This window comes from Oncorhynchus masou, chromosome 30, assembly GCF_036934945.1.
Source record: "Oncorhynchus masou masou isolate Uvic2021 chromosome 30, UVic_Omas_1.1, whole genome shotgun sequence".
Lineage (NCBI taxonomy): Eukaryota > Metazoa > Chordata > Actinopteri > Salmoniformes > Salmonidae > Oncorhynchus > Oncorhynchus masou.
The window spans coordinates 28,494,642-28,638,820 of NC_088241.1; the positions used below are offsets into that span (position 1 = coordinate 28,494,642).

At 42.1% G+C, this 144,179-nt stretch overlaps 1 protein-coding gene across 1 annotated transcript; it reads left to right on the top strand.

Annotated features, from left to right (window-relative positions):
* The first annotated feature begins 8,463 nt into the window (after positions 1-8,463).
* On the top strand, positions 8,464-94,717 carry LOC135522478 (2-oxoisovalerate dehydrogenase subunit beta, mitochondrial-like). Its single transcript, XM_064948773.1, has 11 exons — positions 8,464-8,675; positions 17,331-17,408; positions 17,530-17,598; positions 20,065-20,198; positions 33,768-33,923; positions 34,984-35,092; positions 43,563-43,660; positions 45,029-45,139; positions 76,605-76,691; positions 91,014-91,175; positions 94,243-94,717. Exons 1-10 carry the CDS (start codon positions 8,480-8,482, stop codon positions 91,152-91,154), a joined length of 1,179 nt encoding a protein of 392 aa, XP_064804845.1. The 5' UTR covers positions 8,464-8,479; the 3' UTR covers positions 91,155-91,175; positions 94,243-94,717.
* The last annotated feature ends 49,462 nt before the right edge of the window (positions 94,718-144,179 follow it).

Consider the following 144,179-nt stretch of genomic DNA (forward strand, 5'->3'; position numbering starts at 1 on the left):
ATATATATTTACACCCAGTGTGTCATCTTGATCGCTGGTGAAAAGTTTGTTTCTTTTGTAGAATTTTTCATCTCTCTCCACCTCTCTCTCGGTTGTTGTTATAGTGGATAGTTCAGAGTAACATTTGTTTGTTTCGTTATAGAATGGATGTTTCGGCGGTTGTCGTTCTTTACGTTCAATGATACTGAATTCCTAGCGGCAGACTAGTAATTAATATCAAAGACTTGTTCTTATTCTGTCGGTATCGATAGTCTAAGAGGTTAACCACGCGGTATGGTTCAAAGATTCAGCAATGGTCTACAACCTTTGTCCCTCCTAATGGAGAAAAACATGGTCTGCAACCTTTAGCCATCTCGTAATTGAGGTAAGCTCGGTTTGCTGATCGAAAACCAGAGTGGGAGTTTTATTCGGAAGGGCCGAATAGGGCTGTCCCAGGATGTCTGACCCTAACTGGGCTCAGGGGCGGTCCTCTGATTTAGTTCAAATCAAAAGGGAATTGTATTTTTCTTCATTAAACAGTCCAAAATCGTATTACACAATTATCAAATCAAATCAAATTTTATTTATTTGTCACATACACATGGTTAGCAGATGTTAATGCGAGTGTAGCGAAATGCTTGTGCTTCTAGTTCCGACAATGCAGTAATAACCAACAAGTAATCTAACTAACAATTCCAAAACTAATTTCTTATACACAGTGTAAAGGGATAAAGAATATGTACATAAAGATATGAATGAGTGATGGTGCAGAGCAGCATGGGCAAGATACAGTAGATGGTATCGAGTACAGTACATACATATGAGATGAGTATGTAAACAAAGTGGCATAGTTAAAGTGGCTAGTGATACATGTATTACATAAGGATGCAGTAGATGATATAGAGTACAGTATATACGTATATATATGAGATGAATAATGTAGGGTATGTAAACATTATATTAGGTAGCATTGTTTAAAGTAGCTAGTGATATATTTGACATCATTTCCCATCAATTCCCATTATTAAAGTGGCTGGAGTTGAGTCAGTGTGTTGGCAGCAGCCACTCAATGTTAGTGGTTGCTGTTTAACAGTCTGATGGCCTTGAGATAGAAGCTGTTTTTCAGTCTCTCGGTCCCAGCTTTGATGCACCTGTACTGACCTTGCCTTCTGGATGATAGCGGGGTGAACAGGCAGTGGCTCGGGTGGGTGTTGTCCTTGATGATCTTTATGGCCTTCCTGTAACATCGGGTGGTGTAGGTGTCCTGGAGGGCAGGTAGTTTGCCCCCGGTGATGCGTTGTGCAGACCTCACTACCCTCTGGAGAGCCTTACGGTTGTGGGCGGAGCAGTTGCCGTACCAGGCGGTGATACAGCCCGCCAGGATGCTCTCGATTGTGCATCTGTAGAAGTTTGTGAGTGCTTTTGGTGACAAGCCAAATTTTTTCAGCCTCCTGAGGTTGAGGTTCACGATGCTGTCTGTGTGAGTGGACCAATTCAGTTTGTCTGTGATGTGTATGCCGAGGAACTTAAAACTTACTACCCTCTCCACTACTGTTCCATCGATGTGGATAGGGGGGTGTTCCCTCTGTTGTTTCCTGAAGTCCACAATCATCTCCCTAGTTTTGTTGACGTTGAGTGTGAGGTTATTGTCCTGACACCACACTCCGAGGGCCCTCACCTCCTCCCTGTAGGCCGTCTCGTCGTTGTTGGTAATCAAGCCTACCACTGTTGTGTCGTCCGCAAACTTGATGATTGAGTTGGAGGCGTGCATGGCCGCGCAGTCGTGGGTGAACAGGGAGTACAGGAGAGGGCTCAGAACGCACCCTTGTGGGGCCCCAGTGTTGAGGATCAGCGGGGTGGAGATGTTGTTGCCTACCCTCACCACCTGGGGGCGGCCCGTCAGGAAGTCCAGTACCCAGTTGCACAGGGCGGGGTCGAGACCCAGGGTCTTGAGCTTGATGACGAGCTTGGAGGGTACTATGGTGTTAAATGCCGAGCTGTAGTCGATGAACAGCATTCTCACTTAGGTATTCCTCTTGTCCAGATGGGTTAGGGCAGTGTGCAGTGTGGTTGAGATTGCGTCATCTGTGGACCTATTTGGGCGGTAAGCAAATTGGAGTGGGTCTAGGGTGTCAGGTAGGGTGGAGGTGATATGGTCCTTGACTAGTCTCTCAAAGCACTTCATGATGACGGAAGTGAGTGCTACGGGGCGGTAGTCATTTAGCTCAGTTACCTTAGCTTTCTTGGGAACAGGAACAATGGTGGCCCTCTTGAAGCATGTGGGAACAGCAGACTGGTATAGGGATTGATTGAATATGTCTGTAAACTCACCAGCCAGCTGGTCTGCGCATGCTCTGAGGGCGCGGCTGGGGATGCCGTCTGGGCCTGCAGCCTTGCGAGGGTTAACACGTTTAAATGTTTTACTCACCTCGGCTGCAGTGAAGGAGAGACCGCATGTTTTCGTTGCAGGCCGTGTCAGTGGCACTGTATTGTCCTCAAAGCGGGCAAAAAAGTTATTTAGTCTGCCTGGGAGCAAGACATCCTGGTCCATGACTGGGCTGTATTTCTTCTTGTAGTCCGTGATTGACTGTAGACCCTGCCACATACCTCTTGTGTCTGAGCCGTTGAATTGAGATTCTACTTTGTCTCTATACTGACGCTTAGCTTGTTTGATAGCCTTACGGAGGGAATAGCTGCACTGTTTGTATTCGGTCATGTTACCAGTCACCTTGCCCTGATTGAAAGCAGTGGTTCGCGCTTTCAGTTTCACGTGAAGGCTGCCATCAATTCACGGTTTCTGGTTAGGGAATGTTTTAATCGTTGCTATGGGAACGACATCTTCAACGCACGTTCTAATGAACTCGCACACTGAATCAGCGTATTCGTCAATGTTGTTGTCTTACGCAATACGAAACATGTCCCAATCCACGTGATGGAAGCAGTCTTGGAGTGTGGAATCAGCTTGGTCGGACCAGCGTTGGACAGACCTCAGCGTGGGAGCTTCTTGTTTTAGTTTCTGTCTGTAGGCAGGGATCAGCAAAATTGAGTCGTGGTCAGCGTTTCCGAATGGAGGGTGGGGCAGGGCCTTACATGCGTCGCGGAAGTTAGAATAACAATGATCCAAGGTTTTGCCAGCCCTGGTGGCGCAATCAATATGCTGATACAATTTAGGGAGTCTTGTTTTCAGATTAGCCTTGTTAAAATCCCCAGCTACAATGAATGCAGCCTCAGGATGTATGGATTCCAGTTTGCAAAGAGTCAAATAAAGTTTGTTCAGAGCCATCGATGTGTCTGCTTGGGAGGGAATATATACGGCTGTGATTATAATCGAAGAGAATTCTCTTGGTAGATAATGCGGTCTACATTTGATTGTGAGGAATTCTAAATCAGGTGAACAGAAGGATTTGAGTTCCTGTATGTTTCTGTGATCACACCACGTCTCGTTAGCCATAAGGCATACGCCCCCGCCCCTCTTCTTACCAGAAAGGTGTTTGTTTCTGTCGGCGCGATGCGTGGAGAAACCCGCTGGCTGCACCGCCTCCGATAGCGTCTCTCCAGTGAGCCATGTTTCCGTGAAGCATAGAACGTTACAGTCTCTGATGTCCCTCTGGAATGCTACCCTTGCTCGGATTTCATCAACCTTGTTGTCAAGAGACTGGACATTGGCGAGAAGAATGCTAGGGAGTGGTGCACGATGTGCCCGTCTCCGGAGTCTGACCAGAAGACCGCCTCGTTTCCCTCTTTTACGAAGTCGTTTTTTTGGGTCGTTGGCTGGGATCCATTCCGTTGTCCTGGTTGAAAGGCAGAACACAGGATTCGCTTCGCGAAAGTCATATTCTTGGTCGTACTGATGGTGAGTTGACGCTGATCTTATATTCAGTAGTTCTTCTCGACTGTATGTAATGAAACCTAAGAAGACCTGGGGTACTAATGTAAGAAATAACACGTAAAAAAAAAAAAAAAACTGCATAGTTTCCTAGGAACGCGAAGTGAGGCGGCCATCTCTGTCGGCGCCGGAAACCAATATCATACTCACTCATTAATCTTATACAACAACTAGATGTAAACCTCATATCTGAGGCTATTATATAAACAGCATTATGGTAACGTGGCCACACCATCTCCCATGAGCTTCCCCAAGTTGTGACAAACGTACCAGTTCGTAGCTGGATTCTTCACCGATCTTTTATACTTTCTCCGGAACATGAAATTTGTTTTTACCTCAAGTTCTGTGAGGTGGAAGACATTCCTTTGTTCTCCATGAAATCTACTCTCTCTATACTGTGTGGCCCTGTGGCAGGGTCTTCTCATGAATTTACGATGTCTCTCTGACCACAGCAACCTAGTTGAAGGAGGAAAGGGGGAGGCAGGGAGAGGGGGATGGGGCTTGCTATACCCAAAGAGGCCAACATGACAATGGTGTAAAAAGTATTCTGTTCAGAGTGGTCCCTTTATGGATCATTTGATGAATATGAGGTAAAAGCATTGTACAGGACTTGATTTACACCTAACCAATAAAACTATACATGCTTATGAGATTTCCTCCACCCTTGAAATAAGCTGTTAAATAGAACCAATGATTTTTTTGTATACACTTACTCAACCTTTTAAAGTGTTAGGTAGAGACGTATTATGGACAGAGCATGACATCTACTGGGGACTGAGTCAGTTCAACCCAGTTAATACATATTGATCCCTCCAATGCATTACATATTAATCTTAAAATAATAAATATTTAATAAATATTGAAGCAGAAAGTGAATTTCCAACAGAAATTTGAAATAAATATAGAATATATTTTGAAGGTATACTAAGATGAAAATAATGCCTTCGACTGTAGAGAAAGTTATCATGTTTATTTTGTTTTGTTTTAAACCTTGTTGTTTGAGATTGATCCGTGTGTATAAGTAGAAGATTGAGAAGGTCTTCCTATTGGTAAGAAGGGAGTCCTGGTTGAAGGAAAATTGAATGTACAAAGTGAATGGTAACTGGCTTTCAGATAGATATCCAATAATGCAATATCTTAGTAATTGAAAGGAGTAAGACAGAAGGATTGAGTATTGGGACAGATATTAAATTAGAGGCTGCTTACTCTTCAAGGCCTGGGCCAATGCTCTCGTGTTTAAGTCATCTGCTGTTTGGGTTAGAGAGAACCTTCCCGTGGAACAATAGATAGCCGCCAGTACACACCGAACTCAAACAGGCTGTGAGAGACAGTGGGGAAATTTGGGACAGTTTGTACAGAATTGAATGTCAAAGCAACAGGTAAAAAAATATTAAGATTACAAGAGATTCAGCTTTACAGGACACCGTATCATCTGATGTGTCTGAAGTATAATTCTGTATCCGCATGGGTTTATTGAGACTTCCTGCCCCAAATGCAGCAAACTCGATTAATGATTAAGAATTTTTAGGACTGATTAAATTGTAGCATAGTGAAACTAAGTACATGTTTATTTCCTTTCTTCCAGGACTGATGGAATGTCCGCTATCCAAGTTTTTATTTTCATGTTCATCAAGGATTCTGTATCTCTCCCTTTGAAAGGCTTCCTGAGGCAGGAAGTGGGTTTTTCACATGTTAGAAAGGATGCTGTGCCACGTTCTGACCTTAGTTCTTTTGTTATGTCTTTGTTTTAGCTTGGTCAGGGCGTGAGTTGGGTGGGTTGTCTATGTTTGTTTTTCTATGATTTGTGATTTCTGCGTTTAGCCTGGTATGATTCTCAATCAGAGGCAGCTGTCAATTGTTGTCCCTGATTGAGAACCATACTTAGGTAGCCTGTTTTCACCCTTGAGTTGTGGGGGATTATTTTCTGTTATGTGTATGTCACCTTTCAGAACTGTTTCGTTTCTCCTTTGTTATTTTGTTTAGTGTTCTCGGTTTAATAAATATATGATGAACACTTACCATGCTGCGCTTTGGTCCTCACCTCATTCCAACGACGATAGTGACATGATGTACACAAATGAACATTTCTATTGTCAGAGTTTTGGTTGCACACATGTCCATTCTCTTGATTAGAAGATATGTACTGAAAAACCCAATGTAAACCTAATACACAAAATGTTTTAATAAATATCTTTAAATAATGTCTGAGGTTCAGGAAAACAAACACTCACTTAATAGGGCTGACCTCTGACCTCTATTCTGACTTCCTGGTGAGGCCTGATCACCCTAGCTAGAAAGACAGCAGACATTATTTTTGTATTTATTTATGGGCTATGTAAAAACAAATATTTAAGAAGAAGTGTATAATGTATCAATAGCCTTAAGTGTGTTTCGGACCACAAGAAGGACAGAGAGAGAGAGATATGTTTCTAGTCTATTTTACCATTACCTTATGGGATACAATTATTTCCTCATGGAGTTATCAAGAGATTATTTGATTTGTTATTCTAATTAGTTTATTTTTTATATTAACAGGCAGTGTTGTTTTTTGTTGTTGTTGATGCATGAATCAGGGTGTAAGTCATGTGTCCAAAGCAGTAATTACTGGTGCCCTGGTGCCCTTTGGTAAATACACTGGGGCCCTTTGGTAAATAATACCGGTCCCCTGGGGCCCTTTGGTAAATATGCAAATAGATGTTCTTCACATGCCTGCCTGTAAAAGGAAAAAAAAGATGTTGGTAATGGATGACATTTACTCCAAATTAATTTAAGTTTTCCCCACCTCGAGTGATATATGACTGGGTCTGCTGGATGGTCGGATTTCTCCCTAAGCCCTCTGACTCCCTGACCTGTAACTCTGCACTGAGATTGCCAAGATGGGGGGGGGTTCAGCTGTGTGTTTTCATTCTTTTCATTTGTCTTTGGATTTCCTAATAATAATAATTTCTCATACAGTAAATCATTTGTCTGGATTTCCTGAATTACAAATGCCCTAAACTAAACTGTTGTTCTGGTCTGACCACAGATGGTATCTAGATGGGTGGAAGATAATTCTGCCGAGAACAGTGTGAACCTCAACACCCCCTCTAACTGGCTGAAAATGGTGTTCAGTATAGTCCTTCATCACTTCTACAGAGAAACCTGAGTCCGAGCCAGCAACCTGTACACAGCATCCAGAAGCCGTCAACTTCGTCAGCTTTTTCTCTCAGGAGTGTGATGTGGGTTCACGTAGAGTGAGCATGGAGAAAATCCAGTCTAAACTTCTCTCATGCTGCTTGCGTACTGGTAGGAAAATGGACAAGACATAATGGACTGTAAAAGACCCTGGCGGCTCAGGTGAGAGACATTATCAACGGCCATCCACTTCAAATGTGCCATTAAAAGGACAAACTGAAACACCATCTGAAGAAGAACATGAAGAAATGCCAGGAAAGGAAGGATGAGTGCCAGGGACTGAGGGGGTGGTCAACCGTGCCTGTAATTGATTTAGGCTTATCCAAAATTGTTTATTTGGGGTATCAGGTTGATTGTGCACACAGCAAAATGTAAAGCAATTTAGACTAAGAATGCATTGAAATACCAATCCGTCATTACCACAGGTGATGAGAAAAGTTAGGGTCTTAAATTAAAGTGATAGAACCAACATGAAGCACTAAGGACTGTCATTATAAATTTGGTTTAGATAATTTATGAACAGTTATAGTTAGGATTTGGAAAGGCAAGGACAGAGCTCTGCCCTAAAAATGTGAGGAGAGCCACTTGATTGTATCTTCGGCTAACATTGCCCCGATCTCCTTAGCAGGTTTGGTGTGAAACTGTAATAACATGTGTTCTCTTTCTCTTCCCTGTGAAATGTTATTAACATGCTGTAAGCTGATATGCACCTATGCACCTCCCATTTCCCTCTGTACATATGAACCATTGTGACTGATTTACTGATCTACAAAGACTATTGAGTTATTATTTAGGATGCAGATCAGTCAGCAGATCAGTCAGCAGATCAGTCAGTCTTGACTCGCTTTTAAAATTGGCTGCAATCTCGAACGTAACAAAACTCAAGGTGGATGTTCGATTCATTTTGCCCGGGCGCCCGAGTAGGCGTGTTTGGCACCGGCTGAAAGTTGATTGCTGCCTTCGGGTTTGAATCGGGTGCCCGCTCTGTCGGACCGCGAAATTGGCTCAAAATAAAAGTGATGTAAAAAGCACGTGTAGTAATGAGTACGATTCTGTGTTTTCCTATGCAAAGTGATTGCTTTTGATACAAATGCTTTATCTGCCCTCCAATAAAACAAACATAAAACATGTATTTTATGGAAAATGTATGTTGTATGTTTCTGGACGATACAATGCTGCCTTGTTGACAACATCAACCGACCGGCGCAGATTACTGTTCGATATGAGAGGCGCTCCTCCCTACCCGCTTTCGCCAGACGACGTGACGGACACCTCAACGCGGGCCAGGGTAAAATAGGTCCCTCAAGTATTCAGGGTCGATTGGACAAGAGGCTGAACCTTCTGACACCACCCACTGTTTCAACCAACTACAGCCCCTTTCGACTAAAAAGGGATGCTGTCATTATTATCTTCTTCCTGTTCAGTCCACTCACAACAGCAATGGCGGCTGCTGCAAGGTTTCTTCTCAGAGGTGCAGTCTCCAAAACCTCCATCGCGAATGTAAATGTCGGTGCTCAGAGCTCGTTTGGGATCACACTGCTGAGGTTATCCCCGAATTGCTCATCCAAAACTAAAACACAAAGAAGGAATGCTGCGCACTTCACCTACCACCCTGACCCTGTCCCCACAGAGTATGGTAAGTGAAATGCCTTTGCGTTCTAAAATAATTTCTCATACAGCCAACTATCTTGCTGAAATGGTAAAGATCATTTGAAAATATCTTCAATTCGTGGTCTGTACATTTTTTTCTATATGAGTTAGCTCGCTATCTAACTAACATAACATTAGCTAGTTGGTTATAACGTTATTCCAGCTGCATTCCTGCTTTGCTTTTTCTGTTGGCAAAATTGGCTGTGTTGCATGCCCATACTTTTGTTTGGCAGATGTAGATGGCCGTCACATGGCTCTTTCAAGGGTATCAGTGAGCATTTCTGGCAGTGGACAGCTGTTTGGAGCTGCTTAGAAAGTAATTCATAATACTTTTTTTCTTCTTCATGTGAATACATTAAAATATGAAGGGGGAATATATTTATATATATATATTTATCATATAAAAGAAATTTCATTCATTCAATACAGCTAATTCATGAGTTGAATCAAAAGCTATGTTTAAACCCTTTCTCGTGCTTGGAGTCTTCAGATTTGGCACAAAATTGAGTGACATAAAACACAACTTTTCTTTCCTACATGTATGATACATCTACCAACATGCACATATTTACCTCGACTAACCAGCGCCCCACACATTGACTCTGTAACGGTACTCCCTGTATATAGCCTCACTATTTTACTGCTGCTCTTTAGTTATGTTATTTTTGTTATTTTTTTACTTATTTTTCTTAAAATTGCATTGTTGGTTAAGGGCTTGTAAGTAAGCATTTCACTAAGGTGCATGTGACATAATGTGATTTTGATACGGTTTGTTATCATATACTATGCATTTTACAATTTAATACATTGACATTGATCCTGGGAAATTCCTGGATATTGCTGTGACTCACTTTTTTTGTGTGTGGAGATCTCAGAAGTGTACTGTAACATTTCGTATCTCCCAATGTTAGTGTGGAGCTTTCATAGGCTCACATACATGAAGTTTATGTGATTGCAAAAAATGTTATGCTTCAAACATAAAGATGTACTTTAATATGATTAATAAAACACAAATTGATACTGTTATTAACAGGGTTTTTCAATAATTACTCATAATTGTTTTCGTTAAGTGGAGACATTATCGCACAACATCAGCTGATTCAGGAAAGGATTTTTCTGAATGACAAGTCAAGTGATAAAGACCTTGTGTGATACTGCACACAATTTAACAGCCAAAGTGCGGGAATTAATGTTCATCTCAAGGATTGACAGAACATTTGTGTCTGTTGGGGCGGTCAAGATAATTAGCCTACTTCGTGGACAACATTAAATCAAGATTCCTGAGGTAAAGATTAGGGTTCGTGTACGTTTTGATTGTTTGTTTTCCTAGTTAAAACGGCCTGTTATTAGTTTGAGAATATAAAACCAAAAAAACAACAACTTGATATTTAGATGGTTAAATGTGGAATGCCTGGTCAAGTGCACAGCCAACACTTCCCATCCTTTCAAAGTAGGTCACCCTTGAATAAAAACATTTTTTTAAACTAGGCTAGTCAGTTAAGAACACATTTTTATTTTCCATGACGGTTTAACAAAAGTCAAAAGGCCTCCTGCGCAGATGGGGGCTGGGATTAAAATATAGGACAAAACACACATGACAAGAAGCATCCACAACTGTCAGTAAGACTGTCCATCATTTGATTATTTGAATGAAGAGAGAAAACGGTCCGGTGAGTTTTTTTGCAGTACGTTCCATTCGCTAGCTGCAGTGAACTGAAAAGAGCCAATGTGCGGGAATTAATGTTGACCTCGACGAGGGATGTGTGTGCTTTGGGGACCTTTTAGCAGAATGTGACTGGCAGAACGGGTGCTGTATGTGGAGGACAGGGACTGCTGTAGGTATATCAGATAAGGGTGGGGAGTGAGGCATAAGAGGGTTTTATAAATAAGCATCAACCAGTGGGTCCTGTGACAGGTATATAGAAATGAGGAGTATAGAGGGCAGTGATGTGTCCGATAAGGAGCATTGGTGGCAAATCCGATGGCTGAATGGTAAAGAACATCTAGCCGCTCTAGAGCACCCTTAACTGCCGATCTATAAATTACATCTCCGAAATCTAGCATGGGTACGATGGTCATCTGAATCAGAGCTAGTTTGGCAGCTTGGGTGAAAGAGGAGCAATTTCGATTGAGGAAACCAAGTCTAGATTTAACCTTAACCTGCGGTTTTGGATTATCTTGGCAAAGGAGAAATGCTCTCTGACAGGGATGTAAGCACATTTCTGCACAAAATTTGAGTGAACTAAGCTTCTTGTGCATATATGCATTTATTTCAACTAACACTTTACATTTTGCGTTTAGATTTTTGCTCAGTGTAGTATCAGCTGTCTGTATCTTCCTGACAGGTGGTTCTTTTTTTACATTTTAAAGAAACTAAATATGCTTCTCTACATTTCTGCTGAAGTCTGGGTAAAAGATTGAAAGGAATAGTTCCTGGATGTTACAAGACTGTGTTAGCTCTCTTAGCTAAAGCCCATAGGGATGAGATGAGGAAGGTAATGTAAAGGATGACACACTGCTTGCTTCATGAGTACCGCTTCCCCCTATTTCAGCTTATATCGAAAGTTGAGCTCGGGACCTCTGCCTCAGACATGTCTGCCCTTACAGTAAAATATACAAAACATTTGAAGTGTGGTGTCCCATCAGGTTATTCATTTTACTGCAATCAGGGTCACTCAAGTGTTTATTGGTCGTCTTAAACAAATCTACATTGAAACAAAAGTATAGACCGTACACACATGGTAATGTTCTTAAAAAAAGACACCATGACCATGTCAGATGTAGAGTTGAAATCTATTCAATTTTGAATTTGTATCCCAATATTACACTTTTATACATCATAGAGGACTAAATTATAAAGAAACTGTTTGACATAGAAACATCAGATTTTCTGCAACCCCTCCACAAAAATGAAATTATGAAAAATATTAACATTCCACCCATGGGGGCACTAGGTAATTTTACTGCAGGAAAAGGGTAAGGATTTTTCAGTAAAGTCTGTTGCCATTCAACGAGGGATGACTTGTTTCCAGCCAAACTGAAGTATGCGGACACCTTTAGTTTCATGTCTCTGGCAAGGGCACATATTATAAGGGTAACGTGACTGACTGGGTTAAGACATTGTTAGCCTGCGGAGCTAAGGCCTAGGCTTTGGTTCTGTGACTTGCGACGCTTTCGTGATGAGTAACTTGTTAGAGACCTGAAAAGTTGCATTGTGTGGTGCACAGGAGACCTGAGTTAGAACCCCATCAGTCAAACTAATACGTCTTCAGGTCAAAGGCAATAATGTTGTACATCACATGCATGGATCACTAATCCACCTCTGTTGCAGTCTCATTGGAGTACACAACCTTCTGCTTCTGTTTGCCAAAGAAAGTGTTGGTGTGCAGTAGGCTTGAGTTTGAACCCAGTCAGTCATGTACAAAATTATTGGCATCCTTAATCAAGATGAGCAAAAAAATATTGTCTAAAATAAATAATGCAAATCCTATGTTTTATTGTATGCAAAAAAACTGTATATTTTATACTGAAACAATTGCCCAGAGATTTTGTTTAACAAGTGACAATATTTATTCTAAAGATATGGGTCAAAATGATTTGCTCCCATGCTTTAAATAAAAAGTATTTCATTTTTTTTATATACCTTTTAATACCTCCACCTTGTGAGGATGATGGCATTGAGACTTTTTCTAAAATGTTTAATGAGACTGGAGAACAAAATGTAGATTTGTGTGGTCAATTAACAATTTCTTTGGATTTTGAGTGACTTGGGGTTATTGATTTGCTGGAAGATCCAGCCATGTTTCAGCCTCCTTGCAGAGGCAACCAGTTTTTTTGGCAAAAATATTAGGGTACTGGTTAAAGTTCATGATGCCATTTGACCGTAACAAGGGCCCCAGGACCAGTGGAAACAAAATGGCCCCATTAAAATCAGATCAACCACCATACTTTACAGTCGGTATAGGGTTATTTTCTGCTTATGCATCCTTATTTTTTACCCCAAACCCACAACTGGTGTGCGTGGCCAAAAAGCTATATTTTCATATCATCCAACAAATGTAAACGCCTAGAGTTTGATCAACTGCATTGGCACTTGGATTGGAATTGGTGCTATGGTCAGATGATGTAAGAAATGGTTATCGGAGCCAAATAGCATTTCTTGTCACATATAACGTGTGTATATATATATATATATATATATATATAACATATAATGTGTCCTGCCCATTCTGTGAAGATAATGCAGAAGGCACAACCATTTTCTAGTGTGTCTAAGGTTTCAGGAATAGGCTCATAGTATCTTATAGCCCAAGCGGTTCAAACGCTAGTCAAGTTTATAGGAAGAAAATAAATTAAACATTTTGATTTGATTTATTAGGATCACCATTAGCCGACACCAATGGCAATAACAAGTCTTACGGGGGTTCGACACATAACGAAAAATACTATACAATTTACATTTAAAATATTGTGTGTGTATCTATCTGTTACACATACATGTCAGTACATACCAACAAGTAGGTCACATGAGGGAGAGGCGTTGTGCCGTGAGTTGTTTCTTTATTATATATTTTTTTAGACCAGGTTTGCTATTCACTTGCGCGATATAAGATGGGAGTTCCATGCCTTCATGGCTGTGTATGTTTCCTTGAATTTTTTCTTGACCTGGGGACCTCGAAAATATCCTTGGTGGCATGTCTGGTGGGGTAAGTGTGTGTAAGTTGACTATGCAAACAATTAGGATTTTCCAACACAATGTTTCTTAAAGAAATAACAGGAAGTCAGTTTCCTCAACTCTTAGCCAAGCGAGACTGGGACAGCATAGTATTAATATTAGCCTTCTGATTACAATGACGCGCAAGACGTGCCAGTTGCAGCTTAACCATTTCTTTCTCTGCGGCACTTGACCATATGACTGGACAATAATCAAGATAAAACTAGAGCCTGCAGGAATTGCATTGTGGAGTGTGGTGTCCAAAAAAATCAGCGCATCTCTTTATTACGAACAGACCTCGCCCCATCTTTACAACCTTTTGAATCTATGTTTTGACCGTTACAGTTTACAATCGAAGGTAACACCAAGTAATTTAGTCTCCTTAACTTGTTCAACAGTCACACCATTCATTACCAGATTCAGCTGAGGTCTAGAACTTAGGGAATGATATAATGCTCTTAATTTTAGAGCTGTTCAGGACCATTTTATTTCTGGCCACCCATTCTAAAACAGACTGCAACTCTTTAAGGGTTTCAGTGGCTTCATTAGCTGGGGTTGCTGATGCGCATATGGTTGAGTCAGCAGCATACTTGGACACACATGCTTTGATTAATGCCAGTGGCAGGTCATTGCTAAAAATAGAAAGTGTAGAGGGCCTCGAGTGCTGCCCTACGGTACACCACACTTTTACATGTTTGACATTAGAGAAGCTTCCATTTGAAAAAAAGCTGTGAAAAGCCATAACACATACAGTACCAGTTAAAAGTTGGGACACCTATTCATTCAAGGGTTTTTCTTTATTTTTACTCTTTTCTACATTGTGGAATAATATTCAAGACATCAAAACTATGAAATAACACATGGAATCATGTAGTAACCAAAAAAAGTGTGTGTATGACAATTTTTCCACCAGTTGTTTACAGACAGATTATTTCTCTTATAATTCACTATCATAATTCCAGTGGTCAGAAGTTTACATACACTAAATTGACTGTGCCTTTAAACAGCTTGGAAAATTCCAGAAAATTATGTCCCGGCTTTAGAAGCTTCTAATTTACATAATTTGAGTCATTTGCAGGTGTACCTGTGGATGTATTTCAAGGCCTACCTTAAAACGCAGTTCCTCTTTGCTTGACATCATGGGGAAATCAAAAGAAATCAGGCAAGACCTCGGAACAAAATTGTGGACCTCCACAAGTCTGGTTCATCCTTGGGAGCAATTTCCAATTTCCACGTTCATCTCTACAAACAATAGTACGCAAGTTTAAACACCATGGGACCACACAGCTGTCATCCCTCTCAGGAAGGAGACATGTTCTGTCTCCTAGAGATTACGGGAAACGGGTACAAAAGTATCTATATCCACAGTAAAACGATTCCTGTGTCGACATAACCTGAAAGGCCGCTCAGCAAGGAAGAAGCCACTGCTCTAAAACCGCCATAAAAAAAGCCAGACTACGATTTGCAACTGCACATGGGGACAAAGATTGTACTTCTTGGAGAAATGTCCTCTGGTCTGATGAAACAAAAATAACTGTTTGGCCATAATGACCATCATTATGTTTGGAGGAAAAAGGGGGACGCTGGCAAGCCGAATAACACCATCCCAACCGTGAAGCACGGGGGTGGCAGCATCATGTTGCGGGGTTGCTTTGCTACTGTAGGGACTGGTGCACTTCATAAAATAGATGGCATCATGAGGGAGGGAAATTATGTGAATATATTGAAGCAACATCTCAAGACATCAGTCAGGAAGTTAAATCTTGGTCGCAAATGGGTCTTCCAAATGGACAATGACCCCAAGCATACTTACAAAGTTGTGGCAAAATGGCTTAAGGACAACAAAGTCAAGGTATTGGAGTGGCCATCACAAAGCCCTGACCTCAGTCCTATAGAAAATATGTGGGCAGAACTGAAAAAGCGTGTGCGAGCAAGGAGGCCTACAAACCTGACTCATTTACACCAGCTCTGTCAGGAGGAATGGGCCAAAATTCACCCAACTTATTGTGGGAAGCTTGTGGAAGGCTACCTGAAAAGTTTGACCCAAGTTAAACATTTTAAAGGCAATGCTACCAAATACTATTTGTGTGTATGTAAACTTCTGACCAACTGGGAATGTGATGGAAGGAATAAAAGCTGAAATATATCATTCTCTCTTATTCTGCCATTTCACATTCTTAAAATAAAGTGGTGATCCTAACTGACCTAAGACGGGGACTTTTTACTAGGATTAAATGTCAGGAATTGTGAAAAACTGTGTTTAAATGTATTTGGCTAAGATGTATGTAAATTCTGACTTCAAATGTATCTAACAGTACAGCTTCCACAATCTTCCTATTGTACATTTCTTTCAAACAAGCCAATCTTCAGTCATTCGTCAGTGCAGCACATGTTGAGTGCCTTTCTCTATAAGCATGCTGAAAATCTGTTGTTAAATGGAATTGTATTTGGTCAAACACAATGTTTTCCACCAGTTTGCTGAGAGTTGGTAGCAAGCTGATAGGGCTGCTGTTAACCAGAAAAGGCCGCTTTAACACTCTTGGGTTGCGGAATGACTTTGGCTTCCCTCCAGGCCTGAGGACAAAGACTTTCCTCTTGGTTTCGATTTAAAGATATGACACAGGAGTGGCCGTAGAGTGTGCTACCATCCTCTGCATATTTCAATCAAAGTTGTCAATGCCAGGTTTGTCATTATTGATCGATAACAATACTGTCTCCACTTCTCCCACACTAACTTTACTAAAATTCCGACTTACATTGCTTTTCTTTCAATATTTCTTTTTATGTATGAGTATGATGGCTCACTGTTCGTTGTTGGCATTTCTTGCCTAAGTTTGCTCACTTTGCCAATTAAGTAATCATTAAAATAATTGGTAACATTGGCTTCAGAAACTGCCAGAAATCTGTTTAACACAGCGTTTGATTCTGTCTGTTCTCTTCTAGCATTCTTTGTTGGCAAAGTACCAGAATCTTGTCTCTGTAAATTCAGTTCTCCAAATTAATTTAAAATAACCAATCTGAATGCTGAAGTGCGACATGGTTACTCGCATATGTGCCAAATATTTTGCTGTGCATCCTGATGTAAAAATTTAGGGAGTGCCAGTGCGGCTAGAATGTATTTTTCATTGTTCTCCTAAATACCTTTTTGTGTGCCTACATTTTTCAACTTAGGCACTCACGTGTTCCTTGTAAAAATGTCAGAGTAGAATCTTGAAATGCGTCTGAGAAGATGAATATATAAACCTTTGGTAAAATTGGAAATTATAGTTGGAACTTGGTACACATACAATGAATGCGATATTTACCATATTGAAACTGATTATATAGAATTTTAATACTAATCTAATTTGAAATCTGAATGCAATATTCATTCAGTTTGAAATTAAATACAAGTTCAATTAAACGATTCCATCGGAACATTACAAATTCTCTCTCATGTATGTATGTATGTATGTATGTATGTATGTATGTATGTATGTATGTATGTATGTATGTATGTATGTATGTATGTATGTATGTATGTATGTATGTATGTATGTATGTATGTATGTATGTATGTATGTATGTATGTATGTATGTATGTATGTATGTATGTATGTATGTATGTATGTATGTATGTATGTATGTATGTATGTATGTATGTATGTATGTATGTATGTATGTATGTATGTATGTATGTATGTATGTATGTATGTATGTATGTATGTATGTATGTATGTATGTATGTATGTATGTATGTATGTATGTATGTATGTATGTATGTATGTATGTATGTATGTATGTATGTATGTATGTATGTATGTATGTATGTATGTATGTATGTATGTATGTATGTATGTATGTATGTATGTATGTATAAAAAATATGGAATTCAAATAGTTTGTTTGCACTTTAATCGTTCAATAAAATTCTCCCAACTTCTTCTAGGCCCCACTACAAAGATGAACTTATTTCAGTCTGTGACCAGTGCCTTGGACAACACTCTCGCCAGCGACCCCACCGCAGGTAATTAAACTGGTCTGGGTAGTCATTTCATGTATTCATCAATATCTTGGAAGACATGCAATTTAGAAATATTAGGTTTATGTATTACTGTCAATCAATATGAGCTTTATTTGTGCTTCAGTCATCTTTGGGGAGGATGTCGCCTTTGGTGGAGTATTTCGTTGCACCGTGGGTCTCCGAGACAAATATGGTAAGAGGCTGAATCCTTTCCCCTTACCATTTTAGACAAATCAGTATGTTTGTGCTGATTAATTTTAATGACATTGTGATGCCACCAGATGGCAGCCGAGGATCATTTTCATGCCCTTGTTGGTCACAACTCCTAGTGTGTGTGGTGTGTGTGCATACACCTATTGGTCAAAACTCCAAAATTGTGTGTGTTACTTTGCATGTGTGTGTGATAGTCCTGACATAGCTGTGCTTGCTTACAATTGTTGATGGCAAGGAGACGCATTTCTACAGAAACTTTTTTTCATATAGTAGAAATCATTTTTGTCAGCTATTCCCATGCATACTGTTAGGCTTTTCATTGCAAAGTTGTATTCCTTCACTTATTATCCTAATATGAAGTGATGGATTGACTTGTGCGGGTGTACTGCTGCTACAAATGTGCGTGTTTTGAAATGGCCATTATATCTTTTGTGTGCTGCCTCCTCATAATGTAGAATTCTTTACCCTCAACTCCATAATGTGGAAACCAGTCGTGATTCACCCCTGGCTAGGTGGAAATGTATGATTAGGTTTTGGAAAAGCCAATGCACGTCTCCCTCTCTGCTGTCTTTTGTTGTCATTGACGTCAGATGTGTTGACCTTCTGCTAGGGATCATTATTTTTAATCTCGTCTGAGGGAGGTAGATGGCGGAGAGGGATAAAAAAAAAATGTATTATCCCCCTCTCTCTACCATTATACTACATGCAGGTTTATGGGAAGTATCCTGATCTCTATTTGTGTGGCTGACTGACTCATTCACCCCAGTGATGCATTACTCCTCCACTGAGTAGCATGCGCACAGGAAGTGTCTCCTGCACCGTTCACCTGGAAACGACTAGCCACTTCGACCTCGGTCTTTCTATTTCTCCTAAATGAAAATGAGTATCATGAATGACTAGCTAATAGATGCCTCAAACATGTGCAAGTGCAATGCATATTCATCAAATGTGAGCTCCAAATGTGTTTGGACAGGTTTTGTGTAACCAAAAGTATTGGGACAAATTCACTTATGTGTATTAAAGTCGTCAAAGGTTTAGTATTTGATCCCATATTCCTAGCACGCAATGTTTAAATCAGGCCTGTGACTCTACAAACTTGTTGGATGCATTTGCTGTATGTTTTGATCGTGTTTCAGATTAGTTTGTGCCCAAATGAAATGAATGGTAAGTAATGTATTGTGTCATTTTGGTGTCACTTTTATTGTAAATAAGAATACAATGTTTATGAACACTTCCACATTGAGTGAAAAAATGCTAACTTCTCCTCTTATCGTAATGGTCAGAGGTTAGCGTGTCTTGAGGGTATGATATTTGTGCGTCTAACATTGTCACTCATCATTATTCACGATTCATTCTGGACTATCCGTAATCATGGTAGCATCCACATTCATGTAGAAGTGACTCCAAAATGACACGATACGTCATCCGTAACACAACCAAAAACAAACAGAAAATGCATCCATCAAGTTTGTAGAGTCACGCTGTGATGTACTCATTGCATGCTTGGAATATAGGATCAAATACTAAACTTTTGGTCCCCTAAAATAGGGAGACTGTAAAAAGCACTGTCATTTCTAAACGGTTCACCCGATATGGATGATGATACCGTCTGCACTTTAACACCATAGTCACTGTATCATTTCAAATACAAAGTTCTGGATTACAGAGCCAAAATGACGACAAAGCATTCTCACTGTCCCCAACACATTTGGAGCTCACTGTGTCACTCATTGACCACCAGATTTATTTGTTGTATACTCTGGCTGTGTTTTACAAGTACCCAGGATTCTGATTTGACTGACAGGTTGGCCTAATTCTTCATTTCTGAGGGCTTGTAGGGCTCTAATGGTGTCCGGTTTTTGGTGAGAAGTGGGCACTTGCGGTAAGGACAGAAAAGAGGTTTGGAGGGACCAATGAAAGAAAATACTTGCTTCTTGGCAATTAAACAAAGCAAGGGAACCAAAATAACATTCCTCACAAAATGTAGAGCCCTAGTCCTGCGGCTCCCGGTCAAGATTATAGAGTGCAGGATGGAAAAATCGTTTTTGTTTATTATTCAGACTAGGGCTTTTTAGTGCATCACAGCCTAATTTGCTCCAGTTGAGGTGGAGTCATCTCTCTCTCTCTCTCTCTCTGAATGTCACTTATTTTAAGTCCAGATGCTATTTTAAGGAGACACTGCAATGAATTAACACACTTATGAAGCAAGTGTTGGGTAGGGGAGTGACTGACAAACCTTGTCATCCATCATTGTCCTATTACACTGTGTTTTGCTTGGATTTCATCCCTAATTGAAAAGGAATGAGTGGATGTTTTGGAAGTGATTCGTCAGCAATGCACAGCATTAACTCTTTCCTTTGGTTGATATGGGTGTGCTGTTATTTGTCCTCATCAGCTCCCTTAGTAGATCACTGAGTAACCCTCTCCCCTCCTTTTCTCTCTCCAGGTAAAGACCGTGTCTTCAACACTCCTCTGTGTGAGCAAGGCATTGTGGGATTTGGAATCGGTGCGGCAGTTGCCGGTGCCACGGCCATCGCTGAGATCCAGTTTGCCGACTACATTTACCCTGCCTTCGACCAGGTGAGCCAGTCTGACTGCGCGCTGTGCATGAAGTGTAATTTCTCAGTCACTTGTTTGCCTGTTTGCTTATGCCGATTGTTTTATTTGTTATTGTCATAGCCCAGCCTCTTGTGTGACGGGAACAGATTTGATCGGGGATTACTTGGATCCGTTTCCCACTTCTGCTTCACTCATGCATATGTTTTTACCCACCAACAAACACCTGCCTCATCTGCATCCATGTCAATATTGTGTAATTAGTGTAAATATAATATTTTCCCTAGTGAGTTCTCTGCACGTAAGTGATTTGGCTTCCACACAATCAAATTGTAATCAAACGATGTCAAAAAAGCAAAACATTATAATTGAGGTGCAATTTGGCCAGATGCCAACCACACACTAGCTTTTAACACTATCTGCTGACGCATTTCCACTCTAAATAGCACAGCTGGTGTTTGAGAGACAGGAAATTGACACCGGAAATCTGCCTGAACTATGCCTCCCTCACTGTAAAAATTTGCTCAAAGATAACACTAGGGTAGTGAGTCTACCTCAGAAGACAGCAATGGTGCTTTAATGCACTGACCTGGAAATCGTGCGCGGGTTCACTATCCGGCCTTGTCTGTTATGCTGGCACTCGTTTCCAGGCAGCATATCCGCATCCCAAAGACCAATGAGTTTCCCTCCCTTGTCAAGGCAACAGAAAAACCGCTGAATGTTGATAATGATGAGATATTTCAGACTGCTGCCATATTGCTACAGAGCAAAATGGCATACACATAGCGCCAGGCGTGTTGAATCACACACACACACTACTCTCTCTGTACTCTCAATTAAAACGAGGGAATCCAACATGGCCCCCAGAGATGCTTAAAATCAAGAAAGAATTGTCTACCTGAATATTAGATGAAATAGAGCCTTGGACACCACCAGTGGAAGGGTCAGGTTCTGTCAACCGTGAATACGTAGGGGGGGAAATGGTTTTGAAATCCGGTTCCTAGGGACTTTGAGTTATTCACCTGTTTATATGATAGTCAGAATGTATTGACAAGAATGAAGTATGCTTGAATATATTAACCACAGACTTAAAAGACCCCTCAGAAGCTGTGGTCTTCAATAGTTTTTTTTTGTGGTGGGAAAGGTCAATTGTAGCGTGGTAATATTCTATATAAGTATTTACTGTGCATTCTGAAAATTTTCAGACCTCTTCACTTTTTGAACATTTTGTTACGTTACAGCCTTATTATAAAATTGATCAACTATTTTTTTCCCTCATCAATCTACACATACTACCCTATAATGACAAAGCGAAAACAGGTTTAGAAATTTTTGCAAATGTATATTTAAAAAAGCATACCTTATTTACAAGTATTCAGACCCTTTTGCTGTGAGACTCAAAATTGTGCTCACATGCACCCTGTTTTCAATGATCATCCATGAGAAATTTTATCAACTTGATTGGAGGCCACCTGTGTTAAATTCAATTGATTGGACATGATTTGGAAAGGCACACACCCATCTATATAAGGTCCCACAGTTTACAGTATATGTCAGAGCAATAATCAAGCCATGAGGTCGAAGGAATTGTCCGTAGAGCTCCGAGCTTTCAGGGAAAGGGTACCAAAAACGTTCTGCAGCATTGAAGGTCCCTAAGAACACAGTGGCCTTCATCATTCTTAAATGGAAGAAGTTTGGCACCGCCAAGACTCTTCCTAGAGCTGGCCACCTGGCCAAACTGAGCAATCGTGGTAGAAGGGCCTTGGTCAGGGAGGTGACCAAGAACTCGATGGTCACTCTGACAACACTCCAGAGTTCCTCTGTTGAGATGGGAGAACCTTCCAGAAGGACAACCATCTCTGCAGAACTCCACCAATCAAGCCTTTATGGTAGAGTGGCCAGACGGAAGCCACTCCTCGGTAAAAGACAAATGACAGCCCACTTGCAGTTTGCCAAAAGGCACCTAAAGGACTCCGACCATGAGAAACAAGGTTCTTCGGTCTGATGAAACCAAGATTTAACTCTTTGGTCTGAATGCCAAGCATCACGTCTGGTGGAACCCTGACAACATCCCTATGGTAAAGCATGGCGGTGACAGCATCATGCTGTGGTGATGTTTTTCAGCGGCAGGTGAATAGGAAACTATTCAGGATCAAGGGAAAGATGAACTGAGCAAAGTACAGAGAGAACCTTGATGAACACCTCAGTCTGAGTTCCTGAGCAGGTTAAGGTTCACCTTCTAACAGGACAACAACCCTAAGTACACAACCAAATAGCGCAGGAGTTGCTTCAGAACAAGTCTCTGAATGTCCTTGAGTGGCCTAGCCAGAGCCCGGACTTGAACCCGATCGAACATCACTGCAGAGACCTGAAAATAACTGTGCAGCAACGCTCCCCATCCAACCTGACAGAGCTTGAGAGGATCTGCAGAGAGGAATGGGAGAATCTCCCCAAATACAAGTGTGCCAAGCTTGTAGCGTTATACCAAAGAAGACTCGAGGCTGTAATCGCTACCAAGGGTGCTTCAACAAAGTACTGAGTAAAGGGTCTGAATACTTATGTAAATGTCATATATTTCATTTTTTTTTTTTTTTACATTTACAAAACACATGACCTCCTTTTTCCTTTGTCATTATGGGGTATTGTGTGTGTCAAATGGCCACCAGGACTATTTACATTGACAAACCTTTGTTTTTACACTGCTTCTCGCTGTTTATTATCTATAAATAGTCACTTTACCCTTACCTACATGTACAAATTACCTCAACTAGCCTGTACTCCGCACATTGACTTAGTACCGGTACCCCCTGTATATAGCCTCATTATTGTTATTTTGTTTTTATTTTTTACTTAGTAAGTATTTTCTTAGCTATTTTTTGAACTACATTGTTGGCTTGTAGGTAAGCATTTCGCTGTAAGGTTGTCTTCGGTGCATGTGAAAAATAAAATTTGATTTAAGATTGATGGTGAAAAAATGTGGAGAAAGTCAATTGGTCTGAGCACTTTCTGAATCCTGTGTGTGTGTGTGTGTGTGTGTGTGTGTGTGTGTGTGTGTGTGTGTGTGTGTATATATACTCATTAAGAACACATTTTTTATATTGAGTTGCCCTCAGCAAACTCAATTTGTTGGGGCATGGAATCTACAAGGTGTCAAAAGCGTTCCATAGGGATGCTGGCCCATGTTGACTCCAATGCTTCCCACAGTTGTCAAGTTGGCTGGATGTACTTTGGGTGGTGGACTATTCTTGATACACACGGGAAGCTGTTGAGCATGAAAAACCCAGCAACATTGCAGTTCTTGACATAAACCGATGCACCTGGCAATTACTACCATACCCTGTTCAGAGGCACTTGAATCCTGTTACGGCTAGACGGTCCGCTGGCGACGAAAGCAAACCATGCGATTATCTGAGGACAGCGCCCCATCATACAAACTAATCATATTTCAACCAAGCAGGTGCGACAGGAAAGTCAGAAATAACTAAATAATTCATGCCGTACCTTTGAAGATCTTCTTCTGTTGCCACTCCAATATGTCCCAGAAACATCACAAATGGTCCTTTTTGTTCGATAAACTCCTTCTTTATATCCCCAAAATGTCAATTTATTTAGCGTCTTTGATTATGGAAATACACTGGTTCCAACTCGCCCAACTCGCCCAATAAATTACCTGTAAACTTGGTCCAAACATTTCAAACAACTTTCCTAATCCAACTTTAGGTATCCTAAAATGTAAATAAACAATCAAATTTAAGACTGTATATACTGTGTTCAATAGCGGATAAAATCAAAGTGGAGCGAGCTCCAGGTCGCACGCACCAAACAAGTCCACTTGGCTTTACACTCAGACTGAATAGCCCTACTTCTTCATTTCTCAAAGGAGAAACATCAACCAATTTCTAATGACTTGACATCTAGTGGAAGCCATAGGAACTGCAACCAGGTGCCTCATAAATCTAGTTTCCCAGAGAAACCCAATAGAAAACACTGACCTCTATTTTTTTTCCTGGATGGTTTGTCTTCGGTTTCGCCTGCCAAATAAATAAATTATACTCACAGACATTATTTTAACAGTTTTTTTTTTTAGAACATTTAGAGTTTTCTATCCAAATCTGCATATCCTAGCTTCTGGGCCTGAGTAGCAGGCGGTTTACTTTGGGCACGCTTTTCATCCGGACGTGAAAATATCGCCACCTATCCCAAACAGGTTAAATATTTTGTATTGCCCATTCACCCTCTGAATGGCACTCATAAACAATCCATGCTTAAATAATTTTTCAACTTCATCTACACTGATTAATTGGATGTAACAAGTGACATCAATAAGGGGAGGATCATAGCTTTTACCTGGATTCACTTTGTCAATCTGTCATGGAAAGAACAGGTGTTGTCAATATTTTGTGCACTCGGTGAATATACTTTACATGCGACCTGTAATAAGACAATGCAATTGGCCTAATTCAAATGTTTTATCTGACTCCATTTAACATTCTAGTAAAACTATGTGAAATCAAGTATTATGGAATTGTCATGATAAGTGAATATCAAAGCAAGTATTATTTAATAACTGTGTAAAATGAATGGATTCACATACAAGGCATAAAACTTACGTTACAAGGCAATACTGGGTGGCAGGTAGCCTAGTGGTTAGAGCGTTGGGCCAGTAACCAAAAGGTTGCTAGATCGAATACCCGAAGCTGACAAGGTAAAAATCTGTCATTCTGCCCCTGAACAAGGCAGTTAACCCACTGTTCCCCGGTAGGCTGTCATTGTAAATAAGAATTTGTACTTAACTGACTTGTCTCTAAAACCTTATTCCATGGGCAGGATACAGGGGAAGAGAGCGAGAACAGACCTGCATCCCATTTATACCAGATATATTCAAAATTCAGTTGTTGCCCAATCCACAGACTAAACCAAAGGTAGTAAAACTAACCAGCCAAAATCCTCTAGGAAGCGGGTCACTTCTATGTGTGAGGACCTGAGGGGGTGGGCTGTGTCATGACGTTGCCCTCTGAGTAGAGCGAGCACCATCCCCCGCTCTCTGCTTCTACAACCAGACTGCTGTGGGCAGAGTGAGGTCGTAAATTCCTAAGGAAAACCTTGCTTCATGGACACACAGTTAGAGAGAGTATTTTTTTCATGGAGACAAAGAAAATCCTTCCACCTCACAGAGAACAAATTTCATGTTCCAGAGAAAGTGTAAAAGATCGTGAAGAATCCAGCTACGAACTGGTCTGTTTGGCACAACTTGGGTAGCTCAAGAGAGACGATGTGGCCACATTACCATAACGCTGTTTATATAATAGCCTCAGATATGAGGTTTACATCTAATTGTTGTATAAGATGAATGATTGAGTATGATACGGTGATTGTGGACTGTGTGAAGGAAAATACAATTCCCTTTTGGTTTGAACTAAATCAGAGGTCCGCCCCTGAGCCCAGTTTGGGTCAGACATTCTGGTCCAGCCCTTTTCTGACATTCCAAATAAAACCCAACTTTGAGAAATTATCACGGGACCAAGCTTACCTCAATTACGAGATGGCTAAAGGTTGTAGAATCTTAACCATACCACGTAGTTAAACTCTTAGACTATCGATACCGAACTAGTCTTTGATACTAATTACTAGTCTGCAGCTAGGAATTCGGTATCATTGAACGCGAAGAACGACAACCGCCGAAACACCCATTCTATAACGAATGTCACTTTGAACTATCCCCTCTAATCTAGAGAGAGAGGGAGAGAGGCGGACAAATCTACAAAAGAAAGACTTTTCACCAGCGATCAAGATGACACACTGAGCAATTTTTCCCGACCGAGTGGGCGTTCATGTGTAAAGGATTAGCATTTTAATTGTTATTAACACTGTAGTGACATCTTGGTTAAACCCCCACTCCTCTTTTGTCAAACAAGCCGTCATGCCGGGTCAGCCCACTAGTGCACATTCCATCATTTCATGTAACCATATTTACTGTTTGTTTATGCATTTCTGTGAATTACTTAGTTGGTAATAAATAAATGATTTAAGGCAATTGATGTATGGATGACTCATAGTGAAGACTGGGTTCGTGCAGATAACCAACAATTTACGACGTTTGGAATGAGACTAACGTGAGGTAAAATAAATAAATCATTCATCAGAAGACTTGATCAGTTATGAAAATATCTGAAAGGTTATATTGGGAAATTATAACTTTGTAATCTGAATATTTTCCTTGGTGCCCCAACTTCCTAGTTAATTACAGTTACATGATTATTCAGTTTAATCGAGTAACTAATTACAGAGAATCTTTGATAAAAACGAAGTCTTCAGTTTCATGATAGTAAAGACACAACATTTATGGTGCCCCCTGTGAGGAGTCTAATATACGAATTAGACTTTGCTGTTGAATTCTATATATCAATTGTGCGAACAGAATTGTACAAACAGACTGCTTTGTATACATTCAAATTCGTTGTGTGTGTGTTCCCATTCGAAGAGGCTCCAGAGCACCTCCAGTAGTGGTTTTAGCGTCAGAGCAATGAGTGATAAATTCCAGATTTAGTCCTTTAGGCCAGATGGTACTATTTCTGTCGGTCAATATTAACTTCTAGAGCCAGAAAGGTTAGAAATTAGAAGATATTCGTTCGGTGACCGAGCCAAAGTATTTTTAGCGTGGACAGACTACAGGCAGACTACAGGCATATCATATTATGTACCATGTCGCTCCGGTCAACATAACACTAGCAAAGTATGCTGAATGGTTTAATGTGAGACGTCACTAGTAAACCCACCCTTTCCTTGGTGAAAGGGACGCTATTTCGTGCTTATAACGTGATATAGCTGGCACGAGAGGCTAAGCTAACAGAGGGAACATTTTTCACTTCCTGTGTTCCGTTTAAATTCATCCGCCTTGAGCGATAGAAGTCCCGCTCTCTTTACCTCCGTTTGATTTCAGCATCACTGGTGGTGAAGAATCGCAAGTACATCTCTTTAAAAAAAAAGTGTTGGAAATCCAAACGTGGATCACGTTAAAATGATCCAGCAATCTCAATTGCTTGGGTATTATTGGGTCTCCATTCAATTTATTTATTTAAATTGTTGAACATACCTTTCTAGGTTCTTCCAGTTAAATGAGACACTTTAAGCTTTGCAATAGTAACCTAGATGAACCAACTTCCCAGGTTAATTTAAAGTTTAATTCCCAGATAGCCTATCCAGGTATGATTAATCATTATCATTGATTAATTCGCGTCCACCTTCCACAGTACTGCCCATCTACAAACAGGAGCGCTCAACTTGATAACTTGCATGTAGTTTTGTTGAACTTTACTCAAAGTAACACGGTTCTACTCAAAACGCTACAGACCAAAGACTATCAGTTAATGAACACAATGACAAAGTTGGATGACAAATTAGCAGAACTCATTGAAGTCGCTGACCAAATGAATGATGAGAGAACTCAGGTGATGAAGATGGAAATATTGATTTCTAAGCAAGCGGAGGTAATCTCATCACTGAATCTCTTGCTCCGTACTCAAGACCTCTATCTGCAAACCATGACAGATAAGTTTGAGACCGAAAGGAGCAAGTGTGACACTCACGTGTCCAAAATCCATACTCTAAGTGCTCAAGTGGACTCTGCAATGCAGCAGAATACCACCCTTAGGTACCATCTGGAGGAAGTCCAGAATGGTCACGCTCTACAGCGTGACTACCAATCCAAGCAACCGGAGCCCTGTACTCACAGGAGTAAAGACGATAGGTTTCAGACCTTGCCTCCATTAAGTGTCCCTCAGTCTTCTCCTATTGGCCATTCGGCACTGAGTAATATTGCGCTTCTTGTCCAACAAAAACAAGCTTGGCTTCTCCTCTTGGCCTTTCGGCCCCAATCTCTCCACAGGATGAAGCCAACTCTCTCCGCCCGCTTGGCGCGGAATACCTTGACAAACTCACCAAGAATTTCCCCACCTTTGACCACGTTCCAGGTCAGCCAAACAATACTGAGACGTTCCTAGCTGACATAGAGGACGCGTTGGATGGCTACCCGAACGCTAAGGTTTCTGACAGGGTTTACCTGTTGAAGCAAAAGTCGAATAGACACGACAAGGTTCATTTGTCTACAACAGCATCACGTGCTAAACGACTACGCTAAACTTGCCACAGCTTTGAAATTAGAATTCAGTGGTTCTGATAACATGATAGCTCACTGGCTAACACCGTCAAACAAGCTCGGAACGAACACCCACAAACTTACTATCATAGGCTTCGTTCAGCTTACTTTGGCCTACTCACTGAAACAGGTATGGAAGACCTGTTACCTTTTAAACAAATGTTCCTGTCGAACATGCAACCTACCTTCATGACCTACTTGGGCCCTGCCGCCCACGTTGGCTTGCCTATCCCTCAACTCAGAGAGCTTGCAAGCACAGCTTTTGAGGCATCAAAAGTTCAACACTAAGAGCCCTGACCACTCGGTTTTGAAGTTTGACGAGGAGCACTCACTCCAGTTAGAGGGTGCATTATCAGGTATTGGAGTGTTGAGAGATGACGCTCCAATACCATGATTCCAATAACCTCCGCTGTCGAGAACTGTAAAGTACGTCGCCGTCAGCATGACTACCGCTAAAATTGACCTGTTCGCTACGTTCCTGCACCCAACCCCCAAAAAGTGTCAGAGCACAAGGGTAACAAAGGGGTGAAGGATGATCAAAACGTAGAACAATGTTTTCCAGAAGTTCCCCTATGGGAAGAACCAAAGCGAGAACAATTTGAGAAAAGGGTAAAAGATCACAAGGACACAATCACAAGTCACAAGGACTAGAAAGGGAATTACCGGACACCAGGTCCGCAGGAATTAACACCCATAGCAAGGACGTTAAAGTTCTAATTTCTCCCGCTCTCATTCAAGACCCTATCCAGGGCCCACTTGATCAAGAAACAAGCCCCCGGGCTTTGTCTATAGACTCTGATACAAAGGTTGAGAAGAACAAGGTCAAACGCTTCGTTAAAGCCTAGCGCACTCAAAATCGGAAAAGTCAATCTGCTTCAACCTTGAACAAGAATGACACATCACGTCGTTGCAAACGACCACTCCACTTTGTGGGGAATATGTCCACTAACCACAGATCTAAACGGCCATACCTGCAAACAGTCCTGGAGGACTGCTTAACTTGTCATGCTCTAATTGATTCAGGTTCGACAATATCACTCATCTCTCAAACATTGTTTGAGGATCTCAAAAGGGCTTTGAAGTCAACTAAATGTTGGTTAAAAGTGGAACGATGCGACACTACACTTCGAGGGGTCACTCAGACTACCTTGTCTCTCACATTGAGAGTCATGCTGAAACTACACTTCAAGGACGTATCGCTCGTTCATGTATGTTACCAGCCTCAAAACTGTAACCCTGCTACTTGGAGATGTGTCGGTTACTCCCATTGATGGATTGGAAAACCAACTAGGTATGGTCACAGGCCACAGTGCCTTCTCCACTGACCACACTGTCTTCCCCTAACGCTAGCTGCAATGCAGTCATTCACGAGGGGTATCTGTCGAAAGTACCCCTTGGGAAAAATGTTTGTCTTGGGGCAGAATCCGATCCAAGGAGATATTATGATATCTCGACACATTCCATCAGCCAACCCGATTGACCATTCTTTTCATGATTTCGAACTAGCTGTCTCTGTGAATACGCAACTTTCCTCCTCCTTGCTGTTGTGCATTACGGTAGTTGAGATGAACTCCTCTTGCTCTTCGGATACTTCCGCAAGCACTGCGGCCGTCGCAGCAAGAAAAACATTGATGCGCAGAGTATACTCTGATTCCGATGATACACCTTCCGCTTTGTTGGGGACTGTCACCCCTTACAATGTCACTTATGGCGTCAGTCCAGCAACTGACCCGATGACTCCCACTGGTGAAACACTTTGCGATATCACAGACTGATATCCTCGTCTCAGTTCGCATGTACTGAAGAGATTGCCACACGCGGACGCGGTGGTGACTTACATGCCTCTACAGCGTTTTGAAGCACAAATACCAGGAGATTTGGTTGAAAGGTTACAGCCATTCTCATAACTTGGCCGCTGGCAACTCGTACATAGGGTCCAACCTTTTCGTTTGCACCTTAGACACCAACACCACCCGCTGGTGGGGGGGTCCCCGAGACACAAAGGGGGGGAATATTAGCCCAGACCCATGATGAGCGCTACAGACCAAAGACGATCAGTTAATGAACACAATGACAAAGTTGGATGACAAATCAGCAGAACTCAATGAAGTCGCTGACCAAATGAATGATGAGAGAACTCAGGTGATGAAGATGGAAATATTGATTCCTAAGCAAGCGGAGGTAATCTCATCACCTCAGACACCAACACCACCCGCTGGTGGGGGGGTCCCCGAGACACAAAGGGGGGGAATATTAGCCCAGACCCATGATGAGCCTCATCGAAGCCGGTGGGGGGGGGGGGTCAAGACCATGGACAACACCGTACGAGGCCGCCAGAGCATAAATGAAATCTAGTTGTAAACTCCCCTATGAGAACAGTGAGGACCAGACAGGCCCCTAGACTGGGATTATCTTAGAACACATCTAAGATAGTACTGAGGTGTACCACACTGGTCGTAAAGGAAGTCCAGGGGACTCGTCCACCTCCAAAAAAAATGGCAACAATAATCATTCCTTGCCATGTGTCGGTTCAGCTACAATACAACTAGTAAAATGCTCCAATCATGTGTTCCGGTAGTATAGTATTTCAGAATAAATCGGTAGGATAACTGGTCCCTTTGAGTACCAATACCAGCGACAGTCAGTCTAGCTACAATCAGTAAGAAGGTTAGAGACCTAACTAAATAAATTACCCTTGACAATAGCGACATAGGAGTCACTCAGAGTGCAACACGGGGAAGGGAATCTCTAGTGCACTCTTCCAATGGTTAACCACGATCACACCACGTACGACTGGTTTAATACTAAGAGTACTCTCGTCGTGAGGTTAGCTCCTCTGTGGATAACATAGCTATGAAAGAGACTTCATACCTATCGCCACTACAGTAGTGGTAGACACAGTGACTTGTAGTAAAAACTACTACAGACTCCCTCGACACCAATTCTGACTGACCTCCAGGCATTAACCTGAAAATTACCTGACTACGTCAGACTCATTCTGAACAAGTTGTAATCTGCCAGGATACTTGCTTTTCTTCCCTTGATGTGTGCGCTTGTGTAAGCATAAATGCACATGCACAACGGAACATCCAAATAGGATTTATGCTAGGATCAATTAAGGGTCCAAGCAAAATACCAACCTTAGTAAATAAAGTTGAACATTTACTTCTAGGCCTTTGACTCTACAGCACTCACCAGTTTTCTTCCCAGAAGTCCATAGGTCATCCCTGTAGACTGCCCAAAACTAGAGCTGTGAACTTATCATATAGTTATCAACTTAGGATAGTGCCTAAGCAACACACCAACTAGGAAAACCCTAGATATGGCATTAGAGACAATGCCATGACAGTCATTTTGCCAGAACATTGGACGTATATAGAATACAGTCCAATTAGATTTTTTCATTTGTGAGAACTATATTTTGTATATATTTTGTTTATGCTTACATTCCTTTTCGGTTCAGTTCCTTTGACACTTAGGAAGTGATAGAGCCATAACAAAAGTCCTCATACAACCATCACTTAGTGCCACAACGCCGCTAATTTGGGAATGAATGTAATTATATATATTTAATGAGTGTGTGTGTGTGTGTGCGTGTTAACATATTCCTAAGTTACTGCCCAGATCATCCAGGCTGGACAACGACCAGATGACTGGTCCGGAACGGCAACACCAAATCCAGACACCTACGGCCCATCCTTGTGGCGGTATGCCCCGCTGCCAGGGAGCATACCAAGGTAAACCACCAGAGGGGGAGGGGGGGGGGGGTCGCAACGGCGATCACCAACCAGGACACCCCTGGCTGGGGAACCTGCCAAGATACATCACTAGAAGGGTCCGCAACGGCGATCACCAACCGGACATCAACTGGCATCAATCCAGCTACGAACTGGTCCGTTTGGCACAACTTGGGAAGCTCAAGAGAGACAGTGTGGCCACATTACCATAACGCTGTTTATATAATAGCCTCAGATATGAGGTTTACATCTAATTGTTGTATAAGATGAATGAGTGAGCATGATACTGTTTGTATCATTGTGTAATATGATTGTGGACTGTTTAATGAAGAAAAATACAATTCCCTTTTGGTTTGAACTAAATCAGAGGACCGCCCCTGAGCCCAGTTAGGGGTCAGACATCCCGGGACAACCCTTTTCTGCCATTCTGAATAAAACCCAACTTTGAGAAATTATCACGGGACCAAGCTTACCTCAATTATGAGATGGCTAAAGGTTGTAGAATCTTTTAACCATACCACGTGGTTAAACTCTGACTATCGATATCGACAGAATAAGAACAGGTCTTTGATACGAATTACTAGTCTACAGCTAGGAATTCGGAATCATTGAACGCGAAGAACGACAACCGCCGAAACACCCATTCTATAACGAATGTCACTTTGAACTATACCCTCTAACCAAGACAGAAAGAGGGAGAGAGATGGACAATTCTACAAAAGAAAGACTTTTCACCAGCGATCAAGACGACCCACTGAGCGTAAATATATATATTGATTGCAATTGTTCCCGAACGAGTGAGCGTTCATGTGTAAAGGATTAGCATTTTAATTGTTATAATTAACTCTGTAGTGACATCTTGGTTAAAAACCCCACTCCCCTTTTATCAAACAAGCCGCCATGCCGGGTCAGCCCACTAGGGCACATTCCATCATTTCATGTAACCATATTTACTGTTTGTTTATGCATTTCTGTGAATTACTTAGTTAGTAAAAGAATAAATGATTTAAGAAAATTGATGTATGGATGACTCATAGTGAAGACTGGGTTCGTGCCGATAACCAACAATTTACGACGTTTGGAATGAGACTAACGTGAGGTAAAATAAATAAATCATTCATCAGAAGACTATTGATCAGATATGAAAATATCTGAAAGGTTATATTGGGAATCTGAATATTTGTAATCTGAATATTTTCCTTGGTGCCCCAACTTCCTAGTTAATTACAGTTACATTGTTATTCAGTTTAATCGAGTAACTAATTACAGAGAATCTTTGATAAAATCTTTGATAAAAGTCTTCAGTTTAATGATAGTAAAGACACGACCGCTGGGTAGTACAATTTTATACAGTGTCGACAGAGTTCACTCTGAACAACTGCAAGTAACCATAGAGATCATACATATAGCGTTCTATTCTGAAGGCACTTTTTTTGTTGTTGTCCGTCAGCCATGTTTGGTATCTTACACACATTTCAGTAGTCAATTCTCTGCTTTCTGTTGGAGAGTTTTGGCCCCTCGGAGGTGGGAAGGGCGTACTGGTCCTTGGGCATAAATTAGGGCCGAGCCTACAAAATCGTGTGAGGTCCAAGTCTTTCTGTTATGGGGGACTGAGGTATTGTTATGAATGTCTAGCTGTGACTGACCAACTTGATGAGTGGTGATGTTATTACTTATGTATCTCTGTCTGTCTGCCCTCAGATTGTAAATGAAGCAGCAAAGTACCGCTATCGCTCCGGCAACCTATTTGACTGCGGGAACCTCACCATCCGGGCGCCGTGGGGCTGCGTGGGCCACGGCTCGCTCTACCATTCCCAGAGTCCAGAGGCCTTCTTCGCCCACTGCCCAGGCATCAAGGTTAGACAGTCATCCCTATTTCCTTCCCTCCCTCCCTTTCTCCCTCCATCCCATCCTCCACTCACTCACTTCTCCACCTCACATGTACTTTTAAAGCACCTTATAACCTATTTACTTCTGCACTGCTTCCCCCTTCCTTAATGAGCCTGTCTTTATGGTCTAAGGCACACATCTTTCTTTGTATCAGTTAGCCAATCGCTCCCTTCACTTCACTGCACTTATTACACATATTTTGGTGTTGTCGATCTCTGTGTATGTACCTTGCTAAAACACCAACTGGACTGTTTAGATTGTTGATTTGATGAGGGTAGAAAAATATATCTACCTCAAATTGCTGTTGACCTATTCATGCACCCACTCCCTTCATTTCCAAACCTTGCTGGCTGCTGCATAGTGCTTTACATCCATAGAAATGAAAGGGAAATTAAGCACACACTCTCAAATAAATACCTGACTCACTGTACGTGTGCTGTCACCTGGGGTTCAACCGGCTGATTTGTGAGCGTGTGTGATTTAAGCTGGCATTTAAGGCACGTACGCTCGGAGGGAAACGAGTGCGTGCTAAAAATGTCAAATATGATTCACCCCCCCCACACACACACACCATCATGAAAGGAATAAAAGTCTAAAGTTCTCCTACGCAGCCAAGCATCACAGCACCAGTTAGCGCTTTACAGCCATAGTCAATTCAGTAAACATCCTCTGTTGTCTTTTTCAAAGGTCAAGGTAATAAACACTGCAAGGGGTGAGAGAAGGCTCAAATGTCTTGCTCAGATATAGAGGAAACCGGCTTCTGCTTTCCACCCATTTGCACATTGTTTGGATCTGGGTTGTTTGTGTGCGTATCAGTTGAATAGTATGGTCTGTTCTGGTACAGATACACCCTGTTTGCACTACAAAGTCAAGGCTGTACTGTTGTCCTGGGTACACTGCCTTAATAGTTGCTGTAACCGTGCTGAAAAAGGACAACGTTATAAGAAAATGTCCGAGCCAGTACAGTTCAGGTTGGCACAATATATAGTATGGAAAAGGTAATATTGTACTATGTATATCACTCCAGGTTGTAATACCCAGAGGTCCGGTCCAGTGTAAGGGACTGCTGCTGTCGTGCATCGCAGATCAGAACCCCTGCATATTCTTCGAGCCCAAGATCCTCTACCGAGCAGCGGGTGAGTTAAAGAGCCCATCTGACCCAGGTTATGTGTGTTTGTAGGCGAGGTGTGTTTACAACAAGTTTCCTCAAGCATTCTCAATGACCTTCTGTCAGCCTTTTTGTCTCCTTGGTGACAGGTGGCTTGTTATTGTTGTGCCAGAACAGAACAGCAAACAAACTATGTCCTGGCTGCTTGCCTCTGGACTGAGTGTGAGTGAGTTCAACAGATTCAATCGCAAGTGTGAACCAGCTGGTCCAAATGGGCCGTAAAGTGCTGACAGCCTCTGGCCTGGCCTGTGTCCTGTCCTCTGGCTTGCTGTCCACTCTAGCTCTGGCAGGACTGGCAGCATGCTGGCTCGGGCTCCTGCCTCGGGCCTACATCGTTTTCTTTGGCTTTTAAAGCAGGGATCGACGGCCTTCACGACAGAATGACCTCTTATTATCCCTTTCAACAAAGCCTATAATTTCCACACACAGCTTTGGGTGATAAGTCTATTCAATTAAGTTGTGAGATTGTTTTGATTAAGGCATTAGAAAGTTGTCATGCCCAGAACATTCTTTTTCTTCTCAGGTATTAAAACCACTCGATCCAAAACAAGCCTTATTTCCGTTTTTCCCTCTGTCTCTTCTGGGATTGTGTTCAAATCAAATTTTATTGGTCACATACACGTGATTAGAAGATGTTATTTTGGGTGTAGCGAAATTCTTGTGCTTCTAGCTCCGACAGTGCAGTAATATCTAACAACGTACAGTTGAAGTTGGAAGTTTACATACACTTAGGTTGGAGTCATTAAAACTTGTTTTTCAACTCCTCACAAATTTCTTGTTAACCTCTCTAGGGTATGTGGGACGCTAGCGTCCCATCTGGCCAACATCCAGTAAGGTTGCAGAGCGCCAAATTCAATTACAGAAATGCTCATTATAAAAATTCAGAAAACAAAACATATTTTACATAGGTTTAAAGATGAACTTCTTGTTAAACCAACCAGTGTCATATTTATAAAATTATTTTCGGCAAAAGCAATACCTAGCCCAGAACATAGCCCAGTTGACAAATTATTACAAACAGTAACCAGCCAAGCAGAAGCATTACAAAACTCAGAAATAGAGATAAAATGAATCCCTTACTTTTGATGATCTTCATATGGTTGCAATCAGATGACATTAATTTACTCAATAAATGTTCCTTTTGTTTGATTAAGTCTCTTTATATCCAAAAACCTCAGTTTTGTTAGCCCGTTTTCTTCAGTAATCCACAGGCTCAAACTCAGTCAAAACAATCAGACAAAAAATCCAAATTGTATCCGTAAAGTTCATAGAAACACGTCAACCGATGTTTATATTCAATCCTCAGGTTGTTTTTTAGCCTAAATGATCTATAATATTTCAACTGGACAATAACGTCGTCAATATAAAAGGTAAACAAGAAATGCACATGCGCCTGAAAAAACTCTGCGTCACGTTAGGTTCCACTCATTCAGACTGGTCTTACTCCCTCATTTATAAGAATACAAGCCTGAAACGATTTCTAAAGACGGTTGACATCTAGAGGAAGGCATAGGAACTGCAAATGGAGTCCTAAGTCAATGGATACTGTAATGGCATTGAATAGAAAACTACCAAACTCCCAAAAAAACTACTTGGATTTTTCTCAGGTTTTCGCCTGCAAAATCAGTTCTGTTATACTCAGACACTATTTTAACAGTTTTGGAAACTTTAGTGTTCTCTATCCAAATCTACCAGTTATATGCAAATCATATATTCTGGGCCCGAGTAGCAGGCTGTTTAATTTGGGCATGCTTTTCATCCAAAATTCCGAATGCTGCCCCCAACCCTAGAGGTTAAACTATAGTTTTGGCAAGTCCGTTAGGACATCTACTTTGTGCATGATGACACATATATAATTTTTCCAACAATTGTTTAGACAGATTTTTTAACTTATAATTCACTGTATCACAATTCCAGTGGGTCAAAAGTTTGCTGGGTCAGAAGTTTGCATACATGAAGTTGACTGTGCCTTCAAATAGCTTGGAAAATTCCAGAAAATTATGTCATTTAGAATCTTCTGATAGGCTAATTGACATTTGAGTCAATTGGAGGTGTACCTTTGGATGTATTTCAAGGCCTACCTTGACATCATGAGAAACAAAAGAAATCAGCCCAAAATTGTAGACCTCCACAAGTCTGGTTCATCCTTGGGAGCAATTTCCAAATGCCTGAAGGTACCACGGTCATCTGTACAAGCGATAGTACGCAAGTATAAACACCATGGGACCACGCAGCCGTCATACCGCTCAGGAAGGAGGCGCATTCTCTCTCCGAGAGATGAACGTACTTTGGTGCGAAAAGTGCAAATCAATCCCAGAACAACAGCAAAGGACCTTTTGAAGATGCTGGAGGATACGGGTACAAAAGTATCTATATCCACAGTAAAACGAGTCCATCGACATAACCTGAAAGGCCCCTCAGCAAGGAAGAAGCCACTTCCCCAAAACCGACATAAAAAAGCAAGACTACTGTTTGCACATGGGGTCAAAGATCATACTTTTTGGAGAAATGTCCTTTGGTCTGATGAATCAAGCAAGGAGGCCAACAAACCTGACTCAGTTACACCAGTTCTGTCAGGAGGACTGGGCCAGAATTCACCCAACTTATTCTGGGAAGCTTGTGGAAGGCTACCTGAAACGCTTTGACCCAAGTTAAGCCATTTAAAGGCAATGCTACCAAATACTAATTGAGTGTATGCAAACTTCTGACCCATTGGGAATGTGATGAAAGAAACAAAAGCTGAAATAAATCATTCTCTCTCCTATTATTCTGATATTTCACATTCTTAAAATAAAGTGATCCTAACTGACCTAATTCAGGGAATTTTTATTAGGATTAAATGTCAGGAATTGTGAAACTGAGTTTAAATGTATTTGGCTAAGGTGTATGTAAACTTCCGTCTTCAACCAAATGCAAACAAATCTAAGTAGGAATGAATTAAGACTTTATACTAATGGACGAGCGATATCAGAGAGGAACGGACTAAGATACTGTAGAATAGTATAGAAAACAGTATATGCATATGAGATGACTAATGCCAGATATGTAAATATTATTAAAGTGACTAGCGTTCCATTCCTTAAAGTGGAAAGTGATTCCTAGTCTATGCCTATAGGCAGCAGCCTCTAATGTGCTAGTAATGGCTGCTTAACAGTCTGATGGCCTTGAGGTAGAAGCTGTTTTTCACTCTCGCTGTCCCAGCTTTGATGCACCTGTACTGACCTTGCCTTCTGGATGATAGCGGGTAGGGTAGTTTGCCCCCGGTAATGCATTGGGCTGACCGCACTACCCTCTGGAGAACCTTGCGGTGATACAGCCCGACAGGATGCTTTCAATCGTGTGTCTGTAAAAGTTTGAGGATTTTAGGTGACAAGCCAAATTTCTTTAGCCTCCTGAGGTTGAAGAGGCTCTGTTGCACCGTCTTCACCACACCGTCTGTGTGGGTGGTCCAGTTCAGTAGGTCTGTGTATGCCAAGGAACTTGAAGAATTCCAACTTCTCTGCTGTGGTCCTGTTGATGTAGACAGGGGGGTGCACCCTCTGCTGTTTCCAGAAGTCGTCCACGATCATCTCCTTTGTTTTGTTGATGTTGAGTGAGAGGTTGTTTTTGAGGTACCGCACTCCCAGAGCCCTCACCACCTCCATGCAGGCTGTCTCGTCATAGCTGGTAATCAAGCCTACTACTCTTGTGTCGTCTGATAACTTGATGATTGAGTTGGAGGCGTGTTTGGCCCCGCAGTCATGGGTGAAGAGGTAGTTCAGGAGGGGGCTGAGCATGCGCCCTTGTGGGGCCCCAGTGTTGAGGATCAGCGGAGTGGAGGTGATATTTCCTTCTTTCGCCACCTGGGGGTTGCCAATCAGGAAGCCCAGGACCATGTTGCACAGGGCAGGGTTCAGACCCAGGGCCTCGAGCTTAATGATTTCGCTTGGAGTGTAATATTGTAGTAATAATGCTTTTTTAAATCTATGTAATTGATGAAAAAACAAACAACTGTCAAATTCCCGAAGCTGTAAGGTCATTATTTAGATTATTTATGACATGCATGCCACACACAGCCTAGCGGAATAATCATCTGTCTGGTAGTAAGAGCATGCAGTGCTCAACTTGTAGTTGTGTGGAGCAGCTCACAGAATTAATATGGCAAGACAGCCTGTGTGACTGACACTTAAAAAAAATGTATTTGACCTTTTTATGTAACTAGGCAAGTCAGTTAAGAACAAATTATTATTTTCAATGACGGCCTAGGAACAGTGGGTTAACTGCCTTGGTCAGGGGCAGAACCAGAGATTTTTACCTTGTCAGCTCGGGGAATTGTGCTCCATCATGGTAAGCGACACACACACACACACAAACAAACCGGTTCCTCGATGAAGCTCCACCATAAATTAATATTAGAAAAGATTTCCCTGATTTCTCTGCCCAGGTTTTCAACAATATTATCTTTCATCATGATTCGTCCAGTTTTAGCATGTGATTTGGCGCCATAGCCCAATGGTGGTTTTAGCTGAGTTATTTTTTTATTGCGGGGGGGGGTCCAATAGGGAGCAATACCATCGTATATCATTTACATAGTCACAATAGGACAAAGGTTGACATCGGCCAACCCTAGATTACGTAACAAAGTAAACAGAGAAGCAACGCACAATAGGCAGCAGTTATACGACTAACTATGAAGAACAACATACAGATGTCACAACTCACTTGGTGCACTCACACCATCCCACAAGTCCACAGAGATATGGAGGAGTCCAGTTGTTGGGCATGGCTGAGGTGTAGGAGCTTGCTCCCCTTTCTGCAATTGCTTGGAGACTGTGTAGTGTGAGACCTGGAGAGTCAGAAGGGTGTTTGGCCCTCTAGCAACTGCCATAGCTACTTCCTTGGCAACCAATAAGAGCCAGGTCACACAGGTCCGAGAGAGTTTGAGAGGTCAGTTTATGGTACCCATAGACTTTCAGGCACCACTCCTGGTTGGATGGGGAGTGTAGTGTGCAACTTGAAAGGGTTGTGAGGTGCTAGTAAGAGGCACTGTCAGGGAATTCGTGACACTATGCAACATTCTGCTAAATGTGGAAAGCTATGCTGTCATCAGTGTGCAGTTTATAATGTAGTCATTAACTTAGCGTGAGTGTATGCTTCCAAATGGCAGAATATAGGATATGTGGCAGTGTTGACTCTTTTTTTATTTTATTTTATTTATTTTTATTTTTGATTTTTTTGTGCACCTCTGCCATTTCTATGCATGTCTGAAGTGTATTATTGCGTAAACTGCAGGTGTCTCCATTTACATTCAACCCTGGGTTGATTTTTCCTTGAGCGGATGGTCAGAGAGAGGGACCATACTTATAAATAATGTATACACTGACTATTGACCGCAAGAATCCCAAACAGATATAGTATTTGACAAAAACAATAATTTCAAACCTTGATTACATTGCGATATGATCACATATGCCTCTCTATTAATGGGTGGGAATAGTAGTGAACTTATTAAATTAAAATAACTTTTAGCTGATTTTCCTGGTGATTTTTTAAAAACAGATTTTATGCTATAAGGACTCTAGGGGGGGGGGGGGACAAATAAAATCACCCGCTGGCCGAATTTGGCCTGTGGGCAGCCTTTTGGGATAACCCAGCTCTAGTCTGACAGTAATATAGTGAGGTGAACTGTTAGTCACAGTAATATAGTTTAACAATCAAGTTGAATTCTGCCTCTTTAGGGCCTGCAAGGATATGTTTCAGTTTTGCAATGTTCTTGGCACAGAAAAGCAGTTGCCACATGTATTTTTCCACTCCTTATCTTTATTTTGGATGTCAAATTGTGTTTGATGCTTCTCAGGAAGTCAAGAGCAGCCTTTTTATCCCACTGCAGAGTAAAAATCATATGAGCCATGACACTTACTGTCTGTCTCTCAAAATGTGAATGGAATAGCACCTCCGTTTTATATATCCCTCAACAAAACCCTAGGTCTTTCTGTGAGGTTTGTTGTTTCATTTTCAGATGGACTAAATCCAGTTACTTGGAAATACAGAGGGATATGCAGATCCAAATTGTGTACAGTGTCTATGACTTAATGAAACCACGTCAGAGAGGGAGAGATTTGGTGCGTCTCTTTGAGAAGTAACTCTTGTCTGACTGAAATAGTTCCATGGCATACCACCCAATGGATATTTCTCTCCTTTCCTTTTCTGAAAATATCTCCTAGCTATGTTTCCCCATAGCGAAATGGCTCAATTTTGTTCCTTTTCCCCCCGAACTTGGTGTCAACAATCCCTCGACTGTTTCCCACAGGGCTCTCAGAACTGGTAGCAGTTAGGGAATTACTTAAATTTCCGAAAAGCGCGGAAAGCACTACCTCGTGCCAGGTCCTAATCCCTCTGAGCGATGCTTGTTTAGATGATGTCATGTAATGTTTTTCATTGAAACAGTCATTTTCTTTTCTTACCAAGCCAGAGGGGATGGAACCACAAGCGCTGGCTTTATCAGGACTGTAGTTAAATGTAGGCTAGTTAGTGATAGACATTCCCAATATTAAGAGTATATTTTTTTATGAAGACTGTTATACGTTACCATTGTCACGTGAGCTTATGATCTCACAGCTGGATGTTGAGTGGACTTCCTTTAAGTGAGTTGGGGACTGAAAAAAGGCAATCACCGCCTGACATTGGTCTTCTTGAGTAAGATCGGTCACTACTACTATAAAATGACTGCTGTGTCATGGTCTGAAACGGGGAAGGTATGTACACCAGAGGAGGTTGATGAAATTACACTATATAAAGATCCCTAAATCCAGTCAACAGTAGTTTACTGTTTTGTTCGTTGGTGGCAGGGGTGCGATTTTACTTGATGCCTGTTGTGGCTTTCTGTGTAAGGTTAACTTAGTAGTTTACTGTATGCTTACGTATTAGAAGTATCTCAAGATGTTTCGAGAGAGAAATAATTTGAAATTCCATCATTGGAGTTGGTATTTTGAAAAGAGTGCATTTTCTTTTTCCAATTCCACGTCTTTCTAAATAACCCTGAGGATTAGATGACTTGCTCTGAGAGATACTGATTAACCAAAATAAGCAGCCTCTCATCCCTGACATCACTTAAATTTGGAAGCCATTTAATTGTAAATAAATGTCCCATGTGGCCTACAGGTGAATCTATGACTCATTTGAACCATGTACCAGCACACACACTGACTTCAGGATTGGGTTGGGAAAAGGCTTGCCAGAGGTAACTCTTTTGACTCGTTTGAAATTGAAGTCGGCAGCCTGTTTCTTAACCTCTAGAGGGGGAATGGGTGGAAGTCATCCCGACTGTTCCAGGAAGAGTAGAGTCGGAAACCGTAATGTCTCCCTCGAGTATCAATAGTACACCCAGTGGCTGTTGCAGTTCATGTGTTACCTTGCAAGAGACTTATATTTAAAGAGCACCAGTCTCCCCACTGAACACCCACACACACCTTCTGAAGGTCTTATCTTGCTTGTCAGGGTCAAAGCTGTGTATGATGAGCGCCAAAGACCTGTGTCATGTTGTTACCAAATAACTACATAATAGGCTATGTTGGTGCCTCATGTTGTTTTTTTTGCCACCAAGTGTTTAGTAACTCCAAGATGACTAGAAATAGGGTGCCAAAGGGTCGGATGCATGAATATAATGTCCCTTGTGTGTGTGGAACACATTTTGAACTATATCCTGTCCCGCAAATGTTTTGTTGTCCACATTGATCAGGGTGACTGGCCTATAGTAGTTTACTAGATATTGTTAGCGCATAGATTTATTTTCTTATTAATAATAATATGCCATTCGGCAGACGTTGTTATCCAAAGCGACTTAGTCATGCGTGCATAAATGTTAGGTATTTGTGGTCCCGGGAATCGAACCCACTACCCCTGGTGTTGCAAGCGTCATGCTCTACAAACATAGCAACAGAGGACCATAGAGAGGCGCGCACACAAGGCTCCTTGTGATTGATGAGGTCTGGGAAAAGCATCTCAAATGAGCCAGAGACTTTGTTCCTAACTGGAAGCACAGATTGTAGGCTTTCATTTGTGAGTGTGCCAGTTATTTCCCTTCTTGTCATCCACTCCATCATTGAGCTCTACGGGTGGTTATGGACCATCGTTTGACAGAGCAACCACAGTTGGCCATAACAGAGTGATTAATGTGTGTTCGGATTTTGACCCCCAATTATATTCCTAGCATGTGTAGTACTGTAGTTGCGTATGTGCACCAGGTCATGCTGGCCGTACTGATAAGATACTTGGGCTTGTTCTAAAAAAAATATATATTCTCCTTCACTGCACTGATCTGCAAGATTAGCTTCCACCATAGGGTTTCACCTGTCAACTAATTTACAATCAGTGCGGATGAAGGGGAGGAGATGAGAGTACAGGTTTTGAAACAATTGAGATAGAGGTCGTGTTTTGTTTTTTCTTTGTTTGCTTTGCAGTGGAGCAGGTCCCTACAGAGGCCTACACCATCTCACTTTCGCAGGCCGAGGTAATACAGGAAGGAAGTGACGTCACTCTGGTCGCGTGGGGAACACAGGTGAGACGTGGAAAAAGGAGCCATGGGTTGATTCTACGTACTCGAGCCATTGAGGAGATGGAGCTATATATCTATTTATAACTGTGCATGAGTCATGACCTTAGCCAGAAGTCATTGTTTGTGGTATGGAGGCGGGCAGAGTAGGAACATCCGCATTACATCTGGGGTCTTTGACATTTTTAAGCCGACACGGACGAGCCATGGATTACCTCCTAGCTCCATCACAAGCCCACGCCTCTCAACAGGGGCTTTCTCACCAGGGGTTGGTGGTTTATCGTGTCTACACTGACGTCTCCGTTGGACCGATGCTGCTCCACAGTGTTAACAGTCCACGTCTACACAAGGCCTTCCGTTGTCTTCAACTCCTGTCCCCCTGATTTATTTTCCTCAGTAGAGGATTATGGTCTCTATAGCGCTCTTGGTGTCGTTGCCCCTTACAAAGATTACGCTAGCCCACTTAAAGGGCTTAACCCACCCAGAGAAGGAGACTAATGTAGGTACAGCTGATGAGCAGAGGGGGTCTAAGCCTGAGGGCCTGGAATAACTGGGAAATCAACTCCTTCAAAGCCGTCATTTTGCAAAGATGAAAAATCCACCAAGTAGTGGAAATCGGGGCTTTTTAAAATGCCACCCCATTACTCCGGTAATCCATCAGCACTCCATGGACGAGTGAAAAGAAAACAACTCCAAACAAGTGGAGCGGTCGAAACCGCGCCTGGATCCTGCCGTGAAGGCCTGCTAATGAGCATAACAGAGGGGTTCATTTTGCCAGTCGTGGAAATCCCTACTGTTATATTGTGAAGTTTCAGAGGACCGTTGGCATTTTCTTGCGCACTTTAAACCTGTTCATATCTTGACAGAAGTACTCGGCTATATCATTGCTTCAACAATATTCAGTATATTAGTAGTCATCTCTCGCAAGGTTGACTAACACCAGAATAGAATATTTATCTTTTTAATATGCCTATTGTAGACTCGTGTCTATATGGGCTAGAAGCCTGTAGATTGCTGTGTTCTTTTCTTTTATCAATTGCCTGTCTGATTTATGACTCATGACTATCACTCAAGACCCAAACATTAATAGATTTTATTCATTAACCCTCACACACATTCATAAACTAACTCAAAGCCCTGATGCACAGTTTAGGGATAACGATGGAGCCAGTATGTCCTGCTGTTAGATTGCCGGTGATTCACAGGCACACTTTCTCCGTTAGTCCAAACTGACTTGAAAGTTAATAAGGGGTGCTGTGCAGTGGTTTTCTGCTGACTCTAAAAGGGGCTCTTGATGTTATTATGAAGTGTTCTAAAATCCATTCTGGATTAGAATGGAATACATGGCCTTGATCGCTGACTCCTGCCTTGCAGATCCATGTGCTGAGGGAAGTGGCCAACATGGCTCAGGAGAAGCTGGGTGTGTCCTGCGAACTCATAGATCTACAGACCATCTTGCCTTGGGACACTGAGACTGTTTGCAAGGTAAGACGCATGATAGGTTATATAAATTTACACACACACACACACACACACTCAGGGCTGGGTAGGTTACTTTCTAAATGTAATACTTTAGTTACTTGTCCAAAATTATTAGCCTTAACTTTTGGATTACCCAAACTCAGTAACATAATCTGATTACTTTCAGTTACTTTTAGATTGTTTTCCCCTTAAGACACTAGACATGACTCCCTCAAACATCAAAATAAAATTGTATTTGTCACATGCTTTGTAAACAACCTTTGTAGACTAACTGTGAAATGCTTACTTACAGGCCCTTCCCAACAATGCAGAGAAAAATATAGAAACGATTATAGCACAAGGAATAAATGCACAATGAGTAATAATAACGTATATAAACTTAAATAAACAGGGTAACAGTACTGAGTAGATGTGCAGGGGTTCCAAGGTTAATATGTACATATAGGTAGGGGTAAAGTGTCTAGGCAGCAGGATAATTAATAAACGCTGGTAGCAGCAGCATATGTAATGAGTCAAAACAGTTAGTGCGAAAGATGGTCAAATCGGGTCCGTTCAGCTATTTGGTTAACTAGTGCTTAGTATTATGGCTTGGGGTAGAAGTTGTTTAGGGTCCTGTTGGTTCCAGACTTGGTGCATCGGTGCCACTTGCCATGCGGTAGCAGAGAGAAAAGTCTGTCTTGAGCGGCTGGAGTCTTTGAAAATGTATAGGGCCTTCTCACACCGCCTGGTATAGAGGTCCTGGATGGCAGGGAGCCTGGCCCCAGTGATGTACTGGGTCATACGCACTACCCTCTGTAGCGCCGTGCGGTTGGATGCCAAGCAGTTGCCATACCAAGCGGTAATGAAGCCAGTCAAGATGCTCTCAGTGGTGCAGCTGTACAAGGTTTTGCGGATCTGAGATCCCATGCCAAATCTTTTCAACTTTTTTATTCCATAGGCTGGGACCCGCACTATGCAGCTGAGGCAAGAGCGCATTTTTCACAGGCTGTCCACTGGCCTCAAAAATTGATATGCAGCTTAAACTTCTTCAATTCAACCATTTGAGTTATACATATCCAATTGTGAACAGCCATCCACAATTGCCACAATAAGTAAGGTGCAAATGGCTAAATGAGAGGGCAGCAGTGTGATTTACATCAATGCGCTATGTAGATATCAATAATATGTAGCCCTTAGGCTACATCATTGCTGTTGTCCTTGCCCTTAGCGTTTTTATTTTGTTTGGATAATCTTTGGATGCCGACAGCGGTTGCACTATTGGAAGACATGGCTTGGACAGTAGGCTACAAAATCCTTTTCCTGCTCTTTTCCCGCGATCCCTCAAACACATTTGGTGTGTCATCATAGTGGTCTCTGGTCAGACTTCCTCAGGAGGAACAAAAAACATGGCTGAGGATTATTTCTGTCTAATAAAACTCTTGTTGATTGGCTGGGCCTGGCTCCCCAGTGGGTGGGCCTATCCCCTCCCAGGCACAACAATGGCTGCACCGCTGCCCAGTCATGTGAAAGCCATAGATTAGTGCCTAATTCATTTATTTCAATTGACTGATTTCCATATTTGAACTGTAACTCGGTAAAATCTTTGAAATTGTTGCATGTTGCGTTTTTATATTTTTGTTCAGTATAATTGATGATCCCTGCAGTAGACTGTGTAATTTAACACTTAAATTTCCCTTCAATGTGGCACAGAAACCATGATATTTTTCTCTATAGTGCAGTTTCTGCCGTTCCTGATTGATTGAATTCCAACTTTATTCTCCCACAGCTGGTATGATTTCATTAGGGCTGTATTTCTACTTTGCCGCGCGATTAAAGTAACCGTAGCACTCACTCGTGTTATTATGTAATGGAGGAGAGAAACTGTTTTGTTAGCCTTTCAAAGTATTCTAATGATGTCTTGAGTTTAAAGTTATGGTCCATTCAAGCCTAGAGGAATGGGGGGAAAGGAGGTAAGCGAGGCCTGTATATTTTGTCCACATGCAGTGCCTTCAGAAAGTATTTACACCCCTTGACCTTTTCCATATTTTGTTGTTACAGTCTGAATTTTTGTTTTTTTTGTCAATGGCCTAAACACAATAGCCCAGAATGTTAAAGTAGAATTAAGTTAATAAAAAAAAAATGAACAAATTAATAAAACAATGAAAGCTGAAATGTATTCAGCCCATTTGTTATGGCAAACCTAAATCATTTCAGGAGTAAAGATTTGCTAACAAGTCCCTTGATAAGTTGCATGGACATTAAACATTTTTTAATGACTACCTCATCTCTGTACCCCACACATACAATTATCTGTAAGGTCCCTCAGTCGAGCAGTGAATTTCAAGCACAGATTCAACCACAGACTAGGGAGGTTTTCCAATGCCTTGCAAAGAAGGGTACCTGTTGGTAGATGGGTAAAAAAAGAAGCAGACATTGAATATCCCTTTGAGCAGGGTGAAGTTATTAATTACACTTTGGATGGCATATTAATACACCCAGTCACTACAAATGTAAAGGCCTCCTTCCTTACTCAGTTGCCTGAGAGGAAGGAAACCATTCAGGGATTTCACAATAAGGCCAATGATGACTTTAAAACAGTTATGGAGTTTAATGGCTGTGATAGGAGAAAAATGAAGATGACTCAACATTGTAGTTACTTCACAATACTAACCTAATTGGCAGAGGGAAAAGAATGCCTGTACAGAATACAAATATTCCAGAACATGCATCCTGTTTGCAACAAGGCACTTAAGTAATACTGCAAAAACATGTGGCAATGCAATTCACTTTTTGTCCTGTATACAAAGTGTTATGTTTGGGGTAAATCCAATATAACAAATTACTGAGTACCACTCCATATTTTCAAATACAGTGGTGGCTGCATCATGTTATGGGTATGCCTGTAATCGTTGGGGAGTTCTTCAGGAGAAAAAATGTACGGAATAGAGCTGAGCACTGGCAAAATCCTAGAGGGGAAAAAAATCAATGGCAAGACCTGAAAATGTCGCTAGCAATGATCAACAACCAATAATGGGCAAATGTTGCACAATCCAGGTGTGAAAAGCTCTTTGAGTCTTACCTAGAAAGACTTACAGCTGTAATCACTGCCAAAGGTGCTTAGACAAAGTATTGACTCAGGGATGTGAATACTTATGTAAATGAGATTTCTGTATGTCATCTTTAATACCTTTGCAAAAATGTCTGAAAACAACATGTTTTCACTGTCGTTATGGGGCATTGTGTGCAGATGGGTGAGGGGCGGAAATAAATAATAATATCTATAGATAGATCTAACACAACAAAATGTGGAATAAGTCAAGCAGTATGAATACTTTCTGAAGGCACTGTATTTTGGCACCTCCCGAGATGTGCCAATGCCATGCATTTTAAATGGCCCACTTCAAACGTGCCACATACTGTTTTGTTGTGGACGTGGCAAGCCGCTGGTGACTCGATACCGGATTGATTTTTATATTGCCTGTTTTATCATGCAATTTGAAAGTCCCTCTGGTGAAGCACATGACACAGTTGGTAAGCTCTGCGAGGCCTGGCGCTGCCAAGTAAATCTTATAACTGACAGTTAAGGCACAAGATGAAAATTGTGGTCACAGGCCGGTAATTTAATAGGGAGCCCAATTGGAATCGGTGGCATATATTATTATTTTCTTGGCACCACGGGCGCTTCAAATGAAGTGAGCAACAGTCTGTTATGGGCTGTTTGTTCAGAGACAATTTTCTCAAATAAACGGGGTGATTTTCAGCATTGGCCGCTCCATTAAACCGGCTCTATGAAATTGAATAGTGTGTTTTATATACCGCTTATGGTTCTCGGTGGCAAGGCCGCCGTCTCCACCTTGCCAACAACACTTGTCTTCCTCCCCACTGTTTTCTCTCCTCTCCTTCAGCTAAACGTGTTGTGGATTATCTGTCCTCACACCTTTTTTACATTTCCCCTTTCCTTGTCAGTTTATAGCCTCCTATCTCCTCGTTCTCTTATTACGTAGTCTTCTGTTTTCTCCTGAATTATGTCCTCACTCAGTCCTATAGCCATAAAATTCAAATGCCGAAAACACTGCCTGGGAATGTGTTGTTGTCTCTCATCCTCGGTGTCTTGCCCTATGTGACCCATGTGGCATTATTTGAAGGTTGTGGTTGAGTAGAGAACCTTTTATTCATGCAATTAACTGGAGAGGATGAATTAACCACAGGCGAAATAATCCCCATGTTCTTTGTACCCGATTTTTGTCATGAATGCAACGTTAAAATATTTTGTTTTATCTTTTAATAAATCTGAAGCATAAAGAACTTTATGTTCCAGATGTCAAATTAGGAACAAATGCGGGTCTCTGTAAAAATTATGTTTTCAGACAGTGGGGCCAGCTAATGAAAACAACCCTGACATGAAATAGAATATTGTCTCCTTTTTTGCACGAAAGGTGGGTTAGTGGACAGGGAAATGGGGTTCCGTTACCCAGAAATGGCTATGCTGAAGTACTGTGTTTTTAAAATGTTGTCCGTCTTAGCAGTGCCTGTTTTGGTCACAACTCACAATAAAACAAATGCCCCATGTTTCAGTATCATCATTGCAAATGGTCACCCCTGACTGAATGTATACTTAATTTCCCACCTGTCACGCCCTGGTCAAAGTATTTTGTGTTTGTCTTCATTTATTTGGTCAGGCCAGGGTGTGGGTTTTTGTATGTGGTGTGTTTGTATTGGGATTGTAGCTTAGTGGGGTGTTCTAGTTAAGTCTATGGCTGTCTGAAGTGGTTCTCAATCAGAGGCAGGTGTTTATCGTTGTCTCTGATTGGGAACCATATTTAGGCAGCCATATTCTTTGAGTGTTTCGTGGGTGATTGTCCTTGTTCTGTGTTTATTTACACCAGTATAGGCTGTTTCGGTTTTCGTTACGTTCTTTGTTTTGTAGTGTTTGTATATTGATTCGTGTTATACGTTTGTTTATTAAACATGGATCGTAATCTACACGCCGCATTTTGGTCCGACTCTCCTTCCCACCTAGAAAGCCGTAACACCACCTGTGGCCAATGGTCTGCCTCTACGATGATTGTGTGTGTGTCTTGGTGTGAAGACTAGACACAAGTATTCATCCACTGAGTGAAATAATGGATTATTTTTGTTATATACTCCTGTCATCTTCGTTGGGAAGTGCTGGCTGCTGAGCGGTTGAATTACAGGTTTTGACCAGTGTAGGTTCCCTTGGGCGCTACAATGTATAGCACATGAAGGTTGCCTTTGAAACGAGTCTACCTTTCCATATCTGCATTTGAAGGGCAAGCTGATTGTATTCTTATTGCACAGCAATTTAGGGGGGCATAGCTGCCTAACGATAGGGAAAATATTTCACTTTTATGGTTGGTTTTACTAACCCATATTGAATAAATCCAAGAGTAACAGAGAACTAAAAATGTTATTTCATTAGCATTGACGTAACTGGGATTTCAGACATCAGGCCAGGACTATCGAGTCTGAGTGGAACCTTTTTAAATCATATGAACTGCTGTCCAGGAATATGTCTACAAAACTAAATTATCATTCATCCTACCTAAAAATACAATCTAGTCCAGGTCCCTGCTTAATCTCTGTGCAACAGACCCCTTATGTGTGCTTACACTACTCTTTCTGTCAACTCTCTGACTACCCAGAATCCTCCACTTCCAATCCTAAAGTAGGCCCTATATTCAAAGGTTAGGTGGAGAGTGAGGTCAAACCTTGGTGCCCCTGGTCACTCTGAATGCAGACTGACAGAGTGAGCCCTGCCTGCCTGCCCTGGCTCTGTGGCTATAACTACTGCTGAGCCTTTTACAGACACTGGGGCATTCACGCAAGGCAGCTATGGCAGGAATGTCCACATGCATTTACATTTAGCATTGTTTTGTATATTGTTTCAGGGTCAGCCGGCCCTACAAGTGTTTGTTTGGGGCACAATTGTAACAAACCTCTTCTCCCCTTCTCTTGACTCACCCTACTACTGAGCTCTCTGACAGACCAGCTATTTTAGATTTACAGGGGACGACTGTGGCCAGAATTACACAAGTCACACAGCCCTCTCTCGCCTTAGATCTTTTGCTACTAAAGGGGCGATGTGACATTTCATGAAAGGATTGCTCCGAGGAATAACTCTCAGAGCATTGTGACCTCAATCTTCATCCTGTTCCATCTGAGTTGGCTTTCTCCGTTGTGACTTCCTAGGATTCATTATGTGCCAGTCTATATGCTGAGGTAAGGGGGGGGAAATGGCACAATTGGAACCATCAGAGGCTAGTAAATAGTATTATTCTCTGATCCATTGATTTTGATTGTCAGTGCTGTTCTTGGCTTCAAGTACATGTCAGAAAGAATTCAGTCTGCTTTTTAATTCAGTGGTTGTTCGCTTGATCTCCAGCGTTTCCAGGAATACCTACGTGCTTTCACATCGGCTTGCATTAAATGGGTGAGAGGCTCATGAGCAGACGGAGTGTGTGTACACACACGCTCAGCTTGTTGGTCTATGGACGCACATCCAAACACGGACGCACATTCAATTAGGACTTCATATACATCTATGAGTCACAGTCGGCTCCTGCGTCTCTCCTCGGCGTCTTTCAACAGCGGACATCCATGCCCAGATTGACCACGATGTCCATATGAGTCAGTTCAATCAGTTCTTATCTCTTTGAGCCTGGTGGGTCTTTATAGAGGAGTGTCCGTGTGTGTCTCTTAGTACATGTGATCATTAACACGATAGCTCTGGGTTTCCTGTTCCCTCCATCCGGAGCCATCCACCCCGGTGGTAACCGGCGGCGACACAGGGATCTAAATATACAGTCAAGTCTCTTGTTGACAAAGGGAATAGACAGAAATTGCTGTAGAAATGGAGAGAAACTGTATTTTGTCCCGCTGTCTGCGGCAGTCCAGTAAATGTAATAGTCGTTCATTTAAGGGATAAACAAAATGACTGGTTTGGCCCTGCCAGACCCACAGGCTCAAATGATATAATGTGGAAAGTCTCCCTCTCTCTTGCTCCTGGGTCAAAAGCCAGTGTGGTAATTTATTTAAAAACCCATATCATCCTCTTTGACAGACCTTCAGTCTTGTTGTTTTGAGTTGGCTACATCTTAAATGCTCTTGAGCTGGCTTTTGTACAATCTAATTTTGATCCGACATTTCTACCACATTGTACAGCTCATTGTCCATATTCAATACTTAGTCCAGATTCGTATTAGTGCCTAGTCAGTGATTCAGAGCCATTTTCCAGACCTGGTCAGACTCCGATCTGGTCAGTGTGAAACCGCCTTTTGAGGGTGTGCAGTCAGTAATAGAGCGGTGGCTCAGTTAGCAGTGATTTGGAGATGGCTCTTCCCATGCCGCACAAACCAGACCCGTCAGCCAAAAGGCCTGGGAGCTGGAAGACCTTGAGGAGCTCAGGCCCTCTCCCTACAATGAACCTCTTAATACTTTCCACCCATACCTTCAGCTCTCTCCATTGAAATATAGCTATTTTGACTGCTTTGTCCTCATGACACACAATACCCTTCCAGACTGGGTCTTTCCAAAGCAAAGAAACTAGCTAACATGATCAAGATGTGGCTCGGGCTTATGCTTTGAGGTTCCAAGCTCCATGCGCGCAGGTCCACTATAAAATGCATCTGATGAAATTCACGGTAAACGTATGTATTGGTTTGATTTCACAGTGAGACTTAGAAAGGCGTTTTGTACCCCGGCCCTAGTCCGTGCGCTAGGCATCTTGGAGGCTTCATACTCAATTCTTTAGTATCCGGACGGCAGAGTTCATGTACTGTTTAATTTCGTTGTGTCCTCATTGCCTTAAGTCAGTGGGTTCAAAGATTATTTTTTTTTATAAAGACTTCTTCTCAGGCTCATTTTAAGGTCACTAAAGCGCTGATGAAATAAGTTGTTCCACTATGAACAACCAAGATTAGCTTATTTCACCTGGGATTGCTCTCACAGCAGAGGGCCATGGAGCTGACATTATAATAAGATGGCATATCCCTTTGGTCACGGCTGGGAAATGCTATTTTAGAAATCTCCTTGTCTCCCATCTCTCCTCACACTTGGTCATGGTCTGTTAACTCTCTCTTGGTCATTGATATCCCCTTTTACTTGACTTCTTTTACCTCTCTTGGCCTCACTTGCTTACTCTCCCCTCTCTCAACATCGCTATTGTTATCGCACACAATATTTCTTCTTTTTGGCATTTGTCCTCCTCAGGCAGCAAGTCCATGCTGGTTTGGGAGTAGGGAAGTTCTATCTGCTCCCATAAAACACACCGTTCCCATTTCCCCAGCCCCAACCTCGGCACACATTCCACATCATATGGTGTCCCTTAATGACCCCTGGAAATGTGTGTGTGTGTGTGCTCACTTCTCCCTCCTCTCCAGAAATATGTACGACTTTGCCAAAGAAAAGCCAGAACACCCAATGTAACAGAGCAAAAAGTAAAGGAGAGCGACGACTTAACCGAGACCACTGACTTTCCGCAGCATGGAGGAAACTCCTCTACTTCACCCTTCTGCTACCTCAGAGCACCGCTGCCACAGATGGAGATTGCTGCTGGTGTGTCCTATTTGACAAGTAGAAAGGGATGTGTAAACATGAAACAGCCAGTGATATGTTCTCCCTGTCTGCTCTGAGTGGTGTGGGCATAGCGTGTTTTCTGAACTTGGTTACCCGAGGGGCTGGTGTTCCCGGCAGTCGGCACTTCACACTGAGGGCTAACACCTGCCATGGTAACAGAGATGTGTTGGCAGGTGCTGGCTGGCTGTACCCTGTTTCATTAGTTTATTCAAAGTTCACCGGAAGTGGAACATTTTAATTTGAAAAGCCCCATGGTTGCATGGGTACTTCAAGGCGTGGATATAAAAGGTGTGATTGTCACTACAGAAGCTGTATATTATCCATAGTGGATTACCATCAGTCGCTCCATTTGGTAATAGATTAATTTGTAGCAGTGAATGGAAGATGTTAGACTGTGTGTACGGTTTTTGGCCATATCTTGACCAAACATGAAATTGATCAGAAATGCAGTGTAGACATTAATGTTGTAAATGACATATGTAGCTGGAAACGGCTGATTTTATAATTGAATATCTACATAGGCGTACAGAGGTCCATTATCAGCAACCATCACTCCTGTGTTCCAATGGCACGTTCTGTTGGCTCATCCAAGTTTATCATTTTAAAAGGCCAATTGATCATTAGAAAACCCTTTTGCAATTATGTTAGCACAGCTGAAAACTGTTGTGCCGATTTTTAAAAAGCAATAAATCTGGCCGCCTTTAGACTAGTTGAGTATCTGGAGCATCAGCATTTGTGGGTTCGATTACAGGCTCAAAATGTCTCGAAACAAACAATTTTCTTCTGAAGCTCGTCAGTCTATTCTTGTTCTGAGAAATGAAGGCTATTCCATGCGAGAAGTTTCCAAGAAACTGAAGATCTCGTACAGCGCTGTGTACTACTCCCTTCACAGAACCATGCAAACTGGCTCTAACCAGAATAGAAAGAGTGGGAGGCCCCGGGGCACAACTGAGCAAGAGGAAAAGTACATTAGTGTCTAGTTTGAGAAACCGACGCCTCACAAGTCCTCAACTGGCAGCTTCATTAAATAGTACCCGCAGAACACCAGTTTTAACGTCAACAGTGAAGAGGCGTCTCCAGGATGCTGGCCTTCTAGTCAAAGTTTCAAAGAAAAAGCCATTTCTCAGATTGGACAATAAAAAGATAAGATTAGGATGGGCAAAGGAACACAGACACTGGGCAAAGGAACACAAACACTGGACAGAGGAACCCTGCCTAGAAGGCCAGCATCCCGGAGTCACCTCTTCACTGTTGACATTGAGACTGGTGTTTTGCGGGTACTATTTAATGAAGCATATAAATTATCAGTGGAGAGGTCTGTCTGCCTACAGGCCCGCTGGTGACACGGGTAGGGGCTACCCTTTTTGGTGCGATAGTGTGAAAAGCTCATAATGCTCCTGTTTTGATTTAATATGTATACTTCCTAGAAAATGGTTCCTCTTAATATAATTGTGTTTCCTTCAGTTAGACTGACTCAAAGTGTTGGGCATCTGCCCTCGTGGTGACGCAACCCATTTGGTTAACCCGTAAGAGGCAAGAGTCATTGTGTGTTTGCACACGCCAATCTCTCTGCTAAATGAAGATGTGTCTGTTGTGAGAGAGAAATAGATGATGGTATGAGAATTGGGGGGCACAGATGCAATCTTGGCAGCGTGGCCTGCACTGTGTTTCTGGGAAGTGGTGCTACTGACTGTATAGGGAGCTCTGGAGCCTGTTCACTTGCTTTAGATAAGACTTACCACTTACCAACCTGGCCCACCTCACCCGCTAAGTGCCTCACACACTAAGTGCTGTCTTACTCAAAGAAAGCTAGCAAACATACTGTACCGGCAGTGGAACGGAGTGTTCAGACTTTGTTTGTTTGTCATGAACTGGGATGGAAGCAATGCGAAATGCAAACACTTTTTAGGATTGGTGGAGTTTTTTGGATACAATGTCACAAGTAACAGGCTTTTCCTCATTGCTGTGGTGGTACTGTAGTTTTTTGGTAGAGCATTTTTTAAAACTTTTGAATAAATTTTAACTTGGCTTGTCCTTTTAATGTCACATGCACAAGTACAGTAAAATGCCTTTATTGCAAACTCTAAACCCAATAATGCAATATTCAATAACAATGTGTTATAACTTTTGCAACCTCCTGAGGGGAGAGGCACTGTCGCGCCTTCACGACTGTGTGTATGTCTTTGGACCGTTTTAAGTTTAGTGATTTTGGAGGAACTTGAAGCTGTCTAACAGGCTCTACTGTTCTGGGGAGGCTTTCCACTGATGTAGGAACATTACTGCTGGACTTGATTCCATTCAGCCACAAGAGCATTAGTGAGGTCGGGCACTGACTTTGGGCGATTAGGCCTAGCTTGCAGTCTGCATTCCAATTCATCCAAAATGTGTTCGATGGGGTTGAGGTCAGGGCTCTGTGCAGGCCAGTCAAGTTCTTCCACACCGATCTCGACAAACCATTACTGTATGGACCTCGCTTTGTGCACAGGGGAATGGTCATGCTGAAACAGGAAGGGGCCTTCCGACTTTGTGGCAACAGTTTGGGGAAGCACAGAATTGTCTAGAATGTCATTGAATGCTGTAACATTAAGATTTCCCTTCACTGGAACAAGGGGCCTCGCCCGACCCATGAAAAACAGCCCCAGACCATTATTCCTCTTCCACCGAACTATACAGTTGGCACTATGCATTTGGGCAGGTAGCATTCTCCTGGCATCTGCCAAACCCAGATTTGTCCATTGGACTGCCAGATGGTGAAGCGTGATTCGTCACTTCAGAGAACGCGTTTCCACTGCTCCAGAGTCTAATGGCGGCGATCTTTACACCACTCCAGCCGATGCTTGGCATTACGCATGGTGATCATAGGCTCGGCCATGGAAACCCATTTCATGAAGCTCCTGATGAACAGTTCTTGCGGTGACGTTGCTTCCAGATGGACTTTGGAACTCGGTTGCGATTGTTACATGCTTCAGCACTCGGCGGTCCCGTTCTGTGAGCTTGTGTGCCCTACCACTTCGCGGTTGAGCCTGTATCGTTCTTAGACTTTTCTACTTAACAATAACAGCACTAACAATTGACCAGTGCAGCTCTAGTAGGGAAAAACTGAGATTTTAATATGGCATCCGATGTCGGTGCCACGTTGGAAGTCACTGAGTTTTTTCGTAAGGCCATTCTACTGCCAATGTTTGTCTATGGAGATTGCACGCCTGTTGGCTCGATTTTATACACCTGTCAGCAATGGGTGTGGCTGAAATAGCCAAATCCACTAATTCTCTAGACAAAGTTGCAAAGAAAAAGCCATATCAGACTGGTCAATAAGAATAAAATATTAACACAGCCACTGGACATAGGAATTCTGCATAGAAGGCCAACATCCCAGAGTCGCCTCTTCACTGTTGACGTTCAGACTGGTGTTTTGTGGGTACTATTTAATGAAGCTGCCAGTTGAGGACTTGGGAGGCATCTGTTTCTCAAACTAGGTGCTCTAATGTACTTTTCTTCTTGCTCAGTTGTGCACTGCGGCCTCCCACTCCTCTTTCAATTCTGGTTAGAGCCAGTTTGGGCTGTTCTGTGAAGGGAGTTGTACGAGATCTTCAGCTTCTTAGCAACTTCTCGCATGGTATAGGCTTCATTTCTCAGAACAAGAATAGCCTGATGAGTTTCAGAAGGAAGCAGTTTGTTTCTGGCCATTTTGAGTCTGTAATCAAACCCAGAAATGCTGAGGCTCCAGATACTCAACTAGTCTAAAGAAGGCCAGTTTTATTGCTTCGTTAATCAGCACAAGTATTCAGCTGTGCTAACATAATTGCAAAAGGTTTTTTTAATGATCAAATATTATTTTTTAAATGATAAACTTGGATTAACTAACACAATGTGCCATTGGAACACAGGAGTGATGGTTTGCGTATAATGGTCCTCTGTACGCCTATGTAGATATTCCATGAACAAATCTGCAGTTTCCAGCTACAATAGTCATTTACAACATTAACAATGTCTACACTGTATTTTTGATCAGTTTCATGTTATTTTAATGGACAAAAAATGTGCTTTTCTTTCAAAAACGAGGACAAGTGACCCCTAACTTTTGAATGGTGTGTGTGTATATAGTTGAAGTATGTATACAGTTAACTTGTTTTTCAAAAACTCCACATATTCTTGTTAACAAACTATAGTTTTGGCAAGTCTGTTAGGACATCTACTTTGTGCATGACACAAGTCATTTTTCCAACAATTGTTTACAGACAGATTATTTCACTTATAATTCACTATCACAATTCCAGTGGGTCAGACCAAGTTGACTGTGCCTTTAAACAGCTTGGAAAATTCCAGAAAATGTGATGGCTTTAGGAGCTTCTGATAGGCTAATTGACATAATATGAATCAATTGGAGGTGTACCTGTGGATGTATTTCATGGCCTACCTTCAACCTCAGTGCCTCGTTGCTTGACATCATGGGGAAATCAAAAGAAATCAGCCAAGACCTGCACAAGTCGTGTTGATCCTCGGGAGCAAGGATGAAGGTACCACGTTCATCTGTACAAACAATAGTACGCAAGTATAAACACCATGATACCACGCAGCCGTCATACCGCTCAGGAAGGAGACACGTTCTGTCTCCTAGAGATGAACGTACTTTGGTGTGCAAATCAATCCCAGAACAACAGCGAAAGACCTTGTGAAGATACTGGAGGAAACAGGTACAAAAGTATCTACATCCACAGTAAAAACGAGTCCTATATCGACACAAGGCCGCTCAGCAAGGAAGAAGCCACAGCTCCAAAACTGCTATAAAAAAATCCAGACTACGGTTTGCAACTGCACATGGGGACAAAGATCATACTTTTTGGAGAAATGTCCTCTGGTCTGATGAAACAAAAATGGAACTGTTTGGCCATAATGACCATTGTTATGTTTGGAGGGAAAAGGGGGAGGCTTGCAATCTGAAGAACAGCATCCCAACCGTGAAGCACAGGGGTAGCAGAATCATGTTGTGGGGGTGCTTTGCTGCAGGAGGGACTGGTGCACTTCACAAAATAGAAGGCATCATGAGGTAGGAAAATGATGTGGATATGTTGAAGCAACTCAAGACATCAGTCAGGAAGTTAAAGCTTGTTCGCAAATGGGTCTTCCAAATGGACAATTACCCCAAGCATACTTCCAAAGTTGTGGCAAAATGGCTTAAGGACAACAAAGTCAAGTTACTGGAGTTGCCATCACATACCCTGACCTCAGTCCTATAGAACATTTGTGGGCAGAACTTAAAAAGTGTGTGCAAGCAAGGAGGCCTACAAACCTGACTCAGTTACACCAGCTCTGTCAGGAGGAATTGGCCAAAATTCACCCAACTTATTGTGGGAAGCTTGTGGAAGGCTACCTGAAAGGGTTTGACCCAAGTTATTAAGCAATGTAAACTTCTGACCCACTGGGAATGTGATGAAAGAAACAAAAGCTGAAATAAATCATTCTCTCTACTACTATTCTGACATTCTTAAAATAAAGTGGTGATCCTAACTGACCCAAGACAGGGAATTTTTACTCTGATTGAATGTCAGGAATTGTGAAACTGAGTTTAAATGTATTTGGCTAAGGTGTATGTATACTTCCAACTTCAACTGTTTGTGAGATATATAAACTCAGCAAAAAAAATATGAATTCAAAGGTACTTCCTAAAAATCACTAACTTCAGATCTTTATTGTAAAGTGTTTAAACACGGTTTCCCATGCTTGTTCAATGAACCATAAACAATTAATAAACATGCACCTGTGGAACAGTCGTTAGGACACTAACAGGTACAGGCGGTAGGCAATTAAGGTCACAGTTCTGAAAACTTAGGACACTAAAGAGGCCTTTCTACTGGGTCCCTGCTCATCTGCGTAAATGTGCCTTAGGCATGCTGCAAGGAGGCATGAGAACTGCAGATGTGGCCAGGGCAATAAATTGCATTGTCTGTACTATGAGACGCTAAAGTCAGCGCTTCGGGGAGACAGGACGGACAGCTGATTGACCTCGCAGTGGCAGACCACGTGTAACAACACCTGCACAGGATTGGTATATCCAAACATCACACCTGCGGGAGTGATGGCAACAACAACTGCCTGAGTTACACCAGGAACGCACAATCACTCCATCAGTGCTCAGACTGTCCGCAATAGGCTGAGAGAGGCTGGACTGAGGGCTTGTTGGCCTGTTGTCTGGTGAGGACCTGCCTTACATCACTGGCAGCAATGTCGACTATGAGCACAAACCTACCGTCACTGGACCAGACAGGACTGGCAAAAAGTGCTCTTCACTGACTCGTCGCGGTTTTGTCTCACCGGGGTGATGGTCTGATTTTGTGTGTGTGTGTGCCTATCACCTCATTTTAATATTCTGTTGTAAAGAGCACGTTCCATTTCATAAGTCATATTTTCCCATCTCAAGAGCTCAAATTTAAGAAAAGTGCCAAAAAAGGGTTTACGAGTGTATCTTAAATCAGCCATAACTCCTCTAGTGACAGGGAATGTGCAACAGGGAGGGGCAATTGCATGCAAGCTTAACAAAAAAGTTTCTTGTTAAAACATGCCTAGTCCACCTATCTATCTATATGGGTTACAGGGTCGATGTGTTATGCTCTATACCACAAAACACCAGGAAATGTAAAAAAAAAAAAAAAAAAAAAAAAAAAAAAAGAGTAGAACCAGCTCACCTGCTTTCACACTATGATTTGACTATTAATGGTCAATGTTTCTTTTGAAAAAAATCTTAACAAGGAATATTTTCACCATATTAAAATATCACACGAAATATATAATAATCTTCAGAAATGACTGTCAAAGCAATTATATAACTAGGGCTTTACAATGATGGTGAAAACTTTTGTGGTTAAGTGAGTTAAAATCTTCCTCAAAGTGATGTGAGTGGGAGGCATTGGGAAGGTGTGGGATCAATAGGGAATGTTCTGGATGAGGAGTTTTTATTCGTTTCTCAGTCAAACTGAATTGGAAACCAATTTACAAACATAATTATATGATGTTATCCTGGGTAGAATATATTTATATTCCGGACATTGCTCATTCTGATATTTCTTAATTTCTTTTTTTTTTTAGCTTTTTGGATTATGTGTGTATTGTATTACTGAAATTTTGGAACTAGAAACGCAAGCATTTCACTTCCCTTGCGATAACACATGCAAATATTTTTTGTACGTGACTAAACTTTGATTTTGGTTACAGGCCACAATTTGTTGCGCGCGCCCCCCACGCTTCTGCAGGGTCATCACCTCAACTGTTCCCGTGTATTCAGTGCCTGTTTTGAGGGAGGTAATATCCTCTCGTCTCCAGGCGTGGGCAATCAGTGTTTTTTTATGTCGGATCCAGGACAGCTGGTGCAGCCGGTCTTTCCTGGTTCCGAAATGCATTCGAGACTTTACCCCTGTTCTATACTTAAAGTGCGTTCAGAAAGTATTCATACCCGTTGACATTTTCCACATTTTGTTGTTACAGCTAGAATTTAAAATTGATTCAATTGCGATGGGCTTTGTTACACCGACCACAACAGTTGACTACTCCAATTCCGACACTTAAATCAAATCAGTAGGCCTAATATAAATTAGATTTAATAATACCATATACAGTGCCTTCAGAATGTATTCACACCCCTGGACTTTTTCCACATTACAGCCTGAATTTAAAATAGGTTGAATTGATATGTTGTCACTGGTCTACACACAATAACACATAATGTAAAAGTGAAATTACATTTTTTTTTTTTACAGTTTTACAAGTTAATTAAAAATGAAAAGCTAAAATGTCTTGTCAATTATTCAACTCCTTGGTTATGGCAAGCCTAAATAAGTTCAGTAGAAAAATATGCATAAGTTACAAGTTGCATAATAGTGTTTAACATGATTTCTTTGAATGACTACCTCATCGCTGTACCCCAGACATACAATTATCTGTAAGGTCCCTCAGTCGAGCAGTGAATTTCAGGCACAGATTCAACCACAAATAACAGGGAGGTTTTCCAATGCCTTGCAAAGAAAGGCACCTTTTGGTAGATGTGTTTTTAAAAAATAAAATAAAAATTTAAGAGCAGACATTGAATATCCCTTTGAGTATGGGGAAGTTATTAATTGCACCTTGGATGGTGTATTAATACATCCAGTCACTACAAAGATACTGGCGTCCTTCCTAACTCAGTTGCCGGAGAGGAAGGAAACTGCTCAGAGATTTCAATTCCATAGTTTTCCCTTCTCACTGTCACGTCTAATCAAGGTGGGTGGAATTAGGCGCAGAGAGCAGATAGCGATATAAAGTTTTATTCTCCGGTGAACAAAATAAACAACGGTCAACCCAAATACACACAGGGTGAATTTATCCAACACAGGATAAAGACTAACCGGAGAATAAGAAACAATAAACACCGACAGACAAAACGAATGACAAAATAAACAATCCCGCACAAAACAAGGGCGGGACAACCTACATTAAATACAGATCCATTAATTAATTAAACAACACACAGGTGAAACCAATTAGACAAAACCAACAGATACACGAAAAAGGGATCGGTAGTGGCTAATAGGACGGTGACGACGACCGCCGAGCACCGCCCGAACGGGCAGGAGAGCCAACTTCGGCGGAAGTCGTGACACTCACACCCATTAACGGAGGATGGATCAACAACATTGTAGTTACTCCACGATACTAACCTAATTGACTGAGTGAAAAAAAGTGTGTACATAAATAAATATTCCAAAACATTACCAAAAAGACAGTGAATGTTCCTGAGTGGCCGAGTTACAGTTGTATCTTAAATCTATGGCAAGACCTGAAAATAGTTGTCTAGCAATGATCTAGCAATGATCTACAACCAATTTGACAGCGCTTGAATTTTGAAAAGAATAATGGCCACATTTTCCACAATCCAGGTTAGAGGTCGACCGATTTTAATCGGCATGGCCGATTTTTCAAGTTTTCATGATGATCAGTAATCAGCCTTTTTGGATGCCGATTTATGGCCAATTTACATTGCAATCCACGAGGAGACTGTGGCAGACTGACCACCTGTTACTCGAGTGCAGCATCAAAAGGACCTTGTGGCTGCAAGGAGCCAAGGTAAGTTGCTAGCTAGCATTAATCTTATAAAAAACAATCAATCTTCACATAATCACTAGTTAACTACACATGGTTGATGATATTACTAGGTTAACTAGCGTGTCCTATGTTGCATATAATCAATGTGGTGCCGGTTAATTTCTCATCGAATCACAACCTACTTCACCAAACGGGTGGTGATTTGAACAAAAGCGCATTCGTGAAAAAAGCACAATTGTTGCACAAATGTACCTAGCTATAAACATCCATGCCTTTCTTAATCAATACACACACATAGTTGACACGTCATAATTCTTATAATAGCTACAACTTAAAACTGGGAATATTGAAGACTCATGTTTAAAAGGAACCACCGGCTTTAATATATTCTCATGTTCTGAGCAAGGAACTTAAACTATAAGCTTTTTTACATGGCATATATTGCACTTTTGCTTTCTTCTTCAACACTGTGTTTTGCGTTATTTAAACAAATTGAATATGTTTCATTATTTATTTGAGACCAAATTGATTTTATTTATGTATTATATTAAGTTTAAAATAAGTGTTCATTTGTTAATTCAGTATTGTTTTAATTGTCATTTATTACGTGTGTGTATGCGTGCATGTAAATGACGTATTTCTAAAAACATGTTTTCACTTTGTCATTATGGGGGGTGGGGTGTGTGTATTTAATATTTAATATATTTTAAATTCAGGCTGTTACACAAAGTGGAATAAGTCAAGGGATATTTATACTTTCTGAAGGCACTCAGTCTATGAATTCAGAATACTCACAAGCCACCGGTTATTACAGTCGACTGGCTGGGGGCAAGCAGTGTTACGCACACACACACACATACAGTACCAGTCAAAAGTTTGGACACATTTACTCATTCAAGGGTTTTCCTTAATTTGCACAATTATTTACATTGTAAAATAATAGTGAAGACATCAACACTATGAAATAACACATGGAATCATGTAGTAACCAAAAAAGTGTTAAACAAAGTGGTTTCTTGGCTGCAATTCGACCATGAAGGCCTAATTCACGTGGTCTCCTCTGAACAGTTGATATTTGAGATGTCTGTTACTTGAACTCTCTGAAGCATTTATTTGGGCTGCAATGGGAGGTGCAGTTAACTCTAATGAACTTATCCTCTGCAGCAGAGGTACACTACCGGTCAAAGGTTTTAGAACCGCTACTCATTCAAGGGTTTTTCTTTTTCTTTGTACTATTTTCTACATTGTAGAATAATAGTGAAGACATCAACTTGTTACCAAAATATGGACTTGGTCCAAATAGGACTACCTTCTGTATACCACCCCTACCATGTCACAACACAACTGATTTGGCTCAAACTTCCATAAAATTCCACAAATTAAGACACACCTGTTAATTGAAATGCATTCCAGGTGACTACCTCATGAAGCTGGTTGAGAGAATTCCAGGAGTATGCAAAGCGGTCATCGAGGCAAAGGGTGGCTACTTTGAAGAATCTCAAATATAAAATATATTTTGATTTGTTTAACACTTTTTTTGGGGTACTACATAATTCCGTGTGTTATTTCATAGTTTTTATGTTTAAAATGTAGAAAATAGTAAAAAAAAACTAAGAAAATCTGTGGAATGAGTAGGTGTGTCAACTTTTCACTGGTACTGGACAAGCTGGTCTCTCTCGGCTTGATAGGAAACCAGAAAAAAGCTGTCAGACTAAATCTCACCGCATTCCATTCTCCAATGAGACTCGCACACAAATTACACTTCTCTCCATTGGGTGTGTCCAGATTCTGGCTCTGATTAGTCATATTTCAGCTGCATCACGCAGGGCTTTTTCTGCCAGTGCCTATGCCTACTGGGGATGATGGCTTCCGTGATAGAAGCCCCCCCCTCCCAGGGCTATTGTTGTAGCCTTTCCTGTGCTGAGTGCTAGTCGCTCACCTAGTCTCATCTCACAGCTTAAACCAATCTTTTTGGGTGTCCACGTCAGGCCTACAGGCCAATTTATTGTCAGTGTGCTCCCATGGGTTCAGTTGTACCCTGCAGTGATCACATCAACCCCCCCCCGGTGGTGGGTTTTACTGTTAGATGGCAACTCAATTCGTGGGTTATGGACAGTGGCACGGAGTACACTGCGTATGAATTACCTAAAGCTCCTATCATATCTGGCGCTCAGGCAGGATATTTGGTTCCTATGGGTCCCCCCTTGAGAGGGCCAATCTGATGGAGCCTTCAACCCGAAAGTCATAGCTATGTCCTACAGGTCTTTTAGCTTTTTGAGTTATTTTCCTTTTTTGCTTCTGAAGAGCAGCTGAGTTTAAATGCCCAGTGTCCAGTAATAGCATTATGCACGTACATTGAGCGGATCTGGGATATCCGGTTATGTGACCAGCTTTTAGTTTGTTTTGCTAATCCAGCTGGCAGCTAATGATTAGCAGACGCTCTCCCCTGGCAGGCCCAAGGTTAGTGCCTGTATCTGCTTACTGGGTCGCACTTATTCTATAATATCTTTTGGTCCGTCATAAGCCGAAAGGCCCTGGAAACAATCACTAGAGAAAATGTCACACGAAGAAAGAGCCTTGTGGTTTTTGGGGCTGGCTCCCTACATATTTATTGTTAAAGCCAATGTCTGTAATTACAATATTAACACATGCTCTGGTCTGGCCTACTGGGGTTGCGTGCTTATTGGCCAGTATGTCATAACCTTGTCATGTGTCCTTACTGTGGTGATGTTTCGGCGGTTATATCAGTGGAAAATGACTCATGGTTGTTTTTCGGTGGTGGCTCTCGCTCGCTGCCTGGTGAAGTTATGGCGTGAACCGACACTGCCAGAGGCATAGCCTGTGGTGAACTGGTGAGTAGTTTTTCAGACGACAGGGACTTATTATTCAGGTGAAATAAAGTTTTATCCATAGTGTTATATTAAGCCCATTGTTGATTTTTACTGCCTTTGTTTCAACACTGTTTGTGAGATTAATATGGTGTCTCTTGATCTGCATCTCTTCATTCAGGCTCTCTCTCATCACCTTTTCCTCCTCTCTCTGTCACTCACTCACACCGCTTTCCCATTGACTTTCCAGGCTGCAGCCAGCGTTCTACATTCCTCGGCAATGGAGATTTCTAGAATTCCTCTCCTGTGTCACCTTCTAGCGGAGGCCAGGCTTACATTTGCTAAATCCACACAGAGGCATTAAAGAAAGGGTGAGAGGAACAAGGGGCTCTTTATCCTTTTTTGGAGGCACTTTTTCCTAGAGGAGTTCAGGGATGTGGTGCAGATTGAATCTAAAGTGGTCTAACTGGCCACTGAGGAAGCTTACGGTCAGGGTTGACATGACATAGTCAGTGTGGGTGCTGTGAGACAACCCTACTGTGTACAAGTGAGTGACGCACAGCCATTGGCACCTTACAGATGCACACACACACACAGTGATGGAGAATAGGCCTGGTCAATAATGAGCCACCAATTCCCCACTGCACTGATGCGTTTTCCCTGTTTTTGTTTTCATAAATTGGCACAACCGACACTTACAGCAGGGGCTGATGGTGTTCTCTTGAGATTGAACCTGTGAAAGCGTAAGCCACTTAACATTTGATGGGCTGCTGGGTCGTAGGCAATAGGCAACTATTGGATAAGGGTCTGGACAGATTAAGATCATTAAGGTCAGCTTGGAGCATGGACTGGTAGCAGCAGGCCTGAGTGGAAAAAAATAGTGAGAGAGAGACCGGGCTGTTAGTCATGAGGATGGTACTGGGATCCAGGGTCCAGCACAGCCTCAGAGAGAGGGAGAGACACGGAGGGAATGCTCTGTTGTTTAACAGGGGACGTTCAAATAAAATTGTATTTGTCACATGCGCCGAATACAACCGGTACATAGACCTTACAGTGGAATGCTTACTTACAAGCCCTTAATTGTTCAACTATTTACTAAAATAAAGTTTACAAAATAAACAAGAAAATGGAGAAATAGCAAATGATTAAAGAGCAACAATAAAATTAGCAGTAGCGAGGCTATATACAGGGGGTACCGGTGCAGGGGGCACAGGTTAGTTGAGGTAATTGAGGTGGTATGTAGGTAGAGGTAAAGTGATTATGCATAGATAATAAACAGAGAGTAGCAGCAGTGTAAAAATGGGGGTGGGGGACAATGCAAATAGTCCAGGTAGCCATTTGATTAGCTGTTAAGGAGTCTCATAGCTTGAGGGGGTAGAAGCTGTTAGTGAAGACACTGTCCAGCTGGTCAGCGCATGCTCTGAGCACGTGTCCTGGTAATCCGTCTGGCCCTGCTGTCTTGAATGTTAACCTGTTTAAAGGTCTTACTCACATCGGCTACAGAGAACGTGATCATATGACACAAGTTAAACTCCCAACGTCTACAGACCACTGCTCATGCCCTATCAGAGCTGTTCGTCAGGTCCTATGGTCTGTGCTCCGAGTTGTTGATGGCGTTATGGTTTAAGGGCAGAAAGGTAGTGTAATTTTATGGGATGTCGGGAGTTATTTCTGTCTGAGGTCTCCCCTGGTGTCCTAACTCCTCTCTCTGTAGGCAGGCTTGGACAAGGGCCCAGTGCCTGAAACATTTTCCTCCCACTCTCTGTGCTTTAACTGGCCTCCCACTCACCCCTCTCGCTAATCGTGCAGCGCCACTTAAAAGGACTGAGTAACGAGTCAAGCTGCGCCGCGACTACCATTTGTCATTGCGATCTCAAGGTGGCGGTGTGAGTTAGGACCCGGCGGCGGTGATTACAGGGTGGGCCGGGCAACTCAAAGCCCAAAGGGGCCACAACTCCTCGCTGGTTGCAGGGTTCACCATCTTCACTTCTTTTCCCAGGGTTTTGACGGAGTGTCCTGTGGATGAGAAGGGTTGGGGGAAAACGCTGGGAGCTTCTTGCAGGTGCTCTGGCGACTCTCCCGGAATGTTTTTTTTTGTGTGTAGCGTGTATGCTGGATTTTGTTGTCAACCCTGCTATTTATGTACTTTCTTAGCCATGTGAAGTATAGGCTAGATCTCACCTGTACATTTTCTAAAATGTTTCTCCTAATATATACAACTTATTGTGTTGGACTTTTGGCAATATGAAAGACATTGATTTCTTCTGTACCACTTAACCGCAGTGTTTGTTCGCTTCTCTGACTGCACATAGTCCTACAGAGGGAGAGTCCATGATCAGTTTGGGGTTGTACTTTGTGTCTCTTTCATTCTGCTTTCCTGCAGACATCAATATTGGCTTCTGAAGATTTTCAAAGCAGCCAGGAAATCGATTGAACTGAAATCAGAAAAGGTGTAGCGTGTGGAGTTGCAATATTGGCAGGTCTTGGGCAATAATAGAACTGTCAGTCAGTCGAGGTTCAACTGCAACAAAGTTTCTATTCGAAAGAGGAATTTTAGCCTGCAATGAGTGGACCCAGTGACCCTGAGGCAGAGTTGGACTGGATGGGCACAGGCCTAAAGGCTGTGCTACTGGGTTAGCTGGCTGCATGTTGGTTGGTGGTAGTGCGGTTGGGACGAGCGTAGGTTGCATGGCCTGGGACTCCAAGGCAGAGTAGAGTGAAGCTGAGCGCTGCTCATTATGTTGGGTGTGTATGGGAACGCCTGTAAACATGACATTCCCTCTCCAGCGAGCGGGCCCGGGTTAATGACAGCCCTGCAACACAATGAGCAGTAAAGTGCAGCCACCACTGTCGCCACCCGATGGCCAGGACCTTCCTACTCCCAGGCCAGGACTGCGACGCGACAGACCCAGAGTGGACATTAACCCCTCTGTCCCACCTATTGAAATAGAATGACTACAATGGACATCCATTCAATTCCGTTTCTGTTTTCTCACGCTCTCTTGACACCCTCTTTCTGTCCTTCTTTCTGCCTTCCCTTCCTTCCCTCTCCTCTCTCCCCTTTTTATCCCTTTCTTTTAAGCCTTCCATATTTTCCAGAGAGGACATTAACCTCTTTCCCACCATACACCACTCTGACTCTCTCTGCGCTCCTCTTTTCTGCTCCCCCCCCCCATCCACCCAACTGACTCTGGGTTCTCACCATTCACCCAACTCTGCCTACCTTCTACACTCCTCCATCCATTTCTGCCTTTCATCGCTTTTCTCAGATTTCCCTTCCTTTCCCTCTCCTCTTTCATGCTTTCTTTCCCCTTATTTGAATTTCTCCATATTTCCCCCATTACCTTCTGGCCTTCCTCTTCTCCCTCGTTACTCTTTCATATAGGAGGTGGAGCAGTGATTTATCGTGCAGCCTCCTAGCTCCGTACTCATTGTTTCAGAGGTTTTTGAAAGCTCTACTTGAGTCTTGATTACACGCAATCCACTCTTCCTCTCCTCCTCATCTCCCTCTCCTTCTCTGTCTTCTCTCTCTCACACACACACACATTGACTCATCAGGCGACTGTCCAAGTAGTTAAATTGTAGCAATAAAAGCCTCCTGTCAATATGCATGCCTGTTTTTGTCAGGCTGGAGTGTACAGTGATATTCATGGCATGTTCGTGTGCTCTCATTGCTCCAAGCGTATAATTCTCATGTGGAAAAAGCCTACGGCTCATATTTGGGCCCTCTGCTGTGGCTCCACCACTGTCTATATAAGGCAACTTGACATTGGGTCCATGTTCACCAACATGAGACTGGTTTTGATGAGTGAAATAAATCGGTAGTGTGCTACTGAGAAAGGGTCACTGGCTCCTCTGAAGAGGAAGAGTCAGGGTTAAAGGTCGGGCCACAATTACTATGTTTGAGTAAATGAGTACACTACTGTCATTGTGTGTGTGTCCAAGAAAAGTGTCTGGCCCATCCCTGTCCCCTGGGTGAGGCAGTGATTTGAGATGAGTGAGTAGGACAGTGCCAGTGTTGCGGCCAGCAGTATTTGGGGCGGCGGGTGGCCTAGTGGTTAGAGCGTTGGACTAGTAACTGAAAGGTTGCTAGAGTGAATCCCCGAGCTGACAAGGTAAAAATCTGTCGTTCTGCCCCTGAACAAGGCAGTTAAGCCACTGTTCCTAGGCCGTCATTGTAAATAAGAATTTGTTCTTAACTGACTTGCCTAGTCAAATAAAGGTTAAATAAAATAAAAATAAGCTGATGTCTGACAGCGTCCGCCATGGTGTTTGCCCTTTTTTAAAAGTGTTGTGTGCCAGACGCTGAGAGAGCGAGACAGACGGGACACTGATAAATGGAATACGAAGAATAGGCGGGGGGCGGACCGGCAGGGCGGAAGGCACGTGCAGGAGGGGCTGAAGGCGCAGGCAGACAGGCGGGGGACCGATCGGGGTGGAAGGTGCGGTTAGACAGACTGAAGATGCAGACAGGCGGGGAGGCCGACCGACCGACCGACAGGCGGGGGACCAGCAGGGCGGAAGGCGTGGGACAGGCGGAAGACGCAGACAGACAGGCAGGGGACCGACGGGGGAGGGGGCTGACGGACGGACGGAAGATGCGGACTGAAGACACGGGCGGGCGAGTAGTAGACACAACAGAAAATGGGTAGAAGGACAATGGACTGAAGGAAGACAAACTGACATATTTGAGAGGTTGAGGGAAAAGTAGAGATCAGATGGACGTAGGAGCCGTTTCTTCTCCATAGTTTTTTGTCTGTCCCACAAAATCTTTACCCAAACACGTAAGCAGTGATTATAGCTTTAAACGGCCGAGCTCACAATGAAATGTCAGTTGCTTCATAACAAAAGATTGCTGGGTATGATCTAGCATTTGAGGCAAGAAATCTGGGAGCTGGAATACTCCTCAGTTTGAATCTGATAGTGTTTATTACATTACATTTTGTGACTATTGTTAAGAGTGTGATCTCACATAATCTTGGCCTAAGCCTCACCTGGTTCTCAAATTCTTATTTAGCACACATAGTCCAACATTTTGGTCACCCCTGCTTTACTTTCAGCAATTCTCCTGCGGTGTGGGCCAGATGTGAATAGCTCCATTTTGTCTTGTCCATTTATTGTCACAGCATGCACTGGAATCACAATCACACATCAGAATAGCCGTCGGCAAGGGACAGGCTTTCCCAAACCACCATCCCACCTATTAGTGCAGAAATCCAGAAGGCATTTGGAGTGTGATTACTAAATGGGTCATTTGATTCCCAGGCCCCCGGGGGGTGAAATTCTTTCTCACGATATTGAGAATAACAGCTCTGGTGCCTTTGTCAGAAGCATCTGAAGAATTTGCTTGTGTTGGAGTATGGTATGCAGTTCCACTCCTGGCACTGAGGTAGAGGCAGCCCCTAGTGTTTAGGGGTAAAGTGAAACACTTATTTAAACACACTCTCTCTCTCTCTCTCTCTCTCTCTGACAACAAGCAGGAGGACTGGGGTCAATTTAGCTGCAGGGAATTGGGCGGTAGCCTCACTTATTTATCTACCTGTGAGTCATATTCTGTAACATGTCACACCATGATATTGGTGCCCTCTCTCACCCCTTGCCTGATTTGCTATCTGCGTTACATTTTAGCCAGGCACCGTTACCCTCTGGTTCTTCCAATTTCCAACCCTTTAAAGCAAAATGATATAGCCTGTGGTGCTGTTTTGTTTTATGTGATAAAGGTATTTTTAAGGTATTTCACCTGGTAGTCAGTTACTCAAGCTCAGTAGACAAGGATACAAATATAATTGAAATTATTATTTTAAAGGGATGGGACAAAAATGTATTCCTGATCACACAACGAGGCACTGTGTCGCAACCAAACCAGGGACCCCAGCGACGTAAACAAACACTCAACCAGCCTCTTTAATATCAGCGACACCCAGAACGCTTTTGGTTCTGATACTGTATATGTGGTTCTTTTGTGGAAAGCAAATGAAGCTATAGTTTTGTATCATTCTATATCCATGTGTTGCGTATTTCTATGGTATGTTTTGAGTGACGTCAGGAGTCTCCATACCAAATGGAAAATAAAGCTGTATATAAGCTGCGGTGCTTTACTCAAAAAGGTATTGTAGATAGGGCATGTTGTGATACATTGGGCGTTCACTTGCCAAGTGGTTTAGAAGGTGGAGGAGCCAGGCGATAATTTTCCTCCTGTCTGTTCTAGCTGCAGTGTGTCACATGCCTGCAGTAGACCCTCTTGTATAGGGGAATGAGGGAATCACAGCTTTGTCTGTGTAGTCCATTATCTCTGTGGAAACAATATTCTCATTCCAAACCGGAGAAGGAATTTCGCTTCACTCATAGCTATAAGTCAGGGCTGCATGATCCAATAGAAACACTTCAGCTGAACCAGTCCATTGTTACCACACAACACTAGCAGGTTTTTACAGCCTGGATTGATGGAGGCTAACTGTACTTCCGTCAATAATAACTGCTATACCGGTATTTGTCTCCTAATCAAGAGTCGGGATATAATCTTTTGAGGATAGAGCGATGTGATTTGGAGACGATGGAGTTAAGGAGAGACGGACGAGGTTTGGATGAGATCAGACTATACGATAGTGTTAGTTATACGCTGTGGTCTGTTGTGCGCTGTTGCATCTTCCTCTTCCACCGCAACCTATTCTTCGTCCTGCTGCTGTAAAGTAGGGTTTACAGTAAAGCCAGATGAACAGCCTCTCCGCATGTCATCCAGCTCGTTACCTACCAGCTTAAATCAAACCCAAGTAGCATTTTGAAAGAACACATCCTACTGCTCTCCAACATCCATACCACACAAAGCCTGGCCATGCAAACAAAGCCTGGCCATGCAAACATACTTTTTGTTCCATTCCACTGTTCCAACCAGCAAAATAAAGTTCTGAACCGGTTCGAACCACAAAAAGTGGTTCTGTTTATATCATTCCTTTTTTAACTAGATTTTTTTTTTGATGTATTTTTTATTTTACATTTTAACTAATTAAATTACTTAACCAGTCAGTGCGGATAGAGCAGGCAAGCTAGTTGTTTACATGCATGATGGACAGACAAATTAATACTATGGTGTAAGATGCGATTAGGAATTTTGCTGGTGGTGAAAGAGGGGGAGAGTGTTGACTAGGCTTGAAGCACTGGGCATCTTATGACATGCATTATTTGAATTAGGCCCACAGAATTCTATCTAGGAGGAGTGTCTTCTATGGAGGAACTCTGAATGTCTTTTTGAGCTAGTTCGCTAACAAGCTTAGGCAAGCGAGCGAGCTAGCTAAGAAGCTTGTGTGTGCAGAGCGGCACCAGAATTAAAAACACATCTTACCTTTTTGTAGTTAATAAATCCAATGTGAAACATAACTAGGCCACTAGTATCCCTAACTAGCATTGAAAAAGTTTATCCTTCGCTAACTAATTTCAAATCGCTCTCCCCATCTTCTGAATCATGCTTTTACAACAGTACAGTAGCCTATGCTTCGGAGGGTCAGGTAGCCAAAACGCACGCGCACACACACTGGCAAAGATTTTCAGCTTGAAGGCAGACACTTGAATGATGTTCTGAGTGACAGAGTGAGGGCTTTGAATAGGTGCTTTGTTGTGGTTTTTTTTTGTATGGACTGGAAACATTGTTGTGGCACGTGAAATAACTTTTATTACGCGGTTCCCAAGCTTTTAAAGTAACGGTTCTGTTCCGGAACAGTATGGTTCACCTTTGTTCCAGGTTCTGATTCTGTTCCTTGAAAAACATATATATATATTATTTTTTTTCTTCAGTTTTTTGCTCCTGCTCCCTGAAAATGTTCCAACCCCTGATATTGTCCTCTGTTGAGCTTTGTGTGATTTGCACAATACTTTGAGCTGTGTGTTTTTGAAAGGTTGTATCTTATTTAGTCAATTAGATGATGAAATTGTAATCCAAATATGATCTGACCCAGTTTCTGATGAGAAGCAATTATTTGGTTGATGAATTTATGGGAACAATTGACAAGAGACCCTGAAAGGAAGCACAAGAGACTTAAAATTAGGAGTATGAAAGCGCCGCTTAGTTAGCCTTTATGTTTCCACAGCATAGAGTTTCACACTACCCTACACAGTGATGTTACCCCACAATAACATAAGAAGCCCCCTGTTTAAGACCCCCGTCTCATTCCCCCTTGTGAACAGTGATATGGCAGAGCAGTGGTATGTGATATGCCCACTCCCCTTACAGAGCACCTTCAGCACATCACCGCTAACCCCCCACACACACATACGGTCAGTGTCTTCCCTAAGTACATGGCGTAGCAAGGGAGTTCTGGGCTGGGGGGGGGTATGCTCCCAGTGAATTTCTTTTGCAGTACGAGTTCTATTTTGGTGGCCTCTGGTACGTTATAATGCCTTGATTCCATCTGAAATAAACAGGTACATTAGTGAATACCTTAACAACTTTTACCGCCCAGATTTGTAAAATGATTTGTGGTATTGAGAAGACGTGACTTTAAAATAAAAATGACTGAAACTGTAGGAATGCAATGTGTTGGTAGTTTTGGTTTTCGCCTAGGCTTATATGATATGACTATTTTCTAAATAAGATAACCTTTTTTTAACATTAATCCCGTCTTCTCTTAAGATTAGTCATATTTACAGTTGTCCTGCAATATATGAATTGCCAATGATGTTTGTTCTTCAAATATGTATAGTATTGGCTCTACTGCTGTGGACACTCAGGGTAAGGAAACCAATGTGTCTTTTTGTAATTTGGGTGAACTATCCCTTTAGCAGTTTGGCCTGTCAATCGATCACTGTGGGTGGGATTGTCAGGGAAGGATGTTTGTGAGACAGTTGGTAGGGTTCCAGACCTGTCAATCAATCACTGTGGGTGGGACTTTGAGGAAAGGCGGTAGATGAGTGATCTAGTTAGAAAAAATAGTCGTACAAATGTAATTTACTGTGGCAAATACTAAATCTAGTCTACTCTTTTAATTTAGTTTATTGTGGCAAAAATACAGAGAATAAAGTTTTTTTTTTCGTCTAGCAAATATGGTTCTATGTTGAGAAATAATATAGAATTGCAAGAAAATGCTATAAAATTTAAAAAAAGTCGGGAAGGACCACCAAACTCCCTGCCAGGTTGTGTACTCCTAGTTTTATACAAAGTCAGGCAACCATGAATAGACCAGAGGTTGGTGGGAGGAGCTATAGGAGGACTGACTCATTGTCATGGCTGGAATGGAGTCAATGGAACTCTATCCAACACATCAAACATTTGGAAATCACGTTTGACTCAGTTCCATTAATTCCATTCCAGCCATTACAATGAGCCCATCCTTTTATAGCTCCTCACATCAGCCTCCACTGGAATAGACCTACAGGTATGAATGAAGCAGGTGCTAAAAATGGGCTTTGCTAGACCGAATGCAACAGTTGACTACTCCAGTTTCTACACTGTAATCAAATCTTTAGGCCTACATCAATATATTAAATAATACCATATACAGTGCCTTTAGAAAGTATTCACACCCCTCAACTTGTTTTACATTTTGTTGTGTTACAGCCTGCATTTAAAATGGATTAAATTTAGGTTTTGTGTCACTGGCCTACACACAATAGCCCATAATGACAAAGTGGAATTATGCTTTTTGAAATGTTTACAAATGAATAAAAAGTGGAAGCTGAAATGTCAGCTATGGCTAGGCTAAATACGTTCAGTAGTAAAAATGTGCTTCAAAAGTCATATAATATATTGACTGTGTGTGCAATAATAGTCATTCAAAAATCATGTTAAACACTATCTCATCTCTGAACCCCACACATTAATTAATTACCTGTGAGGTAATCAATTACCTGTAAGGTCCCTCAGTCGAGCATTTTCAAACACAGATTCAACCACAAATACCAGCAAGGTTTTTCAATGCCTTGCAAAAAAGGCACCTATTGGTAGATGGGTAAGAATAATAAAAGCAGACATTGAAGTTATTCATTACAATTTGGATGGTATATCAATACATTCAGTCACAACAGAGAGTCATCCTTCCTAACTCAGTTGCCAGAGAGGAAGGAAACCGCTCAGGGATTTCACCATGAGGCCAATGGTGACTTTAAAATGGTTACATAGTTTTCAGGCTGAAAGAAAATAAATGAATGGGCCACAGAACAATAATTTTGTGGATTTCAACTCATCATTACCACTTACATTACATGGGACGTCCCATGGGATCTCCCTCCTCCGTGAAAAGAAATTCAACTGCAGCCAACCAGAACGCACAAAAATAACACGGATACTGAGAGGGGGACAGACAGCACACTGACAAACCAGCAGTGTCCCTGTCATGACTGACAGGTGCCTGTCCTATCACTAGAAGATGCATGTCGTTCATTCTATTGGAAGATAGCTATATTGATTTTTCTGGCTATCGAATTGAAACTTTTCAATTAAAAAAAGCCTAGTAAATTAAGTGGAAAATGTATCCAGCTAACTATGAGTCTGAGGCTATTTTAAGCAAAAGCCAGCGCTTATAGAAAATACTGCACTTGTTTGTGCTCACACATATGCTAAACAAATTGTTAGAATGGGGGGGTGTGCGTGTGTGTGCGTGTGTGTGTGTGTGTGTGTGTGTGTGTGTGTGTGTGTGTGTGTGTTTTTGAGTATTTATTATCTCCGGGGAGCTATTGTGTGATGAATTGTTACTCATTGTTACTCTGCACTAACTGTACTAAAATGTATCAAATGTGAAATAGGGGTCCCTCTGGGTTAAAGGTTGTGAACCCCTGTGTTAGAACATGCTACAAACTGTGTTTGCATACTCAAATCATGTTCACCCTCTACCTCATTGTACATTTGTCATGATACCATTAATACGATGCTTGTCTCGTTGCCTGCCACATTCTTGCCTTAGACCCCACAGGCAGGCTGGGGAGAGACATGTGTACACTAACCATAGATTTTGTCTATGGCTGATGTCACACTGTATGGATCAGACTGTGTGTGTTGTGTTTTTCAGTCGGTGGCCAAGACCGGACGGTTGCTTATCAGTCACGAGGCTCCAATCACCGGAGGCTTTGCTGCCGAGATCAGCTCCACAGTGCAAGTAAGTTTGTTTTGCGTGTGGTCATGCATGCAGAGGGTTCTATTGGAATCCCTGGGGGCCTTCAGAGGTGAGATGTGGGATGGATTGCAGATAGACATTAGGGTATCTATATCTGTGTGGATTGGGGTATGGGTTGTACTTTCTCTGTTTGAAATGTGAAATGAAATTCAAATATCTGTCAGTGGGTGTCCTCGGTCAGGCAATAAATCTGAGCTTAAGAGGCACTGACTGATACAGTCGAAGTTGGAAGTGTACCTACACTTAGGGTAGGGTCATTAAAACTAATTTTTCAACCACTCCACACATTTCTTGTTAGCAAACTATAGTTTTGGGAAGTTGGTTAGGACATCTTCTTTATGCATGACACAAGTAATTTTTCCAACAATTGTTTAAAGACAGATTATTTCACTTATAATTCACTGTATCACAATTCCAGTGGGTCAGAAGTTTACATACACTAAATTGACTGCCTTTAAACAGCTTGGAAAATTCCAGAAAATGTCATGGCTTTAGCTTCCGACATGCTAATTGACATCATTTGAGTCAACTGGAGGTGTACCTGTGGATGTATTTCAAGGCCTACCTTCAACCTCAGTGCCTCTTTGCTTGACATCATGGGAAAATCAAAAGAAATCAGCCAAGACCTCTGAAAATAAAATTGTAGACCTCCACAAGTCTGGTTAATCTTTGGGCACAATTTCAAAACAACAGAAGGTACCACGTTCAACTGTACAAACAATAGTATGCAAGTATAAACACCATGAGACCACGCAGCCGTCATACCGCTCAGGAAGGAGACGTGTTGTCTCCTAGAGATGATCGTACTTTGGTGCAAAAATTGCAAATCTCTCCCAGAACAACAGCAAAAGACCTTGTGAAGATGCTGGAGGGAAAAGGTACAAAAGTATCTATATCCACAGTAAAACAAGTCCTATATCGACATAACCTGAAAGGACGCTCAGCAAGGTCGAAGCCACTGCTCCTAAACCGTCATAAAAAAGCCAGACTACGGTTTGCAACTGCACATGGGGACAAAGATCGTACTTGTTGGAGAAATGTCCTCTGGTCTGATGAAACAAAAATAGAACTCTTTGTCCATAATGACCATTGTTATGATTGGAGAAAGAAGGGGGGGCTTGCAAGCCGAAGAACCCGGGGGTGTCAGCATCATGTTGTGGGGGTGTTTTGCTACAGGAGGGACTGGTGCACTTCACAAAATAAATGGCATCATGAGGTAGGAAAATTATGTGGGTATATTGAAGCAACATCTCAAGACATCAGTCAGATCTTGGTCGCAAATGGGTCTTCCAAATAGATCCCAAGCATACTTCCAAAGTTGTGGCAAAATGGCTTAAGGACAACAAAGTCAAGGCATTGGAGTGGCCAACACAAAGCCCTGACCTCAATCCTATCGAACATTTGTGGGCAAAACTGGAAAAGCGTGTGTGAGCAAGGAGGCCTACAAACCTGACTCGGGTACACTAGCTCTGTCTGGAGGAATGGGCCAAAATTCACCCAACTTTTTGTGGGAAGCTTGTGGAAGGCTACCCGAAACGTTTGACCCAAGTTAAACAATTTAAAGGCAATGTTACCAAATACTAATTGAGTGCATGTAAACTTCTGACCCACTGGGAATGTCATGAAAGAAATAAAAGCTGAAATAAACATAGACATTTCACATAGAATGTTTTTTTTAAATAAAGTGTTGATCCTAACTGACCGAAGACGGAATTGTGAAAAACTGAGTTTAAATGTATTTGGCTAAGGTGTATGTAACTTCTGACCTCAACTGTGTGTCAGATATGTCATACTCAAACTTGGTAGACTTTGTCAGTTGAAATGAGTAATATATATTAGATCAAGACTGTTGAAACTAATACTCAAACCTTGGCCTGTACTGTACTGACTGGACTGGAGATGTATCCCCTCTCCCTCACTCCGTTTCCCTCCATATCTCCCTCCCCCCCTCTGTCTAGTGAAGACTGCTCTGGCCTGGTGAGGGCATGATCAAAGTATGTGCTGTGTTCCATTCAGGGAGAATGTGATAGGGCATAAGCCACAGTTTCAACTCCATGAGCTATTCCTGAGTTATGATTATGACCCTTGTCGGCAGTGCCGCCAATCGCTTTGTTTTTTCTTCCTAGACCACACTCAAAGGTATCTGGATAATGGCATGCTATTCAGTGTAGGCATTACCTCAAGTGGATGATGCCCTGTGTGTCTGCATCAGCGCTGGTCTAGCGCTGAGATGAGGGCCCTGGAATTGGTCCTTCTCATCTCCCTGGCTGTCACTCATGTTGTTATCCCCAGACCTGCTTATTGGTAGGATTAATGGTCTGAGTCATACCCATGTTTTCACATGTTTTGTGTCCCGAAGTAACCATTGTTGAATGTGAGATGGCATATGGTGAATATAACTGTTTATAGCGTTTTAATACCTTGTTTTTATTGTGTATAGCCATTAGCTTTATGAGCTTTGTGTATGATGAGGTATTGTTGAGACTGCTTTCATCTCGCGCCAAATGAATCCTCAACCACTACTGACAGAATAAATGATCACACGCACTTGCACCTCATGTCTAATGTCTAAGTGTATTCAGGTGTTGCGGCCATGTGCCACGTTGTCCCCCCTCAAGTGTAGGGCACACACAGACTCTCGTGGCCAAGTTACCTTGGCAACGTGACAGCACTGGCTCTGGAGGGCCCACTTGCCCCCTGTCCTGATGGCCCAAGGGTGATGGTCAGTACTGCAACTCGGCGGACTGTGTTGACTCACCCGCTAATAACGAGGATGTGGTGTGGGTTCTGCACTGATAACGCAATGAAAAGGAAAAGGCTCTAAAAATAGGGCTTTTAGCAGAAAGGTGCTGAGCTATCGGACCTGGGTCAAACCTCTGGGAACTACCATAACAACAACATATCAAGTGCTCTCAAGGGAACGACCAGAAAGGGAGACCTAAAACCACTACTTAACAAGAGTCAAGAGCAGAGAGGAAGACCTGCAGCACCAGAGCTTAGAGCAGAGAGGGAGATCTGCACCACACCTCACCACCAGAGTCAAAAGCAAGACTCGACCTGGAATATCCTATTCAGGGGCACATGGTGGGAATGAAGGCTTGTGATACAAATGGCTTATAGTCTTGTATGGGTTACTGTTACAATTGACAAAGTGCATGCTCAGCTGTCAGAGTCCTGGACTCAACTTTTATTCTATTCTTTATGTGAAATATACTTTGAACAATGTGCAAATAGATTTTCTTAGATGTGACAGGGCTGAGAGTATGCCTTGATTTACCCACCCTGGAGCTTGTTGTTTAATTTGGATTGTTGTTGAATAAATAATTGAAATCAGGCCGTCAGTAGGCTTATCCCAATGTTCAGCAGTTTTGTTATCTGGCTTTGAGACATGTGCAAAACTCTTTCCACCCCTTTCCATGTTTTAAAGTGACTCCAGGAGTGGTTATATATAATGCTTTTGTCAATGTATTATGTCTGGACAGGAGGGTGAAACTAAAGGATAATCGGGTCAAAGCCAACTGCCTCAGGGCAGTGTAAGCACGGTCTAATTATGGATTAGTTTTACTTTCTTTAAAATTTGGAACTGCAGAGTTGATGGATGAAAGTTTCCATTCGGTGGATTAGCTGCACCTCACAAAAGGTGTTGTCATTGGCTGACCTCTACTCATATCAGAGCGTCTCTGCTGACTTACAATGGACCTCAGGGATACAAAGAGGGCCATGGTAAAGTTGAGCAGCCTCTCCCATACTACTGTGCGTTCAGCTTTGTGACAATTAACACATGGACCTTGCTGTGCTTCATACAGTACCAGTCAAAAGATTGGACACCTCTACTCATTCAAGGATTTTTCTTTATTTTTACTATTTTCTACATTAGAGAATAATACTCAAGACATCAAAACTATGAAATAAAACACATGGAATCATGTAGTACCCCAAAAAGTGTAAAACAATTCGATTTTTTTTTCTTCGATTTTTCAATGTAGCCACCCTTTGCCTTGATGGCAGCTTTGTGCACTCTTTACATTATCTCAACCAGCTTCACCTGAATGTTCTTCCAAAAGTCTTGGAAGGAGTTCCCACTTCTGCTGAGCACTTGTTCACTGATTTGGCAATTCTACCACAAAGAGCTGATTCACGTAGTCTCCTCTGAACAGTTGATGTTGAGGTGTGTCTGTTACTTGAACTCTGTAAAACATTTATTTGGGCTGCAATCTGAGGCTGGTAACTCTAATGAACTTATCCTCTGCAGCAGAGGTAACTCTGGGTCTTCCTTTCCTGTGGCGGTCCTCATGAGAGCCAGTTTCATCATAGCTCTTGATGGTTTTTTGACTGCACTTGAAGAAACTTTCTTGAATGTTCTGCATTGACTGACCTTCATGTTTAAAGTAATGATGGACTGTCGTTTCTCTTTTCTGATTTGAGCTATTCCTTGTCACAACACAACTGATGGGCTCAAATGCATGAAGAAGGAAAAATGCATTACAGGTGACTACCTCATAAAGCTGCTTGAGAGAATGCCAAGAGTGTGGAAAGCTGTCAAGGCAAAGAGTGGCTACTTTGAAGAATATCAAATATATTTTGATTTAACTTTTTTTTTTTTTGGTTACTACATGATTCCATATGTGTTATTTCATAGTTTTGATGTCTTCACTATTATTCTACAATGTAGAAAGTAGTAAAAAATAAAGAAAATCCCTGAATGAGTAGATGCGTAAAAGACTGGTACTGTATAGTATTTATAGGCTAGACCCCTGGGATTGGATTGTACAGTCGAGGCTGTGTTTACAAGCCACACTGTGGCTTTAAGTCTGTTTCACGCTATACATGGAAGTACACTTCATGCTGCATCTCCCCAGTCACTGCAAATACCAATCCCAGATTATAAACTGGGTGGTTTGAGTCCTGAATGCTGATTGGCTGACAGCTGTGGTATATCAAACCGTATTCCACGGGTATGACAAACCGTGTTTTTACTGCTCTAATTAAGTTGGTAACCCGTCTATAATAGCACTAGTTTTGTCGTGCCTAAGAACAGCCCTTAGTCGTGGTATATTGGCCATATACCACACGCCCCTGGGCCTTAATGCTTAATTATACACAGCCTTTGGTCCCGGAACCTTTGCTGTAGCCCTACCACAGCTTTTAGACACTTTGGAATCATTCACTCTGGTTGCTCTGCCGAGTTCCTTCCTTTTATTTGTGTGTAATGGGAATGGTGCGGAGTCCAGCATCAAACTCCAACCCAGTGCTTATCGCTGAGCTGTGGTTATCGCTGAGCTGTGGTCAGGCCCGGATTACTAGTCCAGGCCTCACATCAAGGATGGCCGTCTTCCATTCCGGCCCAGTTGGGGTTGGTCAAAGATGAAGGCCTGTGTTTTTCTGCCATAAATGCCTTCCGAATCAGAAGCAGAGCCCTTGTTTGGCTGTCAGGCTGTTTTAAAGAAAGCTGGGGTTTTTTCCTCAGGCGCTGTTTTCCTGCGCCTTCCACTGTAAAACCATGGCTGGATGCCCCATCGCTCTCCCTCACAGGATACACCAATCTCCTTCAAAGGGATGTGTTTATGGAAGAGGCCTGTTAGGCTACACACACACTGAGGAAAGTGAAATTGGATAGCCTGCAAGCTGTGGTAGAGTATGGACATGAGCTATCGCTCCAAGCTCCATGTTCTCCTCTTTGCCAGTTGATGGGTTGAATGGCCACAGCCTAGCATGAACCTCTTTGGCCAGTTTGGGTGTTAATTCATCCATACTGGTCCATCCTTTACCTGTAGAGGTAGATTTTAATCTAAATTGCAAGGAATTTCCCTAAATTTGACCTTCAATAGAATGATCAGAGAATGTGTGACTCATTTTTCCTTCCAGGAAGTTGCTTAGTAAGTGATATATGTAAGTACTAGTACACAGGAAGTCTTTAACTCCTCTAATCAGTCTCTAAAAGCTTCCAGTCTTTATGAACCCACTATCTGCGGCTGTCTTTGAACCCTCAAACCATTGTTCATATGGGAACCATGGAAGTAAACAAATACTTTAAAGATCAAAATGGATTTTCCAAGATGTCTTTTAAAAAAATGACCACACCGTGTATTATTTGTAAACCCAGTAAAATAAAAACTCTGATTAAAAAAATTTATGGACTGCTATCAACCTCGGAGCGGTGTTTAAATGGCCTATGTTTGTTGATAATCAATCATTGGAGAGCCTATGTAAGTCTGATAAAGGTACAGATTAATCGGTGCTGGGAGACTCGGCAGAGGAAAGTACACACATGTATAAAAAAAATACTTAACTGAAATATCTTATTTACATAGTATTCAGACCTTTGTCCTCGGTTGCAACACTCACTACCGAGTTCCAAATTGCCTCTGGAAGCAACGCCAGCACAATAACTTCGTTGGGAGCTTCATGAAATGGGTTTCACTGGCCCAGCAGCCAAACACAAGCCTAAGATTATGTGCAATGGCAAGCGTTGGCTGGAGTGGCGTAAAGCTCGCGGCCATTGGACTCTGGAGCACTGAATCACTCTTTACCGTCTGGCAGTCCAACGGACAAATCTGGGCTTGGCGGATGCCAGGCGAACGCTACCTGCCCCAATGTATAGTGCCAACTGTAAAGTTTAGTGGAGGTGGAATAATGGTCTGGGGCTGTTTTTCATGGTTTGGTAGTGAATTTGGCATCCTATTTATAGAGCTAATGATAGCTATTTCTAAACTTCCTAAGATGGATGAATGAGAGTATACCTAGCTAAATGTTGAAATGATGGTGTCCTTTATTGGGCAAATCAGATGTCAATGTAGCCTACATAAACTCAACCTTACTCCAAATTGACTTTCATATACAACTTATGTAAGAAAAGTTAGTTACTTTCAACTATTCAGTGTTATTTTGGTAGTCTACTCAAATTAGTATGGAAGCTTATCGATGTTTAAATGTGTTGACAGGGTAGGTCCGCTGAATTGAACACAGCTTGTTTCCAAATCTAAGCAGGGTACATAGAGGTAATCATCTGGACGGTAGACTTGTCCTCTCTGAAGTGCATTGCCCCTTGTATACAGTAGGAGTCAATGTTCAGGCAGGAATCGTTGGATTTTGGATTCACATTTTATTTCAATATACCTCAATATTTAGGTTCATAAGGCATGACATTAAAACGATGTTGATTCAACCATACCATTTTACTATCAACATTGAAACAAGTTAAAATAAAATGTCTAGGGCTGCCCCTGACTTAGTTGACCGAGAGTCGTCTGTTCTTTCAGCCAATCGATCAGTCAAAAGTTTTAAATGTGAATATTTCCATATGTTTTAATAAACTAAAAAAAATATATGTAGGCTACTGAGCTTGTCTGATGCTTTAAGCGTTGTAATTAAAAATGGAGACACAAATTACCAAAGAGGGAGCCAGAGATCAATATATCCTAACTAGAAGAAAATAACCTGTTCCTAACCACCTCCTCCAGCTGCTACTGTTTCTGTTAAGCTCCAGAAGTTGCTGGTAAAGGGCTACACCAGCGGTCTGCAAGCTTTTCAAATTGGAGTGCCAAGTTATCGTACCATTTCTACGGATCTGCGTGCCAGTTATGATTTTTACAAGCACATTTTCGTGGAACAGTTTCAATTTATAATAGTCTTTATATCTCAATCAATGTCTTGTCGTTAATCTAAATGAAAAAGATACCAATCTAAAAGTAACTTTCTATTTCCATTGCCAATATGTAAAAATAGCAGCCTGCAGGTAGCCAATATCCTGATAAAAATAAATATCCTATAAGTCATATTGGCTACACATGGCCTGTCTGCAAGGAACCTGAAACATTAGTATCAACTATAAACTTGGTCCAGCCCGACGCTAGTGCTAGAAAACTTACAACATTAAATCAAATATTCTGGGCCCTCAGTTTCCCACACCAGTGATCTCCTGACACACAGCTGTAGGCTATTTGCACAAGGGTTAAGAAGTAATCAGGTAGGCCTATTTTATGGAGCATGACATTTTCTTCCCCTTTCATGCTGAGTGGTTATGGAAAGAGAGCGAGCTGGAAAGATTTTTCAAATAGGCTGTGTTGAGGAACTTGTCATTCTCAATGGATATAAAAACAGACTTTGTTTACGTGCTGTTAGAGGTGAAGAAAAAAATACTTTGAGAGGCTCCACAGTGGTGGTGAGTTAAGACAGTCAGAAATAGAATCAGATCCCCAGATCTGGGCACATTTATAGGCCTACATTTGCTTGCAGGCCAGGAATCCTAGGCCTACTTCTATACGTAATCAGGTGCGTTTCCTTTCTCAAGACTGACAGGAGCGCTCCAAACAAAAGATCATTTATAAATTGACAACTCGTAGATGGAATGAAAGTGTAGCCTAGGTTGTGCGTTCTGCAAACGGTTTCCACTCCTACAATGAGAAAGGTAAGACTGTCATAATATATTGAATGTATTAACAGAAATGACCATAACCAAACAAACATTGTAGATTAGAAATTATGGGAATTTACTATAAATGTGGACTTACTACCGGTATGCCATTTGCCACAGCCTCTGCAATGGATTAGTCCACTTAGTCAGGTGTGAATGATGGATGTCTTATGTGCTATTTTAAAAAATATATAATATATACAGTGCATTCGGAAAGTATTCCAACCCCTTGACTTTTTCCACATTTTGTTACGTAACAGCCTTATTCAAAAATTGATTCAATCTACGCACAATACCCCATAATGACAATCAAAAAGTTTTTTTATTTTTGCAAATTTATAAAAAATGTAAACTGAAATGTCACCTTTTACATAAGTATTCAGACCCTTTACTCAGTACTTTGTTGTAGCTCCTTTGGCAGCAATTACAGCCAGTATAACGCAACAAGCTTGGCACTGTATTTGGAGTATCTTCCATTCCTCTCCTCTCAAGCTCTGTTACGTTGGATGGGGAGCGTTGCTGCACAGCTATTTTCAGGACTGTCCAGAAATGTTTGTTTGGGTTCATGTCCGGGCTCTGGCTGGGCGACTCAAAGATATTCAGAGACTTGTCCCGAAGCCACTTCTGCATTGTCTTGGCTGTATGCATAGGGTCGTTGTCCTGTTGGAAGGTGAACCTTCACCCTAGTCTGAGGTCCTAAGCACTCTGGAGCAGGTTTTCGTCAAGGATCTCTCTGTCCTTTGCTCCGTTCATCTTTGCCTGGATCCTGACTAGTCTCCCAGCCCTGCCATTGAAAAACATCCCCACAGCATGATGCTGCCACCACCATCCTTCACTGTAAGGATGGTGCCAGGTTTCCTCCGGACGTGATGCTTGGCATTCAGGCCAAAGAGTTCAATCTTGCTTTCATCAGACCAGAGAATCTTGTTTCTCATGGTCTGAGAGTCTTTAGGTGTCTTTTGGTGAACTACAAGTGGGCTGTCATTGGCATTTTACTGAGGAGTTGCTTCAGTCTGGACAGTCTACCGTAAAGGCCTGATTGGTGGAGTGCAGCAGAGATGATTGTCTTTCTGGAAGGTTCTCCCATCTCCACAGAGGAACTCTTAAGAGCTCTGTCAGAGTGACCGTCAGGTTCTTGGTCACCTCCATGACCAAAACCCTTCTCCCCCGAGAAGGCTCTACGAAGAGTCTTGGTGGTTCCAAACTTCTTGATGATGGAGGCCATTCTGTTCTTGTGGAACTTTAATGCTGTAGAAATGTTTTTGTACTCTTCCCCAGATCTGTGCCCGACACAATCCTGTCTCTGAGCTCTACGGACAATTCCTTCGACCACATGGCTTGGTTTTTGCCTAGACATGCGCTGTCAACTATGGGACCTTTTTATATAGACAGGTGTGTGCTTTTCCAAATCATGTCCAATCAATTGATTTTACCACAAGTTGTAGAAACATCTCAAGGATGATCAATGGAAACAGGATGCACCTGAGCTCAATGTCGAGTCTCAATGCTTATGTAAATTAGGTATTTCTGTTTTATTTTTTTATAAATAAGCAAACATTTCTAAAAACCTGTTTTTCGCTTTTGTCAATATGGAGTATTGTTTTAGATTGCTGATACATTTTTATTTATTTTAGCCATTTTAGAATAAGGCTGTAACTTAACAAAATGTGGAAAAAATCAAGGGGTCTGAGTACTTTACAAAGGCAATATATTTGGGACTAAATATAAAAAGGTATTGAATAGTTGACTAAATGGGGTCAGTCGTAAAAATGACATAAAATTCAACAATTTCAACCACCCAATTGAATGTAGGATGAGAAATATATTTTTTGTTTCTCTGACATTTTCAATGCAATTTCAACATGAAATTGTTCTGATGATTATGTTGAAATTAGATTGTGACAACCTGTTAGAGGTTAAGTCAATGTATTTAAGTGAAAATTTTACCCTAATTTCAATGTTTACAATACTGGTTCAAATTAGATCAAAACATATATAACTGGTTGATTACTTATTTCAAATCCAATGTATTTTCTACGTTGATTCCTAGTCACAATACAGATTCAGCTAGTGTGTGTGCCCAGGGGGCAGTGTGTGATTTGTCGTTGTTGGCAGTCCCATTTGGTAATATTGGTATAACCCGGGAGTGACTGAATTCCCCAATCTGTGGCTGTCGCTGACACACTTTTTCCGTGTGACAGGAGGCAAAACGCACACAACTGCAAATCTAAACCCCCGCCAGTTGATATTTTTATATTTTTCAATATTGCCTCCTCGAGATGCAGTCCGCCATTTTGTCATATTTATATGCAGACGTTTAAGTCAGATTGCATATAATGATGTGTTTTCTCCAAAGATAAACAGCGATTTGAGTGAAATCGGAGTTCTGTGGCACATCACCATTTAGCTGTGGTGACAAGCAACCAGACTGTTCCTTCCTCCTGCTTCCAGTAAGTAAGTGTATTTAGAGGAGATTACAGTTTGGAATCTGACAGGAAAAAGCCTTTAGTACTGTCTTTGTCTGCCTGTGGATCATAGACTGTCTCATGAGACGTTCTCCCTTAATGCTCTGCACTCTAGAGACATGGATGGTCCTCAATCATGACAGTAAATTAGGAGAGATGGACTAGGCTACATGGCCTATGCAACATGTTTTCATTCTTTCAAAAAAGTCTGACAAGATTTATCACACTTCTGATGTAACTCTACAAAAATGCAGGCCTGACCAGACTCATCTTAAGTTTTAAGATTCATCTTCATGATTTAAGTGTGCTGTCAATCTGTCACTGAAGTCCACTGCAGGCCCCCTCCAGCTGTCACACACGTGTCTGCCTTTTTACACTGTTACACTCCTAGCCCCCATGACCAGGAATAGCTTTCCACTGAGCAACATGGCAAGGAAAACTGGTCAAAGATTATAATTAGCAGCTCAAATGTTGTTATTTTCCTTAGTGGCATACATGCCATTGCCAGACATTGTGAGCGTCCTTTCTGAGAGTTCTGCATCAAGACAATCGTCACCTTCCAAGTGTTGAAGAGCTATTAAAGTTCTTCAAGACTGTGAAAACTAATTTTGGACTTATAAGATTTTAACCTTACAGAGGCTAAATTGATTATTATTCTTGCCTCAACTAGGTGCAATAGGTGAATCGATATATTTGACTATAGAATGTGAACTTATGGTCTTATACATACAATGCATCATGCCCAGTTTCCCAGCTCTGCCCTAGACTGTTTGTGGGGACAGAATGACTTATCCACGGAAGCCGTTTGGCCCACATGGCCAAGGAGGGGTAGGATTGGATGGGGAGGGTTGGGAGGGGATGCTGGCTGGCACTAACTGCAGGCATCCATTAAAGGCTAATCAACACTAATTAGCGAGGCAGAGCGGGGATGCCTGTTGTGGGCTGAGTAATGACACCCCCCCCCCCCTTTGATACACTGCAGTGGGCCATGAGCCATACACATGAGCACACTCTAAACTTGTGATGGATTCTGGGTTCTGACTCCTAAACTTGGATTAGTGTTAATTATCAGGTATACTATTGAAATATTGAGTGCTATGGTCTAGAGGGTCTACACCAGAAGTTAATGGTTATCTGTAGGAGGAATGTATATGGTGGGGGCAATTACATTTGGAATGTGCTGAGTGCAGTGAAAACGATCAGATGTTGGCAGGCACTGATAAGGGTGGAGAGCTGTGAATTAGTGAGGAAGCGGGTCGAGGTCAGGTCACCTTAAGGGGGAAGGAACAGTTTGTGGCCCGTAATCATTTAACTTCTTGCCTAGCAATAAAGATGTAATATTTAAAGAGGCGGAGGATACTCCACCCAAATTGGGATATATATAAATATATATATTACCACTGGTGGAAACGTGTCTTTGTCCGTGCAGCTGTATTGACCCAATGGGTGGATTAACTTGGTTTAAGCTTTCCTAATCGTCCGTGAGGTAATAGGGTCATTTAGAACCTAACACCTGGAGAGAAAAAAATGATTGCTTTTAACACCGATTTATGACCTCTGTTGTACCACAGTGGTAATTGTGTATACTGCATATGTATTCCCGTCTCGTGGTACAGTAAACCCTTATGGCCCAGAGGACCATTTTGTCTGTCTGCTAATTCCCTTTTAACATATCAAAGGATCCTGAGACATGCCGCTGCTGGCAATGCTGAAGCTATAGCTGTGAATTAGACTCCGCGGGCCTGGCATGATACTGGGGACGTGGAGCCGACATGCATCTGCAGGCTCTCTATTGTGTTTTTACAGTCCGTGAAATAAGGAGACGCACAAAGGCTTTCTCATGGAGCCTGACGTTCTTCTGAACACTGCCAGATGTTTTTGAGGAGATGAAAAACATATTACTGCAGAAACATGCAAATACAACACAATGTCTACAGAGTAGGGCTAGCCTGTCTGTCTGTGTGTGTGAATGCTAGTTGCTAAGACCTTATGGTTAATTTGGCTCAGCGATGGCTTTTCTCTCCTGTGGAAGCTATTGGCCCCTTCATCGCATTCAGATGCTGTGGGATGAGGTCAAAAGCCAATAGAGACGAGTGATGGCTTGTTTTCCAGTGCTGCCAAAACACAAGCTGTGCGTTGGCCAGCTCTGAGCTGTGATTTTAAATATGCCATTTGTCTCCCAACTTTTAAGGGTAGTGGTAGTGAATTCACTGAACCTGTTGGCAATGTTTCAGTGAAGCACTTCTAGTGTTACTGTGGCTACAGCCATGACAGTGAAGCTGATTCCATTCCACTGTCTCAGTGTCTAGCACAGAACAGGGGCCTGGAGTGTATTCTGGTATTTGGTATTGCATTATGATACCCATTTCGCTGTTGCAAAAGCAGCAGCTACTCTTCCTGGGGACCACACAAAACATGAAACATGACATAATACCGAACATTAATAGACAAGAACAGATCATGGAGAGAACTACATCAAAAATGTTTAAGGCACATGTAGCCTACATATCAATACATACACACAAACTCTCTAGGTCAAATAGCGGAGAGGCGTTTTGCCGTGAGGTGTAGCTTCATCTGTTTTTTTGAAACCAGGTTTGCTGTTTGTTCAAATAATGTGAAATGAAACTGAGTTCCATGCAATAATGGCTCTATATAATACTGTACACTTTATTGAATTTGTTCTGGATTTGGGGACTGTGAAAAAGATCCCAGGTGGCATGTCTGGTTGGGTAAGTGTGTGTCAGTGCTGTGTGTAAGTTGACTATGCAAACAATTTGGGATTTTTTTAGCACATTAATGTTGCTTATAAAAAATATGTGATGCAGTCAGTCTCTTCTCTACTCTTAGCCAAGAGAGACTGGCATGCATAGTATTTACTGGACTGGACCAGTCGTCTGGACCACACGACTGGACAATAACCAAGATTAGACAAAACTAGAGCCTGCACGAATTGCATTCTGGAGTGTGGTGTCAAAAAAGCAGAGCATCTCTTTATTACGGACAGACCTCTCCCCATCTTTACAACCATTGAAACTATATGTTTTGACCATGACAGTTTACAATCTAAGGTAACGCCAAGTAATTTGGTCTTCTCAACTTGTTCAAAAGCCACACCGTTCATTACCAGATTCAGCTGAGGTCTAGAACTTAGGGAATGTGGTCAAGAAAATTGCTGGCCCTATGTGTGTAATGCAAAGTCCGATAAACAGTTGCATTAACTGGGTCATGTTTAGGCACAAGAAGGATGGAAACTATTTGAACATGTCTGACTACAAATACTTTCAGATATCCTCTTGCAAAAATTTTCCGCCGCATGCCCAAATGAACACGAATTGTTGCGAATACCCAAACACCAGCAGAGCCTGTCATCCATGTCCAGAGGGATGTGATGAGACTGACCACGTACCTGTTGTGTGTCCACAGGAGGAATGCTTCCTCAACCTAGAGGCGCCCATCGCTCGAGTCTGCGGCTACGACACTCCCTTCCCCCACATCTTCGAACCCTTCTACATCCCAGACAAGTGGAAGTGCTTTGACGCCATCAAGAAGTTGATCAGCTACTGATCTCAAACTACTGATCCCCAGGTGAGTACCACGTTGGAAATAGATGTCTGTTCTCTGGGGTTTGTAGTTTAACTGTGCACCTTTTTGAACCCCCCCCTTAATTTTTTTTTTAATCCAATCAAAAATCACCTCCAACCACTTTTTAACAATGATTCATAAAGAACAATATAGATTATATCAGAAGCCTTATATCAGGTATGCGTTCAGGAGTCGCAATGTTCTGGAACGTTGACAATAGAAATGTACAGTGGCAAGAAAAAGTATGTGAACCCTTTGGAATTACCTGGATAAATGCGTAAATTGGTCATCAATTTTGATCCGATTTTCATCTAAATCACAACAATAGACAAAATGTGCTTATTAAACTAATAACACATAAATTATTGTATTTTTCTTGTCTATAATGAATATATTATTTAAACATTCACAGTCTAGGTTGGAAAAAGTATGTGAACCCCTAGGCTAATAACTAGCTAATTGGAGTCAGGAGTCCGCTAACCTGGAGTCCAATCAATGAGACGAGATTGGAGATGTTGGTTACAGCTGCCTTGCCCTATAAAAAACACTCACAAAATGTGAGTTTGCTATTCACAAGAAGCATTGCCTGATATGAACCATGCCTTGAACAAAAGATCTCAGAAGACCTAAGATAAATTATTGTTGACTTGCGTGAAGCTGGAATGGGCTACAAAAGTATCTCCAAAAAAAGAATTGAATTCCCAATTTTATCAAGACATTTTGCAGGAGAATGTAAGGCTATCTATTGAAGCTCAACAGAAGTTGGGTGATGCAACAGGACAACGACCCAAAACACAGAAGTAAATGAACAACAGAATGGCTTCAACAGAAGAAAATGCACCTTCTGGAGTGACCCAGTCAGAGTCCTGACCTCAACCCGATTGAGATGCAGTGGCATGACCTCGAGAGCAGTTCACACAAGACACTAGAGGTCGACCAATTATGATTTAACGCCGATACCGATTCTTGGAGGACCAAAAAAGCCGATACCGAATAATCTGCCAATTCTTTTTTTTTTTTTTGTAATAATGACAATTACAACAATACTGAATGAACACTTATTTTAACTTAATATAATACATCAATAAAATCAATTTTGCCTCAAGTAAATGAAACATGTTCAATTTGGTTTAAATAATGCAAAAACAAAGTGTTGGAGAAGAAAATAAAAGTGCAATGTGTGCTATGTAAGAAAGCTAACGTTTCAGTTCCTTGCTCAGAACATGAGAACATATGAAAGCTGGTGGTTCCTTTTAACATGAGTCTTCAATATTCCCAGGTAAGAAGTTTTAGGTTGTAGTTATTACGGGAATTATAGGACTATTTCCCTCTATACCATTTGTATTTCATTAACCTTTGACTATTGAAAATTCTAATAGGGACTTTGGTATTGCCAGTGTTAAAGTATTTGCTTCCGTCCCTCTCCTCACTCCTCCCTGGGCTGGAACCAGCAACACAACGACAATTAGCGCGCGCTAACTAGCTAGCCATTTCACTTCGGCTACGCGAGCCTCCTCTCGGGAGTTGATAGGCTTGAAGTCATAAACAGCTCAATGCTTGACGCACAATGAAGAGCTGCTGACAAAACGCACGAAAGTGCTGTTTGAATGAATATTTACTCGCCTGCTTCTGCCTACCACCGCTCAGTCAGATACTTGTATGCTCAGTCAGATTATATGCAACGCAGGACATGCTAAGTATTTTCATCAACCATGTGTAGTTAACTAGTGATTATGATTGATTGTTTTTTATTAGATAAGTTTAATGCTAGCTAGCAACTTACCTTGGCTTACTGCATTTGCGTAACAGGCAGTCTCCTTGTGGAGTGCAACGAGAGAGAGGCAGGTCGTTATTGCGTTGGTCTAGTTAACTGTAAGGTTGCAAGATTGGATCCCCCGAGCTGACAAGGTGAAAATCTTGTTCTGCCCCTGAACAAGGCAGTTAACCCACCGTTCCTAGGCCGTCATTGAAAGTAAAAATATGTTCTTAACTGACATTCTTAGTTAAATAAAGATCTAAAAAAAAATCAGCAAATCGGTGCCCAAAAATACCAAATTTCAAATTTTCATAACAATCGGAAATCGGTATTTTTGGGCACCGATTTGCTGATTAAAAAATAAAAAATATATTTTTTTAGACCTTTATTTAACTAGGAAAGTCAGTTAAGAACACATTCTTATTAACCGGTCGACCTCTGCAAGACACCCCAAGAATATTGCAAAACTGAAACAGTTTTGTAAAGAGGAATGATCCCAAATTCCTCCTAACCATTGTGCAGGTCTGATCCGCAACTACTGAAAACATTTGGTTGAGGTTATTGCTGCCAAAGAAGGGTCAACCAGTTATTAAATCCAAGGGTTTGCATACTTTTTCCAGCTTGCACTGTTTACACGATGCACGATGTGTTCAATAAATACATGAAAACTTATAGTTGTTTGTTATTAGTTTAAGCAGACTGTTTGTCTATTGTTATGACCTAGATGAAGATCAGGTAAAATTGTATTACCATTTTATGCAGAAGTCCAGGTAATTCCAAAGGGTTCTCACATACATTTTCTTCCCACTGTATTTTGTAGAGCTGACGTGATTTGACATGACTGAGGACCAGTTCTGCATGATATATTTCTATCTGAAAAATCAAACATTACAACCCACTGAACGCAATCCTGATCTCTGTGCTGCTTGCATGGCTGACTGACAAGACGTCTAGATTTAATGATTATGCTTCATGTCTCCAATTGAACTTGTGTAGCTCCATGCTGTTTTTTTATAGTTTGTGCAAATGATTATCTTTTATTTGTGGCAGCGTTGATGAGTAATTTACTGTGAATTGGAGAGCGCTGTCGTCATTCGCCTCGATCGGCTGTGTTTTTAATCCCTTTTTTTAATTGCCTGTGTCGTTTTTGAGCACCATGTTGTAAAAACAAGCCTGGGAAGAAGTCACCAAAGGCATGGTAAATTGAATTCCACATGAGTCAACCCCCGCCTTTCTCTCGCTCTCCCTCTGCAATTTCAAATATGATATCTGGACTGACGTACTGAACCTTTCTCTTCTCCTTATTCTTCCCAGAGCCACGTCTCGGGGGACCTGGACTCAGAGCTTCCTCTCGCCATTGTTCTCACCAATGGACATTATCCAGAAAAATACCCTTTGTCGGCCATCCAATCAGGAAGCATAATCCAGACGGTTCTTTTGGCCCTCAGTGTGCAAGCACAGACTGTTACTTCTGGTTTAGTGAACCTTTTCTGTAAATGGGGAATAGGTGTCCTCTTGGTCGTCTCTCTTACTACTGTACACTTTCTAACTTCCATGGTAAATCAGATCCACACAGACAGTTTCACAAACACTAATGTGAGTACCAGTAAGGGTTATTCTATAGGAACTCTGTTGAATGTGTCTCTGCCTCAGTCTTCCCTGTTTAATTTTACTCTTCGAATGACTCTATGCCTTTTCTAATTTTAGTTTTGTTTCACATCAAGTTGACTGTACTAAAAATAATGGACCTGTTTTTTTAATGAAAATAAAGTAATTGACCTTAGTGGTACATCAGCCTCATTATGTTTGACAGTTCTTTAAAGGGACAATCTGAAGTAACTACATCCATTTGTTTTACCTAGAAATTAATAATAGGTACCCATTGATTCTTGAAGAATATAACTTAGAAATGTCTCATGAGTTCAACTGTCGTAACCCATCAAAACCCACAATATAAGCTCGTATTACTCCAATGTTTGCAAACACAGACAATGTATACAAACACTGTGTATAGCCTCAAAATATGATTACTATAATTTTTATATCATGGATGGTCAGTCCTTGCATCCATAGCTCTATCTATGAAATTGAGTGGTTAGCTTTTTGGAGAAACAGTGGCGGGGGGAGTACACTATTGTTTCAACTGCTGATTGCCACTTTAATGTCTTGATGGTTTTCATAGCTGAGATAGTAGTTTTTATACTGGTCATTCACTTGTATGATGAAGCTATGGAGGTGACCTTTGAGAATATTTGAGTAAGATCTACTGAATCTGTTGTGGAATACCTCCATGGGCTCTCGAGTAGCGCATGGGCCGAAGGCACTGCATCTGTGCTAGGGGTGTCACTGCAGACCCTGGTTCGATTCCAAGCTGTATCACAACCGGCTGTGATTGGGAGTCCCATAGAGCAGCGCAAAATTGGCCCAGTGTCGTCCTGGTTAGGGTTTGGCCGGGGTAGGCCGTCATTGTAAATAAGAATTTGTTCTTAACTGACTTGCCTAGTTAAATAAATCTGGTTTGTGCTCATTATGGCACTAAAAGGAAAATGTTTTAAAACCCAAATTAGTTTCTAATAGGACAAGTCCAAATAGTCACTCCCTGTTTCAATTCACTTTCTTACACTTGGTTGCCTATTGAACACGACCCTGTTAAATGACAGTAAACATGAGTGTGGTGGATTGAGCACAGAAAAGGCTGACTGAATCAGCTCTCCAATGCCTTCAAGTACCCTGTCAATCATTCTCTCTGATGTCCCAACCCTCAGCTAGATGCACACATGAGAAAATACCTTAAAACTCCTGGGGCGCGTAGACAGCCTGACTCACTTTAATCAACATGTCTAACCACAGCTCCGACCTGGAGACTAGAGATAAGAAATAAAGGGGCTTCAAGGAGGCGTATGGTAATTTGAAGGTGGAACAGTCTCACTGATGGAGCTAGGCATCGTTATTAGGGTATCTAGATTAAACACTACAGAATCCCATGACTTTTACATGTTCCTACTATGTACCCTGGGAATCTGTACACATGGGTGTTCAGTCACACTTCAACACACACACACACACACACACACACACACACACACACACACACACACACACACACACACAGAGAGAGTTAACTCCCATACAGTCCGAGTATTCAGCCTTTCTATCTCCCTGTATCAGGGTAAATGTTACAACCTCACCTTGCAGCATATTTCACTTTGGGCCTCCTGTGCTCCTCTGGCTCACCCACAGAGTAATACGATCAGAAAGATTTGAGAGGCCTCATTCATAAAAGTACACTGAACAAAAATATAAACGCAACATGTAAAGTGTTAATGATGGCATGTATCATGAGCTGAAATAAAATATTCCAGAAATGTTCTGTACGTCCCTGTTCGTGTGCATTTCTCCTTTGCCAAGACAATCCATCCACCTGACCAATAAGCTTACTAAACAGCATGATGGGAACAATAAAAGGCCACCAAGGTGCACCTGGCAACCTTGGCTGGCGCGGACTGCACTCGGCCCACCACAGGAGTCGCTGGTGCACGATGAGACGAGGATATCCCTACCGACCAAGCCCTCCCTACGCCGATTGTGCGTCGCCCCACAGACCTCCCGGTCGCGGCCGGTTAATACAGAGCCTGGGCGTGAACCCAGGGTCTCTGGTGGCACAGCTGGAGCTGCAGTACAGTGCCCTTAACCACTGCACCACCCGGGAGGCTGCCAGAGAGTTTAATGTTAATTTCTCTTTGTTTTAGAGAATTTAGTGGCCTCACAACTGTATGTTGTCGTGTGGGCGAGCGGTTTGCATATATCAACGTTGTGAACAGATGGTAGCGGTGGGGATATGGTATGGGCAGGCATAAGCTGCCGACAACGATCACAATTGCAATTTATCAATGGCAATTTGAATGCACAGAGATACCATTGCGAGATCCTGAGGCCCATTGTCGTGCCATTCATCTGTTTTGGCATGATCATGCACGGCCCCATGTCTCAAGGATCTACACAATTCCAGAAAGCTGAAAATGTCCCAGTTCTACCATGGCCTGCATGTTCACCAGACATGTCACCCATTGATCACGTTTGAGATGCTCTCGAACGACATGTACGAAAGGCGCGTTCCAGCCATTGAAGAGGAGTGGGACAACATTCCACAGGACACAATCAACAGCCTGATCGACTCTATGCGAAGGAGATGTCGCGCTGCATGAGGCAAATGGTGGTCACACCCCTACCTTTTTCTTTAGGTATCTGTGACCAAAAGATGCATATCTATATTCCCAGTTATGTGAAATCCATAGATTAGGGCCAAGTTAATTTATTTCAATTGACTGATTTCCTTATATGAACTGTTACTCAGTAAAATCTTTGAAATTGTTGCTTGTTTATATTTTTGTTCAATACAGTAATATGCACAGATTGTATTTTAAATTATGCATACAATAAAGTTCATGCCAAAATGATTCATAAATCTTAAACTTGATATGAAAATACTTGATTTAAAATATGTAAATACACAAGATAATTTGTATTTACACTATGATTTTTACTCTTAGGTTTATATTGTTCTAAATATTCGGTAGAAAATAGCAATTCAGAGTGCAGTAGATCCTATGTTTACAAATTGCATAGCAATGGTTGTACAGTGCCTTTGGGAAGTATTCAGAACCCTTGACCTTTTCCACATTTTGTTACGTTCCAGCCTTGTTCAAAAAAGCATTAAATAAAATTCCTCAGCAATCTACACACTAACCCATCATGAGAAAGCGAAAACAGTTTTTTTTTTAAATTGTTGCACATTTATAAAAATTAAAAACAGATACCTTATTTATAAGTATTCAGACCCTTTGCATCCTGTTTCTATTGATCATCCTTGAGATGTTTCTACAACTTGATTGGAGTCCACCTGTGGAAAATTCAATTGATTGGACATGATTTGGAAAGGCACGCACCTGTCTATATAAGGTCCACAGTTGACATTGCCTGTCAGAGCAAAAATCAGGCCATGAGGTCGAAGGAATTGTCTGTAGGGCTCCGAGACAGGATTGTGTCGAGAAACAGATCTGGGGAAGGTTACCAAAACGAGGTTCTCAAGAACACAGTGCCCTCCATCATTCTTAAATGGAAGTTTGGAACCACCAAGACTCTTCCTAGATATGGCCGCCCAGCCAAACTGAGCAATCAGAGGAGAAGGGTCTTTGTCAAGGTGGTGACCAAGAACGCTATGGTCACTCTGACAGAACTCCAGAGTTCCTCTGTGGACATGGGAGAACATTCCAGAAGGACAACCATCTCTGCAGCACTCCACCAATCAGGCCTTTATGGTAGAGTGGCTAGACGGAAGCCCCTTCATGACAGCCCGCTTGGAGTTTGCTAAAAGGCACCTGAAGGACTCTGACCATGAGAACAATATTCTCTGGTCTGATGAAAGCAAGATCGAACTCTTTGGCCTGAATGCGAAGAGTCACGTCTGGAGGAAACCTGGCGCCATCCCTACAATGACGCATGGTGGTGGCAGCATCAGGCAGTGGGGATGTTTTTCAGTGGCAGGGACTAGGAGATTAGTCAGGCTCGAGGGAAAGATGAACGTACAGTAGCAAAGAACAGAGAGAAATTCCCCAAATACAGTTTGGAACCACCTCTTCCTAGAGCTGGCCGGCCGGCCAAACTGAGCATTCGGGGGTGAAAGGTCCTTGTCAGTGAGGTGACCAAGGACCCAATGGTCTGACAGAGCTCTAGATTTGCTCTGTGGAGATGGGAGAACCTTTCACAACCATCTCTGCAGCACTGCACCAATCAATTATGGTGGATTGGCCAGACGGAAGACACTCTGCAGTAAAAGACACTCGACAGCCCGCTTGGAGTTCGCCTAAAGGCACCTAAAGACTCTGACCATGAGAAACAAGATTCTCTGGTCTGATGAAACCAAGATTGAACTCTTTGGCCTGAATGTCAAGCATCACGTCTGGAGGAAACTTGGCACCATCCTTACGGTGAAACATGGTGGTGGCAGCATCATGCTGTGGGATGTTGTTCAGCGGCAATGGCTGGGGGACTAGTTAGGATCGAGGCAAAGATTAATGGTGCAATTGATCAAAACCTGCTCCAGAGAGCACAGGACCTCAGACTGGGGCGAAGGTTCACCTTCCAACAGGACAATGACCTTAAGCACACAGCCAAGACAACGCAGGAGTGTCTTCGGGACTAGTCTCTGAATGTTCTTGAGTGGCCCAGCCAGAGCCCGGAATTGAACCCGATCGAATATCTCTGGAGAAAACTGAAGATAGCTGTGCAGCAACGCTCCCCATCCAACATGACAGAACTTGAGGGAATCTGCAGAGAAGAGTGGGAGAAACTCCCCAAATACAGGTGTGCCAAGCTTGTAACTTCATACCCAAGAAGACTTGATGCTGTAATTGCTGCCGAAGGTGCTTCAACAAAGTAGAGTAACAAGTCTGAATACTTACAGTTGAAGTCGGAAGTTTACATACACTTAGGTTGGACTCATTAAAACTTGTTTTTCAACCACTCCACAAGTTTCTTGTTAACAAACTATAGTTTTGGCAAGTCGGTTAGGACATCTACTTTGTGCATGGCACAAGTAATTTTTCCAACAAATGTTTACGGACAGATGATTTCACTTCACTGTATCACAATTCCAGTGTTCAGAAGTTTACATATACTAAGTTGACTGTGCCTTTAAAATAGATAGCATCATGAGAAGGACAATTATGTGGATACATTGAAGCAACATCTCAAGACATCAGTCGGGAAGTTAAAGCTTGGTTGCAAATGGGTCTTCCAAATGGACATTGACCACAAGCATACTTCCAAAGTTGTGGCAAAATGGCTTAAGGTCAAAGTATTGACCTCAATCCCATAGAACATTTGTGGGCAGAACTGAAAAAGCATGTGCGAGCGAGGAAGCCTGCAAACCTGACTCAGTTTTGACTCGGCCAAAATTCACCCAATTTATTGTGGGAAGCTTTTGGAAGGCTACCCGAAACGTTTGACCCAAGTTAAACAATGTAAAGGCAATGCTACCAAATACTAATTAAGTGTATGTAAACTTCTGACCCACTGGGAATGTGATGAAAGAAACAAAAGCTGAAATAAATCATTCTCTCTACTATTATTCTGACATTTCACATTCTTAAAATACAGTGGTGATCCTGACTGACCTAGGACAGGGAATTTCTACTCAGATTTAAATGTCAGGAATTGTGAAAACCTGAGTTTAAATGTATTTGGCTAAGGTGTGTGTAAACTTCCAATTTCAACTGTAGGTAATTGTGATATTTCAGTTCGCATTTTTTTATAAATTAGCAAATTTCTACAAACGTGTTTTTGCTTTGTCATTATGGGGTATTGTGTGTAAACTGATTACGCGGAAAAACTGTGTAGTACATTTTAGAATAACGCTGTAACGTAACAAAATGTGGAAAAAGTCAAGGGGTCTGAATACTTTCCGAAGGCACTGTATATGTTTAGTTGAGAGCAGTAAATGTGTACTACCGGTCAGTGATCACGGCTCTTCAACATGCCACTCTGTCTATTGGATGTTGGCTAGGCTCAGAGCCAGAGTTATGGTTGGGCCTCAGGAGGCCTGGCCCAACCTACCGTACCTCCTTGCCAATCCAAAATAAAATATTTGAATATTGTTTTGACCAAGATGCACACCGACAGAAAGACTCATCAATCTTAAAGTTTTAGAGTGAGAAACACAGTGCCCTTCTGGCTCAGTATGTGTTGTCCATGTAGCTGATGCTGTCTGGAAAAAAAAGAGTATGTCATTGGCCAAACATCATCAGATTACATCTGCTACATATAGTAAGGCAGAGAGGTGCTGTTTCGCTCTCTCGGATGCTTTCTCTAGTGAGATTTGTTTCAGCCACTTGTGAAGGGAAGGAAAGTTGGCGGGTGCACAGTGCGCTGTTCGGATGCTAGAATTATTTTGGACGAACGTGCAAAGGTAACCTACTATTTGAAGTGATTTTTTTGACAGTGAGGTGAAAACATCATGACTGGTTGTGTTCATGCCACTTTAAAAGGTAAAACATTTTTACAGTTAAATTACATACCTTTACTCTCGAACCCATTTAAATGTAGGAGCCTGTGGGGAAAAAAACATTGCCCTTCTATGGAAATCAAATGCCCGTCCAACTGATTTGTTCTGGCCGGCCCTGGATTAGGTAAAGGGATCGTTTGGGATTTCGGCAATGAGGCCCGCTATCTACTTCACCAGAGTCCAATGAACTCGAGGATACCATTTTCTTTTGTCTCTGCGTGTAGTTTGAAGGAACTTGCTTTCTAGCGATTGTGCAATTGCTAACGAGTGATAGTTTAATGACTGGAATTCTATGGGAACAGTGGACTTCCAGTCATTGCGCTAACACCAGTTAGTATTGGCTTGCAAAACTACCTCTAACTTCCTTCATACTGGACACCGATATGTAAAAATGGTATGGGAAGTAGATGAAAGGCCTCATTGACAAAATCCCGAACTATCCCTTTAACGTACAGTATGAAACATATGGCCCCAATAACAGGGCCAGCTTCCCCCTACAGGTATAGTATGAGCCTTTGGAAAGATTAATGGATAGAATGCATGAAACATCCTGAGATGATGTAAGATTGACATTTTCGGGGTGGAAAAGTATGTATGTGTGTTAGGATTAATCATCTGAAACACTTTGCAACGATGGATTCTCACACAGGGACTAAGAGCCACACACAGGGACTAAGTGCATGAAAGGATTGGCCTGTTGTGGCCAAATATACAGTACGAGGTCTCATCCCCGAGGATTCATTTGCTCTCCAAGTGTAAAACTCAAACCACCTGCACGCTTTGGAGGAGAAAGGTAGATCGTACATCAAAGCAGCACTAACAAGAACTGAGCGTACAGTAATTCTTTCCTCATGGCCAGCGCCATATGAGATCAAATAAAGAGGACAGAGCTGGTCTGCCTTGTCCAGATGATGCCCATGACAGCTGGGCTGAGGAGATCTGGACACCGGGGAAGTGTCTTGTGGGCTTAATCAGGAACACAACATGTGTTGGACTTTGTTCTGAGAGGACTGTGACCGCTAGTCAATGTGCACTTTTGGCACTTTCTGTGTTCTATGGATGTCATCTTGACTGCAACGGTGTAGGCCACACATTAGAATGACGTGTTGTTGAGAGCAATTGTTTCTTTGCCTGCTGTTCCTCAATTTATCTGGTGAAGAATTTTAGAAGACATCAAACAAAAGCAGGTTGAACTCTAAACGTTAGTTGATGTATTGTAGTGGCTTGGACTGATTCTGAGCAGGGCTTTGCCGAGATAAATATATCTATCCTCTAATGACGATGTCTCTCACATTACTACAAAGTAAGATGGATGCCTTGACCTCTTCCGCAATCGTTCAACACCAACTATCCTAAAGTTCTTGCGGTTCACATCAACAGGAAGTTGCGATTTTGGTCTTCAAAGGCGACCAAATAAACTGAGAAAGTAACAAACGTTGAACTATTAAGTTGAACCTTTTATTAGTTAAAGGTAAAAAATAATAATAAGACAATGCCACTAATCAGCCAGTCTCTGCCAACCTCATGTTCGCTTTGCTGAGAATTCTCAGCACTCCCCGACTGCGAAACCCCAGAGAAAATGTAAAGATAAAATGTCTGTCATTTTGGTTAGGGCAAAAGCTGGGCCTGTAACCGCAGTGGTGAGGTGGCCCCACCCTAGGGTGTGGCAGGCAGCAGAGATGACCTCTGGTTTGAAGGGTATAATAGAATCTATGCTCTGACACTGTCATTAGGCACTATATTTACATGAAACACGAAACCACACGGTGGGCTGGCTGGTCACCGTTCAGTGTATCCCTCCTCTGCAAGGGGGAAAGGATCCACTGTGGTCCCTTTTCAACTCTAACTTGTGTTTATTGCGGGGGGAAAACATCAAGCTTTTCATGTACAGTGTTATATGACTGCTGTGTCATTGAAAATAAAAAAATATTGCTTATGACAAAATTCTGCGAAATGTTTACTGTCACATATTTCCTCTCTGCCTTCACCACCCCTATTCAAAGTCAAAGGACCACTGTAATATTTTATAATATGCTGAGTGTTTCAAATGCATACAGTAGAAATGTTGAATTGACTAAAGTCAATAAAATAGTGCATTTATTTGCATGATGTAACAGATTCTAATGAAAAAGCACTGAAGACATGCTGTCAGTGAGGTCAGTCGTGAGGTCAGTCTTGCATTACCACTTTAATTAAATTTGGTGAACTCATCCTCAAGAAACATGTTCAAATCTTTGCACTTGATATAACAAAATGGCATTATAGTCCCTCCTGTGTATTATTTATAATTAACTAGAAGCCAATTTGTCACAATATTTGTCCACAATTTGTCCAATATTCAAAGTGTTCTCAAGATACGATGTGATGATCACGTCATGTACCATTGGCATCTTTGTGACGTTGATTAATTCCCTATTTCTCGGCCTTAGAATGATGCCTCTGTGACTGTGGGCAGGTAACCCAGCGTTAAGAGTGTTAGGCCAGTAAGCGAAAGGTCAATGGTTCGAATCCCTGAGCCAGCAAGGTGGATAAATTTGCCGTTCTGCTGTTGAGCAAGGCACTTAACCCCCAACAACAATTGCTCCCCAGGCACTGATGATTTCTATTAAGGCAGCCCCTTTGCACCTCTCTGAATCAGAGGGGTTTGGTTAAATGTGGAAGACACATTTCATTTGAATGCATTCAATAGTGACTAGATTTTCCCTTTCCCCGTCCCTGTTGGTGCATTCAGACAGACTACAGCTGAACTTTAAGGAAACTCAGATTCCAGTCATTTCTTGTTCTGATTGGTCAAAGCTCTCAGACGTTCAACACCGCAAGACATTTTGCTGTTTTCTTCAGCTTCCGCATTCCCATCCATCCCATGATTCGTTCAATCTTCCCAATGTAATAACGGAAAACGTTTTATTGTTTCCTTGGGATCAAGCAAAGAATGTGGTGGACATTGATATCCTATTCAATTACTAATATATAATAGTAAAGAATTGGAACGCTAAGATATTTTCTTGAGGTCAACCATTTAAACTCCAGCGTTAAATCCACATGCCAGTCTCCAATGTACATGGAGGCATTACATCCCTTATAAGGAGATAGAAATAGGCTTATGATGTTGATCCAAGACTGAAACCTCTTGGAGTTGAAGGTATTGCAAATCCTTGTCAACTCAGTGAAATGAGCATTGACAGGAGAAAACCTACTAACCAGCTGTTCATCTGTTCCCCTCCAGACACAGACATAGACACACACACACACACTCATTTTACGTTTGTTGACTGGAGTCACAGAGGACTTATTGTGTGTCCTTATCCTGATTATTCAAACTTCCATTACTTCATCAAACATTTGCCTGAAATCGGACCCACACACACCTACACTTTGTGCTCTCAGCCCATTAGGACACTGATGGCAGAGCAGAGCAACAGAAGAGGTTCAGTGGGCACACAGGTCTCCTAGCAGCATCAAACCCCTACTGAATACACACACTCTAATAATATATACATTATACACGTAATGGTCCGTCTCTGTCTCGGTCTTTCTCTCTTTACTGTGTTTTAGTGGTGTAAAGTACTTGAGTAAAAATACTTAAGTTGTTTTTTGAAGGGTATCTGTACTTTACTTTACTGATTATATTTTTGACAACTTTTATTTCGCTACATTCCTAAAGAAAATTATGTACATTTTACTCCATTCATTTTTCTTGATCCAAAAGTACTCGTTACATTTTAAATGCTTAGCAGGACGGGAAAATTATGCAATTCACGCACTTATCAAGTGAACATTCCTGGTCATCCCTACTGCCTTTGATCTAGTGGACTCAATTAACACACTTGCTTTGTTTATACATGATTGAGTGTTGGAGTGTGCCCCGGGCTATCTGTTAATAAAAACATATTTTTTTAAATGGTGCTGTCTGGTTTGATTAATATAAGGAATTTGAAATAATTGATACTTTTACTTTTGATACTTAAGTATATTTTAGCAATTACATTTACTTGTGATACTTAAGTATATTTAAATCCAAATATTTTTAGACTTTTACTCAAGCAGTAATTTATTTGGTGGCTTTCACTTTTACTTGAGTAATTTTCTAGTAAGGTATCTTTACTTTTACTCAAGTACAGTGGCAGGAAAAAGTATGTGAACCCTTTGGAATTACCTGGATAAATGCATAAATTGGTCATCAATTCTGATTTGATCTTCTTCTGAGTCACAACAATAGACAAACAAAGTGTGATTAAACTAATAACATATCAATTATTGTGGTTTTCTTGTCTATATTGAATACATCATTTAAACATTCACAGTCTGTTGGAAAAAGTATGTGAACCCCTAGGCTAATAACTTCTCCAAAAGCTAATTGGAGTCAGGAGTCTGCTAACCTGGAGTCCAATCAATGAGACGAGATTGGAGATGTTGGTTACAGCTGCCTTTCCCTATAAAAAACTCTCACAAAATGTGAGTTTGCTATTCACAAGAAGCATTGCCTGATATGAAACATGCCTTGAACAAAAGAGTTCTCAGAAGACCTAAGATGAATTATTGTTGACTTGCATGAAGGGTTACAAAAGTATTACAAAAGGGTTACAAAAGTATCTCTAAAACCCTTGACGTTCATCAGTCCACGGTAAGACAAATTGTCTATAAATGGAGAAAGTTCAGCACTGTTGCTACTCTCCCTATGAGTAGCCATCCTGCAAGAATGACTGCAAGAGCACAGCGCAGAATGCTCAATGGGGTTAAGGAGAATCCCAGAGTGTCAGCTAAAGACTTACAGAAATCTCTGGAACATGTTAACGTCTGTTGACAAGTCTACAATACGTAAAGCACTAAACAAGAATGGTGTTCATGGGAGGACACCGCAGAAGAAGCCATTGCTGTCCAAAAGAAAACATTGCTGCACATCTGACGTTTTATTTGTAAGAGCACCTGGATGTTCCCCAGCGCTACAGGCAAAATATTCTGTGGACAGATGAAACTACAGTTGAGTTGTTTAGAAGGAAAACGCAACACTATGTGTGGTGAAAAAAGGCACAGCACACTAACATCAAAACCTCATCCCAACTGTAAAGTATGGTGGAGGGAGCATCATGGTTTGGGGCTGCTTTGCTTCCTCAGGGCCTGGACAGCTTGCTATCATCTACTGAACAACTAATTCCCAAGTTTATCAAGACATTTTGCAGGAGAATGTTAGTCTTTTTGTCTGCCAATTGAAGCTCAACAGAAGTTGGTTGATGCAACAAGACAACGACCCAAAACACAGAAGTAAATCAACAACAGAATGGCTTCAACAGAAGAAAATGCACCCTCTGGAGTGGCCCAGTCAGAGTCCTGACCTCAACTCGATTGAGATGCTGTGGCATGACCTCCAAGAGAATAGTTCACACAAGACATGCCAAGAATATTGCTGAACTGAAACAGTTTTGTAAAGAGGAATATCCAAAATTCCTCCAGACCGTTGTGTAGGTCTGTTCCGCAACTACAGAAAATGTTTGGTTGAGGTTATTGCTGCCAAAGGAGAGTCAACCAGTTATTAAATCCAAGGGTTCACAAACATTTTCACCCCCTGGACTGTGAATGTTTACACGGTGTGTTCAATAAATACATGAAAACGTATAATTGGTTGTGAGTTTAAGCAGACTGTTTGTCTATTATTGTGACCTAGATGAAGATCAGATCAAATTTTTTCACAGATTTATGCAGAAATCCAGGTATTTCCAAAGGGTTCACATACTTTTTCTTGCCACTATGTGACAATCTGGGTACTTTTTCCACCACTGCTGTGTTCTTCCTTTCTTGAGCAATAGTCCGTTTGTGTGTCGTCCTGTGATGCCGGCTGACGGGCCTAATGAATGGTTGCTAGGAGTACTCAAACACTGTCAGCGGAGTTAATTTGGCTTGGCTGACCGTTTGACTGGGTGATTGTTTTTCTAACGATGACGTGCTCTTTGAGACCGAGGGCAGCTCAGTCTCATGACGTAAGTGGCACTAATTTGTGTGCCAATTAAGTATTTCCAACTCTAATTGAGGCACCCTTGCATGTCATGCTCCACCCTTTCCCACTTGACCCTTGTGTGGTGTTCATGTTTTTGTTATTCACCCAATGTTCGCCGATCTGATGGACCCACAACATTATAGATTTTTCAAAACAATACAGCCATAACAATTTACTTAAAATACCTCTGCTAGATCACATTTATCAATAAAAGTGCTATTTATTTTATTTAAATAACATTAGATTTTTCAAGACAGGGGTAGAATTAATCATGTTTTACCTTGAACAAATATCAATGAAACAAGGTTCTCATCATTGTTGATGTTTAAGGACAAATCTTACATACAGTATTTTATGGAAATGATACGAGCCGCATTGAACACACATTAAGGCCGGTCTACACACCACATGAAGGACAGTGTTTTACTGTGTGTGTGTGTGTTGAAAACATATTTCTTGCACTTGATGCATGTGTACTGTGTCTTCCTGTCTTTCTTCGGTCCACACACATCGTATCACCTCTTCTTGTTGCTACCGGCTGCCATCTAGAATGATGAAAACACTTAGTTCAGAAATTTTACTCACTCACATATATAGTTACAGCTGTGTGTTACAGCACTGTTTTTCACAGTATCATTTTTTTGAGCAAACATTGAAAATGGGCCAGACAGACCCGAACACCACACAAAGGGTTAAGCCCCAAGGCAAAAAACAAAATGTGAGGTTTCCACCAGTGGTTCTGAGGTAGTGAGGAGAGAGAGTGTGTGACATCTTTCTACACCACGGACAAGCTTTCAAATGTTTAGCTTTGCCTGGAGCGAGCATTGTGTATAAAAGTTGATACAATAGAAATGCCTACCATCTGTGCATGACTGAAAAGGCAACATAGCATTTGAAAAGGTTTAGCCAGAAGCATCAGCACTGGTTTGACCGTGTATACAGAAACTCATTGCATTTAGTGAGTAAGCAACATTTCCAAGAAGTTTTGGGAAACTGGTCATAATAAAGTCCGACTGAGCAGCATAACTCTCTATGGCCTATGATAATAAATACACCTCACACCATAGACCTAGTACTAGGAGTGAGGCATTACAGTGTACATTTCTATGACATCCCTGTGTAGTGTGTGGAGTGTGGTCATAGCTGGTGTGTGTATTGTGTGTGGAGTTTGTGTTCAGACTAGCGGTGTTTACTTATTTACTTATTAATCCATCTCATTCCTGGAGGGACATAAGGCCTGTACTAAAGTTTTCTATTGTTGCCTGTCTTGGGATGCATTCTTTGCCTCAGGCTATGACAAGTGGATCTTCTTCAGTTCTGAGTCTACACCTGCGCCAGGTCCTTGTTGGACGTCCTCGTCTTCGCTTTCCTTGTGGATTCTGTGTGACCAACCCATCTCCACTTCCGCTCCTTAATGGTGCTCGAGGCAGGCTTCTTCCACAGGTCTATATTAAAGATCCACTCAGGCCACCATATGTGCAAGATTTGTCTGAGGCAGGAGTTGACTAAGACCTGCAGCTTGTGTTTTAGGTTCTTGATCGGAGTGGTATGTTTAGTGTACAGTCAATGTCAATCCCTCTGCAGCTGTCCAGAGTGTATACAGTGTATGTTCAGAGCAAACCTTGCTAAGTGTGTGTAGTGTGTGTATTGTGTAGCCAGAGCATCAGTGTCCAGCATATGGTCAGCGTTGATGCATTCCAGCAGTCTAAGTCAGAGGTTTTAAGGGTGGCCAAGTGGAGCTTAGAGGTCAAGTGAAGCAGTCGGATGTTGTGAGATGTTGATGATGAAATGGAGGAGGAGGACTATCTCATCTCCTTCCAAGCTTTGATCTCACTGGGTTTGTTTTAATTTGAACCCAAAGTCATCTGAGTATGATTTATATGCACAGATGTAAATTGAACAAAAATATAAACACAACATGTGAAGCGTTGGTCCCATGTTTCATGACCTGAAATTAAAGATCTCAGAAATAGATCATATACCCAATCAGCGTATTTCTCTCAAATGTTGGTGCACAAATGTGTTTCCATCCTTGTTAGTGAGCTTTCCTCCTTTGCCAAGATAATCCATCCACCTGACAGGTGTGGCTTATTAAGAAGCTGATTAAACAGCATGAACAATATACAGATGTACCTTGTGCTTGTGACAATAGAAGGCCTCTCTAAAATGTGCCAAAGCCTATCGTGCATTGACTTGGCTGTGTGCTTAGGGTCCTTGTCATGTTGAAAGGTGAACCTTCACCCCTGTCTGAGGTCCTGAGCACTCTGGAGCAGGTTTTCATCAAGGATCTCTCTGTACTTTGCTCCGTTCATCTTTGCCTCGGTCCTGAATTTTCTTCCAGTCCTTGCCCCTGAAAAAGAACACAGCATGATTCTGCCACCGCCATGCTTCACAGTAGGGATGGTGCCAGGTTTCCTCAAGGCGTGACGCTTGGCATTCAAGCCAAAGAGTTGAACTTGGTTTCATCAGACCAGAGAGTCCTTTAGTGGGCTGTCATTTGTATTTTACTGAGGAGTGGCTTCCGTCAGGCCACTATACCACAAAGGCCTGTTTGGTGGAGTGCTGAAGAGATGGTTGTCCTTCTGGAAGGTTCTTCCATCTCCACAGAGCAAATCTAGAGCTCTGTCAGAGTGACCATCGGGTTGTTGGTCACCTCCCTGACCAAGGCCCTTCTCCCCCGGATTGCTCAGTTTTGCCGGGTGACCAGTTCTAGGAAGAGTCTTGGTGATTCCAAACTTCCTCCATTTAAGAATGATAGAGGCCACTGTGTTATTGGGGACCTTCAATGCCGCAGAATTTCTTTGGTACCCGTCCCCAGATCTGTACCTCGACACAATCCTGTCTCGGAGCTCTACGGACAATTCCTTCGACCTCATGGCTTGGTTTTTGCTCTGACATGCACCTTCAACTGTGGGACCTTATATAGACAGGAGTGTGCCTTTCCAAATCATGTCCAATCAATTGAACCTTCCACAGGTGGACTCCAATCAAGTTGTAGAAACATCTCAATGAGGATCAATCAAAGCAGGATGCACCTGAGCTCAATTTCGAGTCTCTTAGCAGAGGGTCTGAATACTTATGTTAATAAGCTATTTCTGTTTTTATTTGTAATAAATTTGCATAAAATCTAAAAAAATGTATTCACTTTGTCATTATGGGGTATTGTGTTTAGATTGCTGAGGATCTTTTTTTATTTAATCCATTTTAGAATGCTGTGTAACAAAATGTGGAAAAATTCAAGGCTTTGAATACTTTCTCGAAGGCACTGTACTTTTTATTATATTTAACACTATACCAAATCACCCTACATATGCATTCTACTGCAAAAAAAGTATTTCTCTGTTCTCATTCTGCTTCTACGCTTTTGTCTCATATTTCCACTGATGCAGAACATTGCCAGTCTAGGCTTGTGGCATGAGGCTTGTATTCTCCTGCCACTGGCTTATGTACTTCACTTTTCAAACACCCTTGTGGAGACAGACCCCTTGATCTACTCCTGATCCACAGTTCTGTCAGATGTAACTTACTGATCATGGTGCTGAAGGATCCAAAGGAATGTGATTTCTGCTTGGAGAACATAGAGGGTTGAGTTATCAGAGTTCAGCAAAGGGGAGAAATGTATGAACATTAAAAGCATTCCACTTTCCTGGTGACTGAAACACAGACACTCGAATCAGAAGACGGGCAGACACAGAGTTACCAAATACAGCTGGGAATGATGGGAACTGATTGACCCCCTGCTAATATCCACACAGGGAACTTCTTTTAGAAACACTTTAGAGGATTATGTCAACTCTGAGAAGGCAAAGATAGTGAGTAAATATGACATATTTTCAGGGAGACAAATACAGCTGTTGTTTGGTTGATAAGACATATACATGTTTGTTGCCCTACGTAAGGGATCATCCAAGATTTGACAAAGTCATCAAATCAAGGTCAGGGAGGCGTCTGTCAGTAGACTGTGTGTAAATCAGTTTAAGTAATCAACGCCAGCTGGACAACCCTCAAAATACAGATTCATCTGTATGACAGTATAACATTATAACGCACTGAATGGTCATAATCCTGTCAACATGTTTTCTTTGACAAAGATTCTCACAGTAATGACTGGTTTATACAGAAATCTAGATTCAATGCATTGCAAAGATCTTTCACATACAAAGGGAAATGAAGACACAATGCATGTGTGCATGGGACTACACTCTTTCTAAAGAACTCAGTGGCAGTATGAGACAGGAATGCAACACACTAGTACAGTATGTGTAGAACATTACGTCAGGGACATTGTCCTTCGAATAATGTCACACATGTCAACGAGATGGCCAACCCAGGTAGTGGCAGTGCTGGCAACACTAGCTGCAGTAACCCATGGGGAGGAGGTCACGCTCGGACTATCAGAAAGGGGGCAGATTACTGTGGCCCTGGTGGCACAAAATAATCAAAAGTTCTGACTGCACAGAGATGAGTGGTAAAATGGTCACAACAGACACCACACACGCTGGTCATATCTGAGCTCCATCAGCTAGGACTTGACATTGGTTAATGAAATCTTCCCATTCTTGCTCAATTTTGCATGCCTTCTCAAACGGCTTCAACTGTATATGCCACAGGAGGTTGGTGGCACCTAATTGGGTAGGACGGGCTCGTGGTAATGGCTGGAGCGGAATAAGTGGGGTGGCATCAAATACTTCAAACATATTGTTTCCATGTGTTTAATGCCATTCCATTTGCTCCAACCCAGCCATTATTATAAGCCGTCCTCCCCACAGCAGCCTCCACTGGTATATGAATTCGCTCATCAAGTCTTCTCTTGAGTTGGGCTCGGGGATGGAACAACTGTTGAACATCTGAGCTTGTGGTTGTTTGTGGAGGAAGGGTGTGTGTGTGTGTGTGTGTGTGTGTGTGTGTGTGTGTGTGTGTGTGTGTGTGTGTGTGTGCGTGTGCGTGTGCGTGTGCGCGTGCGTGCGCGCGTGCGCGCGTGCGTGCGTATCCCACATCTGGTGCTATGGAGTAATGATGTTAGGGACAATAAAGGATGAATCCCAGTAACTGTTTGCCAAAAATATTTTTTTTGTCATGCGAATCCTGGTTACAGATAACAATGCTTCGTATGAACTGCTAACATTATTATGCATATGATTTGATAATTGTGGAACTAAATTAAGATATGCAAGATTTTCTTAGGCATATATATATATATTTTTATAATTGTTACCATACATTCGAAGTGAAGGCATTGGAAATGCTTTTGGCAGTTTATCTGTTTCTGTTCTTTGAGTGGCGCTGTGTGCTCTTTTAAAAGAGGACCTAGGATGGACAGGGATGGTCTGCCAGTCACTGGGACGACAGTCTAACTTGGGATGGGGGGAGGTCTGAGCGGGAATAGTGGAACGCAATTGGAGGTTTACTCAGTAACTGTGCAAATGCCATGGTACAGCTATATGGACACTCAATCATTATGGTACTTTTTCATTTTACATCTCGCTTTCGGTCATTTCAATGTGAAATAATCTCCAAAATATTGCTCTTTTTAAAATAAGCCATTGAAAGTTTATTGCAATTTCAGTTTATCCACCAGAAAATACAAAAAAATATTACAGCAACTATTATGGTCCAACTCCACTATACTAATTGAAAAGAATATATAAAAATAAAACAAACAAAAAATTTTATAATCTTTGTAAATTATATCATAAATAGGACTGGTGGGGTTATGTCACACATGCAGCTAAGAAACATTTATAGAAAAGTCTACTCTACTGAACATTGCAACCAACTAATTGCAGCATTACCACAAAAATGGAAGAGGCAAGTGGAAGGGGGAGAAAGAAAGGAACTTGTCTGTTGGCCCTGCATTAGGGTCTAGGGTGTCAGGTAGGGTGGAGGTGATATGATCCTTGAGAGATTAGTCAAGGATCATATCACCTCCACCCTACCCTAGACCCACTCCCACGCCCAATTTTTCAGTTTTTGATTTGTTAAAAAAGTTTGAAATATCCAATAAATGTCGTTCCACTTCATGATTGTGTCCCACTTGTTGTTGATTCTTCACAAAAAATACAGTTTTATATGTTTATGTTTGAAGCCTGAAAAGTGGCAAAAGGTCGCAAAGTTCAAGGGGGTTATTTTCCACCATAATTTGCAAATGAATTCATTAAAAATCCTACAATGTGATTTTCTGGATTTTGTTTCCTCATTTTGTCTGTCATTGTTGAAGTGTACCTATGATGAAAATTACAGGCCTCTCTCATCTTTTTAAGTGGGAGAACTTGCACAATTGCTGGCTGACTAAATACTTTTTTGCCCCCACTGTATGTATTTATAAAATATATATATAATGGCATGGAAATTATGCAGATAGTTACATTGATGGAAGACAACATCTATATGCAATATCAAAGCTGATCTACCCACCCCCACCCACAAAAAAAATAAAAAATGTTTAAAAAGCATCTTTCATTTTTCCCATTCTCCATGCACTGTCATTTATAAATGCATAATAGCTACTGATAAGAGATAGGTAAATGAGTAATTTATTTGGAGAAGGGGATTGTAAAATACACATAGTAATTGTTAACCATTAAAAAAAATCTTTATGATCCCTGGAGACGAATGTGAAACCAGCCCTAATGAAGCATACAGAAAATAATATCAATGTGACATGTACTCTGCCTCCTTTTCCACAATAGAATATGCTATAAATAGCTGTGCCGTTATTCAGAATTGTTATTGTGTGCCCTCATAATTTGCGTGGATGAAATGTGAACTCCCAAGCTAGGCTTCTGTGGGGCTTAACCTGCCCAGTTGAAGTATACACCTTAGAATGTTTTAATTATAGCCTATGCCCCGGATTTTCTCAGTGTTATTTGACAATTTGTATCATCTTAAATATTAGCCATTAATGGGAGCCACTGTCAATAACACCCACATACATTTGTAACGGTCACTTTAGCGCTGCTCTTTAAACGGTAGCTTACATTTTGTATGATTCTCTTCCGTTTACCTTTATTTCCTCTGTTGCCTCCGTGTAAGTAGTTCCTGAGGGTCACTAGCATTAGTGGATCATATTAGGCTAATGTTGTTCAAATAATTTAGGACATGGAACTTCTGAACCATCATCGAACTCCACACGTAGCAGGATATACCTGGAGCCTGGCGCACGGTTCACGACGACTGGAACATTGTCATACATTTCCATGATTAGTGAGGGTAGATTTATGACTACTGTTCCAGCCCTATTCTACACTTTTTTCCCCCACCATCCATTATTTAATGGATTGAACTTGAATATGACAACTTTCAGGATGAATCAAACCACTATCTTTATTCATCAATATATTAGCATGTATTGGCTCACCAAACCGGATTTTTTTTTAATGATTCATACATACTAAACCTAAAATTTGCCTAAATAATCTACAAGATTAGAGAATGTTTTAATATACCAGTCTGTGCTGAAACAGAGACGAAGCTGCATAGATGGTATTCTTTCACTGATCCCTATTTTCTGAACCCGTTCTCTCTATGTATTTTAGTTTGTCAAAATTCTAATTAAACGTACACCATATTTAAAGGGATGGCTTAAGATAATTGTACTGAAAATACTATTGAATGAAAACTTAATGTGAAAATCTGTTGGCCAGCAAGTGGGAGGGTTTTCAGCAGTTTAATTAAATGTACTCAGCTCATGCAAGGGAACCACGCCTGCAAACCCATTGCGTGACTGAATAAGGTAAATCTGAATATCAAATATTGAGAAGTGTGTTGGCTTAAATTTCTAAATCGGAATCGGCCCCTTTGTCATTATGGGGTATTGTGTGTAGATGAGTGAGAAAATAAAATCTATTTAATCCATTTTGAATTGAGGCTGTAACACAACCAAATGTGAAATAACTCAAGAGGTATGAATACTTTCTGAAGAAACTGTGCATTGAAAAAAGTTTCATTTTCAATTAACTGAAAGTGAGAGGTTGTAATCTGGATAAAGGCAAAAAGGCATTTTTTAATGAATCTACTGGAGAACCAGTTTTGGTTTAAGTATAACGTTTGCATGACTGAAGCTATTCGCAAGAGGTTTGATGCTTTGATATTTAATAATTGTAGCACCCCAAAGCTCGTATTAATTATATAAATATGCACATTTAATTGTCTGGCTTACCTTTCCAAATAAAGTGAAATATTCTCTGCTCATATAATTCAAAAACAATTTGTCTGGAGTAGGCAATGCCATAAGTAAATAAGTAAACTGTGATATGACTAAATAGTTAATCAGTGTGATTTTTCCACAAAGAAACAGGTGGTTGCTGTTATGAACTTGAGTGAAGACCCAAACGCGGTTTTAACAGAAAACAGAGTTCTTTAATAAAAACAGGAATGGCATAAATCCTCTTCCAACGTAGTCAATGGAACAAAAGAACGTAGTATAATGCAGGTTGCACCTGCCATGCAGACTCCGACAGGACAGGACAAGGTGGAAGCAAACGAGACGACAGCTTGCTTCTGGCATCAAAAAACACAAACAAGAATCAGACACTGAAAGTAGCAGGAACAGAGAAAGAAATAGAGACCTAATCAGAGGGGGAAGAGAGAACAGGTGGGGAAAGAGAGAATGAGCTAGTTAGGGGAAATGTAGAACAGCTGAGGGATGAGAGACAGAGAAGGTAACCTAAAAAGACCAGCAGAGAGAGAGAATGAAGAGAAAGGACAGGAACAGACATAACAAGACATGACAGTACCCCCCACTCACCGAGCGCCTCCTGGCGCACTCGAGGAGGAAACCTGGCGGCAACGGAGGAAATCATCGATCAGCGAACGGTCCAGCACGTCCCGAGAGGGAACCCAACTCCTCTCCTCAGGACCGTACCCCTCCCAATCCACTAGGTACTGATGACCACGGCCCCGAGGGCGCATGTCCAAAATCTTACGAACCCTGTAGATGGGTGCGCCCTCGACAAGGATGGGGGGAGGGACGAGCGGGGCGCGAAGAACGGGCTTAACACAGGAGACATGGAAGACCGGGTGAACGCGACGAAGATAGCGCGGGAGAAGAAGTCGCACTGCGACAGGATTAATGACCTGGGAAATACGGAACGGACCAATGAACCGCGGGGCCAACTTGCGAGAAGCTGTCTTAAGGGGAAGGTTCTGAGTGGAGAGCCATACTCTCTGACCGCAACAATATCTAGGACTCTTGGTCCTACGCTTATTAGCGGCCCTCACAGTCTGCGCCCTATTACGGCAAAGTGCCGACCTGACCCCCTTCCAGGTGCGCTCGCAACGCTGGACAAAAGCCTGAGCGGAGGGGACGCAGGACTCGGCGAGCTGAGATGAGAACAGCGGAGGCTGGTACCCGAGGCTACACTGAAAAGGGGATAGACCGGTAGCAGACGAGGGAAGCGAGTTGTGGGCGTACTCTGCCCAGGGGAGCTGTTCTGACCAAGACGCAGGGTTACGAAAAGAAAGACTGCGTAAAATGCGACCAACAGTCTGATTGGCCCGTTCGGCTTGACCGTTAGACTGGGGATGAAAGCCGGACGAGAGACTGACGGAAGCCCCAATCAAACGGCAAAACTCCCTCCAAAATTGAGACGTGAACTGCGGGCCTCTGTCGGAAACGACGTCAGACGGAAGGCCATGAATTCGGAAAACATTCTCGATAATGATCTGAGCCGTCTCCTTAGCAGAAGGGAGCTTATCGAGAGGAATGAAATGAGCCGCCTTAGAGAATCTATCGACAACCGTAAGAATAACTGTCCTCCCCGCTGATGAAGGCAGTCCGGTGATAAAATCTAAAGCGATGTGAGACCACGGTCGAGAGGGAATGGGAAGCGGTCTGAGACGGCCGGCAGGAGGAGAGTTCCCAGATTTAGTCTGCGCGCAGACCGAACAAGCGGCGACAAATCGACGCGCGTCACGTTCCCGAGTGGGCCACCAGAAACGCTGGCGAATGGAAGCGAGCGTACCCCGAACGCCGGGGTGGCCGGCTAACTTGGCAGAGTGGGCCCACTGAAGAACGGCCGGACGAGTAGGAACGGGAACGAACAGAAGGTTCCTAGGGCAAGCTCGCGGCGACGGAGTGTGAGCGAGTGCTTGCTTTACCTGCCTCTCAATTCCCCAGACAGTCAACCCGACAACACGCCCCTCAGGGAGAATCCCATCGGGGTCGGTGGAGACCTCAGAAGAACTGAAGAGACGAGATAAAGCATCAGGTTTGGTGTTTTTGAGCCCGGACGATAAGAAATAACAAACTCGAAACGAGCGAAAAACAGAGCCCAACGAGCCTGACGCGCATTAAGTCGTTTGGCTGAACGGATGTACTCAAGGTTCCTATGGTCAGTCCAAACGACAAAAGGAACGGTCGCCCCTCCAACCACTGTCGCCATTCGCCTAGGGCTAAGCGGATGGCGAGCAGTTCGCGATTACCAACATCATAGTTACGTTCTGACGGCGATAAGCGATGAGAGAAAAACGCGCAAGGATGGACCTTGCCGTCAGAGAGAGAGCGCTGAGAAAGAATGGCTCCCACGCCCACCTCTGACGCGTCAACCTCAACAACAAACTGTCTAGAGATGTCAGGTGTAACAAGAATAGGTGCGGATGTAAAACGATTCTTAAGAAGATCAAAAGCTCCCTGGGCGGAAACGGACCACTTAAAGCACGTCTTAACAGAAGTAAGGGCTGTGAGAGGAGCTGCCACCTGACCGAAATTACGGATGAAACGACGGTAGAAATTAGCGAAGCCCAGAAAGCGCTGCAGCTCGACGCGTGACTTAGGAACGGGCCAATCAATGACAGCCTGGACCTTAGCGGGATCCATCTTAATGCCCTCAGCGGAAATAACGGAACCGAGAAAAGGGACAGAGGCGGCATGAAAAGTGCACTTCTCAGCCTTCACATAAAGACAGTTCTCCAAAAGGCGCTGGAGGACGCGTCGCACGTGCTGAACATGAATCGAGAGAGACGGTGAAAAAATCAGGATATCATCCATGTAAACGAAAACAAAAATGTTCAGCATGTCTCTCAGGACGTCGTTAACTAGTGCCTGAAAGACAGCTGGAGCGTTAACGAGGCCGAAAGGAAGAACCCGGTATTCAAAGTGCCCTAACGGAGTGTTAAACGCCGTCTTCCACTTGTCCCCCTCCCTGATGCGCACGAGATGGTAGGCGTTACGAAGGTCCAATTTGGTGAAAAACCTGGCTCCCTGCAGGATCTCGAAGGCTGAAGACATAAGAGGAAGCGGATAACGATTCTTAACTGTTATGTCATTCAGCCCTCGATAATCCACGCATGGACGCAGGGACCCGTCCTTCTTCTGAACAAAAAAGAACCCCGCGCAGCGGGGGAGGAGGAGGAGACTATGGTACCGGCGTCGAGCGAAACCGACAAATAATCCTCGAGAGCCTTACGTTCGGGAGCCGACAGAGAGTATAATCTACCCCGGGGGGGAGTAGTTCCCGGAAGGAGATCAATACTACAGTCATACGACCGGTGTGGAGGGAGAGAAGTGGCCTTGGAACGACTGAACACCGTGCGCAGATCGTGATACTCCTCCGGCACCCCTGTCAAATCGCCAGGCTCCTCCTGTGAAGAAGAGACAGAGGAAACAGGAGGGATAGCAGACATTAAACAGGTTACATGACAAGAAACATTCCAGGATAGGATAGTATTACTAGACCAATTAATAGAAGGGTTATGGCGCACTAGCCAGGGATGACCCAAAACAACAGGTGTAAAAGGTGAACGAAAAATTAAAAAAGAAATGGTTTCGCTATGATTACCAGAGACAGTGAGGGTTAAAGGCAGCGTCTCACGCTGAATCTTGGGGAGAGAACTACCATCTAAAGCGAACAAGGCCCTGGGCTCCCTAACTGTCTGAGAGGAATGTCATGTTCCCGAGCCCAGGTCTCGTCCATAAAACAGCCCTCCGCCCCAGAGTCTATCAAGGCACTGCAGGAAGCAGATGAACCGGGCCAGCGGAGATGGACCGGAAAGGTAGTGCGTGATCCAGAAGGAGAGGCCTGAGTAGTTGCGCTCACCAGTAGCCCTCCTCTTACTGATGAGCTCTGGCCCTTTACTGGACATGAGGTGACAAAATGACCAGCGGAGCCGCAGTAGAGACAGAGGCGATTGGTGATTCTCCGTTCCCTCTCCTTGGCCGAGATGCGAATACCCCCAGCTGCATAGGCTCAGCATCCGAGCCGGCGGGGGAGGGTGGCAGTGATGCGGCAGGTGGCAGTGATGTGGAGAGGGGAGCAACGGAGAACGTGAGCTCCTTTCCACGAGCTCGGCGACGAAGATCAAACCGTCGCTCTATGCGAATAGCGAGAGCTATTAAGGAGTCCAGACTGGAAGGAACCTCCCGGGAGAGGATCTCATCCTTAACCTCGACGTGGAGACCCTCCAGAAAACGAGCGAGCAAAGCCGGCTCGTTCCAGTCACTAGAGGCAGCGAGAGTGCGAAACTCAATAGAATAATCCGTTATGGATCTATTCCCCTGACATAGGGAAGACAGGGCCCTGGAAGCCTCCTCGCCAAAAACAGAACGGTCAAAAACCCGTATCATCTCCTCCTTAAAGTCCTGATACTGGTTAATACACTCAGCCCTCGCCTCCCAGACTGCCGTGCCCCACTCACGCGCCCGTCCGGTAAGGAGAGAAATGACGTAGGCGATGCGGGCTGCGCTCCTGGAGTAAGTGTTGGGCTGGAGAGAGAACACCACATCACACTGAGTGAGGAATGAGCGGCACTCAGTGGGCTCCCCAGAGTAACACGGCGGGTTGTTGATCCTGGGCTCCGGAGACTCGGAAACCCTGGAAGTGGGCGGTGGATCGAGGTGGAGTTGGTGAACCCGTCTTGTGAGGTCGGAGACTTGGACGGCCAGGGTCTCAACGGCATGTTGAGCAGCAGACAATTCCTCCTCGTGTCTGCCTAGCATCGCTCCCTGGATCTCGACGGCGGAGTGAAAAGGGTCCGGAGCCGCTGGGTCCATTCTTGGTCTGATTCTTCTGTTATGAACTTGAGTGAAGACCCAAACGCGGTTTTAACAGAAAACAGAGTTCTTTAATAAAAACAGGAATGGCATAAATCCTCTTCCAACGTAGTCAATGGAACAAAAGAACGTAGTATAATGCAGGTTGCACCTGCCATGCAGACTCCGACAGGACAGGACAAGGTGGAAGCAAACGAGACGACAGCTTGCTTCTGGCATCAAAAAACACAAACAAGAATCAGACACTGAAAGTAGCAGGAACAGAGAAAGAAATAGAGACCTAATCAGAGGGGGAAGAGAGAACAGGTGGGGAAAGAGAGAATGAGCTAGTTAGGGGAAATGTAGAACAGCTGAGGGATGAGAGACAGAGAAGGTAACCTAAAAAGACCAGCAGAGAGAGAGAATGAAGAGAAAGGACAGGAACAGACATAACAAGACATGACAGTTGCAAGGTCTTGTCTATATTTCCTAACTTTCTATTGCAATTTGTTGTAGTGAGTTCATTCAATTTTTTAGGGATATGAATTCAAATTATGTTTACTTCACCATCAGACCATTTTATTGGCAAACTATAGGGTAATGTACATTTTGTGTCTTTTAGTGATCCAATATGTAAAATAGTACACTTATCATATTTAGGTTTTGGTCCAGAGAAGCTAGAGAAATTATCTAGATCATCAATGAGACTGCGCAGTGATCCAGATTGAGGACTTAAAAGAGAATTTGAGTCATCAGCATACATTGACACTTTTGTTTGTAAGCCCTTAATTTTTACTCCTTGACATTATTGTTGGATCTGATTTGAATATTTTGATGTCCAAAACAAATTGATATGGAGACAATGGACAACCTTGTTTTACTCCTCTTGACAGTTCAATACTTTCTGAGGAGTAACCATTTTTACTATTTTACACATGGGGTACCTATACATAACTTTTACCCCTTGTATAAGAGATTCTCCTAAATTAAAATAGTCCAGGCATTTATAAAGAAATTGTACTTTATCAAAGGCCTTTTCAACATTAAAAAATTTGCTTTGAAGACCAGACTTGGTTTCTTTGATATTTCATAGTATTCTATTGTTTCAAGTAATTATGTTATATTATCTCCAATGTATCGTCCATATAAAAAACCTGTCTGATCAGGATGAATAATATCCCGTAAAACCTTTTTCATTTTGCCAGGATTTCTGCATCACAACATTAAAGTGTGAAGGGCCTCCATTTGTTTTAAATGGACTGGATCTTTATACTTACAGTGGTTGCTCAACAAAAAGTTTTGAGATTATGCTGCAGGATTTAGAGGTAATTTGTGGTTTAGTACGGTGCCCTGCATCACTGCATTACTGCTCCAGACAAGCGCAAGGGGGAGTTAGAGCACTGATTATGCTTACTGGAAAATACTCTTTCAAAATTAATGGATGTGTGGAAGGGGAAAAAACAGCATTCAGAGATCAAGACAGCGCTGCTATAAGACAAGCATGGGACTGGTCTTGAAAAACCAATGAGATTTTTATTTTCACTGAATCTCAGTTTGGTTATTGGTTAGACTACAATTAGGGTGTGGAAATGTTAGGGTTATTTTGCTCTTACTGTAGTACTGTAGCCTACTCTCAACCGGTCATGTTGTGCACCGCCAATATGAGCTAATAGAAGGGCAATAGATACTTTGTGCAAGGCAACTGATCAGCATAAAATATGGATGGGGCCTCCTGAGTGGCGTAGCGGTCTAAGACACTGCATCGCAGTGCAATCTGCATTGCTACAGATGCTTGTTCGATACCCATGCCGGCCTCACTCTCTAAAAACAGAAATAAATCATTCTAAATAACAAACTGGCTTTAGTTACAAATGAGTAAGAATGTCTCACCCCATGTTCAAGAACGGCCTTTTTCTCGTTCACTTTCAGTTACTTGAAAATGAAATCATCTCCAAAATATTGTTATTTTTTAAACAAGGACCTGAAAATGAGATTGTGAACTCTGCAAACAATGTTTCCAGTCCGAGAATGAGAAAAAAAAAATATATATATATATATTGGTCTTATTGCTCCCAATTGGCGCAGCGGTCTAAGGCACTGCATCTCAGTGCAAGAGGCATCACTATAGTCCCTGGTTTGAATCCAGGCTGTATCACATCCGGCTGTGATTGGGAGTCACATAGGGCAGTGCAAAATTGGCCCATCATCATCTGGGTTTTGCACAGGTAGGCCGTCATTGTAAATAAGAATTTGTTCTTAACTGACTTGCCTAGTTAAATAAAGGTTAAAATATTTTATTTTTTGCAATTTTGTAATGTGTTTTGTTTCGGAAATTGTTTTGTAAATATTAATTCACATTTGTGGTGCCACTAAATAAGTAATGAAAAAATGCATTTATTTTTTTGTTTCTACTTGATCAGAACAAGCTGTAACTGGACTGTAGAATATTACTTACTAAACTGTTGTTACACTAAGGTTTTTGTAAATCCCAAACTCTAAAAGTAATTGGAAAGGTAGATTCAAATGATTTGTGACATTGTGGTAACAATAAAGAATGCTAACAGGATGCTATGTTTTTATTTACAGTAGTGATGGACAGCTGAAAGTATTTTGAAAATGGATTTTCAGTAGTGTACTGTAGTACTGTAACAGGTGTAGCCCATCATGCAAACAATGTTTTCAGTAGACTCTTCATAGCTTGGCTACTGTAGGTGTGACAATCCCCCAATTTGCAATGTATTCGATGCTTAAGTGTTACATTTCTAACTCAAGACCTCATGCAACCTCAAAATGCCGGAGAGCCATTTAGATTGCAAAATAGTTGGGAAGAGATTCCATGGCACATGGTTTATGAATTGACACTCAACTCTTCATTACCCAGCTGCTGTAAGTGTGAAAATCACCCAATTTGGTTTGGGTCATTGTCTGCATTTGGAGAATGAAAAAATACATTTAGACTAACAGCTATCATTAGGTACTATACTAGAAATATACATGTAAATAGGCCTAAACATAACAAAATATTGCTATAATCCTACCTTGAAAGAAATGATCTGGTCCCAGAAACACCTCTCTGAGTCCAGTATATCTCTTGATGATTTCTTCATCAAAGAAATCTCAAGCCACGATACCTGAAAAAGGAGGCAACAGTGAATTATTGTGGAACACATAGCAGTTTGTAAATTAAATCATCTCCAACATATCATTCTTTTTTAAACAAGCCATATGAAGTTGATTGCAATTTCAGTGTAATCCACCAGAAAAGACAGAACAAATAATACAACAAATATCGTGGTTAAACTCAAATATGCTAATTGATTAAAAATATCAATTGGAACCTTTAACATGTAGAAGGGGAGAAAGGTATTGTTATTATTATTGACCCTGTTTTTCACAAACATCACAGGCTGTGAATTCTGCAAACATCGTTTCTAGGATGGGCTATTAGCAGGACAAAATATATTGGTCATGGCTCCTGACTGGCGCAGTGGTCTATGGCACTGCATCTCAATGCAAGAGGCATCACTACAATACCTGGTTTGAATCCAGGCTGTATCACATCCGGCTGTGATTTGGAGTCCGGGTTATGGGAGGGTTTGACAGGCCGGGATGTCCTTGTCCAAGAAAATAGGCACATGGGCATTTGGTTTCTCTCCCTCTAAAAACAGAAATATATATATTGGTCTTTATTCAGATTACAATCACTCACTTTTGGTTATTTGAAAACGAAATGATCTCCAAAATATAGTTATTTTTTTAAACAAAGCAATTAATTATTATTATTCTTAATTAATTTAGAATAATATAAAAGCCCGCGTGTGGTCAACTATTTCAGCACAGTTTCGAACTGCTCTGAGACAAGCATGGGGACTGGTCTTGATGAATCAATGAGATTTATATTTTCACTGAATCTCCGTTTGGGTATTGGTGTGGAAATGTTATGCTCTTAGTACTGTAGCCTACTTCTGACAGTCACGTTGTGCAGCACCATATTTTCCCAACGGAAAACCTAGGGTTTTGTTTTTCGTCTTTCTTGGAATAGAAACACCATAATATTAATCAAATTAACTAAGCAAAATTTCTTAAAATCAATCCCATATACAGTGGGGGGAACAAGTATTTGATACACTGCCGATTTTGCAGGTTTTCCTACTTCCTGTAATTTTTATCATATGTACACTTCAACTGTGAGAGACGGAATCTAAAACAAATATCCAGAAAATCACATTGTATGATTTTTAAGTAATTCATTTGCATTTTATTGCATGACATAAGTATTTGATCACCTACCAACCAGTAAGAATTCCGGCTCTCACAGACCTGTTAGTTTTTCTTTAAGAAGCCCTCCTGTTCTCCACTCATTACCTGTATTAACTGCACCTGTTTGAACTTGTTACCTGTATAAAAGACACCTGTCCACACACTCAATCAAACAGACTCCAAGCATGGAGCCCCAGACTGAGGGTGATTGACCGTCATCTTGAACTTCTTCCATTTTCTAATAATTGTGCCAACAGTTGTTGTCTTCTCACCAAGCTGCTTGCCTATTGTCCTGTAGCCCATTCCAGCCTTGTGCAGGTCTACAATTTTATCTACAAGATCTCACCTTGTGGTGCATCAATGATCATGAGGAAGGTGAGGGATCAGCCCAGAACTACACGGCAGAACCTGGTCAATGACCTGAAGAGAGCTGGGGCCACAGTCTCAAAGAAAACCATTAGTAACACACTACGCCGTCATGGATTAAAATCCTGCAGCGCATGCAAGGTACCCCTGCTCAAGCCAGCGCATGTCCAGGCCCGTCTGAAGTTTGCCAATGACCATCTGGATGATCCAGAGGAGGAATGGGAGAAGGTCATGTGGTCTGATGAGACAAAAATAGAGCCTTTTGGTCTAAACTCCACTCGCCGTGTTTAGAGGAAGAAGAAGGATGAGTACAACCCCAAGAACACCATCCCAACCATGAAGCATGGAGGTGGAAACATCATTCTTTGGGGATGCTTTTCTGCAAAGGGGACAGGACGACTGCACCGTATTGAGGGGAGGATGGATGGGGCCATGTATCGCGAGATCTTGGCCAACAACCTCCTTCCCTCAGTAAGAGCATTGAAGATGGGTCGTGGCTGGGTCTTCCAGCATGACAACGACCCGAAACACACAGCCAGGACAACTAAGGTGTGGCTCTGTAATAAGCATCTCAAGATCCTGGAGTGGCATAGTCAGTCTCCAGACCTTAACCCAATAGAAAATCTTTGGAGGGAGCTGAAAGTCCGTATTGCCCAGCGACAGCCCCGAAACCTGAAGGATCTGGAGAAGGTCTGTATGGAGGAGTGGGCCAAAATCCCTGCTGCAGTGTGTGCAAACCTGGTCAAGAACTACAGGAAAAGTATGATCTCTGTAATTGCAAACAAAGGTTTCTGTACCAAATATTAAGTTCTGCTTTTCTGATGTATCAAATACTTATGTCATGCAATAAAATGCAAATGAATTACTTAAAAATCATGCAATGTGATTTTCTGGATTTTAGATTCCGTCTCTCACAGTTGAAATATACCTATGATAAAAATGACAGACCTCTACATGCTTTGTAAGTAGGAAAACCTGCTAAATCGGCAGTGTATCAAATACTTGTTCTCCCCACTGTATTATGTTCTTGCAAAAAAGGTTTTAAATTCTCTAGTACAGCCAATATTAAAGACTATCAAATGTTTCTCAAAGATCCCCTCTGGTGGTCAAACTAGCACTAACTATCATTAATGGCAACAATGGCTGACAATGAAATAATGTGCAATAGAATTCTGCAGCAGCCCGCAAGGTAGGCTGCAGTATGACACAACTTTTACAGGAAGTAAAACTGTACCACCTGGGTCCAATTTCAGTAATATTTCAGTAATGTTGAAGTCAGACCTTGCTGTGTATCTATAATTTTTATAGGAGTAGTTAACACATGCTAATAGTGTATTTTTGAGTACATCAAAAAAGGTTTGATATAACTCAACTGGTATGCCATCAATCCCTGGAGGTTTTCCCTGAAATAAATAATTCTCTCTACTACTATTCTCTACTATCATTTCACATTCTTAAAATAAAGTGATGATCCTAACTGACCTAGGACAGGGATTTTTTATTAGGATTAAATGTCAGGAATTGTGAAAAACTGAGTTTAAATGTATTTGGCTAAAGTGCATGTAAACTTTGTAAAGTTTACATCTTAGCCAATCGCTATCAAGATCCTAACAATTATTCCCTTGTGATCTTTACCAATTAATAATAATAATATTAATACTAATACTAATATTGGTATTAATCATAAACACGATAATATAATTAGGTATAATGATAGATATAATAATAATAATATCAACAACAATGCAATCATCATCCTCATTACTGTCATCATCGGAAAAACTGTACTAGCCAAACCCAAGAAACGTAATGTCCAAATATTCTTATACAAGCTGCTCATTATCAGCTCACTTTGCAACATGGCAGTTGTCAATCACAACAAAAGAAAGACATATCAGACCATTTCGTTCAGTACATTAGATCTGTTTGCCAATAAAATTCAGTTCAGTAAAAACATTATAGGCTCACTTATTTGCATTCCGACAATCACAATAGAGGAAAGGCATATCAGCCAAGTGCGTTCAGTTCATTAGATCCGAATGTCAGTAAAACAAGAGATAGAAATTGAAAACAATTTGAGACATTGTCTGTGGCTCCAATGGACTGTAGAAAGAGTAGTGTGGTTTTTAGAACCTATAGATCAGTTAAGGACATAGCACAGGACACCACCACCGCCTTAAGTCAAACAAATTCAGTAAACAAAATGCAACTCACACATTGTCTTACAGACACACATATTTTAAAGAATCCCCATCTTGTTTTATTTGGGGTTTCGCCTGTGATTTATTTTGTCAAAATGTTTATAATTTTAATTTGTTGAGTTTTGTTTTAATTTGGGTGTATGTAACTCTTCCTGTTGCTGGGCCGTTGCCCGGCTGAGAGAGAGCCTCTAATTAGAACAGCAGAAATACATACTTAGAGACATGTGGCTTTTGGGAGACTCTTTATTTAAGTCTGAGGGGAGAACAATGGAGGAACGATGCCTGTAGAAGAGATTTTTTAATTTAGCCTACGGTGTCGATACATTCAGACCTGCTCAGCATACTAGATCTGAGGTCTAATGTAGGCTATCAACCTCTCCTTGGAGAAAGAAACTGATTGCTGTTTTATGTTTATTGTTAATTATCTATCAGCTTCCAGACTTACCACACACTTTCATATCTAGACCCCTGAATCAGATAAGTCAAATCTTCTCAAAATTAAATCTATTGAACATTTTTTTATGAATAGTGTCCAAGTGAAACTTGGACCAAGTGAAACTCCCTGTCCCTCATTTTTAACATGATCATGGTGATTTACAGTGTAATAATAGCAGCTCTGGAACATAAACAGGCAATAAGAATCCATCTACGGTGGTGTTGATGTGAGAAAGCCATGTCTTCATCCTGATAGCGATTTGGTTTTAGCGTTATCTCCGTCAAGGCAGGCTTGTACAGGAAGTGTGGGTGAGCCCGAGAGACATTTCCCTTGGCTCACTTGGCAGACTCCTTTGAAAGCAAAAGCTCTGATGGTGATAGATGTCTCCACTCTCAGACTGAGGTGGATCTATATCAAGATTATAAAGCAATTGCAGTGGGGATGTGACTCGCCTACACTTCGTTTTAATTTCCTATAAGAAGCAGAGACGCAGTTAAATGATACCTTAGCTGAGACACGTTCTTTAATTTCCCTTCTTAAAACATTGTTTGGTCTGATCACGTTCACCCACTAACATTTTCATGTGAAGTAGGGCCTTGCCATACAGCTTGGTAGCATTTGTTTCCCCCCGGTTTGGTGGTGACAGTTTCCATAATGAAAATGTAATGTAAGCCATCACTCAGCACACAGTGTGGCAGCCCAGATGTTTAGGGATAAACATGCTGGTAATTAGGGCTCTGAACTCACCCTGCTATTTACCCTAGGCATAGACACTGGAAGATCACGCCCCTCACACCCTCTTCACGTAGCCCCTCACACCCTGGTCTAACATCCCTTGACCCCCGGAGCCTAGCCCGGACCAGCCATCTCCCAGCAGGGTGAATATTTAGGAGAATGGCTTATTTCCCATTTTCCCTGAGGAGTTATTCAAAGAATGCTGTGCTTCTAGGAAGCAATGTGGCATTCTGGAGAATGCAGCTGTGAGGGGTGTTAGCTAACCACTTAGTTCCTAATAACACTCAATTACTGGACATTACAGCCTTCCTCCCTAACCAGCAATGCCAACTCAGAAGTCAGAGTGGCTGTTAGGAGGTTGTAAGAAATCCTGGATAGGGGGGAAACAACTGTTGCTACGTTCCAGGTATTGAGGGAGCAGACAAACTTTCCACGCCTCTGTCATCTCCTCTCTCACATATGTATGTATGCAGTATACATTTAGGGATGTTTCACCGAGATTTTGTGTGGAAAATGCCGGTAACTTTAGTTGAATGGCCCCGTATAGATGATCCACACATGATCACACGATCAACAAATGATCCACTGCAACTCTGGTTGATATGTAATCGCTTGCAAAGGTCATGGTTAGGGTTAAGTTTAGGGTTAGAATAAAAATAGTAGTCCCGGACTAGGCTATGCTCCATCTTGTCCATACTGTAGGCTACCTTCCTCTCATTCTTTTTATGTTCTTTTACTGCTGCATGCTATCTCTTCTTAAGCCCCTATTATCCATCATGTTTGTCTTTGTTTGATGCTTATCTCTGCACTGTTTCAAGATCAGAAAGCATCTCCCCATCTCAACCTACCTTGTATGACCCGCTACTCAATAGAGCTGTGCCACTGTCCATTATTCTCTCTCTCTCACTGAAATTAAATTCAGAATGCTTTGTTGGCATGAAATACAATTGGTAGATATTGCCAAAGTAGTAGAGTGATACAGCATTTTAGTAAATACACTATAATGCAATGAGGATAATGTAATACAGTTAATTCAGGAGTAGTAATAATAGTACATTAATAATAGGAGTAGTAATAATAGCCATTTCAGCCACACCCGTTGCTGACAGGTGTATAAAATTGAGCAAACAGCCATGCTGTAACGGCTTTCTTCATGTGAAGGAGAGTCGGACCAAAATGCGGCGTGGCTATTGAGATTCATGTTTAATGAAACAAAGGAAACACAAATCAATACAAAAACAATAAACGTAACGTGAAAACCGAAACAGCCTAAACTGGTGCAAACTAACACAAGACAGGAACAATCACCCACAAAACCCAACACCAAACAGGCTACCGAAATATGGTTCCCAATCAGAGACAATGACTCACACCTGCCTCTGATTGAGAACCATATCAGGCCAAACATAGAACTAGACATGAAACATAGAATGCCCACTCATATCACACCCTGACCAAACAAAACATAGAAACATACAAAGCAAACTATGGTCAGTGTGTGACAGCACCCCACCCCCCCCCAACCCCCAAGGTGCGGACTCCGGCCGCAAAACCTTAACCTATTGGGGAGGGTCTGGGTGGGCATCTGTCCGCGGTGGCGGCTCTGGTGCTGGACGTGGCCCCCACTTCACCATAGTTTTAGTCCCCCACCTTGTCCTCTTCCGTCGTCTCCGAACCACGGCGACCCTACTTAATGACCCAACTGGACTGAGGGGCAGCTGCTCGGGACAGAGGGACAGCTGCTCGGGACAGAGGGACAGCTGCTCGGGACAGAGTGACAGCTGCTCGGGACAGAGGGGCAGCTGCTCGGGACAGAGGGGCAGCTGCTCGGGACAGAGGGGCAGCTGCTAGGGACAGAGAGACAGCTGCTCTGGGCTGAGGGGCTCTGGCGCCTCTGGGCAGAGGGGCTCTGGCGCCTCTGGGCAGAGGGGCTCTGGCAGCTCTGGGCAGAGGGGCTCTGGCAGCTCTGGGCAGGGGGACTCCTCAGACTCCGGCAACGCCGGACAGGCGGGAGACTCCGGCAGCAGCGCCGGACAGGCGGGAGTAGTGCAATTGCTAAAATATTGACTATTATGCACCAGATTTGGATAGGATGTCACGTTCTGACCCTAGTTCTTGTGTTATTTGTTTGTTTTAGTTGGTCAGGACGTGAGTTGGGTGGGCATTCTATGTTTTGTGTTTCTAGGTTGTTTTTCTGTGTTCGGCCTAGTATAGTTCTCAATCAGAGGCAGGTGTCGTTAGTTGTCTCTGATTGAGAATCATACTTAGGTAGTCTGGGTTTCACTGTTGTGGGTGATTGTTTCCGTGTCTGTTCGCCACACGGTACTGTTTTAGGTTTGTTCACATTTATTGTTTTGTATTTGTGTTCATGTTGAGTTTTTCATATTAAAAACCATGGACACTTACTACGTCGCATCTTGGTCCGATCCTTGCTACACCTCTTCAGAGGTAGAGGAGGAAAACCTTTACATAGGAATGATTATTTAGAATTGTATTTCTATTAATGCTTTGTGGCTTTTTCTTTTAGTGCATTCACTGCCAGGCCAAATCCACCAGATGCACAATGTTATTTGTCCCAGGTAGTTGGGCATGTTCAACCCATTGGGCATGTTTGAGCATGGTATTTCCTAATTTGAAGGAGTGTCTGCTGCTTTGATTCCTGGAAGTTGATGTTGATTACCTAGTTTACCTGATTACCGATCATGTATTCCCAAAGAATGTTAAGTTGTTCCTGAAGACCTTGCTCTGTTGGTGACAGTAGGACAAGGCCATCTGAGTAGAACAGGAATTTGGCATCCTAATCTTTGCGGGTGAGTTCAGGGGCTGCAGATCGATCCAACAACACTGCTACTTCATTGATGTAGACGTTGAACAGGGTTGGACTTAAACTGCACCCTTGTCTCACCCCTCGCCATTGTGCAAAAAACTGTTATTTTGTTGAGTAAATTGATTTGTTGTACAGTCGTAGCCAAAAGTTTTGAGAATGACACAAATATTAATTTCCACAAAGTTTGCTGCTTCAGTGTCTTTCAATATTTTTGTCAGATGTTACTATGGAATACTGAAGTATAATTACAAGCATTCCATAAGTGTCAAAGGCTTTTATTGACAATTACATGAAGTTGATGCAAAGAGTCAATATTTGCAGTGTTGACCCTTCTTTTTCAAGACCTCTGCAATCTGCCCTGGCCTGCTGTTAATTAACTTCTGGGCCACATCCTGACTGATGGCAGCCCATTCTTGCATAATGAATGCTTGGAGTTAGTCAGAATGTGTGGGTTTTTGTGCGTCCACCCGTCTCTTGAGGATTGACCACAAGTTCTCAATGGGATTAAGGTCTGGGGAGTTTCCTGGCCATGGACCTAAAATATCGATGTTTTGTTCCCCAAGCCACTTAGTTATCACTTTTGCCTTATGGCAAGGTGCTCCATCATGCTAGAAATGGCATTGTTCATCACCAAACTGTTCCTGGTTGGTTGGGAGAAGTTGCTCTCTGAGGATGTGTTGGTACCATTCTTTGTTTATGGCTGTGTTCTTAGGCAAATTGTGAGTGAGCCCACTGTCTTGGATGAAAAGCAACCCCACACATGAATGGTCTCAGGATGCTTTACTGTTGGCATGACACAGGACTGATGGTAGCACTCACCTTGTCTTCTCCGGACAAGCTTTTTTCCGGATGCCCCAAACAATCGGAAAGGGAATTCATCAGAGAAAATGACTTTACCCCAGTCCTCAGCAGTCCAATCCCCGTACCTTTTGCAGAATATCAGTCTGTCCCTGATGTTTTTTTCTAAAGAGAAGTGACTTCTTTGCTGCCCTTCTTGACACCAAGCCATCCTCCAAAAGTCTTCGCCTCACTGTGCGTGCAGATGCACTCACACCTGCATGCTGCCATTCCTGAGCAAACTCTGTACTGGTGGTGCCCCGATCCCACAGCTGAATCAACTTTAGGAGACGGTCCTGGCGCTTGCTGGACTTTCTTGGGTGCCCTGAAGCCTTCTTCACAACAATTGAACTGCTCTCCTTGAAATTCTTGATGATCCGATAAATGGTTGAATTAGGTGCAATCGTACTGGCAGCAATATCCTTGCCCGTGAAGCCCTTTTTGTGCAAAGCAATGATGACGGCACATGTTTCCATGGTTGACAGAGGAAGAACAATGATTCCAAGCACCACCCTCCTTTTGAAGCTTCCAGTCTGTTATTCAAACTCAATCAGCATGACAGAGTGATCTCCAGCCTTGTTCTCGTCAACACTCACACATATGTTAACAAGAGAATCACTGACATGATGAGAGCTGGTCCTTTTGTGGCAGGGATGAAATGCAGTGGAAATGTTTTGGGGGAATTCAGTTAATTTGCATGGCAAAGAGGGACTTTGCAATTAATTGCAATTCATCTGATCACTCTTCATAACATTCTGGAGTATATGCAAATTTCCATCATACAAACTGAGGCAGCAGAATTTCTGAAAATGTATATTTGTGTCATTTTCAAAACTTTTGGCCATGTCTGTATACTTTACCCGGAATGCTGCTTTGTGTTTTGTAATATAATCCATCATGCCATATGTAATCCATATGTAATCAAAAGCATTCTTAATTAACAAAACATGCAAATACTTTCTCTGCTTTTCTGATGAACATGCTGGTTTATTAGTGTGTGTAATGTGTGTATGTGTTTGGGTTGAAACACAATTTTTTTTTTTGCTGAAAGCGTTGTGTGAAGGTCTGAACTCTTCACAGTCTGCATTACCAACATAAATCTGGGCCACTTCTCTTTGAAGTTTGAGTGATTTCACATATATCAGTATTTCATAATAGAATAAGTAGAACAACTTTACACTTTATTGACTGTACTAAAGTAGATGTAACAAGAATGCATCAGAAATGCAGCAATTTGCTTCAATAGCCTTTATTTTTCTCTATATCTTCGCATATAGTAATTTACTTGTGAAAAGTAAAAAGTTTAAACAAAATTTCCTGAAATTCCAGGGCTGCAATAATAATAATTTAAAAAAACATCAACATGTATAGTATAGTCACTCATACTGTACAGTATTGTGAGGGTTCTAGTTCTCATCGACATCACCTCTTATGTCTTCTCTGGCGATGCATCTTGAAAAGCATCTTCTGGAATGTCTAATCCAACAATTGCAGCCTTCAGGAGAAGTGTCTCCACACCCCACATTCATGGCATCCAGTCATGTGGATGGTGGTCATAAGCCTTCCACCTCCATGCAGAGAAAAACTCCTCTATGGGGTTTAGGAAGGGGGAGTTTGGAGGCAGGAATAGTACTGACATCCTGGGATGTGCAGCAAACCAGTTTGTGACTGCAGCAGAGTGGTGGAATGCAACATTATCCAACCCAACAGTGAAGGTGTGGCAGTTTCTTGCCCCTCTCTCCTCCGCTGGCACAAGTCAATTATGCAGGTCATCCTGAAAATAAATGAGCCTCTCTGTATTGTAGGGGCCAATGAGTGGTTTGTGTAACAGCAAACTGTCATTGGACAGCGCTGCGCACATTGTGATGATAGCTTCTCTCTGGCCGGGGACATCCACGGTTGCACTCTGTCCAATCACATGTCTTCACCCTGCGGCGTGTTTTTGCTAGATTGAATCCAGCTTCTTCCACAAAGATGAATGTACGTGCAGTTTGCCTGGCTTCCATCGCCATTAAAATACAGTAAATCCACAGTTTTACAGTACTTTACATTATGCATAGCTATGTATGTACCCTGTTAAGTTACTGAACAGACATCTTACCGAGACATACTGATATCGGAGTTCTTTCCCACGTTCACCTTTTCTCTCAAAGGGTACAGTGTACAACTGCTTCATCCTTATTTTATGTTTCTCTAGGACTCTGCCAATTGTTGTTGTGCTGACCGTATTCACATTCTGAAAAGTGGTATTGTCTGCCAGCACTCTGTCCCAAATTTCCTGTCCCAATTACGATGTAAACAATGGGAATTTACTGCGCATCTGATAATATTCCGCCTCGCCCTCCTTTGGGAGGTAGCCATTGGATCCTACTGAAAAACACAATCAATATATTATTTCAAAATGTTAGAATATGTACAAATGCTAACATACTGTATTGCACTGTAATCTGTAGGTCAATTATGATTGAAGGATGCACATCTCACCTGTTGTTTTGCTGGAAAATTTGTACTATTGATGCAACTGTTGAACGCTGCAGATTTGGTTGCACCCTTAAACCGGACTCTCTCAAAGAGAGACCATGGTTTACAACATGGTCAATAATTGTGGCCCTTATCTCATCAGAGACCACCGCTCTTGGTCTTCCTCTCCTTTGTCCTCCACGCATTCTCCCTCTCCCTGCCGCTCTTCTTTCCCCACCAACCTGTCTTCCTTGATCCATGTTTCCAAACTAAATCATTCCGAAGATGTCCTCTTTCGTCTGTTTGGTAACGAGACTAAAATCAGAAAACTTGGGTAGGCTATCAGCTGAAATTGCAAACAGCTGTGTTTGGAATGATTAAATATTCTGCAGAGATTTTTTATATGTTTCAATCTGATTACTGCAGAAATGCACAACATTTTTACCATCATTCTGCTGTGAATGTGTTTTTAAAACAGTTTGTTAGCATTTCAAAACGTGCTGCAAATATATTGTTTTGCAGGTGGTGGAGTATGAACTAGAAAAGAAGAGTGTGAAGAGTTTTGACAATGTGACTTCAGTTTTGACCAATGCATATTAGCAATTGAAAAAAACTCTAATAAGGCATCTTGCAGCTCATTCTTGATGCTGTCATGGGCAAATGCCTTTCCTGGTTAATTTATTTGTATTTTCTTAGAAGTTCAGCATGTGTAATTTGGTAGTCAATTGGGTTCTGGTTGTTTTTAATTGTGTGTTCTAGGGAGCTGAGATTTTCTTGCCTATTTTCAGGGTTTAAAGTAAGGTCTTCTGATGGTATTATTGCATAGAGACTTTCAAAATGGTTAGGTTTTCCATTTAGACCATTCTATTTCTGCCTCACTCTATCTCACTCTCTCTCTCTCTCTTTAGTATCACTTCAATCTTCCTTCCCTTCAGGAAATGTACATGTCATATATTAAAATGAAGAGAGAGAGATGAAGAGAAACAGAGAAACCGAGAAAGGGAGGAAAGGGTTATTCAGGTCATCTTCCAACAGTGGTGTCGATTCCAAAAACATATTTTTAGTTTGCTGAAGGCCCTCTCCACACTCCACTCTATCATGCATGCAAATATTTACATGATAACATACACACACATACAGAAATATTAATTAAAACACAAATACCACAGACACTCACACAAATATATTTTATACACACATCCAGAGTGATTGATAGCTGCACACAAGGGATCCTGGTGGAATATCCAGTAACAAATTCGTATTTTCATAGAACCTGATATGCCAAGAACTTCTGAGCAAGCAGAGAGATCCCTGCCTGCACCAACGACTGTGAACACAATTTAAGAATGTAATTTAGCGTATGATTTATTTTCGAATGTTTCTCCTGACTGCATTGCTAAGGCCTTGGATTTCCACCTTGTCAGTGTTTTATCGGACACAAATTAAATGTCTCTACATTGGCTTCTCATAGTAAGGTGTGTGTGTGTGTGTGTGTGTGTGTGTGTGTGTGTGTGTGTGTGTGTGTGTGTGTGTGTGTGTGTGTGTGTGTGTGTGTGTGTGTGTGTGTGCGAGAGAGAGAACTGTAGAGTGAAAGGCTGAGAAAAAATATTTTCCCTGTACTCACAGAGCGGCCTGAGCTCCGATATCGACCAGTAGGACGTCCAGTCAGATAATCAGCTGAAGGGAGTCCTAGGGTGGGATCATCTGTGGTTTGGGATTATGATGTTCACTGTAACTCACAGAGGAAATAACTCAAATTATTCCAATCACAGACACATACTGTGCAGGCTACTGTTAACATGCAGTCAGTTTGTATGGTAACTGTATTAAGAAAGGACCTGTACATTTGAATTTGTTTTTGATAGTAATGTTTTATTTCATGTCCTGTTGTCTGATGAGGACTGAGCATTTTTTTCTGAGAATTTTCAATCCAATACATTAGAGCATGAAAGAAGATGTTAAGCAAGGTTCTCTCCTGGGTAACTTGCAGAGTAACTTGTTTAAGGATATTGGTGTTCGGGACACCTCTGTGTGTACCCAGACATTACTTCCACAGAGGAGTACTGTATGTATGAGGACTGAGGAGCTGCTGTGTATAGAGGCAGTCTTGTGCTTCTAGTCCTGTAATCAATCTGCCAAGCTCTTGCCAAGATCACTCCACAGCAGGGTGACTGGAGGAGGGCTGGAGAGAACTCAGCCAATGAGGAGAGGGAGAGAGGGAAATGGGGAGGGGGCAGTATTTTGATGTTTGGATGAAAAACGTACCCAAATGAAACTGCCTATTTCTCAGGCCCAGAATCTAGAATATGCATATAATTGTCAGATTAGGATAAAAATTACTCTAAAGTTTCCAAAACTGTCAAAATATTGTCTGTGAGTATAACAGAACTGATATTGCAGGCGAAACCTGAGGAAAATCCAACAAGGCAGTGCCTAAGAGAAACGAATCTCCCTGTTCCATTGCATGCCTTCTTTCCATTTAAAGAGATATCAATCAGATTCCTTTCCCTATGGCTTCCACATGGTGTGAACAGTCTTTAGACATAGTTTCAGGCTTTTATTCTGAAAAATGAGCGAGAAGGATCACATCAAGTCAGTGGATGGCTGGGTGCCAGCAGAGTTTTGCATGCACAACAGCTTGGAGCAGACATTTTCTCTCTCTCTCCTATTGAAAAAGTTACTGTCCAGTTGAAATATCATTTATTATTTATTGTAAAAACAACCTGAGGATTGATTATAAAAAACATTTGACATGTTTCTACGAACTTTACGGATACTTTACGGAATTTTTGTCTGCCCCGTCGTGACCGCTCGAGCCTGTGGATTTCTGAACAAAATGAGCCAACCAAATGGAGGTATTTTGGATATAAAAATAATCTTTATGGAACAAAAGGAACATTTATTGTGTAACTGGGAATCTCGTGAGTGCAAACATCCGAAGATCATCAAAGATAAGCGATTCATTTTATTGCTTTTCACATTCGTGACCAATATGCTTTGCTGTTAGTTGTTTGTAATATTTTGTCTGCTGAGAGAGATGTCCTAACATAAACACTTGGATAGCTTTTACTGTAAAGCTTTTTTGAAATCTGACACACCAGGTGGATTAACAACAAGCTAAACTGTGTTTTGGTATATTGCTCTTGTGATTTCATGAAAATTAAATATTTTTAGTAATTTAATTTGAATTTAGTGCTCTGCAATTCAGAGGATGTTGACGAAAATGATCCCGCCAAAGGGATGGGTGCGCCAAGAAGTTAAAGACCCTAAAACAGCCCCTTCCTTTAACACCAACACTACAGTTCTGGAGAAAACTGGGAAACAAAACAGAAGCTATTAGCAGGTAAGCCCATACACAGTGTGATTCATTACCTCTTGTTTATACTGAGAACCTCACTATGGTAAAAAGTGGTCTTATGTAAGAACTATATTCTAAATCAACAGTATTAGAATCCAACAGCAAACTTTTGAAAATATCGATGTGTGATTAAACAGCAGCAACAGTTTTCCTATACCAGTTTATTACTCACTAGACGCAATATGTTATCATTGATAAGCCACTGAAATGTATGCTTTTGCGAAAAAGATAGTCACGCATGGTCCATGATTCATAAATCAATACACTGCATTAGATTAGATTAGCTTTCTGACAGAGCAGACCACTCTTAGAGGAGTATCATCCCCTGCCTCTGCTCTGCTCATGTTTTCTGCAGGTTGTTAGGCAGGGTCTTTCCTTAAATTCCCAAACTGAAACTAATTACTCTATCTATAAAGTCGTTTTTGTGCCAAATTCTCAGTGATTTCATAGTAGTGAATTCAAATCTCCAGAGCAGTTCCACCTCTGTTGCAAATTATGCTGGGAGAGGTGCCAGTTCCCAGTCCTTGACCACCTGTGTGTCCTCGTAGGATCTCACTCTGCACCCCCCAGGAGGAGACAACCGACTCACCTCTGCTTGCCTTTAAACAGGTGTCAGGGTCACCAGGCTCTTAAAGGGCACAAAACTGATGTAATTTCAGATCTCCTTCGGGTTTCATTTTTTAAATCATTTTAGCAAACACTCTTATCCAGAGCGACTTACAGTTGTGAGTGCATACACTTTCGTACTTGTCCCCCGTGGGAAGCACCATGCTCTACCAACTGAGCTACACGGGACCCTTCATCTACAGGACCCATCTCCTATTCTAATCCAAGATGGCGTAGCAGTAGGACGTCTGTTTGTCTTGTCCCATGTATATATATTTTACATCGTATATATTTTTTTATTTTTTTATTAAATCTCAGTTTCCGTCTTCCGACTGAACATACTCTCCTGCAACCCACCTCACCCAATGTGGTATGGATCTGCTATTTTTTACACTTTAGAACTGGAACCCCCATCAGAAGCTAGCCAGATAACTAGCTAGTAGTCAGTTAGCTAGTTAGCGGTCATCACCGTTAACTTGGACATCAACCAGCCTCAGTCCAGTTAGCATGATGTCAACCCAGAGCATATCGGACTGTTTTTTCTCTACCACATCTCCGGATTCCTAGCGCAAGCTCTGAACCTGTACACAGGATCATCGCAGCTAGCTAGCTGCTATTTGAGTGGCTACTCCTGGCTAACGTCTCTGTCCCAAAGCAAGCACCAGTTAGCCTGGAGCTAGCCTCGAGCTAGGCCCATCTCCCAGCAAGCTGAAGAAGTCCATCAGCCAATTCTTGGGCTACAATACCTATTTTGCCAATTGACCAGGACCCTTTTACTGCCGACATTGAGCCCCGCCAGTCCATCACGACTGGTCTGCCGATGTAACCGTCCAAGAAGTTTTCAACAGGCTCTCCCGTTGCAACGTCCCCCAAAGGCCCATCTGCTAGCCTGCTATCCCGGCCTGCAAGCTGTCTGAATCGCCATGTCTCCAGCTCGCCTAGCTACTCACTGGACCCTATGATCACTCGGCTACACATGCCTCTCCCTAATATCAATATGCCTTGTCCATTGCTGTTTTGGTTAGTGATTATTGTCTTATTTCATTGTAGAGCCTCCAACCCTGCTCAATATTCCTTAGCTAGCCCTTTTGTTCCACCCCCCACACATGCGGTGACCTCACTTGGCTTAACTTGTTGACGCTACCCATCCAGGTAGCGAGATAATTGTCATCAGCAACGCTGAATAGCATAGCGCCACAGTCAAATAATATCACTAAAAAATATTCATATTCATGAAATCACAAGTGTAATATTGCAAAACACAGCTTAGCCTTTTGTTAATCCACCAGTCGTCTCTGATTTTGAAATTATGCTTTACAGCGAAAGCAATCCAAGCGTTTGTGTAAGTTTATCGATAGCATAACATAACATTGTGTACACTAAGCATTAAGTAGCTAGGTCACGAAAATCAGAAAAACAATCAAATTAATCATTTACCTTTGATGATCTTCGGATATTTTCACTCACGAGACTCCCAGTTACACAACAAATGTTCCTTTTGTTCCATAAAGATGATTTTTATACCCAAAATACCTCATTTTGTTTGTCGCGTTATGTTCAGAAATCCACAAGAATGAGCGATCACGACAACGCAGACATTTATTCCAAATAATATCCATAATGTCCACAGAAACATGTCAAACGTTTTTTATAATCATTCCTCAGGTTGTTTTTAAAATATATATTCGATAATATATCAACCGGGTGTGTAGCTTTTCCAATAGGACCGGGAGGAACAATGGCCGCTTTACTCTTTAGTGCAAAACTCACTCTGAGAGCCCCCACCTATCCACTTATGCAATGTGATCTTTCATGTACATTTTTCAAAATAAAAGCCTGAAACTATGTCCAAAGACTGTTGACACCTTAGGGAAGCCATAGAAAAATTAATCTGGTTGATATCCCTTTAAATGGAGGATAGGCATGCATAGGAACAGAGAGGTTTCAAAATATGAGGCACTTCCTGATTGGATTTTCCTCAGGCTTTCGCCTGCAATATCAGTTCTGTTATACTCACAGACAATATTTGTACAGTTTTGGAAACTTTAGAGTGTTTTCTATCCTAATCTGACACATATATTCATATTCTAGTTTCTGGGGCTGAGAAATAGGCAGTTTCAAATGGGTACGTTTGTTTTTAGCCAAAAACGAAAGTACTGCCCCCTACACGCAAAAGGTTAAATAGTGCCTCTAGAGACAAAACCTCTCTCATCGTCAGTCAATGCCTAGTTTTACCTCCACTGTGTTCACATCCTACCATGCCCTTGTCTGTACATTATGCCTTGAATCTATTCTTCCGCACCCAGATATTTGCTCCTTTTACTCTCTGTTCTTAACTCACTAGATGACCAGTTCTTATGGTCTTTAGCCTTACCCTTATCCTACTGCTCCTCTGTTCCTCTGGTGATGTAGAAGTTAACCCAGGCCCTGCATCCCCTAGCTCCACTCCCATTCCCTGGCGCTATCATTTGTTGACTTCTGTAACCATAAAAGCCTTGGGTTCATGCATGGTAACATTAGAAGCCTCCTCCCTAAGTGTGTTTTATTACATTTACATTTACATTTAAGTAATTTAGCAGACGCTCTTATCCACTGCTTTAGCACACTCCGCCAAACCCGGATGTCCTAGCCATGTCTGATTCCTGGCTTAGGAAGGCCACTAAAAATTCTGACATTTTCATCCCTAACTATAACATTTTCTGACAAGATAGAACTGCCAAAGGGGGCAGAGTTGCAGTCTACTGCAGAGATTGCCTGCAGAGTTCTGTCATACTATCCTTGTCTGTGCCCAAACAATTTGAGCTTCTACTTTTAAAAATCTGACCTTTCCAGAAACAAGTCTCTCACAGATGAGGCTTGTTATAGACCCCCTTCAGCCCCCAGCTGTGCCCTAGACACCATATGTGAATTGATTGCCCCCATCTATCTTCAGCGTTCATACTGTTAGGTGACCTAAACTGGGACATGCTTAACACCCCGGCCATCCTATAATCTAAATTAGATGCCCTCAATCTCGCACAAATTATCAAGGAACCTACCAGATACAACCCTAAATCCGTAACCACGGGCACCCTCTTAGATATCATCCTGACCAACTTGCCCTCTAAATACACCTCTGCTGTCTTCAACCAGGATCTCAGCGATCATTGCCTCATTGCCTGTGTTAGTAATGGGTCCGCGGTCAAACGACCACCCCTCACCCCTTCAGCCCGCCTTTTCATGTAGTCCACGATCAGCTCCTTTGTCTTGCTCACATTGAGGAAGAGGTTGTTCTCTGACCTCCTCCCTATAGGCTGTCTCATTGTTGTTGGTGATCAAGCCTACCACTATTGCGTCATCAGCACACTTAAGGATGGTGTTGGAGTCGTGTTTGGGAGTCCCAGGGTACTTAGCTTAGTGATGAGCTTTGTGGGCACTATGGTGTTGAACATTGAGCTGTAGTCAATCAACAGCATTCTCACAAAGGTGTTCCTTTTGTCCAGGTGGGAAAGGGCAGTGTGGAGTGAAATTGAGATTGCGTCATCTGTGGATCTGTTGGGGCGGTATGCGAATTGGAGTGAGTCTATGGTATCCGGGAGGCTGCTGTTGATGTGAGCAATGACCAGCATTTCAAAGCACTTCATGGCTACCGACATGAGTTCTACAGGGCGGTAATCATTTAGGCAGGTTACCTTTGCTTCATTGGACACAGGGACTATGTTGGTCTGCTTGAAACATGTAGGTATTACAGACTCAGTCAGGGAGAGGTTGAAAATGTCAGTGAAGACACTTGCTAGTTGGTCCGCGCATGATTTGAGTACAAGTCCTGGTAATCCATCTGGCCCCCCGGCTTGTGAATGTTGACCTGTATAAAGGTCTTGCTAACATCAACTACAGAGAGCGTTATCATACAGTCATCCAGAACAGCTGGTCCTTGTGCGTGCTTAGGTGTCGCTTGCCTCGAAGCAAGCATAGAAGGCATTTAGCTCATCTGGTAGGCTCACATCACTGGGCAGCTCGCGTCTGGGTTTCCCTTTGTAGTCCATAACAGATTTCAAGCCCTGCCACATCCGAAGAGCATCAGAGCCGGTGCAGTAGGATTCAATCTTAATCGTGTATTTACAATTTGCTTGTTTGATGGTTAGTCTGAGTGCATAGCAGGATTTCTTATAGGCGTCCAGATGAGTGTCCCGCTCCTTGAAAGCGGCATCTTTAGCCTTTAGCTCGATGCGGATGTTGCCTGGCTTCTGGTTGGAATATATACGCACGGTCACTGTGGGGACGACGTCGTCGATGCACTTACTGATGACTGAGGTGGTATAATCCTCAATGCCATTTGTTGAATTGAGGAACATATTCCAGTTTGTGCTTGCAAAACAGTCCTGTAGTGTAGCATATTGAGCGGGTCACTGGTACTTCCTGCTTTAGTTTTTGCTTGTAAGCAGGAAACTGGAGGATATAATTATGGTCAGATTTGCCAAATGGAGGGTAGGGGAGAGCTTTGTATGTGTAACTGAAGAGAAATGGCTAGCTAGTTAGCAGTGGTGCGCGCAAATAGTGTTTCAATCTGTGACGTCACTCACTTTGAGACCTGAAGTAGTTGTTCCCCATGCTCTGCAAGGGCTGCGGCTTTTGTGACGCAATGGGTAACGATGCTTCATGGGTGACTGTTGTCTGAGTGCAGAGGGTCCCTGTTTCGAGCCCGGGGCGGGGCGAGGGGACAGATAAAAGCTATACTGTTACATATGCATCTTTGTGCGTGGAATAAAGGTGGTCAAGAGTTTTTTCCCCTCTAGTTGCACATGTGACATGCTGGTAAAAATTTGGTAAAACAGATTTAAGTTTGCCTGCATTAAAGGAGCACTGCTTCTGGGTGAGTATTTTCCTGTTTGCTTATGGCCTTATAGAGTTGGTTGAGTGTGGTCTTAGTGCCAGCATTGGTATGTGGTGGTAAATAGATGGTTACAAATAATATAGATGAGAACTCTCTTGGTAGATAGTGTGGTCTACAGCTTATCATAAAGGTACTCTACCTCAGGTGCGCAATGCCTCGAGACTTCTTTAATATTGGACATTGCGCACCAGCTGTTATTGACAAATATACACCCACCCCCACCCCTCATCTTATCCGACGTAGCTTCTCTGTTCTGCCAGTGCATTGAACATCTCTCCAGCTCTATATTACCCATGTTGTTGTTCAGCCACAATTATGTGAAACATAAGATATTACAGTTTTTAATGTCCCGTTGGTAGGATAATCGTAATCGTAGATCATCAATTTTATTTTCCAATTGCATCTTAGTAAGTAGAATTGATGGCAGTGGGAGTTTACTCGCTTGCCTACAGATTCGTCCTCTTTTCCTCCTCTTTTCTCGTCAGACTCTTCCAGTTCGTGGTGAGCTTTTTCCAGTTCGTGGTGAGTAATCCCAGTTTTGATGTCCAGAAGTTATTTTTGGTCCTAAGAGATTATGTACAAATAAGTTTTTAAAAAGTTACAAACAACTCAACAAAAAAAATAGCACAAATGGTTACGGCATGTAAAATTTCAGCCATCCTTTTCGGCGCCATCCTCTCTCTCTCTCTCTCACTCCTCTCTCACTCCTCTCTCACTCTCACTCTCTCTCTTTGAGGATTAGATCAAGAGATGTGCTGATGGATATTGACAGTTCCATTTCAGAATGGCTCTGATCTGTTGCTAGTAATGTGTGCACAGCCAATAACAACAACCCTCTGTGGGCTAAAAGGAGAAAGTGCATACCAGATGTGACACACATGGTGTAGAAAGCATGTGGCCCAAAGGGAGTGCACTGCCCTGGAACTTGCAGAGGTAGTTGAACACAGCTGTTTGACTTACAGGTGTGTGTCCTCTGGTCTGTTGAAAGCAGAAGTCATAGTGTGTCAGGTTCCAAGCACAGCAGGGTCACAACATAAAAGACATCAACCTGTCACACCACTCTCACTGATCTCTGAGGTGATAATCAAGCTCAAAGACCCGGTGCTAGATGACGTCACCAAGCTGCCAAAGCACTTCATCCCACTGGGCACACCACTTAATTTCAAAGTGGGAATTCTGTGAATTTTTGGTTGAGACATAGACATAGATTGCAACTCTGCCCCCTTTGGCAGTTCTCAGAGACTTGGCATGGGTCCTCAGATCCTCAAATG

Coding starts and splice junctions, on each gene's coding strand:
- LOC135522478 (XM_064948773.1), top strand. CDS start 8,480: ATGGCGGCTGCTGCAAGGTTTCTTCTCAGAGGTGCAGTCTCCAAAACC. Junction 17,409..17,529: donor CGCCAGCGACCCCACCGCAG/GTAATTAAACTG, acceptor TTTGTGCTTCAG/TCATCTTTGGGGAGGATGTC. Junction 45,140..76,604: donor ACACTGAGACTGTTTGCAAG/GTAAGACGCATG, acceptor TGTGTTTTTCAG/TCGGTGGCCAAGACCGGACG.